A 144,179-nucleotide genomic window follows, 5' to 3' on the forward strand; every position below is an offset into this window, starting at 1 on the left:
TGAATTTTATTTGAACTGTTAGAAGCTCTGTTACAAATGGTATTATACATGTTTTTTTCACTGGGGTATTATAGCTGACAAAGCCTATTAGTCTGACATTGTTACACTTCAGAGTGATTTTATCTCTGAAATTTCTTTGTGTTTTTTTTTTCAATTCTCAGTATCTATAATTTTTTATTCGATGTGGGAATTGCTGGCAAGGCCAGCATTTATTGCCCATCACTAATTGCCCTTGAAAAGGTGGTAATGAGATGCCTTTTTGAACTGCTGCAGTGTGCATGATCAAGTTACTCCTATAGTGCTGTTAGGAAGGGAATTTCAGGATTTTGACCAAGTGACTATGAAGGAATGGCAATATATTTCCAAGTCATGATGGTACGTGACTTGGTGGGGAACCAGGAGGTGATGGTGTTCCCATGCAAATGTTGCCCTTGTCCTTCCAGGTGGTAGAGGTCGTAGGTTTGGGAGGTGCTGTCAAAGAAGTCTTGGTGAGTTGCTGCAGTGCATCTTGTAGATGGTACACACTACAGCCACGGTGCGCTGGTGGTGGAGGAAGTGAATGGCACCCCATCTACCACCATAACCAATCAAACAGGCTGCTTTGTCCTGGATGGTGTCGAGCTTCTTGAGTGTTGTGGAGATGCACTCATCCAGTCCAGTATTCCATCACAGTCCTGACTTGTGCCCTGTAGATGGTGAAAAGGCTTTTTTGAGTCAGTAGGTGAGACACTCGCCACAGAATACACAGCATCTGACCTGCTCTTGTAACCACTGTATTTATGTGGCTGGTCCAGTTAAGTTTCTGGTCAATGGTGACCCCATAGTGTTGATGGTGGGAGATTTGGCAATGGTAATGGCCTTGAATGACAAGGAGTGGTGGTTAGATGTTGGAGATAGTCATTGGCTGGCACTTGTGTGGCATGAATATTACTTGCCACTTATCAGCCCAAGCATGAATGTTGTCCAGGTTCTGCTGCATGTGGGTATGGACTATTTCATTATCTGAGGAGGTGCGAATGGAACGGAACACTGTGCAATCGTTAGAAAACACCCTCTCTCCTGACCTTATGATGAAGCAGCTGAAGATGGTTGAGCCTAGGCCACTGACCTGAGGAACTCCTGCAACAAAGTCCTGGGGCCAAGATGATTGGCCTCCAACAAACACAACCATCTTCCTTTGAGCTAGGTATGACTCCAGCCAGTGGAGAGTTTTCCCCCTGATTCCCATTGACTTCAGTTTTACTAGAGCTCCATGATGCCACACTCAGCCAAATGCTGCCTTGATGTCAAGGACAGTCACTTTCACCGCACCTCTGAATTCAGCTCTTTTGTCCATATTTGGATCAAGGCTGTGATGAGGTTTTGAGTTTAGTGGTCCGTCAGAACCCGAACTGAGCATTGATGAGCAGGTTATTGGTGAGTAAGTGCCGCTTGATAGCACTATCGATAACACCTTCCATCACTTTGCTGATGATTGAGAGTAGACTGATGGGGCGGCAATTGGCCCGATTGGATTTGTCCTGATTTTTTTCGTGGACAGGATATACCTGGGCAGTTTTGCACATTGTCAGGTAGATGCCAGTGTTGTAGCTGTACTGGAACAGTTTGGCTAGAGACATGGCTCGTTGTGGAGTACAAGTCTTCAGCACAACAGCCAGGATATTGTCAGGGCCCATAGTCTTTGCTGTATCCAATGTGCTCAGCCATTTCTTGATATCACGTGGATTCGGCATTTCTGTCTCGATGGTGGCAAACGCTTCAGCCTTGTCTTTTGCATTCATGTACTTGGCTTCGCCATCATTGACGATGGGGATATTTATGGAGCCTCCTCCTCCTCCTCCTCCCCATTAGTTGTTTAATTATCCACCGCCATTCACAACTGGGTATGGCAAGATTGCAGAGCTTTGATCTGATCCGTTGGTTGCGGGATCGCTTAGCTCTGTCCGTAGCATGCTGCTTCTGTTGGTCAGTATGCATGATGTATTGTGTTGCAGCTTCCCCAGATTGTCACAGCGCTTTTAGTATGCCTGCTGCTGCTCCTGGCTTGCTCTTCTACACTTCTTATTGGACCAGGGTTGGTCTTCTGGCTGATGGTAATGGTAGAGTGAAGGATATGCTAGGCCATGAGGTTACAGATTGTGGTGGAATACAATTCTATCCGATTCAGAAAGTATAAATGTAAGTCTTATAGCACCTTTCACGACCAACGGATGTCTCAAAATGCTTTACAGCCAATAAAATACTTTTGGGGTGTAGTCACTGTTGTAATGTGGGAAACGGTATTTAGCACAGTGGTAGTAATACACAATGCAATGGAGGGTGTCCTCAGTGTGAAGACGGGACTTTGTCTCTACAAGGACTGTGCGGTGGTCACTGCTACCAATACTGTCTTGGAAAGATGCATCTGCGACAGGTAGTTGGTGAGGATGAGGTAAAGTAGTATTTAACCTCTTATTGGTTCTCTCACCACCTGCTGCAGGCCTAGTCTGGCAGCAATGTCCTTCAAGGCTCATTCAATAGTTTTGTTACTGAACTATTTTTAGTGATGGACATTGAAATCCCCCACCCGGAATATATTCTGTGACTGCTAACTGTCGTCTTAAACCCCTTTTCCCCTGTCTCCTCCACCCTCCCCTCCAACAACGTGTGAGGAGCTCATGGACTTCTTTGTCTCTAAGATTGAGACCATTTGTTCAGCTCCCTCTACCACTTCTTTTCCTTCTCCAAGCCCTAGCTCTGAACTCACATCTTTCTCCAGTTTCTCTCCGATCTCCCCTCATGACCTCTCCACGCTCATCTTGCCAATGAGACCCACTTCCTGCTCCCTCAACCCTATTCCCACGAAACTGCTGACCACCCAACTTCCTTTTCTGGCTCCCATGTTAGCTGACATTGTTAACGGTTCTCTGACCATCAAATCTGCCGAAACTAACACTTAGCCCATCCTTCCTTGTGAACTTCCGCCCCATCTCCAATCTCTCTCTTCTTTTCTTTCCTTTCCTTTCCAAAGTCCTTGGATGTATTGTCGCCTCCAAATCCATGCCCATCTTTCCCACATCTCCATGTTTAAAACTAATATGTCCTTACTATACAGTATAAATGCACACGAGGCCCATGCTTGAGAGAAGATCACTCTGTGACCAGTAATCTTTATTCGCCAGCACTGAAGTGGAGAAGATGGGTGGAGCTTCCCCTTTTATACCTGAAAGTCCAGGTTAGGAATGTCTCCCACGAGTTCACCACGTAGTGGTCAGTGTTCTCGAGGTGTACAACTTGGGTCAGTTTATACATAGATTACAATGACAGTAGAATACATGACATCGCCCCCCCTCCCCTCCCAAGTCTTATTGGGATCACAGGTTAAGTCCCTCTGGTGATGTACGCTCACTTGTAGAGCGCCTGTGTTGGGGCTCCGGTTGTTGGGCGCTGGCCTGAGTGCCTGCTGTTTGCGGTGCCTCAGGCCTGTCTGGACTGCCCACAGTGACTGGGGCTCTCCTCCACTTGGTTCCGGTGTTTGGTCACCTGTGGTGGCATGAACTCTACATCATGTTCTTCCTCTGCTTCTTCTATGAGGCTGCTGAACCTCCTTTTTGTTTGATTCACGTGTTTGCGGCAGATTTGTCCATTGGTAAGTTTAATTACCAGAATCCTATTCCCCTCTTTGGCAATCACAGTGCCTGTGAGCCATTTGGGCCCTGCAGCGTAGTTGAGGACAAAGACAGGGTCATTGACATCAATACATCGCCCCCTCACATTCCCGTCATGGTAGTCACATTGTGACCGGTGCCTGCTCTCAACAATTTATTTCATGGTAGGGTGTATAAGGGATAACCTTGTTTTGAGCATCCTTTTCATTAGCAGCTCTGCAGGCGGAACCCCTGTGAGTGAGTGTGGTTGGGATCTATTGGCCAACAGGAGGCGTGATAAGCGGCTTTGTAGGGAACCCCCTTGGATTCTGAGCATCCCCTGTTTGATTATCTGCACTGCTCGTTCCGAGGCTGGCTTGAACGGTGCCATTCTGACATGGTTGATACCATTTCCTGCCATGAAGTCCTGGAATTCAATGTTTATAAAGCACGGGCCATTGTCGCTGACCAAGACATCCGGTAGACCATGGGTGACGAACATTGCCCGCAGAATTTCTACCGTGGCAGAGGATGTGCTTGAATTGAGAATGTTACACTCGATTCATTTGGAGTAGGTGTCTACTACAACCAAAAACATTTTTCCCATGAAAGGACCTGCGTAGTCCACATGGATGCGTGACCATGGCTTGGCGGGCCAGGACCAGGGGCTAAGGGGGGCTTCCCTGGGTGCATTGCCCAGCTGGGCACACGTGTTGCACCTGCAAATACAAAGTTCCAGTCTGTCTGCATCTATCCCTGGCCACCAAACGTGTGACCTGGCAATTGCCTTCATCATGACAATGCCCGGGTGCTCATTATGGAGTTCTCGGATGAACGCCTCTCTGCCCATCTGGGTCATGACTACTCGGTTTCCCCATAGTAGGCAATCGGCCTGAATCAAGAGTTCATCCTTGCGCCTGTGAAATGGTTTAAATTCCTCAGGGCATGCCCCATATGTGGCTACCCAGTCCTCATTCAGGACACATTTCTTGACTAAAGACAGTAGCGGGTCTCTATTTGGCCAGACTTTGATCTGACGGGCTGTCACGGGTGAGCCTTCGCTTTTGAAAGCTTCAAAAGCCATGACCATCTCAGCAGCATGCTCGGTTGCCCCCTTGGTGGTGGCTAGTGGGAGCCTGCTAAGTGCATCGGCGCAGTTTTCAGTATCTGGTCTGTGCCGAATTGTATGGCCATAGGCGGCTAACATGAGTGCCCACCTCTGTATGCGGGCCGACGCATTTGGATTTATGGCCTTGTTGTCAGCCAAAAGGGACGTTAGGGGTTTGTGATCTGTCTCCAGTTCAAATTTCCTGCCAAACAGGTACTGGTGCATTTTTTTTCTGCATATACACATGCAAGCGCTTCCTTTTCTACCATCCCATAGCCCCTTTCTGCCTGGGACAGAATTCTGGAGGCATAAGCTACCGGCTGTAACTGACCCTTGGCATTCACATGCTGCAACACACACCCGACTCCATAGGACGATGCATCACATGTTAACACAAGTTTCTTACATGGGTCATATAGCGTTAACAGATTGTTGGAGCATAACAAATTGTGTGCTCTGTCAAAAGCCCTTTCCTGGCTGTCCACCCCCCAGACCTATTCACGACCTTTGCGTAGGAGCCCCAGGAACGAACACAGCTCCATCGTGTTATGGGGTCTGGGTGCCCTCTGGATCGTTTCCGTTTTGGACGCAGTAGGTCTGATCCCGTCTGCTGCTACCCTCATCCCCAGGAATTCTACCTCGAGCTAGGAAGACGCACTTCGCCTTTTTCATTCGCAGACTTACCCAGTCCAGTCTGCCTCGCACCTCCTCCAGATTGTGGAGTTGTTCTTCAGTATCGCAACCCGTGATGAGGATGTCGTCTTGAAAAACCACCGTCCTTGGAATCGACTTGAGACTTTCCATGTTTCGTTGAAAGATCGTGGCGGCCGAGCGAATCCCGAACGGACATCTGTTGTAGTCGAACAACCCCTTGTGTGTTGTAATGGTGGTCAGCTTCTTCGACTCACTCGCCAACTCCTGGGTCATGTAAGCTGAGGTTGGGTCCAATTTTGAAAGAAGTTTGTCAGCGGATTGCGTCGCAAAGAGGTCCGCCGCTCTCTGTAGCGGGTACTGGTCTTGGAGTGACATCCGATTGATGGTGGTCTTGTAATCACCACATATCCTGACCGACCCATCCGCCTTGAGCACCGGCACAATCTGGCTCGCCCAGTCACAGAATTCGACAGGCGAGATGATACCTTCCCTCAGCAGGCGGTCCAATTCGCCTTCTATTTTTTCCCGCATCACGTACGGCACCGCTCTGGCCTTGTGGTGTACTGGCCTGTTGTCCTGTTTATGTGACTCACTACCTTGGTCCCCATGAAAGTGCCAATGCCAGGTTGAAATAGTGAGTCACATTTGTCCAGGAACTGTGAGCATGATATTCGCTCCACAGAAGAAATTGCATTGACATCGCCCCATTTCCAGTTCATGATAGCAAGCCAACTCCTCCCCAGCATTGCAGCACCATCTCCCGGGACAATCCAGAGTGGCAACCTGTTCTCCGAATCTTTGTGGGTCACGACTACCATGGTGCTGCCCAGCACCGGAATGATCTCCTTTGTATATGTCCGTAACTGTGCTTCAATCGGCAATAATTTTGGCCTTCTGGCCTTGGACGGCCACAACTTGTTGAACTGTTTGATACTCATCAGGGACTGGCTGGCCCCTGTGTCTAGCTCCATTGATACTGAGATGCCATTGAGGAGCACTTTCATCATTATCGGTGGCGTCCTGATATATGAACTGTATATTTGCTCCACATGAACTCACTGAACTTCAGCTTCCAGCGATTTCCCCCAATGTTCATTTGGCCCTCGTAAGGCTTACATCGGGCCCATCCTCCTCGTACATCAACCTGGCTGCAGGCTTCCTGCACATACATGCCAAGTGACTGCTGACGTTGCAATTTCTGCAGGTATATTGCTGATACCTGCAAGCTCTGGCTGTGTGTTTGCCTCCACACCTCCAACATGAGCCGTTGTTGGAAACACAATGTCCATTACCAGTCGATCATCTCTGTCTCTGTAACTGTCCTTAAATGCATCATTGACCAGTGTTGATGGCCCCATTACTGGCCGTATTGTCCCTTGCGATGGCATGAATTGTCGTTCAACTAGCCATTGTCTCTGTTGAATTCCCCCTTTGGGTTCGACTACATGCTTGGGCATATCCGATTGCCCCTGTCTGCCTGGAGAATTGTATGCCGTGTTAACAATGTTGACTCCCTGACCATTTGCTGCATTTAAACCAAGATTTTTGTCAAACATCATTCTGGTTTCTTCCTTCCCTGAGATAAATGTCTGGGCCATCAAAGCTGCCGTTGCCAGGGTCAAGTCTTTGGTCTCAATCAGTTTCCTGAAAACCCCAGCGTGCCCGATGCCCTCAATTTAAAAAAAAAGTCTCGCAGCACCTCTGCTCTGCATGCATCTGGGAACTTATAGGCTCGCCAGTCGCCGGAGGTCTGCCACGAAGTCTGGAACGCTTTGCCCTTCTCGCCGCCGGTGCGTGTAAAACCGGTGTCTCTCCATGTGCATTCTGCTCGCTGGTTTAAAGTGTTCCCCGATCAACTTACTGAGCTCTTCAAAAGTCTTGTCCGCTGGCTTCTCTGGCGCTAGAAGGTCCTTCATCAGGGAGTATGTCCTGGATCCACAAACCGTCAGGCGATGAGCCCTGCGATTGTCGGCCGAATCCTGTCCCAACCATTCCTTGGTGATGAAACTTTGCTGTAGTCTCAATAAAATCGTCCCAATCATCACCGACACAGTACCTCTCGTCTGTGCTGCTAGTGGCCTTGCTCGCGTGGTTTAAATCCCAGTTTCTCATCGCCAATAATATGTCCTTACTATACAGTATAGATGCACACGAGGCCCATACTTGAGAGAAGGTCACTCTGTGACCAGTCACCTTTATTCGCCAGCATTGAAATGGAGAAGATGGGTGGAGCTTCCCCTTTTATACCTGAAAGTCCAGTTTAGGAGTGTCTCCCACAAATTCACCACCTTGTGGTCAGTGTTCTCGAGGTGTACAACTTAGGTCAGTTTATACATAGATTACAATGACAGTAGAATACATGACAGAAACCCTCAAGTTTCTGTCCCTGCCACAGTACTAAAACAGCTCTCATCAAAGTCACAAATGACATCTTTTGTGACATTGACAAAGGTAACCTATACCTCCTCATCTGTCTCTACTTGTCTGGAGCCTTTGACGTGGTTGACCATTCCATCCTTCTCCATCGCCGTCCAACTGGTTGGGCCTGTGCTCACCTGGTTCCATTGTTATCTATCTAATCATAGCTAGAGAATCACTTGCAATGGCTTCTCTCCCTACTCTTGTATCATTATCTCTGACTCCATCCCTCTCCCTAGCATCAATCTGAGGGTGAATAAGACTGTTCGTAACCTTGGTGTCATATTTGACCCTCAAATGACCTTCCGACCTCATATCTGCGGCATAATTAAGACCGCCTATTTCCACCTCTGTAACATCGACCATCTCTGCTGTTATCCCAGCTCATCCGCTGCTGAAGCCCTCAACCATGCCTTTGTTACTTCTAAACTTGACTATTCCAATGCACTCCTGACTGACCTCCCACATTCTACCCTACCTAAACTTGAGGTCATCCAAAACTAGGCTGTCCGTGTCCTAACTTGCACCAAGTCACGATCACCCATCACCTCTGTATTCGCTGTCCTACATTGGCTCCTGGTTAAGCAATGCTTCTGTTCCCTTTACCTGCCCTTCACTTCATTTCCATTCAATTAAATATATGGGGGGGAAAAGCCCAAACTGTAAATCCAGCATCCAGCCTCCGTTTATTCTAAATCACAGCTGTCGTCATCCACAGTTTCACAATTCTGCATCTCATCCATTGCTTTAACTAACGATCTTTCCTTTGTTTCAAGTAGCAAAGACCACGAGCTCAGACAACTCCTGGATATAAAGCAGAATTCCCTGCTCGCATTTGCTATTCACTTCATTTCTGCTCTCCTGCTTTTCACCATCCTCTCCAATCTATCCCCAGCAAAGGTCTTAAATGCATTCTCCACATGCCTTTACCACTGAAGAATGATGGTGTGGGAATAGGAGGAGGGTGCTGGTTTGAAAATGAGACTTTTTAAATTCAAGCTGGGATGTAGCATTTCTTTGGATGAAGGATATTTCCTCTGCAATAGTGAAATAGTTGTTCGCAGCACATGGGAGACTGAGGAGAAAGACTTCAGCAGCTGTCGAGGGGTCTTGTGGTCATCGTCCTTTGTCTGTTTCCAAATAAGTTTTATATAAGGGTTGACACCATACTGAACACGGGTTCCATCACTATGCGTAAGATATCCACAGCATTTTGCAACAAGTCCTGAAGCAGTGAAACTAGTTTTATTCAAAAAGTGTAAAAATAAAGTCCTATCTTGACAATACCATGTTGTTCTTTAAGACTGATCGTGCCCAAACGCCATCTCAGGAATCGGTTTTTATGTGGGCTCCCAGTGTGCCCCTGAGCATTATTAAAGAAAATCTGAGTGGGAAAAACCCTCTGCCATTCATTTATACACTATCCACTTCAGGCACAGAAAATCCAAAGAGGCAGTTCAGGTATGGTACGGTTCAGGAGCAAAATGAGAGCAAAGGAATAGTGCCCAGTTTTCCAGAAGATGGGGCAGATTTGCATGAAAATGAGCACAATTTTTTCAGGTATTATTTGGAAGCACAGCAAAGGAAAATTGGCCTTATTTCTCATCTTCCTCTTGTTGATAATTGCACTACTGAACACAAAACTATCATCTCCCAGATTGGCACTGATTGATCTCAGGGCTGGTAATATGGTCCCAACAAAGTGATGGTGAAATTTGTTGCTTTTCAGTTGGTACATATACCTGCAGTTCTGGGATCTAACCTCATGCCATCATGCGAGGTCATGATTTTACGGCATTCCCAGTACACCTCATCTGATGTGCTGTGGATCAAGGGACGGGCTACCTGGTGCCAGGTTTTCTTAAAGGGTTGGTGCGCATTCTTAAAGCTGTCTTCCTAAGAGACTGAAATAGTTGAAGTTAGTTGATGATGCAGAAGGCTCCATTTCAGGGTAAAAAATTTGAAAATTGTGCCGCAGGAGATACTGCAAGAAGAGTGATAATTTTTGGAGCTGCGATACATACTCTCGTGAAGAACAGAACCAGAAGAGGCTTTTTCTGTTTGTTCTTGGGATGTGGGTAACGCTGGCAAGACAGCAATTACTGCCAATCCTTAGTTGCCCCGAGAAGGTGGTGCAGGGTGAACCTCCCTTATCCGGAACCCTCGGGACCTGGCCTGGATAAGGGATTTTTACGGATGAGGGGTGGTCACGTTAAATTGGTACTGAGCAAGGGGATATCGGGGCTGGCTGGTTTGGGGCTGGGAGTATGGTAGAGAGATTGTGGGAGGGGTGGAGGGCGGTGGATCGCGGGGTCAGGCCAGTGATTGCGGGAGTCGGCAGCGAGGAAGGACTTCAATTTGTTCATGTCGGAGGTCTGCGCATGTGCCACCTGGTTCTGGACGATGGGTGGTTCCGGATAAGGGAGGTTCAAACTCTAGTTGGCTTTCTTTTGAACCATTGCAATCTATGTGCTGGCAATACTCCCACAGTGGTGTTGGGTAACTGGCACCTGTCAAAATGTTCCCCAGTGACATATTACAACTCTGACTTGGAACTGAGTTGGACTGACTTTATTTAAACAGTTAGCATAGTACACCCACCAAATAATGAAAAATTTGAGATTGAACATATCTATAATATAATATAAACCAAATCTTCTTGTGCCCTATGTCAGCATGATGCCGTATGCTGATCACATCAGGGAAACTGCTGCTATGTACCACTGTACCTAAAAAGACAGACCTGATTGTTTTTGATAGCAATTTATTACAAATGTTTCCATTGCCATGGTAAAAATGAATCTGATTAACAACAACTGAGATATGCTTCCAAATGATAATGATACTAGTGAAAGTATTTAGGAAGGAATAAACCTCGAACATCTTAGCAAAACATTTTCAAAGTGTTCAATTATTTACGTAAATTAAGTATTATACTTAACTCTAAATTTGTACAATAATTTGACAGAGAATGGAGTACAATTTTTGCTCAAAAAAACTTTTGCCTAAAATGATGGTTTTAAAATTTGCCTTTGATGGAAGCAATTTACTGTTTTTACCAGAACTGCTATGAATATTTCCCCTGACTATAGTAAGGAAAATGACACAACTCACAGTTTGTTACAGTAAGTTTACCATTTATGTATCAAGACATTTACTAAAAAGTCATTTTGTTCAAATTTAGATGTTACATGAGAATATTTAAAAATCTATCATTTCTAAGATAATGGATGTTGCATTGCAAATAAGGATGCGATTTAATTCTATTTCTCATTCTATAAAGGAGCATACGCCAACCATTTGCAAACATTAGCTGTAATCATTATTACAACATTACAACTAATTTTGTAATTTACAACTAATTTATAATGCAAATTAATGGAATCTATAACAATCAACAGTAATCTACATAATCTGCAATAACATTTGCTTCAAAATATATTTTCCAAGTTTAATCATTTAAAATATATGTCTAACATATTAACAACTAAGATGCCAGAAGAGTGATTGAAATAGAAGAGGAACTCTGAGCTGTTTTATAGATTCTGTCGCCCATAATTGACTAACATTATATTAAAGTTTTGATACTTTAAGTATAAATTATAGAAAATATAACTAGTTGCCACATACATTAATTTTAGTTTGATTTAATTATCTAAAAAATATATTCTAAAATCTAAGTGATTTAAAGGTGCATGTTATTTTATCATGACTGTTAACCTGTGAACAATGCGATAGCAAGGATGGGTAAAATCAATCCTTTGAATAATAAATAATGAACGGACAATCAATAATTTCATGCACACTGCATTAACTTCATCATTGCTGCCATTTTACTTTTATTTTATTCATTTTTCAAATGTTGTTATACTAGTAATCATTCCATAAAATAGATTTACATTGTTTGTTTTTTTCTTAATCATCTTTACCTTAAATTCTTTTTGTCTCTTGTATCTTGGTTAACTCCAATGGGTGACTCCCAATTCCCCACAACTTTGAGGATGTCTATTTTTGTCTTGAGACACAAGTAAACTTTCAATAATATACTTGGGAAATGAACAGAAAACTGTCCAGTAATTACTATTAGTGACTAGAGTTATGCCTTAATAAGATCTCACTTTGATCTTCTGAAGCAATAGAAAGATCCCGATCGCTGTCTCTCAGTCACACGCCGTTCCCCCCCGCCCCCCCCCACTCCCCTCCCACTTCCCTCCCAATCACTTACTCCCCTCTTCAAGATATACCTGAGGGCCGCTACCAGAGCACAGCAGCTCAAAATTCAAATGTTCTTCACCATTGAACTGCACGGAGACGCCCTGGAGCTCGCCAGTTTGATATAAATGAGACCCACGACCCAATATTGGGTGAGCCTCGGGCTTGCCTATTCCAGTACAGGGATCACTCCAAGCACCGAGCAGGCTGGCCCAAACCAATTTCAAGGCTACCATATGAAAGGATTAAGGACATGACTGAATTATGAATGGATTGTTCATCAAATTGCCTGGATATGTCCTGCCCACGAAAAGCAGGACAAATCCAATCTAGCCAATTACTGCCCCATCAGCCTACTCACAATCAATGTTCCCTCTAATTTTTTTGGTGCGCAGTCCCTTTAAACTTGCTGCACAGCCACATGTGCAATATCTTTCCCAGCAGCTCAGCTGGTACACAGCTTGCACTGGACCTCCTGATTGGTCGTGCACATTAAGGGGAACATTGCTTTCAATCAATGAAAACTGATGGAAGGTGTTGTCGACAGTGCTATTAAGCGGCATCTGCTCACCAATGCACAGTTTGGGTTCCGTCAAAGCCATTCAGCTCAGTACCTCATTACAGCCTTGGTCCAAATATTGACAAAAAAGCTGAATTCCAGAGTTGAGGTGAAAGTGACTACCCTTGACATCAAGGCAGCATTTGACTGAGTGTGGCACCAAGGAGCCCGAGTAAAATTAAAGTCAATGGGAATCAGGAAGGAAATCTCTCCATTGGCTAGCACAAAGGAAGATGGTTGTGTTTGTTGGCGGTCAATCGTCTCAGCTCCAGGTCATCGCTGCAGGAGCTTCTCAGGGCAGTATCTTCGGTCCAACCATCGTCAGTTGCTTCTTCAATGACCTTCCCTGCATCATGTCAGAAGTGGGGATTTTTATTGATAACTGCAGTGTTCAGTGTTAATTGTGTGCAAGTGGTGCAGAGCAATTGGGTGTTTATTGTATTCAGTTGGGGACACTCTTGTGCACATATATGTTTGTGTATATGGATGTATGTGTATGTGTGTGAGTAGGCTGGGGAAGAATTGCGAGATTATCTTGGGGGTGCACAATATTAACTGTGTGTCTCTGTGAAAAAAGTCTTCTAATGACCAGGCTTTAGTATTCTACATTAGAACATAATAAATAGGAGCAGGAGTAGGCCACTTGATCCCTCAAGACCTCAAGAACATAAGAATTAGGAAAAGGAGGAGGCCATCTAGCCCCTCGAGCCTGCTCCGCCATTCAAAAAGATCATGGCTGATCTGGCCGTGGACTCAGCTCTACTTGCCTGCCCGCTCCCCATAACCCTTAATTCCCTTATTGGTTAAAAATCTATCTATCTGTGATTTGAATACATTCAATGAGCTAGCCTCAGCTGCTTCCTTGGGCAGAGAATTCCACAGATTCACAACCCTCTGGGAGAAGAAATTCCTTCTCAACTCGGTTTTAAATTGGCTCCCCCGTATTTTGAGGCTGTGTTTTAGTCTCCCCGACCAGTGGAATCAACCTCTCTGCCTCTATCTTGTCTATCCCTTTCATTATTTTAAATGTTTCTATAAGATCACCCCTCATCCTTCTGAACTCCAACGAATAAAGACCCAGTCCACTCAATCTATCATCATAAGGTAACCCCCTCATCTCCGGAATCAGCCTAGTGAATCATCTCTGTACCCGCTCCAAGGCTAGTATATCCTTCCTTAAGTAAGGTGACCAAAACTGCAGGCAGTACTCCAGGTGCGGCCTCACCAATACCCTGCACATTTGTAGCAGGACCTCCCTGCTTTTGCACTCCATCACTCTCGCAATGAAGGCCAACATTCCTTTCGCCTTCCTGATTACCTGCTGCACCAGCAAGCTAACTTTTTGGGATTCATGCACAAGGACCCCCAGATCCCTCTGCACCGCAGCATATTGTAATTTCTCCCCATTCAAATAATATTCCCTTTTACTGTTGTTTTTTCCCAAGGTGGATGACCTCACATTTTCCGACATTGTATTCCATCTGCCAAACCTTAGCCCATTCGCTTAACCTATCTAAATCTCTTTGCAGCCTCTCTCTGTCCGCTACACAACCCGCTTTCCAACTAATCTTTGTGTCATCTGCAAATTTTGTTACACTACACTCTGTCCCATCTTCCAGGTCACCTATGTATATTGTAAACAGTTGTGGTCCCAGCACAGATCCCTGTTGCACACCACTAACCATCAATTTCCAACCCGAAAATGATCCATTTATCCCGACTCTCTGCTTTCTGTTAGCCAGCTAATTCTCGATCCATGCTAATACATTTCCACTGACTCCGCGTACCTTTATCTTCTGCAGTAACCTTTTGTGTGGCACCTTATCGAATGCCTTTTGAAAATCTAAATACACCACATCCATCGGTACACCTCTATCCACCATGCTCATTATATCCTCAAAGAATTCCAGTAAATTAGTTAAACATGATTTCCCCTTCATGAATCCATGTTGCGTCTGCTTGATTGCACTATTCCTAGCTAGATGTCCTGCTATTTCTTCCTTAATGATAGCTTCAAGCATTTTCCCCACTACAGATGTTAAACTAACCGGCCTATAGTTACCTGCCTTTTGTCTGCCCCCTTTTTTAAACAGAGGCATTACATTAGCTGCTTTCCAATCCGCTGGTACCTCCCCAGAGTCCAAGGAATTTTGGTAGATTATAACGAATGCATCTGCTATAACTTCCGTCATCTCTTTTAATACCCTGGGTTGCATTTCATCAGGACCAGGGGACTGTCTACCTTGAGTTCCATTAGCCTGTCAGCACTACCCCCCTAGTGATAGTGATTGTCTCAAGGTCCACCCTTCCCACATTCCCGTGACCAGCAATTTTTGGCATGGTTTTTCTGTCTTCCACTTTGAAGACTGAAGTAAAATAATTGTTTAAGGTCTGAGCCATTTCCACATTTCCCATTATTAAATCCCCCTTTTCATCTTCTAAGAGACCAACATTTACTTTAGTCACTCTCTTCCATTTTATATATCGGTAAAAGCTTTTACTATCTGTTTTTATGTTTTGCGCAAGTTTACTTTCGTAATCTATCTTTCCTTTCTTTATTGCTTTTTTAGTCATTCTTTGCTGTCGTTTAAAATTTTCCCAATCTTCGAGTTTCCCACTAATCTTGGCCACCTTGTACACATTGGATTTAAATTTGATACTCTCCTTTATTTCCTTGGTTATCCACGGCTGGTTATCCCTTCTCTTACCGCCCTTCTTTTTCACTGGAATATATTTTTGTTGAGCACGATGAAAGAGCTCCTTAAAAGTCCTCCACTGTTCTTCAATTGTGCCACCGTTTAGTCTGTGTTTCCAGTCTACTTTAGCCAACTCTGCCCTCATCCCACTGTAGTGCCCTTTGCTTAAGCAAAGTACGCTCGTTTGAGACACTACTTCCTCACCCTCAATCTGTATTACAAATTCAACCATACTGTGATCACTCATTCCGAGAGGATCTTTTACTCGGAGATCGTTTATTTTTACTGACTCATTACACAGGACCAGATCCAAGATAGCTTGTTCCCTTGTCGGTTCTGTAACATACTGTTCTAAGAAACAACCCCATATGCATTCTATGAATTCCTCCTCCAGGCTACCCCGTGCGATTTGATTTGACCAATTGACATTTAGGTTAAAATCCCCCATGATTACTGCTGTTCCTTTTTCACATGCCTCGATTATTGTCTGCCCCTCCGTGAAGTTATTATTTGGGGGCCTGTAAACTACGCCCACCAGTGACTTTTTCCCCTTACTATCTCTAAACTCCACCCACAATGATTCAACATTTTGTTCATTCGAGCCAATATCATCTCTCTCAACTGCCCTGATATCATTCTTTATTAACAGAGCTACCCCACCTCCTTTCCCTCCTTGTCTATCCTTCCGAATTGTCAGATCCCCTGTATATTTAATTCCCAGTCTTGGCCACCCTGCAACCATGTTTCTGTAATGGCCACCAAATCATACCCATTTGTAATGATTTGTGCCGTCAACTCATTTACTTTATTTCGAATACTGCGTGCATTTAGGTAGAGTATTTTAATACTAGTTTTTAAACCATGATTTTTAGTTTTGACCCCTCCTGCAGCCCCTTTATATTCAACCATATTGTCCCTTCCTATCACCTTGTGGTTTACACTTACCCCAGTGCTACTCTGCTCTGTTGCCTCCTGCCTTTTGCATTCTTCCTTGGCGTCCTGTTCATCTGCGCTCTCACCCACTCTAACTAGCTCAGAGCCCTCTTCTGGGTTCCGAATACTCCTCACATTGAGGCACTGAGCTTTCAGGCTTGCCTTTTGATTCCACTTTTTGACCCTTTAGAATTTTGCTGTACAGTGGTCCTTTTTGTTTTTTGCCTTGGGGTTTCTCTTCCCCCCCACTTTTACTCATCTCCTTTCTGTCTTTTGCTTCTGTCTCCATTTTGTTTCCTCCTGTCTCCCTGGATTGGTTCCCATCCCCCTGCCATATTTGTTTAACTCCTCCCCAACAGCACAAGCAAACACTCCCCCTAGGAAATTGGTTCCGGTCCTGCCTAGGTGCAAACCGTCCAGTTTGTACTGTTCCCACCTCCCCCAGAACCGGTTCCAATGCCCCAGGAATTTGAATCCCTCCCTGCTGCACCTCTGCTCAAGCCAGATATTCATCTGAGCTATCCTGCGATTCCTACTCTGATTAGCACGTGGCACTGATAGCAATCCCGAGATTACTACTTTTGAGGTCCTACTTTTTAATTTAGCTCCTAGCTCCTTAAATTCGTCTCGTAGGACCTCATCCCGTTTTTTACCGATATCGTTGGTACCAATGTGCACCATGACAACTGGCTGTTCAGCCTCCCTTTTCAGAATGTCCTGCACCCGCTCCGAGACATCCTTGACCCTTGCACCAGGGAGGCAACATACCATCCTGGAGTCTCGGTTGTGGCCACAGAAACACCTGTCTATTCCCCTTACAATTGAATCCCCTATCACTATTGCTCTCCCACTCTTTTTCCTGCCCTTCTGTGCAGCAGAGTCCGCCACGGTGCCATGAACCTGGCTGCTGCTGCTCTCCCCTGATGAGACATCCTCCTTAACAGTACCCAAAGCGGTGTATCTGTTTTGCAGGGGGATGACCGCAGGGGACCCCTGCAGGACCTTCCTTGCACTGCTCTTCCTGTTGGTCTTCCATTTTCTATCTGGCTGTGTACCTTTTACCTGCGGTGAGACCAACTCGCTAAACGTGCTATTCACGTCATTCTCAGCATCGTGGATGCTTCAGAGTGAATCCACCCGCAGTCCAATTCCGCAACGCGGACAGTCGGGAACTGGAGGCGGATACACTTCCCGCACGCGTAGTCATCAGGGACACCGGCGGCTTCCTTGATTTCCCACATAGTACAGGAGGAGCATAACACGTGTCCAAGCTCTCCTGCCATGACTTAACCCCTAGATTAACTTAATTTGGCAACAACAATGCTAAATGTTACTTACTGATATATAGAAAAGAAAAAGAAAAACTACTTACCAATCACTTACCCCCTTGGCTGTAACGTCACCTTTCGATTTCTATTTACTTTTTTGCCTTCTGTCCCCACTGCAGCTGCACCGGTATGCCTCTCGACGACCCTGGACTCGCGCTGCTCCGAGCTCCCGCCTCTTCGACCGACTGCTCGAACTGCCCGACTCCCGCTGGCCTTTATAGGCCTCTCGACAACCCCGGACTCGCGCTGCTCCGAGCTCCCCCCGCCTCAAGCCAGCTCCGCCTTTCAAAAGATCATGGCTGATCTGATCTTTGCCTCATCTCCACTTCCCCGCACCCTCCCCATAACCTTTGACTTCCTTATCATTCAAAAATCTGTCTAGCTCCACCTTAAATATATTCAATGACCCAGCCTCCACTGCTCTCTGGGATTGAGAATTCCAAAGATTCACGACCCTTGGGAGAAGAAATTCCTCTTCACTTCTATTTTAAATGGGCGACCCCTTATTCTGTAACTATGCCCCCTAGTTCTAGGTTCCCCACAAGGGAAAATATCCATTCTGCATCCACCCTGCCAAGTCCCCTCAGACTCTTACACTTTTCAATAAGAGCACCTCTCATTCTTCTAAACTCCAATGAGTAGGGGCCCAATCTGCGCAAGCTTTCTTCATAAGTCAACCCTTCATCTCAGGAATCAACCTCGTGAACCGTTTCTGAACTACCTCCATTGCAAGTATATCCTTCCTTTAGTAAGGAGACTAAAACTGTAAATGGTACTCCAGGTGTGGCCTCACCAATACCCTGTACAGTTGTAGCAGGACTTCCCTACTTTTATACTCCACCTCCCTTGCAATAAAGGCCAACATTGCATTTGCCTTCCTAATTACTTGCTGCACCTGCATACTAATGTTTTGTCTTTCATGTACAAGAACCCCCAGATCCCTCTGTATCGCAGCACTTTGTAATCTCTCCATTTAAATAATAATTTGCTTTTTAATTTTATCTTTGTATCATCAGCAAATTGGCTAGATTACTCTAGGTCACTTCATCCAATTCATTAATATAGATTGTAAATAGTTGAGGCCTTAGCACTGATCCTTGTGGCACCCTAGTTACAACTGAAAATAACCCAATTATCCCGACTCTCTGTTTTCTGTTAGTTAGCCAATCCTCTATCCATGCTAATATATTACCCCCAACCTTGTGAGCTCTTATCTTGTGCAGTAATCTTTTATGTGACACCTTATCGAAAGCCTTCTGGAAATCCAAATACACCACATCTACTGGTTTCCCCTTTATCCACCCTGCTCGTCACATCCTCAAAGAATTCCAGCAAAAGATTTCCATTTCATAAAACCATGCTGACTCTGCTTGATTATGTTATGATTTTCTAAATGTCCTGCTACTGCTATCTTAATAATGGACTCCAGCATTTTCCCAGTGACAGATGTTAAGCTAACTGATCTTCAGTTTCCTGTTTTCTTTCTCCTCCATTCTTAAATGGTGGCGTTATATTTGCGGTTTTCCAATCCGCTGGGACCTCCCCAGAATCCAGGGAATTTAGGTAGATTACAACCAAAGCATCCACTATCTCTGCAGCCACTTCTTTTAAAGCCCAGGTCCAGGGGACTTGTCCACCTTTAGTCCCATTAATTTGCTTAGTATCCTACTGGAAAGCAGCGGAGCAAATTGCCTGCTTGCTTTTTGGCTCTCCGTATTAAGATGATGATGATTATGATTAGGTGAGGGAGAACCACAACTGCAACTTCTACAACCACTGGAAGAAAATAAAATCTACTTCGAAGGATGAAGACCACTACCAACTAAAGATGAACATAAAGTGGGTGTTGGTGCACTTTCCCCAAGACTATTATCTGTAGGTGGGGGATGGAAAGAAGATAAAGGCTGAAAAAGATCGTGAGGGGTCTGTGTGTGTGTGTGTGTGTGTGCTCTTTCAAAATCAACTTGGCTGCACCCACAGCCCCCCACCATTGCCTGGCCCGGGACAGCTGGAGATGCCTGGGTGAAGCTTTTTCTTTCTATTCCCATTGCCAATACTTGGTGGAGGATTGTGCCTGGGCAGTTCCAGCTGTCCTGATTGAAGAGATCTCTTCCCCCTCCCAAGAACATCCTAACAACTAGAAAGTGCACCCCTGCAACACCCACCTGCCCATCAAGCCTTGTTTTGAGTGGTGACCCCACCACTGTAGTTCTCTTCCTTCCGTCTGTCTGTCTCTCCCTCTGTCTCTGTCTGTTTCTGTCTGTCTGTCTCTCTCTCTCTGTCTGTCTGTCTCTCTCTCTGTCTGTCTCTCTCTGTCTCTCTGTCTCTCTGTCTCTCTCTCTCTGTCTATCTGTCTGTCTCTCTGTCTCTCTCTCTCTGTCTGTCTCTCACTTTTGAAAGGCAACTTCTCCCTTTGTTGATATTATTGTTTCCTTTACCTTTGTTGAACAGAGGGGAGAAGGCGCCCCCATCCTGACGCTGCAGGGGGAGGTGTTTTTCCCTTTTTTTTCTAAAACCCGCTGTTTGAACGAAAGGCCATATTAGTCTCGGGCCTAAAACCTGGGGTGAGTGTAGCCCTTTATTAATAGCAATGGCAACTCCATCTTCACCGGTGATGGGGCAAGCAAGGACATATAGAAATTTACAGCGCAGAAGGAGACCATTCCGGCCTATCGTGTCCGCGCCGTCCGACAAAGAGCCACACAGCCCTTGGTCAGCAGCCCTAAAGGTTATATATAAACTTTATGAACAATGATGGAAAGGCAAAGAGCACCCAGCCCAACCAATCCGCCTCACCACAACTGCGACACGCCTTATAGTGAAACATTCTACACTCCACCCCAACTGGAGCCATGTGATCTCCTGGGAGAGGCAAAAACCAGATAAAAACCCAGGCCAATTGAGGGAGAAAAAAATCTGGGAAAATTCCTCTCCAACCCATCCAGGCGATCGAAACTAGTCCAGGAAATCACCCTGGTCGTATTCTATATTCCCTGCAGTACTTACCATTATATCTGCTCCGTCCAACAAAAGGTCATCCAGTCTAATCTCAATTACCAGCTCCAGGTCCATAACCCTGCAGGTTGCTGCACTTTAAGTGCCCATCCAACCATCTCTTTTTAAAAAAAAAGAGGGTTTCTGCATCCACCACTCTTCCAGGCAGCGAAATCCAGATCCCCACATCCCTCTGCATAAAGAAGTCCCCCCTCAAATCCCCTCTAAACCTTCCACCAACCACCTTAAAACTATGCCCCCTCATACTAGACCTCTCCACCAATGGAAATAGACCCTTACTATCCACGATGTCCAGGCTCCTCAATATTTTGTACAGCTCAATGAGGTTTCCTCTCAACCTCCTCTGTTCCAATGAGAATAAACCCAGCCTATCCAATCTGTCCTCATAACTAAGATTCTCCATTCCAGATAGCATCCTAGTAAATCTCCTCTGCACCCTCTCTAGTGCAATCATGTCCTTCCTATAATACGGCGACTAGAACTGCTCGCAGTATTTCAGCTGTGGCCGAACCAAAGTGCTATACAATTTAAGCATAAACTCCCTGCTCTTATATTCTATGCCTTGAACAATAAAGGCAAGCATTCCGTATGCCTTCTTAACCACCTTATCCAGCTGGCCTGCGACTTTCAGGCAATCTGTGGACCAATGGTGGAGCTGTTGGAGGCGTGGCCTAATCAGTTGGAGCTGTGCTGCTGTGAGAGAAGGAGCTTGCTGCTGTTGCTCCTGCCTGGAAGACCTTTGTGAGACCTGTGAACCAGCCCAGGAAGAGGAGGAAGGGGCTTACTACAATTCCAATTCATCCAGAGGGAGAGGAGGAGAGCAGAAAACTCAACAACTTTAATACTGCTGCAGAGAGTTGGAGAGAGGGGGAAAAAGAACAACAACTATCCAGTGTGGAAGGAGGGAGAAACTTCATCAACCAAAGGTGGGTGTGTTTTGGTGCATTCCCCTAAAGTCTTTGTTGTATCGGTGGGGGGAGGAAAGAAGATCATTTCGAGGGCCGGAACATCGCGGGGGGTGTGTGTGTGTGGAAGTGTGTGTGGGGGTCTTGCTTACAGCTAGGCCCCACACACCACTGAAGCACCCCTCCCACATTGCCTAGCCTGGGAAGCTGGAGCTACCTGGCTGAAGACTGATTAATCACCCTATTTAACATCGTTGGGAGTGTGTGCCTGGGTGGTTCCAGCTGCCCCAGGTGAAGACATCTTCTCCCCCCACCCGAAGACCATCCTAAAGACTGTGTCTTGCTATTTTTTCCATCATCTGGGGAGTGCACCCCAAAGAAAACACCCACCCATTGCTGTGAGGGGAGACCTGCCCTCGGTGCTTCCCTCTTTCCCACCCCTCACTCTTCCTCTGTCACCCTCTTTGTCTCTCCCCTCTCTCTCTCAGAGCCCTTCCCTCCTAATTGAAAAAACAATTAAGACAACGGAGCAGAGGGAGCAAGGCCCCTCCCCAATTGTCAACTCGGGAAGAGATGTGCCTCATTGTGAGCTCCTCTGCTCATACACTTAAACGAGGCCAATTTAAGAACATTAAGGCCTGTGACTTTGGGGTGGGTGTAGCCCTTAAAGGGACCCCGTAATGGCGACCCCATCCACGCCGCTGGCAGGGCCAGCTAAGATGTACGCGCAGGCGGCGTCCACATCCATGGCGCCTCCTGCTGCCCTGCCACCATTCAGACTGAAAACAAAAAAACACGGGGTCAAGAGCTACACTCACCCCACAATGAGCATCGAGAAGTACGTGCGGGCGATGGCTGGGGTAGTCAACCCCTCGGCCATTGTCGCAGCCTCCAAGATGTCTGGGAAGGCTGTATTCTTCCTGGGGTCGGAGTGGGCGGTGTCCCTGGCCCTTGAAAAGGGGATCACGGTGGGCGGGACGTTCCTGCCGGTGGACCCTCTCGAGGCCACCGCGCAGGGGGTCATCCTTTCTAACGTCCCGCCCTTTGTTCCCGCTGGGCTCCTCCTCCCTCACCTACACCAACTGGGGGAGGTAAGGTCAGGGATCAACCCCATACCGCTCGGCCTCAGGGAGAACAGCCTGCGCCACGTCTTCTCCTTCCGCCGCCAGCTCTTTGTCCGGCTGGCGCGGGAGGAGATGACAGAGGGTAGTTTTAATGTGGTGCACGAGGGGACTGCCTACGGCGTCTTCTGGACGTCGGACGGCGTGCGGTGCCATGCCTGCAGGGAGGTGGGGCACGTTCGTAAGAACTGCCCCACCTCCAAGGCTGCCAAACCACCGAGGGCGGCCAAGGCTGGCGCCGCCGCCACCCCTCCCCCTAGTAGCGTCCGCGTGCAGGGAGCTGTGGGTGCGCGGGCATCGTCGGGGGCCTTTGTTTTCACGGCCTCCGGCGGGGGGGAGGGAGAGCGTCCGGCCGGAAAGAAGGCGCGGAGGAAGGTGAAACATCTCGAGGTGGGTCCCCTCGGTGCGCCAGACAGTCTGATCACCGCGCTCAGCCCAACCCTGTCACCGGCGAGCACGGGGTGCCCTGAGCCCGTGTCCGAGCCCTTGACCAATATCACAGAGGGGCTCGGCCATGGGCAAGATAAGAAAAAGGAGGGGGTGGAGCGGTAGGCCTCGGCAGACATGGAGGTCTCCCTGCCTCCGTGCGCCCCCAGGAACAAAAGGAGGCGCCGCTCCAATGAGGCGGAGGGGGAACAACATCCCTCCGCGGAGGAGTCAGTGCCCGCCACGTGTCCCGCGTCCCCCACCAGCGCCCCTAAACTGCGCCGTAGGCAAGAGGAATCTGTCCCCGGGGAGGGTGGGGCAGTTGAGGCTGCCCAGCCTCTGCCTCCCGGGGATGGCGTGGAAGATCTGCCTGCCATGGGGGGTGTGGGGCCAGCAGAGGAATGCGTAGCCGCCGGGTCGAGCGTCCCGGGGACTGAGGTGGGCGGGGCCGAAAAGTCCGAACCTGAGCCCGCCCAGCAATTAACCAACTTCCCCCAGAAGTCGCTCGACCCGGAAGAAACACAAAATGTTAACAATTTTAATGATTCTGTACACGCTGGGCCGGGGGGTGGCGGCGGGGAGGGGGAAGAACAACAACCCTCGCCCCCTACTTTGGAGCTGGGGGACTGGGTAGACCTGGAGAATTTCCAAAACCAGGTCTCTCCATGTTCCCCGGTTTCTGGGGCGGAGGAGGAACCCCTTCCGCTGTCGCTTCCCGACCCAGCACCGCTTTTAAAAGAGCCCAGTGGGGACTCCTCTGCCGACGATCCTGGGGGTGGGATCGGGGCAGAGCTGTTTGCCGTACCTCGTGCGGTCGATGGGCCGGCTGCTGGCGGCGACCTCCCGGAGGGGGACGGGGACTCGGTGGGGGACTCGGGAGAAGATCTCGAGTCCATCGCCAGTAAGGCGGTGGATCTCCTCGTGCCCGCCGCTGAGTCCCCCCTCATTCCCGTAGAGGAACTCCGGGACTTTTTGGTCCAGAGCCAGGGTCGCCGCAACCGAGCCCATCTGGCCCTGAAAAGATGGTCCGAGCCGGGGCTGCTCATCGCGTCCGTCCGCGCCGCCGCTAAAATCATAGCCGCGGGCGGGCCCTTATCAAAGGCGCAAGGCCTTGAGCTGCGCCGGCTCAAAAGGTTCCTCGCTGGGCTGCTGAAGGAGTGGAGGTCAACAAATGACTCCACTCTTTCCCGCCCCCCCCCCACAATAGGTTAGGTAGAGGTTGCACTCTGCTTTTGTCATGAAGATAACCATATCCAGCCTCAACATCAACAGCGGCAGAGTGGCACGCCGCAGATTTAACAAATTTTCGCTCCTGTGGGAGGGGAAATATGCGGTGTGCTTCCTGCAAGAAACCCACACCGTTCCGGGAGACGAAGCCACGTGGCTCCTGGAATGGCAAGGAGATGTCCGCATGAGCCACCTCACCGCCACTTCTTGGGTGGCCATCTTGCTGGTCCCGCATTTTCAGCCGGAGATCTTGGGGGTCGAGGAGCCCGTGCCAGGCCGCTTGCTGCATGTCACGGTTCGCCTGGGGGACGTGCCGCTCCATCTCGTGAACGTGTACGCCCCTCAGCCCGGCCCGCGGCAAGTGCGTTTCTTCGAAGAAGTGTCCGCTCATCTTGGCTCCGTCAGCGACTGCATTGTCCTTGGGGGGGGATTATAACTGCACCCTCGAGGCGAGGGACCGCTCTGGTGCCCCGCAGAGCATGACGGCGATGGAGAAGTTGAGGGTCCTGGTCGGGTCCTTCGACTTGGTGGACGTCTGGCGAAATCTCCATCCCGACTCCAGCGCCTTTACTTGGGTGAGGCCTGGAGTAGAATGGTCCAGAGTCGACCGCCTTTACGTGTCTCGGGCATACGTTTCCTGCGTCCCTGTGGCCTCCATGCGGCCGGTGCCGTGTTCGGACCACCACCTGGTGTGGGCGGAGCTCGCTTTGCTCCGCGCACTGACATTTTAACAACCAGCTGCTGGAGGACGTGCGGTTCCAGGACTCGTTCCATCGTTTCTGGGCCAACTGGAGAAGGAAGCAGGGGGGCTTCACCTCCTTGAGGCTATGGTGGGACGTGGGCAAGGCTCACGTCCGCGTCTTCTGTCAAGAGTTCGCGAGGGGGTCGACCAAGAGGCGGGCGGCCAGGGTCGGGCGCCTAGAAAAAGAGGTGCTCGACCTGGAGTCCCGTCTCGGTCAAGTCGTCGAGGACACGGCCCTGTGGATGGTGTACGAAGCGAAGAAGGCCGCGCTGAAGGACCTGCAGCTCGTCTGGTCCCGAGGCGCGTTCGTGAGGTCGTGGATCCGGTTCCTGCGGGATCTGGACCGCGGCTCCCCCTTCTTCGACTCGCTGGAAATAAGACAGAGTGTACATAAGCAGCTCTTGACGCTGCTGGCCGACGACGGCTCTCTCGTCTCTGATCCGGAGGGCTTCAACAACAGGGCCCGTGAATATTACGGGGCTCTGTTCTCTCCGGACCCATCCAGCGAGGAAGCGCGTGGAGTTTTGTGGGAGGATCTGACAAAGGTCGGCCCGGAGGGCGCCGAAAATCTGGAAGCTCCGCTAAGCCTGGCGGAGCTGACCGGTGCCCTCGCCCGGCTCTCGAGGGGAGAAGCCCCGGGGCTGGACGGGCTGACCGTGGAGTTCCACAGGGCGTTCTGGGATGTCCTGGGGGGCGACTACGCACGGGTCCTGGGAGAAAGTCTGGCGACCGGGGAGATGCCCCTCTCTTGGCGCAGGGCAGTCATCGTCATGCTGCCGAAGAAAGGGATCTCTGCCTCCTTAAGAACTGGCGCCCGGTCTCCCTCCTCAGCATGGACTACAAAATCTTGCCAGGGCGATGTCTGCTTGCCTTGGCACCGTGCTGGACCACATGATCCACCCCAACCACTCCCACACGGTCCCGGGCCGGACAATCCACGATAACATCCATCTGGTCCGGGACCTCATCCATCATTCCCAGGAGGCTGGTCTGTCGGTCGCCTTCCTATCCCTCGACCAAGAGAAGGCGTTCGACAGGGTGGATCACGACTATCTGTTCGGGACTCTGCGCGCTTTCGAGTTCGGGACGCATTTCATCGTCCGGATCCGACTTTTGTACGCCGCCGTGGAGTGTCTGATAAAGGTTAACGGGTCCTTGACGGCGCCCCTTCGCTTTGGGAGAGGGGTGCGCCAGGGATGCCCCATGTCCGGCCAGTTATATGCCATCTGCGTGGAGCCTTTCCTGCGCCTCCTGCGGATGAGGTTGACGGGACTGGCTCTGCAAGGGCCGGGCGTGGAGGTCGTCCTCTCGGCTTACGCCGATGACGTGCTCCTCGCGGTAGGATCCCGCTGACCTGCGGAGGATGCGTGAGTGCCAGGAGATTTACTTGGCCGCATCCTCCGCCGGGATCAACTCGAAGAAATGTTCCGGACTCCTGGTGGGTCAGTAGCGGGTGGACTCCCTGACAGAGGAGCTCAGGCCTTTTGCCTGTAGCACGACCCATCTCCTCTATCTGGGAGTCTACCTTAGCCCTGATGAGGAAGCCTGGCCGGCGAACTGGGAAGAGCTGGAGGCCAAGGTCGCCGCTCGCCTCGGGCGCTGGACAGGACTGCTCCGAGTGCTGTCCTACAGGGGTTGAGCGCTAGTCATAAACCAGCTGGTGGCCTCCATGCTGTGGTATCGGCTGGTCACTTTGACCCCTCCCCCTGCATTTGTCACCAAGATACAGAAGAAGCTGGTGGACTTCTTCTGGAACAACAGGAAGCATTGGGTCGCTGCCGCGGTCTTGAGTCTCCCGCTTGGGGAGGGCGGTCAGTCGTTGGTGTGCGTCAGCACCCAGCTCGCGACTTTCCGTCTTCAAACCCTGCAGAGATACCTTTAAGTCGAGCCCCCTCCTAGGTGGCGTGCTCTGGCGACTTATTTCTTCAGCCAGCAGCACGGCCTCAACTACGACACGCAGCTTCTGTTTGTGAGCTCGGGGGGCATCAGGACCGCCTTCCAGGAGCTGCCTGTCTTTTACAAGGAACTCATCAGGGTCTGGAACAATGTCTCCACCAAGCGCAGCTCTCCACCGGCTGGAGTGGCGGCTGTCCTGCAGGAGCCGCTGCTCGGGAATCCATACCTCCACGACCGAGGTTTTAGGTGGCAGTCGGACGAGAGGTCTGTGGCTGGTGAGGTGACCAGGGTCAGGGACCTGCTCGATGGCGGAGGAGTGGGCTGGATGGCGCCAGACGCGCTGGCATGGCGCCTAAATTCGGCCGTCGTCCGCCGCGCTGCCGATGCCATCGAGTCGCTAAAAACAGCTCTGGGCCCTGACTCCATTTGGTGCATCGAGGAGGCTCAAGCACGTGGGGAGATCCCGTCCAAACTGACCCCCGTCCGGACGGAATTCCTCATCGGCGCCAAACCCCGGAACCTCCCTCGGGAGCCGGCGCCTCACAATTTGAGCCGCCTCGAGGAAATTCCCTCCGTGCCTTTCAGTTTCGCGCGGAGGGGTTTCCTGTACGGACTGCTCCTGCACACTCTCAACTTTGCCATCCTCGCCTGCCGTCTGGACACGCCATGGCGTTCCATCTTGCCGTCCGGAGGAGGCGGTGGTCCCTGATGGAGGGCACTCTACGCGGGAGTCCTCCCACTATTTATCGGGGACTTGGCCTGGAGGGTGGTGCACGGAGCAGTGCCGTGCAATAAATTTTTAAGCCGGTTCACAGGCTCCCAGGCCGCCTGCAATTTTTGCTGTCTGGAAGAGTCCGTGTTCCATGTTTTTATTGAATGCACGAGGTTGCAGCCCCTGTTTTGTTATTTAAAGGGGCTGCTCCTGAAATTCTGGCTGCACTTCAGTCCCACACTCCTGATCTTTGGGCACCCTGTGCGGAGGGGAGCGGGTAGGTCCGAGGGCCTCCTCGTAGGACTGCTCCTGGGCATGGCCAAGGGTGCCATCAGCCGGTCCAGGCAGCGGGCGGTCGAGGGGGTCATTCAGCCCGACTGCCTGCCTCTCTTCCGCGCGTACATCCGGGCCAGGCTATCCTTAGAAATGGAGCACGCGGTGTCCACCGGTACGCTCGCGGCCTTCCGCGAGAGGTGGGCACCGGAGGGACTGGAGTGCATCATCACGCTCGGCAACCAAATTTTAATTTGATTTTATGTTTTAAAGTTTAAATTTGTTTTAATTGCCGGTGTTTTTTAGTGTCCCCCTCCCCTTTTATAGGGGGCACTTGGAGAAAAAAATATGATTTTAGTGCCCAAAAAAAAAACTCAAAAAACAAAAACACAAAAAAAACCAAAAGGGCCTTGAAAATGTTTGGTTTGTCACCCAGATCGGGGCCCACGATTTAATGTTTTAGTTTCCTCTCAAAAAGAGTTCTGTGGTCAAGCAGGCATGGCAGCTACATGCACTCCTGCTGCCCTATCATCTTTCATATTGATCACCAAAAAATATGGGCTGAAAAGCTACACTCACCCCAACATGACCATCGAGTCATGCGTCAAAGCCATGGCTGGGGTTGTCGGCCCTTCAGCCATCATTGCCACCTCGAATGTACGGGAAGGCTGTGTTCTTCCTGAGGTCTGGGCGGGCGGTGTTCCTGGCCCTTAATAAAGGGCTCATGGTGTGTGGGACCTTACTGCCACCGTCCAGTGAATAAATGTATCCAATGTCCCACCCTTTATCCCCAGTAAGCTTGTCTTCCCCCACTTACGTCAACTGGAGGTGGTGAGGTCGTGGATAGCATGGATCCCGCTCGGCTTAAGGGAGGCCAGCCTTCGTCATGCCTTCTCCTTCTGCGAGGGAGGAGGGCACGGAGGGTGGATTCATGGTTAACCACCAGGGGACTCCCTACTGCGTCTTCTGGATGGCTGATGATGTACGCTTCCATGCCTGCAAGGAGGCGGGGCATGTACATAAAAACTGCCCCAACTCCAAGGCCACCAAAATAACTAAGGCAGCCAAGGCTGGCACCGTCACTGCCCCCGGCCCCACCCCTATTTCCTCGCCCATCCCCGTGCCTGTACCTGCCCCGAGCCCGTCCCTGTGCCTGTGCCTGTACCAGTAACATCAAACGCGCAGTGGGCATCAGAGGCCAATGTCATTGCGGGGAGGGGTGAGAGCGTCTGTGTGGAGGAAAGGAGCGGAGGAAGCCTAAGCACGTCGGGCCGAACCCACCGGAGAGCACATATCGTCCCATACCCGCGGTCATGCACGATCCCGTGCCCATGAGTCATCCCGTGCCCGAGCCCATGATTGTGCTTGCTTCTGCAGAAAATTTGCATCCCATGGTCAAGCTCGGGATAGGGAGCCAAAAACAGGAGGATGTGGAGGCGGAGGCCTCTGCCAACAAGGAGGTCTCCCCCTCTCTGCACCCCTCCCTGAGGAATAGACAAAGGTGCTGCTGTTTGGAAGTGGAGGAGGACCCATGTGTCTCCGTGGAAGATGAGACGGCATCTGTTGCAGGTCCTGCGCCCCCACCCCTCCCGCCACCACCTCGCACAGTCGGCGAGAGTTCCCCATCCCTCAGGAGGGTGACAGATCTGTCTGTCTAGCCTGTGCCGCCCTGGGGTGGGTGGAAACCCTACTCATCGAGAGGGCTGTGGATCCGGCCAAATTAACACCGTTACTCTTCGCCAGGTCGGGCATCCTGGATGCTGGGGCGGGCGAGGCCGATGAGGTGAAGCTCACCCAGCTACACTCTGACATCCCCCGGGAGTTGCTCGACCTGGTCGTCGAGTTAAATAGAAACCCCGACCCGTTGGGTCAGTGGATGGCGGTGGGGAAGAAGTGGCCCCTCTTTCTCCATTTTCTTTTTGTGCTGGGTCTGTTGGGGGAACTTGGGATGGCTCTTTCCCCAGTTTCCCTATAGCTCGGTACCTGAGGCAGACAGGGGAGCTGAACTGCTATCGCCCTCTGTCCCAAGCACCCCGGAGGAACCCAGGGACGAATCCTCAGCCATCGATCCTGGGGCTGGCATTGTGGCAGCGGCGCCTTGGTCCCGGAGAGATGCAGACGGAGGGAGACCTCCTAGTTAGTTGAAGCCTCTGTCTCCATATCCGCCTTCTGTTGGTGCAACCAAGCCATTCGCTGCACCCTGTGCAGGTCAGCCGTTGGCCATGACCTCCTGGAGGAGGATGGTGACTCAATGGAGGGCACTGGAGACGATTTGGAGTCCATCACCACCACCTTCTTAGGCAGTCCCTCGTATCGAGGATGACTTGCTTCCACGCTAAAAAGGGATGAGTTCACAGGTATTTCGATGAAGGACCTAATATTCCAGGTCCCGAACTGCATATTGAAGGGTGGAAGATGCCTGTGCGTAGATCTTTTTAATGTAGTGGCCGCGGCACACCAGCCGCCACACGGTCTTGGTTCAGTGGCAAGGGTTAACCAAGATGACTGGAGACCAGCCCTAGTGCGCACACATATCGCAGTGTGAGCTTACCTGTGCTGCCTCTGGGCCCACGCCTCTTTTGGGCCCAGAACTCACGCCTCTCCATCACCAGTGAGGCAGTGGATGGCCTCGTGCCCCCTACTGAATCTCCCCTCATCCCCTTACTGGTTAGATGCCTGGGTCATCACAATAAAGTCCAGCTGGCCCTCGACAGGTGGTCAGAGAAGGTGCTGCTCCTCAGGTCTGTCCGCTCCAGTGCTAAGATACTGAGCAAGGGCATGAGCCACAACCAGCTGTGCCTCGCTGGGCTGCTGATGGAGTAGAGGGTAATGAGAGTTTGTACTATGAAGATCACCATAGCCAATCTCAACATCAACTGCAGCAGATTTATTAACTTCTCGAGCCTAAAGGAAGGGAAGTATGCCATGTGCTTCTGCAGCAAACCCCACACTGTTCCGGGAGACAAGGCTATGTAGCTCCTGGAATGGCAAGGAGGGGTCCGCGTGAGCCACCTCACCACCACTTCTTGCAGAGAGGCTATTGTAAAGTCCTGTCCCCTCAGTACAGATTCACACGAGGCATGTAGTGAAGTCAAGGTCACTCTGGACCTGCACCTTTATTTCACAGCTCTGGAATGTTGCACTTGCCTGAGACCTGTGCTTATATACCTGTCTCTTGCAAGTGCACCCCTGGTGGTAAGGTATGCTGGTGGTTACAGGTCATATCTTATTACAGTCATGTATAGCATGTTAGGATACAGTTATATATAATAATGTAAGATACATGACCGCTATCTTGCTTGTCCAACATTTTCGACTGAGATCTTGGGGGTCCAGGAGCCTGTGCCAGGTCGCTTTCTCCACATCGCTGTTTGCCTGGGTGACGTGCTGACCAGACTGGTGCACTGCAAGTGCGCTTCTTTCAAGAAATGTCTTTTAGGCTTCATCGACATCGGTGAGTGCATTATCCTCTGAGGGGATTTCAACTGCACCCTCGAGGTGAGGGACCAATCTGGTGCCCTGCACAGCACGGCACCCATGGGGGAGTTGAGGGACTTGGTCGGGTCCTTCCACTTGGTGGATGTCTGGCAAAATCTCCATTCCGACCCCATCGCCTTCACTCACGTGAAGTCTGGAGGAGGGAGGTCCAGAAATGACTGCCTTTACATTTCCCGGGCATATGTTTCCTGCCTTCCGGCAGTTTCCATGCAGCCGGTGCCATGTTCAGACCAGCACCTGGTATGGGCAGAGCTCATTGCGCTCCACGTGTGGGTGGGGTTCGTAAACTGGCATTTTAACAACCTGCTGCTGGAGGACAAGAGTTTCCGGGATTCCTTCCATCGAATCTGGACTGACTGGAGAAGGAAGCAAGGGGGCTTCCCCTCCTTGACCTCCACAAGTCAACAGGACATGTGCTAGGCTTACCTCGGTCTCTTCTGTCAAGAGTACGTGAAGGGGTGGACCAAGAGACACATGGTTGGAGAAGGAGGTGCTTGACCTGGAGTTCTGGCTCGGTCAAGTCGTGGAAGACCCGGCCCTGCGGAAGGTGTATGAAGCGAAGAAGGGCATGCTGAAGGACCTGCAGCTCATCAAGTCATGAAATGTGTACGTGAGGTAGCGGATCCAGTTCCTCCAGGACCTGGATTGCGGCTCACCCTTCTTCTATTCACAAGAAGACACAAAGGGAGCAGATGGAATCCCCGCTGAGTCACTAAAGTATGGGGGAGAGGCACTATTGGCACAAATGCATGACCTCATCTTTCTCATCTGGAAGGAGGAGAGCATGCGGGAGATCTCAGAGATGCTGTAATCGTGACCCTCTTTTTAAAAAAAAAGGGGACAAGTCCGACTGCGGCAACTACAGAGGAATCTCCCTGTTATCCGCCTCTGGGAAAATCATCGCTAGAATCGTCCTCAACCGTCTTCTCCCTGTGGCTGAGGAGCTCCTCCTGGAGTCACAGTGCAGATTTCGTCCATTACGGGGTAAAATGGACATGATCTTTATGGTGCGACAGCTGTCAGAAAAATGCAGGGAACAGCACCAACCCTTGTACATGGCCGCCTTGAACCTTACAAAGGCCTTTGACACCGTCAACCGTGAGGGTCTTTGCAGCGTCCTCCTCCATTTCAGTTGCCCCCAAAAGGATGTTGCCTGCTCCATGATGACATGCAAGCCATGATTCTGACCAACGGATCCATCACAGGCCCAATCCATGTCCGGACCGGGGTCCAGTAGGGCTGCGTCATCGCGCCAATCCTCTTCTCAATCTTCCTCGCTGCAATGCTCCACCTTGCGCTCAACAAGTTCTCCGCTGAAGTGGAACTAAACTACAGAACCAGTGGGAACCTGTTCAACCTGCGTCAACTCCAGGCCAGATCCAAGACCACCCCAACCTATGTCGTCGAACTACAGTACGCGGATGACGTTTACGTCTGCGCACATTCAGAGACTGAACTCTAAGTCATAGTCAACATCTTCACTCGGGCGTACGAAAGCATGGGCCTTACACTAAACATCTGTAAGAAAAAGGTCCACCACCAACCTAACCCCGCCACACAGCACTGCCCTGCCAGTTATCAAGATCCACAGCATGGCCCTGGACAATGTGGACCACCTTCCATATCTCGGGAGACTATTATCAGCAAGGGCAGACATCGACGACAAGGTTCAACACCGCCTCCAGTGTGCCAGCGCAGCCTCCGGCTGCCTGGGGAAGAGAGTGTTCGAAGATCAGGCCCTCATAACTGCCACCGAGCTCATGGTCTACAGGGCTGTAGTGATACCCACCCTCTTGAATGAGACGTGGACCATATTGTGTAGACATGTCAAATCGCTGGAGAAATACCACCAACGATATCTCCACAAGATCCTGCAAATCCCCTGGGAGGACAGATGCACCAACGTTAGTGTCCTCGATTAGGCCAATATCCCCATCATCGAAGCACTGACCACACTCGGCCAGCTCTATTGAGCGGGCCACATTGTTCGCATGCCTGACACAAGACTCCCAAAGCCTAGCGCTCTACTCGGAACTCCTACATATTAAGCAAGTCCCAGGTGGGCAGAGGAAACGTTACAAGGACACCCCCAAAGCCTCCTTGATAAAGTGCAACATCCCCACCGACACCTGGGAGTCCCTGGCCAAAGACCGCTCTAAGTGGAGGAAGAGTATCAGGGAGGGCGCTGAGCACCTCGAGTTTCATTGGCGAGAGCATGCAGAAAGCAAGCACAGGCAGCGGAAGGAGCGTGCTGCAAACCTGTCCCACTCACCTGTGACAGATGGTAATTCCCATTTTGGACAGTTCAGTCACCTAAAAACTCACTTTTAGAGTGGACGCAATTCTTGTTCGATTTCGAGGGACTGCCTTTGTTGATGATGATTCACGAACAAATGCAGGGAGTCCATAAGCAGCTCTTGCAGATGTTGGCAGACAATGGATACCTGGTCTCGGGCATCAGTGCCGAGGCCCATGTCCATTATAGGGCTCTGCTCTCTCCGGATCCGTCCAACAAGGATGCTTGCAGAGTTTTGTGGGAGGACCTACCGAAGGTCGACCCGGAGACCGTCTAACAGTTTGATGTTCCGCTAAGATTGGCAGAGCTGACCAGTGCCTTTGGCCAGCTCTCGAGCGGCAAGTCCCCGGGGCTGGATGGGCTGACTGTGGAGTTCTGCAGGGCCTGGGGGAAAAGTTTGGTGATTGGGGAGATGCCTCTTTTGATGCAGGGCAGTTATCATCTTCCTGCCCAGGAGAGGTGATCTCTGCCTACTTAAGAACTGGTGGCCGGCCTCCCTCCTCAGCACCGACAACAAGATCTTTGTCAGGGCCATGTATGCTCACCTTGGCACCGTTTGGCCCACATGATCTACCTTGACCAGTCCTACATGGTCGGACCATCCATGGCAACATCCATCTAGTCTGGGACCCGGTCCACCATTTCCAGAGAGCTTGTCTGTCAGTCGCTTTCCTTTCCCTCGATCAGGAGAAGGTGTTCGACAGGGTGGATCATGAGCACCACTTTGGGACTCTGTGTGCATTTGGGTTCGGGATGTCTTGTGACACCCTGATCCAACTTCTGTACACCGCCGCAAAGTGCCTGACTGAGGTTAACCGGGTCTTTGATGGCACACTTTTGCTTTGGGAGAGGGGTGCGTCAACAATGCCCCATGTCCGGCCAGTTATATGCCATCTGTGTGAAGCCTTTCCTGCGCCTCTTGTGGGAGAGGTTGACAGGACTGCAAGGGCCAGGCGTGGAGGTCATCCTCTTGGCTTATGTCAACGACGGCTCCTCATGGTCACAGATCCCGTTGACTTGTGGAGGATGCGCGAGTGCCAGCAGGTCTACTCCGCCATGTCCTCTGCCAGGGTCAAATGGGAGACATATTCTGGACTCCTGGTGGGTTAGTGGCAGGTGAACTCCCTGCCTGAGGAGTTCCGGCCTTTTGCCTGGAGTACCGCTCTTCGCCTCCTACCTGGGAGCCTACCGAAGCCCTGCTGAGGAAGCCTGGCTGGCGAACTGGCAAGAGCTGGAGTTTAAAGTCACCGCTCGCCTAAGGCGTTGGACAGGACTGCTATCCTACAGGGATCAAGTGCTAATCATAAATCAACTGGTGGCCGCTGTGATACCAGTTGGTTACATTAATCCCTCCCCCTGAGTTTGTCGCCAAGATACAAAAGAAGCTGGTTGACTTCTTCCGGAACAAAAAGAAGCATTGAGTCTCTGCTGTAGTTTTGAGTCTCCCACTTAAGGAAGCTGGTTAGGCGCTGGTGTGCTTGCGTACCCAGGCTGCGACTTTCCGTCTTCAGACCCTACAGCGATACCTGTATGTTGAGAATCCTCCTAGATGGTGTGCGCTGGCGATGTATTTCTCCTGCCAGCTGCACAGCCTCAATTACAACACATAAGTCTTGTTTATAAAACTAGGGTGTAGCTGTGCCTCCTTGCAGGAGCCGCCTGTCTTTTACCAGAAACTGATCAGGATCTGGTTTACGGTCATCTCCAGCCAGAGTTATTCCCCATCAGGAGCAGCGGCTATCTTCCGGGAGTCACTATTCAGGAATCCGCGCCTCCATGATCGCAGTTTCAGGTGGCTTATGAAGGGGAGGTCCCTGGCTGGCAAGGTGAGCAGTCAGGGCATACTGGACGGTGGAGGAGCGAGCTGGATGTTGCCAGAGGAGCTGGCACAGCGCATGTTCCAGCACGGCATCCAGTTTGCAGCCAAAGCCGTCAAGATGCTAAAAGCAGCAACACTCAGCCCTGACTCCACTACGTTTGTCGAGGAGGCTCAACTGTGTGAAGCGATCTAATCTGAGCTGACCCTCAATCGGACCGAATTTTGCATCGGCACAAGGTCTTGAAACCTACCTCGGGAGCAGGCGCTTCACAGCTTGAGCCATCCCTTGGAGATCCCTTCTGTGCCTTTCCGTTCTGCACAGAAGGGTTTCCTGTATGGGCTGCTCTTGCACACACTACACTTGGTCGTCTTCATCTGGCATCCAGGCATGCCATCAAGAGGAGGAGGGAGGGTCCCCAGTGGAGGGCTCTCTACGCGGGAGTCCTCCCCTTTCCTATTGGGGACTTGATGTGGTGGGTATTGCATGGAGCAGTCCTGTGCAACAATTTTTAAAGTCCTTTGACAGACTCCCAGGCTGCCTGCAATTTCTGTGGTCTGGAGGTGTCCATGTTCTATGTATACACAGTATAAGAGGCTGCAGCCCCTCTTCCAATTTATGAAGGGGCTATTTCTCAGTTTTTGGTTGCACTTCAGTCCCACGCTCCTGATCTTTGGGCAACCTGTTATATGTGTAAACTTGTATATACTCTGTACAGCCACCAGAGGGCTCATCCCCTGGAGTCCCAAGGGATTCCATAATCTCTTGAGAGCACAGGTATTTAAGAAGGCCTCACAGGTTGGAGAGGCACTCTAGAGACCTGCAATAAAAGACTAAGGTCACACTTTACTTTGAGCTCATAGTGTTCAGTCTGACTCTTTCTCCATACATAACCCAACCGGTGCAGGAAGGAGCGGGCAGGTCGGAAGACCTGTATGATCTGGTCAATGAAGTATTCTACTTGATTGGAAAAAATATTTGATAATGAAATGAAACAATCAATATTTTTTCAAGTGAACTGAGCCAAGCCTTAAATATTACACACGAGTCAAATATTCACCCTTGTGCATTCCCTAAGTGTGTGTCTTTCAATGTCGTGACCAATTCTAGTCTTCCTAAATAGTGCTCCCCCAGTGGCTGCAGCATGGCTGGTGGAAGGTTGCTGACTTTCAGTGGGGTGACTGCAGCTGGACTTGCAGGGCGACCTCAAACCACTCTAGGGCTAGAAGGTCCGACTGTGGACTGCAACACCTTGGCATGGACGGCTGCAGTCTGCGCAGGCTGGCTGACAGACAACAGCAAGGGCACTGGCAGAGTGGTAGTGGTGAGAGAATGAATGCTGAGAGAGGACAGCAGGTTCATGCTCCATGGAGCCACTGCCACTTCCACAGGGCACACCTCACCAGTCCTAGAAATCTGCAAGACCCTTTCAGCACTGGTAAACACAACCATGATGGCAGCAGTCTGAGCTTGTATGGCAGGAAGCAGAACCTGCATTAGAGCAGTCTGAGATGGTGTGACAGAAGTTTTAGCTTCCATTGCAACACTCAGGCCTTAGGTGGATGTTGCTTGTGCTGCAATGCAAGCTGAGACATCGGCCATCAGACACTGCATGATGGTTGGGGTCACAAGTGCTCTAATGGAATTGCCCATCACTTCCATGCTAGAACTCATGGGCCTAAAGCTCTGTGCAAAGCCTTGTACAAGGCTGGTGCCAGACTCCACCATGTTCCTTGGCATTGCGCTCAGGCTTTCTGTCAGGCCTGCCAATGCACCAAGCATTTCAGTGTGCATACCCATCTGCCTTCTTCTGTAGGCTTCCCCATCTAAGTCCTGTGCAGCAGACTTTGTGTGCAACCTCACCTGCTTGGAGCTGGCACCTGCACTACCCTATCCCCATGCTCTGGCTGCAGGCCACCCATGCCCAGTGACTTACCACATGCAGATCCCACCTCTAAGCTATCCTCTAAAGTACGTGGAGTGTCACTATCGGAACTGGTAGGTAGCGAATGTGAAATTGAGTGAGTACTGTGTCTTCATCAGTGTCTTGTCACTCTTCAATTTCCTGCTCCTCCACAAGTGTCTGGCCAGGTGGCAGTTCCTGGCTATCTGAAAGGAGAAAGGCACAAATGTAAGGTTGTGGTGAGGGGAGGAGGAAAGCAAGAGGTCCTTGCACTATGTGCTGCTTGTAAATCAGAAGAGATTGTGAGATGAGGAGAAAGTGGGATGTGAGGAGGAGGATTACTTATGACTGTCATCTTGTATTGCTTCAGCCCCGCCATGGGCTCAGCAGCAGCCTCCCAATAATGGCCAGCACTGTCTCCTCCATCAGGGTTTATGCAGGTGTGTTTGTCCCCTCCCCCAGTTAGGTCCTGCTGCCTCTAGTTATGAGCCACCATGTCCTACAAGGGAAAGGAAAGTGTGTCAGTGAGTGTGATGCAATGTTTTTGGATGATGTGCCTTTCATGGTTGAATAGCTGAAAGTGTGTGCAAGCTGTGAGATGTGGGTGTGAGGTTTTCAGAGGTCGTAAGTGTTTGAGAGTGAGGTGAAGCTGTGGATGTGAGGTATGAGTCGTGTTTGGTAGAGATTATTGGAAGGTGAGTGATGAGGGTGTGGTACATTGAGCAGTATGTGAGGCAGTGGTGCAGATGGTGGGATATGGCATTTGAAGTTGAATTCACTGATCTTGACTACTAGTGTGAGGTCATTAAACTTCTTCCTGCACTGCATTCAGGTCCTCGAGGCTGCAGTGCAAGCATTGAACACGATGGCTATTTGCTCCCATTGCCTTTTCTGAATTTGTCTGGAGGGCCTCTGAGCCCCCTTTAGAAATAAGAACTCTCTACTCCTGTCCAGCACCTGCACCAAGGCCTCCAGTGCTGCAGGCAATAACTGGAGCTCTCTCCCCTGTTGTGCCATCAGTAGTACTTTTTCCTGCTCAGATTCTATTCCCCAGCCAATTAATTACCAGCTGCAGCCAGAATGCACCTCCCCTTTAAAAGGTGCAGGCCGGCTTTACGAATTGCAGGCTAACTTTAATTGGTGCTAATTAACTTAGGTCCCCTGCTGAGTGTGCAGCCACTCGGCAGCACGTTCAACACTAGGCTCGCAAGGACATGTACATCACCAGCGCTAAGACAGGAGCCGACGACTGCTGGACGGACCACCGCCTAATCCGTTCCATCATCAACATCAATATAGCCCCAAAGCGACGACGGCAGCAAAAGCAATGCCGCAAAAAAATCAACGCCAGGGCACACAAAGACCCAGCTAAGAGAGCCCTATACAGCCAGCGCCTCACTGCTAACCTGGCGACACTTGATGACCGAGGCACAGAGTGCCCACAGCGCTTGGTCTGTCCTTCAGGCCTCCATAACCAGTGTCTGCAAAGAGATGCTTGGTCATTCAACCAGAAAACACTAGGTCTGGTTTGATGAGAATGACCAGGAGATCCAAGAGCTAATAAATCGCTAGCGCAGGGTATTTCTGAACCTAAAATAACAACCCAACTTGGGAGCAGCAAAGCAGTTTTACAGACAGCTTAAGGCCAAAATCCAACAAAAAAACTGTGACCTAAAGAATAGATGGTGGGTGGAGAAATCACAGGAGATTCAGCAGCTGTCTGACAGCCATGATGCGTGAGGTTTCTTCACCGGAATCAAGTCCACCTATGGCCCAAGGCCCCACTCCGCTGCTGGCCAAGAACGGGGAGACACTCATCAAGGACAACGAGGCAGTCGGGACCCGCTGGAAGGAACACTTCAAAGATCTCCTTAATCGAGACTTTCCTTTGAAACGAGTGTCCTCCACCTCCATCCCACAGCATGCTACCCGCCACCATTTCAGCAAAACTCCAGCTCTGCACGAGGTCGAAAAGGCCATCCATCAGCTCAAGAACAAGAAGACATTGGGAGCGGATAGAATCCCTGCTGTGGCACTAAAATATGGTGGGGATGCACTATTGGCATGAATGCATGACCTCATCTCTCTCATCTGGAAGTGTCATGTATGTAACCAGCATACTACTGTAACCCTTATACAATTGTAACCCTCATGTAATCACTACATACTGTACATACTTACTAGAAATGCACACCTTGACCACAGTGGGTGTACTTGTGGGAGATAATCCTTACCTGGAGATTCAGGTAAATAAGGGGAGGTCCCTCGCAGGGCCAGCACTCCTTGGTCCAGGTAATAAAGGTGAAGGTCAGTGACTGTCTGCAGTACGTGCCTCGTGTGATTATGTTTAAGAGTTAAGGACTCAACAGGAAGGAGGAGAGCATGTCGGAGGATCTCAGAGATCCGGACATCGTGACCATTTTTTAAAAAGGGAACAAGTCCAGCTGCGGCAATTATAGGGGAATCTCCCTTATATCAGCCTCTAGGAAAATCATCACTAGAATCCTCCTCAACTGTCTTCTCCCTATGGCTGAGGAACTCCTCCCAAAGTCACAGTGCGGATTCCATCCACTACGGGGTGCAACGGACATGATCTTTATGGCGTGACAACTTCAAGAGAAATGCAGGGAACAGCACCAACCCTTGAACATGGTCTTCTTTGACCTTACAAAGGCCCTTGACACTTAACCGCGAGGGACTATGAAATGTCGTCCTCCGTTTCGGCTGCCCCAAAAGTTTGTTACTATCCTCCGCCTGCTCCACGATGACATACAGGCCGTGATCCTTACCAATGGATCCACCACAGAACCAATCCACATCCGGACTGGGATCAAGCAGGGCTGTGTCATCGCGCCAACCCTTTTCTCGATCTTCCGCGCTGCAATGCTCCACCTCACGCTCAACAAGTTCCCCGCTGGAGTGGAACTAAACTATAGAACCAGGGGGAACCTGTTCAATCTTCGTCGCCTCCAGGCTACAGCCAAGACCATCCCACTGTCGTCGAACTACAGTACGCTGACAACGCCTGGGTCTGCGCACATTCAGAGGCTGAACTCCAAGTCATTGCCAACATCTTCACCGAGGCTTACGAAAGCCGGGCCTGACACTAAACATCCGTAAGACAAAGGTCCTCCACCAACCTGACCCCGTCACACAGCACTGCCCCCTAATCATCAAGATCCGTGGCGCGGCCCTGGACAATATGGAGCACTTTCCATACCTCAGGAGCCTATTATCAGCAAGGGTAGATATCGACAACGAGATTCAACACCGCCTCCAGTATGCCACCTGAGGAAGACAGTGCTCAAAGATCAGGCCCTCAAATCTGGCACCAAACTTTTATGGTCTACAGTGCTTTAATGATACCCACCCTCCTGTATGGCTCAGATGTGGACCATATACAGCAGCTCCACTTGGCAGGCCACATTGTTCGCATGCCGGACACGAGACTCCCAAAGCAAGTGCTCTACTCCGAATGAGCCAAAGGTGGGCAGAGCAAACGTTTCAAGGACACCCTCAAAGCTTCCTTGATAAAGCGCAACATCCCCACCGACACGTGGGAGTCCCTGGCCAAAGATCGCCCTAAGTGGAAGTAGTGCATCTGGGAGGGCGCTGAGCACCTCGAGTTTCATCGCCGAGAGCATGCAGAAAACATATTGCAGGCAGCGGAAAGAGCGTGCGGCAACCAGGCTCCACACCCACCCTTTCCTCCAACAACTGTCTGTCCCACCTGTGGCAGAGACTGTAATTCCCATATTGGAATGTTCAGACTGTTCAAACTCACTTTCAAAGTGGAACAATGTGGAAATGGAGAAAGATTGCAAACTGCCGCAGCACAGTGGGACCTGGGGGTACTTGTGCATGAAACACCAAAAGGATAGTATGCAGGTACAGCAAGTGATCAGGAAGGCCAATGGTATCTTGGCCTTTATTGCAAAGGGGATGGAGTATAAAAGCAGGGACGTCTTACAACAGCTATATAATGTATTGGTGAGGCCACACCTGGAATACTGCGTACAGTTTTGGTATCCATATTTTGGAAAGGATATACTTGCTTTGGAGGCAAGTCAGAGAAGGTTCACTAGGTTGATTCCGAGGATGAGTGGATTGACTTATGAGGAAAGGTTGAATAGGTTGGGCCTCTACTCATTGGAATTCAGAAGAATGCGAGGTGATCTTATTGAGACGTATAAGACTATGAGGGGGCTTGACAAGGTGGATGCAGAGAGGATGTTTCCACTTATGGGCGAGACTCGAACTAGAGGGCACGATCTTAGAATAAGGGGCCGCCCATTTAAAACAGAGATGAGGAGAAATTTCTTCTGAGGGTTGTGAATCTGTGGAATTTGCTGCCTCAGAGAGCTGTGGAAGCTGGAACATTGAATAAATTTAAGACAGAAATAGACGGTTTCTTAATCGATAAGAGGATATGGGGAGCGGGCAAGGAAGTGGAGCTGAGTCCATGATCAGATCAGCTATGATATTGAATGGCGGAGCAGGCTCAAAGGGCCGTATAGCCTATTCCTGTTCCTATTTCTTATGTTATGTTCCTCGATTTCGAGGGACCGCCTATGTTGACGACACTGGGCTGAACACCACAATCATGTTAATCAGCAGGCAACACGAATTTTGTGAGCAACGCTGATTTGACGCAAGATCCTCCATTTTTGATGTCACTCCATTTAACGCGCTCTCCCAATCACGACAAGCTGACCTTGCATTCAGCAGCAGGAAGGACCCCCCAGCAGTGCTATTTAAAAGGATCATCAACAACAAGCAGCTGACTTGCTTTTTGATTTCTATTGGCTCTATCTAAGTTTGTGCAATTATTTGGAGCTTTCTACAGTTACTTAAAGCTGCTGAGGTCACAGGGACTGTTGCTGCAATTGGAGAACACCTTGATTCCTATTTAAAGTCTTCTGCTCACGCTACTTGCTCCCAGTCATGGGGCTGTACTTGCAGTCAACCTCGTGCTTGAGTATGTGAGAAAGATACAGCGGAGGCAGTGAAGAAGAGGACAAGATGCTCAGAATGGGAGGAGGAGGAAGGGGAGGGGCAGGAGGCCTCCCAGCAGGAGACCTTGCCTTCCTAAGGTCTTCAGGGACTACTTTTCTTAACTGTATTAGGAGGCTTTGCTTCACCAAGGAGGTGGTCACAGAACTCTGCCAACTTCTGCAATCCGACAAACAGCCTCCGAGCAGGGCGATGATTGCTGTCCCAGTGGCCCTCAAGGTCACCGTGGCCCTCAATTTTTTGGCACCAGATCTTTCCAGTCTGGAGCTGGAGACATAGCTAACGTCTCCCAGTTCTCCATCCGGGAGATCACACTGGCTCTCTACTCCAGGAGAAGGGACTTCTATGAACCGAGAGAAACAGGTTGAGAGCGGATGTAATTTTGCCAGGATAGCAGGCTTCCCCATGGTGCAGGGCGCCATCGACTGCACACGTTGTTTTGCGTGAACCGCATGCCAATCCTGAGATGTTCCGTAAACACAAAAGCTACTATTTATTTAACGTGCAGTTGTTGTGCATCCATGCCCAGCACATCATAATGGTAAGTGCTGACTGTCCTGGCAACAATCGTGATGCTTTCATCATGCTAGCAATCTTCCAGTCACCACATCAAGCCCGAGGGTGGCTGCTTGGAGACAAGGGCTATCCACTCTGAACCTGGCTGCTGACTTCCCTCAACAACCCCTTTACTTGTGGCCAGCAATCATATAATGATAGCCATGTTGCCATGAGAAACATCATTGAGTAGACTCCAGCAACGGTTCCAGTTCCTCGACTGCTCAGGAGGAGCCCTCCAGTACACGCTGGAGAAGCGTCCTATGTCGTGGAGTCTGCTGCATGCTCCATAACTTGGCTATCATGAACATGCAGCCCTTGCCACCACTGGTTCCAGGACCATCTCAGAAGGAGGAGAAAGACGAGGAGGAGGAGGAAGAAGGGAGGCAGCAAGCAGCACATCCCTGTTCCAGACAGGCTGTCCGTGAACACCTCATTAGCCTCCAGTTCCAGTGAATGAAATCGCAGATCCCCGTTTCTTATCACTTCCCCATCTTACCATGCCACTGTCATGGAACATCACAGCTGAAATGTGAGTCACCACAAAACACACACAATTAATAAATTCATCAAATTCAAATCAAAAGAACAAATTCAACTAATCACCCTTGTTCCCTTAGCACCAGTTAGCCTAACATCTGTGGTTGTGAAAATGTTGGAATCCATTATTTAAGAAGCAGTAGCAGGATATTTGGAAAAGCAAAATTCGGTCAGGCAGAGTCAGCATGGATTTATGAAGGGGAAGTCATGTTTGACAAATTTGCTGGAGTTCTTTTGAGGATGTAAAGAACAAGGTGGATAAAGGGGAACCAGTGGATGTGGTGTATTTGGACTTCCAGAAGGCATTTGACAAGGTGCCACATAAAAGGTTACTGCACAAGATAAATGTTCACGGGGTTGGGGGTAACTTATTAGCATGGATAGAGGACTAGCTAACTAACAGAGAACAGAGAGTCGGGATAAATGGTTCATTCTCTGGTTGGCAACCAGTAACTGGTGGGGTGCCACAGGGATCAGTGTTGGGACCCCAACTATTTACAATCTATTTTAACAACTTGGAAGACAGGACTGAGTATAACGTAGCCAAGTTTGCTGACGATACAAAGATAGGAGGAAAAGCAATGTGTGAGGAGGACACACAAAATCTGCAAAAGGACATAGACAGGCTAAGTGAGTGGGCAAAAATTTGGCAGATGGAGTATAATGTTGGAAAGTGTGAAGTTATGCACTTTGGCAGAAAAAAATCAAAGAGCAAATTATTATTTAAATGGAGAAAGATTGCAAAGTGTCGCAGTACAGTGGGACCTGGGGGGTAATTGTGCACAAAACACAAAAGGATAGTGTTATGTATGAATATAGAGTCTGACCAGATACTGTGAGCTCAAAATAAAGTGTGACCTTAGTCTTTTATTGCAGGTCTCCAGAGTGCCTCTCCAGCCTGTGAGGCCTCCTTAAGTACCTGTGCTCCCAAGGGATTATGGGATCCCTTGTGACTCCAGGGGGTGGGCCCTCTGCTGGCTATACAAGGTATTTACAGCTTTATATATATATAATAGATGGCATGCAGGTACAGCAAGTGATCAGGAAGGCCAATGGTATCTTGGCCTTTATTGCAAAGGGGATGGAGTATAAAAGCAGGGAAGTCTTGCTACAGCTATACAAGGTATTAGTGAGGCCACATCTGGAATACTGCGTGCAGTTTTGGTTTCCATAATTTATGAAAGGATATACTTTGGAGGCTGTTCAGAGAAGTTTGACCAGGTTGATTCCGGGGATGAGGGGGATGATTTATGAGGAAAGGGTGAGTAAGTTGAGCCTCTACTCATTGGAATTCAGAAGAATGAGAGGTGATCTTATCGAGACTTATAAGATTATGAGGGGGCTTGACAAGGTGGATGCAGAGAGGATATTTCCACTGATGGGGGAGACTGGAACTAGAGGGCATGATCTTCGAATAAGGGACTGCCCATTTAAAACAAAGATGAGGAGGATTTTCTTCTGAGGGTTGTAAGTCTGTGGAATTTGCTGCCTCAGAGAGCTGTGGAAGCTGGGACATTAAAATAAGTTAAGACAGAAATAGACAGTTTCTTAAACAATAAGGAGATAAGAGGTTATGGGGAGCGGGAAGTGGAGCTGAGTCCATGATCGGATTAGCCATGATCTGATTGAATGACGGAGCAGGCTCAAGGAGCCGTATGGCCTACTCCTGTTCCTATTTCTTATGTTCATCTGTCTTTTATGTTCCTTTTCATCCTCCAGTGCTCCTACGAAGCGTTCCCCTGTAGCTGCAGCATGGCTAGTGGAAGGCTGCTGTCTTTCAGAGGCGAAGACTATGGATGACCTTGCAGGATGAGCTCAAGTAGCTCTGGAACTAGAAGGCCCAGCTGTAGACTGCACCACCTCGGCATGGGCGGCAGCCGTCTGGGCTGGCTGGATGACGGAGCAATGGCACTAGAGGATTGGCAGTGGTAGTAGTAGGCATGCTGTCATTCTGAGAGAAGACAGCAGATTCTTGCTTCAAGGAACCACTGCCACTCCTTGGAGCACAGATTGCTGGACTGCTGTGGCACCTTTGAGCACTGGTAAACGCAGCCACAATGGAAGCAATCTGAGCTTGTGTGCTAGTAAGTTGCGCCTTCAAGAGAGCAGTCTGCACTTCCACTGCAGCACTGAAACATTGGGTTGCTTCCACCTGCGCTGCAATGGAAGTTGCAAAATTGCCCATTACACACAGCATCATATTTGTGTCTACTCATGGGGCCCAACATTGCCCAACCCCTTTTATCGACGCACTGACTTGAAGAGCGCCATATTTGCGCGGCGGAAAGGGCACCAGAAAAAAGGGGCCCCATCCTGGCCACTCTTCGGAGTCCCCTGAGTCATGGCGTGGTGGGCAGTCTATAGTGGGGGGGGGGGGGGCGGAGCAACAGGCCAGCGCAGAAAGCACTGCCGGCACCTGTGCACATGCTCAGTGAGAGCTGCGTGCATGTTCCTGTCCTCCCAGCGCGTCCTGTGGGCTGTGAGCAGGACCCGATGCTCGCAGCCCCTATCCTAGGCCAAAGGGACGCCCGATCTCGCCGCACCCTATCCCCGGCCGAGTGGCCTCCCGCACCGACTGGCCGGCCCGCTGAGTTCTCGGGCAGGTAGGACTTCGCTTTTATTTTTTATTTAGTGGCTGTGCTTGAGACTTTTGATTGGTGGGGGAAAGTTTTTGGGGGTGGGGGGAGGAGGAGAGTTTTTTTTGGGGGGGGCAGAGAGATGAGACTTGCAGATTGTATTTTAATTGTTTTTTAATTGTATTTTAATGGTTTGAGCTTTTCCTTATTGTTTGGCACTTGGTTGTTGAGGTCCTCTCCAGTTCCCTTCCCTCCCCTATCCCTGCCCTAATGTCTACCTATTGTGCGCTGCTTTTTCTTCACTGCCAGCAAGTTTTTTCAGAACTGACCACATAAGCTGAGCTAAGTCGATTTGGAGTAAGTTTTAGCTGGCCGAAGTGGCATTAATGTCCAAAACTGTCGTAAGTGTCTGGGAACGCCCCCTTTTGGGAAAAAAAAAGTGACTTAAAAAAAAATCGTACCTAACTGACTTCATCTGAAACGAATTTTGGGGGGAAAATAGCATTTTTTAAGTTACGCCAGAAAAAACAACTTACTCCAAAAAAATTGATGCAAGTCCTGGCCAAAATTGGGCCCATGGAGTTGCCCATCATTTCCATCCTGGAATTCATTGGTTTTGCACAGAGATTGAAGCCCATGTTGGAGCCTGACTCTTGCATGCTCCTTGATACTGACAAGATCTCTCTGGCAGGCTTGTCATTGCACCAAGCATTTCTGTGTGCATGCCTATCACCCTTCTTCTGAAGGCATCCCATCAAGGTCTTCATCTGAGTGCTGTGCAGCAGAACCCGTACACAAACTCGTCCTCTGGGGAGTTGGCACCAAAGATACCCTTTCCCCTGGCCTGGCTGCAGCCCACTCATGCCTGATGACTCACCACGTGCAGATCCAGCCTCTATACTACCCTCTAAGGCCCCAAGTTTCCACATGATTTGTTCCTGATTTTTAGGAGCAACTGGTATAGAACGGAGTATCTTAGAAATCGGAATTCTCGACATTTAGTTTGCTCCAGTTCTAGTTAGTTAGAACAGTTTCACTTTGGAACAGAATTTTTTTTTCAAAAGGGGCGTGTCCGGCCACTTACGCCTGATTTCAAAGTTTCGTGAGTGAAAACTTACTCCAAACTAACTTAGAATGGAATAAGTGAAGATTTTTGTACGCTCGAAAAAACCTTGTCTACACTTTAGAAAATCAGGCGTAGGTTACTTATTGGGCGTAGGGAATGAGGTGGGGGGGAAAGGGAAGTCATTAAATTCTACAATGAATCCTTAGTTATACTTATAAAAATAAATCCAACCTGAATAAAAATTTATAAGCAAAGAAAAGATTAAATAAACCATGTTCCTACCTGTGTGAAAGTGCTTCAGGCAGGCCTTTCATGTTGGAGACAGGCAGGGGTGTGGCGTCAGTGTCTTGACGGCAGCGGCAGCAAGCTTCGAGCTGAGCTGCAGTGCTTGAGGCAGGCCTTCATTCTCTTCGTGGCTGGCCGCGAAGAAGCAGCACCGGACGGACTCGAGGCCATTCAGCCATGAGATATCAGCGGCGTCAGTGGCTGGCCGGCAGCCGAAGAATCAACACCTGACACACGCAGCTCTTTATGGTGCTTGAGGCCATTCGGCCACGCTTTAGGGGCGGCGTCAGTGGCTCGACGGCAGCCGAAGAATCAGCAGCAGCCTTCGAGCTGTGAGGAGGACTGAGGCCATTTGGACAGGGAGAGGCAGCCACATCGACAGTTTTATATTTAAATTTGCAGAATGGGTGCTGCATTGTCAACACCACGTATTATTGCAAAGTTGAATTGGCACTCTTATTTCTCCAAACACACAGTCCTTAATTTGCATGCACCAATGCAGCACCGGTTCTGCAAGTTTAGCAGTGAAAAGCTGAACTCACTGATTTCAGCAGGTGATTTATTCAGCAGTGCTGCTAAAAGCACTCCCTCACACACAGAAATATCACAAAAAATTAAATTACAAGCCTTTGCAGGGGTCCAAGAAACAAATCTTCACTTTTTCTGCAGTATTTTTAAAAATGGCTGAGTGCCAATGTTTGTGTGAGACTGGGTGTGCGCGCACGCTCCAATGCACACGCGCAGGATTGCCAGCACCATGAAGGCTAATTTAAATTGTACCCGCCCCCTGCTACTTAGAAAATCGGCGCGAGTGGTAGGCTCCGTCCCCTGCTGCGAAGAGCGCGCCGCGCCAAGCAGACATCGAGCTCAAGAATATCGGACTTTTTTTTAGGCGCAGTTTTCGGCGCGAAAAACAGGCGCCCAGCTCGGAGGTGCGCCGTTTTCACCGCGGGACGAAACTTGGGGCCTAAGTGTGTAGAGTGCCATTTTCTGAGCTGGTGTCTGAGAGTATCAGATGCAGTGTCGATGTGACTTCTCCTTCAGGGACAGGATGGGCTGTTGGCAGTTTAAGCGTATCTAAAAGAAGAAATGTACAAGTGTTGGGTTGTGGTGAGGGGAGGAAGGGGAAAACAAAATATTTGAGGAAGGATATACTTGCATTGGAGGCTGTTCAGAAAAGGTTCACTAGGTTGATTCCGGAGATGAGAGGGTTGACTTATGAAGATAGGTTGAGTAGGTTGGGCCTATACACATTGGAGTTCAGAAAAATTAAGTGATCTTATTGAAACTTATAAGCTAATGAGGGGGCTCGACAAGGTGGGTGCAGAGAGGATATTTCCACTCATAGGGGAAATTAAAACTAGGGGACATAATCTTCGAATAAGGGGCCGCCCTCTTTTAAAACGGAGATGAGGAGAAATTTCTTCTAAGGGTTGTAAATCTATGGCATTCTCTGCCCCAGAGAGCTGTGGAGGCTGGGTCATTGAATATATTTAAGAAGGCGATAGACAGATTTTTGAGCAATAAGGGAGTAAAGGGTTATGTGGAGTGGGTAGGGAACTGGAGCTGAGTCCATCATCAGATCAGCCATGATCTTATTGAATGGCAGTGCAGGCTCGAGCGGCCAAATGGCCTATTCCTGCTCCTATTTCTTCTGTTCTTAGTGTATGCATGAATTTAAGAACCTGTCAGCAGCTTGTAAGTGAGAAGATATCGTGGGAAGAGGGGGATGTGAGACGAAGGATTAGGTATGAGAATACCATCAGCAGCAATGCCTTCCACTTTCCCACTCGGCATGGACTGCCCCTCCAATTATTGCCAGCACTGTTTCCTCCAGGTCCAGCAGGTTCTCAATTCTTGGTTGCTCTCCCCCCATCTGCTGGTGCTCCCGGTGGTTGTGAGCCATCTTGACCTCCAAGAGAAAGGGAATTGTCTCAGTGAGTGTGGTGCAATGTGTTTGAGTAATGCGCCTGCCAGGGTTGAATAACCTGGCAGTGTGTGCAAGGCGTAAGATGTGGGTGAGAGTGTCGTGGCAGTGGTAAGTGTGTGAGGGTGAAGTGAAGCTATGATTGAGTTATGAGTTGTGATAGTTAATGTTCCCTCTAACATTTTTGGGGACCGCGCAGCCCCTTCAACGGGCTCCAGGCATATTCGAATCCAGCGCATGCATGGTTTTTCCATTTAAAAGCCTGTGAGTTGCACGTTTCCTCAAGACCGTTGCACGGCTGCGCAGCTTATTGGGGAACATTAGTGATAGCTGAAGATAGTTACGGGAACGGTAGCATAGTGATTTATGTTACTGGGCAAGTAATCCAGAGTCCCAGACTAATGATGTGGATGAGTTCAAATCCCACCACGGCAGCTGTGGAATTTAAATTCAATTAAAAATAAATCTGGAACAATAAGCTAGTATCAGTAATGATGACCATGAAACGATTAGATTATCGTAAAAATCCATCTGGTTTAATATTGCCCCTTTCGGGAAGGAAACCCAGTCTGGCCTATATGTGACTTCAGACCCACAGCAATGTGGTTGACTCTTAACTGCCTTCTGAAATGGCCTAGCAAGCCATTCATTTGTATTCAAGAAGGTGGCTCACCACCACCTTCTTGAGGGCAAGTAGGGATGGGCAATAAACAACAACAACTTGTATTTATATAGCACCTTTAACGTAGTGAAACATCCCAAGGTACTTCATAGCAGTATTATGAGACAAAAAAAAATGCTGGCCTTGCCAGCAACATCCTCATCCCATGAATTAATTTAAAAAAAGAATTTTAGTAGGTGAGTGATCAGGGTGTGGTGCATTGAGCAATGTGTGAGCCTTGTGGTGCAAATGGTGGGATATGACATTTGATGACATATTCACTCACCTTGAACACTCATGTGAGGTCATTAAACTTTTAGCAGCACTAGATCCAAGTCCTGGGGACACCACTCGTTGCAGTGATGGCTTGAGCAATCTCTACCAGATGCTTCTTGTGTTCATCCTTGAAGGCCTCCTGCAGATAAAAAACATCACAGCGTCTTTGTAGCCCCAGGACCAAGGCCTCCAGTGTCGCATGAGAAAATCTTTGAGACCTTTCCCTCGGCTGTTGGGCCATGGCTTCATTTAGACTGACAATGTGGTGCTTCTGCAACAAAGCACCTCCCCTTTAAATAGTGCAGAGAGCCTCAGCCAAAATTTATTGGCCAATAGCCTGCACCGGATATTGGCCCCCTGTTGAGCGCTAAGCTAATCAGCAACATGTTTAGAGCTGAGATCAGCGCTGCAATCATGTAAATGAGCAGGTAACTCAAATTCTGCTTGCTGCCTACACCACTTTGAATGGGCGCGGGGACATAGTGCTGGGCAATACCCCGCCCATTTTCAGACCTTATCCATTTTTTAGGCCACAAAATCTATATATGAGGAAAATATGCAAATGTATTACCCTGTGGAAATGTTCCATGGATTATCTAAATATTTGAAGAAGAAAGTTGTCATGGGAACAGAATGCTGTCTGATTCTAGGGACTACTCTTTTAATCAAGAGGATTATCTGAGACTGGGAAACAGTGTGCTTGATTAGATAAAGCCGATATAATGATTTATAATCACCTATTCTACATCATTTGTGGTTTTTATTTGTTTCAATTGCTACAATCACTGTTTTAAATTTTGATACTGTCAACATTTGTGGCACCTTTTGACATAACTAGAAGTTACTTGGAAAAACATTTATCTGCCGCTACTGCAAATTCACTTTAAAAATGATTCTTGTTCCATATTCAGCCATCGAAGGATTTGTAAGAGGTCGAAAAAGAGTTCAACATCATCAACAAAACACGCTAGAAAAAGCTCATGTCAAATGCCAAGCTGTCATAGGGTCACAGCAACTGTGAAAGTGCTCATAGCATCAGCAAAGTTGAAGAGTGTAGAAGACTTGTGAAAGAAACCTGTGGGTGACTAGGGTTGTGGAGAGTTCTGCCACCATAAGGCTGTGTGTGCGTTTATGAGTTGTACTGAAGATATAACACTTTTCAAGTGTGGCCACTCTTTTATGGGCAAGCCCAGCAGCTAATTTCTACACCAAGGCCCCACAGCCAGCAATGAGATAAATAACCAGATAATCTGTTCAGTGGTGGAGGGATAAATGTTTGCTCTTTTATCAAATAGTGCTATGGGATCTTTTATGTCTAGCTGAACACACATGGACCTGAGTTTAATGCCTCACTCAAAAGAAAGCATCTCTGACACTGGAGCACACCCTCAATACTACACTGAAATCTCAATCTGGATAATGTGCTAAAGTCCTGGTAAGGAGCTTGAACCCACATCATGCTCATTCAGATGTGAGAATATTATCACTCTGTCAAACTCACACAGAATAAGACCTGAATTCAGGTCATTTACTATTGAATCCTAGAAGTGTTTTTTCTTCTATGTGATGTTCAACAATTCTAACTGATCTCTAGCTTATCATGATATATTTGAAAAACATGATGATATTACCTATCACAGTTTATTTTCTGTAAAACACAATCTGATCTCCAATATCATTTTTGCCAGTGGCATAAAATCTTTGTGGTACCATGCTGGTATGCCTCCCTTTCTCTGCAGAAATAAATCCTGCACAAAGACTGCTGCATCACACACTGCAGCAGAATCCACACACATCCAACACAGACACCAGCAGAGAGCTACACGCTAATCGCAATCTAGACACCTCTGCTTGAAAATGTGGATCTGTGGAAGTATTACAACAGTCACTGTACTTCACAAGGACTTCATTGGTTGTGGAGAGCTTTGAGATTGTCCTGAGGTAAAAGGCACTATACAATGCAAATCTTTCTTTGAGCACAGTTTGAGCTCAATTATGATGCCCCTCTTATGGTTGAATAGCTTGACAACATTTAATATAGTTCCACCTTGTGGACTACTGTGGTAATGCAGTCATTGCTGTAAATGCAATAAAGGCATCAGGTGACAGGTCACCTGAAAAGTTCCTGTATTAAGAGCCATCTTATAAAGTCTATGTGTTTGTGATGTCATAAAGAATATACCACATTTGGTGATGAAGGTTAGGATAATCGGATTCCCTAGCTGAAGGTTTTGTTGGTGAAAGATTCCAGCCAAACAAGAGAGAGACTGGAGAGGAACTTTCTGTTGCAGAACAGCTAAAAATCCAAGGTAAATTACAAGCACACTTGGCTAAATTGAAGAGACCAGATGGCTGCACCTATGGGAATAATAGGGTTCTTGGGTGGATTTCAACGCGACCGAGAGACTTTCGGAGCATATGTGGAGGGTCTCGAAATGTTTTTCACTGCAAATAGTATCATTGAAGTCCGCGAGGATGAAAACCATAGTCGGGTAGTGGTAGAAAGAAAACGGGCTATATTCCTGACTGAAGCAGGCCCCTAGGTGTATGAAACCCTGAAAAATGTGCTTCTTCCTGACAAGCCAAAGGACACATCATTTACGGAGATTCTAAACAAGTTAGAGCAGCCTGAGCCCTGGAAACTGCTGAAAGTTGTCATTTTGGAACACGAGATCAATTAATTGATGAACGTATCAGTGAGTACATTGTAGCATTAAAGAAACTATCTATTGACTTATTTCAGAAACTTTCAGGACCGAACATTGCATAACCGCTTTGTTTGTGGGATGAAAAATGAAGCAATAAGAAGAAAGTTGTTGACAACTCCTAACTTGACTTTTGAGTTAGCATGTCAGACAGCTATGGCAATGGATATGGCCGACCAATATTCCTGAGAATTTCGTACCATTTCCAGTCGTCAGACAACCGAGGTTAAATGCCTGCAACTTAAAAGTAAAAGGCAATTGGGCTCCAAGGCTTTAGCAACTGCCAATGGTAGCAGAACATTGAAGTCATGCTATTGGTGCCTGGGACAACACATTGCTCAAAGTTGCCCATATATGAAGGCAGAATGTTTCTTCTGCAAGAAAACTGGGCATTGTGCGAAGGCATGCCGACTGAAGAGTAAACCAACTTTCAAGGCTATCAGTAGAAATCCCCAAACACTACATCCTGTTGCTTTTCTTCCATGCTATGAAGAGCTACATGTCATCAAGAGCACGAGGGTAACTAAAATTGATTCAAAAAGAATCATCATCCAAGTAGATGTTGCACGAACCACGATACCCATGGAAATCGACACTGGTATATCCGAGAGTTTAGTACCAGAATCGCTATATCGCGACAAATTGCATGATTTCCCATTGGAGAAATCCAAGGTAGAGCTGTGAGGCTACTCAGGAGAGCAAATTCCTGTGGTAGGTCGTATCACCATACCGGTGAAATACAAGGATCAATTTCAGAGCTTGCCTCTCTTAGTAGTGGCAGGAGACAAACCTACCTTACTGGGAAGAAATTTGTTGGGATCACTGAAGCTGGATTGGAGTGAGATTTTTCGTGTTGAAATGAAATTTGCATTGAAGGATGATGTCATCAAGAAGTATCTGAAGGTGTTCTGTGAAACAGGCAGTCTGATCCAAGGCTTCAAGGCAAGAGTCAGCGTACAGAAGGATTCTAGACCAGTTTACTGCAAGCCATGTCCCGTATCATCTGCACTCAAGGAGAGAGTTGAGCAAGAACTCAAACAACTAGAGACTGAGAACATTATCTCCGAAGATAGATCGATGTAATTAGGCTACACCCATTGTTGTTGTACCTTAGCCAGATGGTAAAGCAAGATTGTGTGGTGATTATAAAGTAACCGTAAACCAGGTTCGAGAGGGTAATCTCCCCAATACAGTGCCAAATATAGAAGACTTGTTCACAATGCTGACAGATGGTCAGATCTTCTCAAAGTTAGATCTTACTAATGCCTACCTTCAACTTGAACTCGATGAGGAGTGTTGTCTATGAATAAAGCGTCAGACTGGATAATGTGAGCTCAAAGTAAAGTGTGACCTTAGTCTTTTATTGCAGGGCTCCAGAGTGCCTCTCCAGCCTATGAGGCCTCCCTAAGTACCTGTGCTCCCAAGGGATTGTGGGATCCCTTGGGACTCCATTGGATGAGCCCTCTGGTGGCTATACAAGGTATATACAAGTTTACATATATAACAAGGAGTCTAAGTCATGTTGACTATAAATTCTAATCTAGGTCTATATCAATTTATTAGGCTACCATTTGGTGTGTCTTCTGTCCCGGTCATATTTCAAGGGTTAATGAACTAGATTTTGCAAGGCATTGAAGGGGTAGTATGTTGTTTAAATGACATACTAATTTCAGCACTTAACAGGCAAATCCATAATAACATATTGAATGACATGCTCAAACAGTTAAAGAAGCACAGAGTACGAGTGACTGCTCACAAGTGTAAGTTATTTCAAAACTTAGTGGAGTACTTAGGGCACAGAGTAGACAAAGATGGTTTACGTCCAACCAAGGGGAAGCTGGATGCAATCAGAAACGCACCCACTCCCAAGAATGCCATTGAACTTCGATCATTTTTGGGTCTTTTGAACTATTATGGAAAGTTCCTACTAAATTTGGCTACAGTGTTACATCCACTGAATGAACTTTTGAAAAAACAGGTCCATTTAAAGTGGTGAGAAGAATGCATAAGTAACGTAGCCAATAACACCCAACCCCCGCCCACACCCCACTTTTTCCACCATTGATATAAATCACATGGTCAACATGTCCAGCAACACAAAATACAAAGGCAAAGCAGGAGCGTGATCCCCAGCCCCCATACTTTGCAACAAATTGCATACACCCAGATGGAGATATAACACAGCCATCACCTGCGCACATGCACCTCACTTTCCTTTCCCCCCCCTCTTTCTTCTCCCCACCTGTATACCTTCCCCTCCTCCCTCTATGGCGCCTGGCCGAGGAGCTCCTCAGGCAGTGCGTCATTGGGCGGGATGAAGGCAGATGCGTTGGTTGGACGGGTACGGGAGCAGGGGGTGTTGAGAGGGCAACATTCTGTGATGCAGAAGGACGACCTTGATCCTTGCTCGCATCTGTCGTTTGCAGTGGTGGTGCGGAACCAAGGGGTGGAGTGCTGCACTCTGGGACCACTGGGAGGGCTGTGGCAGCAGTGTTCATGGTTATCGCATCCAGGGACTTTGCCATGCACAGAATATACTCAGTCATGGTGGCCGGGTGTCGGGATATGCCCCCCAGAGGTTCGATGAGCTGGTCACCAATTTCTACAGTCATCCTGGACAATTGAACCATCGCTCCGCTGTCATGTCGAGCTCGTGAAACAAACCTGCTGCGTCCATGAGGCCTCCGCGGGGTCGGCATCGTCCTGGAAACAAATGGGGTGCGCTGTGGAGAGGTGCTTGGGGCTGGCACCTCCAGTGGAGGCAGGAATGACCGGAGGACCAATAGATGGCCTTGGGTGTAATGGCTTCTGGAGCGTGGCGATGCAGGTTCTTTGAAGTCTGCGCTCTCATCCATCGAGAATAGACCCAGCGGATTGACAGGCGACAATCGGAGCTCCTCAGCACCAGATGTAGTTGGATCGTCCGCCAACTCCTGCCCCGCGCCTCGCCTCCATCTTCTGGCCTCTGTGGCCTTCCCTGGGGCCACGCTGCTGGCTGAGCTGTAAGACACAAATGAGGTTGTTAGAGGAGAAGGGGGTGCTAGGATGACAAGGTGAGTCCAGCGCTACACACAGCATATGCACGACAAAAGCACCACAGTTCTAAAAATCATCGCAGACATAACATTTCATGACCATCAACACATTGTGGATTGCAATAATTTTCATTAGGCCAGCATTATTTCTGACACTTTTTTAGAAATCATCTATCATATATGATTGTTCAGATATGAGTTGGTGTGGCATCTATTGACTTTACATCACGCAATGGTGTGAGCTTTACTCACGTTGCATCACTTCAGGGTCTGCAGATGCATCCGTGGGTGTCCTTGGGGTGCTTCCCCATGAGTGCTAGCACTCGTTCCTCCATGTCAGTGATGTCGCTAGGGACTGGTGGCCCCCCACCCGTTTGCCTCTGCATGTACCTCATCGTTGATAGCTTCTTCTTCTGTAAAAGGTGACAGGACAATATGGCATGAGATCATTGTGTGATATCATTGCTAGGTACTGTCACAGACACTGATACAACACATAATTGACAGATGTGATCTTGATTATTATGATTATCATTCTTTATCTAAAGACGTACACCGTGACCGCAGGCTTTGAGTCAAACATTCCTGGTAAAAGTGAAAGACCTCATACCTGCTGATAGTCACTCATGAATGTTACAAATCACATTATATAAATACATAAGTACGCGTAAATCAATGCAATACTTACTCTTGTGGATCCCACAAGGTCGTTCCATCGTTTGCGGTATTGGTTGCCCTCACGCACCTTGTTGGTCGCCGACGAGACCACCTCTGCTATCTCGGTCCATATCTTCTGGTAGGCCTTTGGGGTGGGCAAATCACCCCAGCGTAACTCGACCTCCTGCACGAGGAAGGCATTTGCCTCATCCAAAAACTTTCTGGCTCTTTTGCGGCCTCCAATGTGCTCCTGTCCCATCTCACTGCTTTCTCCAGCGTCAGTTTCCACAGTGTGCTGTGATGCCTCCTCCTCGCTCTCCATTATAGCGCAAATTCAGTCAAATATGTGTCTGGTAACAGCTACTTTTTGTCTGCCTACTTGCTGTGAAGCTCTAATGTCTACCTCCTTCCTCCCAAAGCAGCTACACCACATCCAGCCACGCCGACACTCCTTCTGAGCTCCCTCTTTCGCTCTCTCTCCTCTTCCACACATGTCATGGTTATCCTTGACCTCCTGAATCACGGGAATCGAGCGTTGCCATGCCATTGCTGAGGACGACCACACTTTACGACAGAAAGTGAAAAAAATTGTACGCTACCGCCCATTTTATATCACTCACGGTAATGCTCATTTTCAAAAATGTAAACTAGGTATTTTGAGAGTGGGTGAGAAGCCGGCGATCTGAAAACCCTTTTTAACTACCCATGCCAGCAATAATGCCCATTTTTGGGTGATAAGCTCAAAAGTGGAGGTTCTAGCCCATAGAGTCGTTGTTGTTGTCATCATCATAGGCAGTCCCCCGGAATCGAGGAAGACTTGCTTCCACTCTTAACATGAGTTCTTAAGTGGCTGTACAGTTCAATACGAGAACCACAGTCTCTGTCACAGGTGGGGCAGATAGTCGTTGAGGGAAGGGGTGGGTGGGACTGGTTTGCCACACGCTCTTTCCACTGCCTTTGCTTGATTTCTGCATGCTCTCGGCAACAAGACTCGAGGTGCTTAGCGCCCTCCCGGATGCGCTTCCTCCACTTAGGGTGGTCTTTGGCCAGGGTCTCCCAGGTGTCAGTGGGGATTTATCAGGGAGGCTTTGAGGGTGTTCTTGTAATGTTTCCGCTGCCCACCTTTGGCTCGTTTGCCGTGAAGGGGTTACGAGTAGAGCATTTGCTTTGGGAGTGTCGTGTCTAACATGCGAACTATGTGGCCTGCCCAGCGGAGCTAATCAAGTGTGATCACTGCTTCGATGCTGGGGATGTTGGCCTGGTCGAGGACGCTAATGTTGGTGCATCTGTCCTCCCAGGGGATTTGTAGGATTTTGCAGAGACATCGTTGGTATTTCTCCAGCGATTTGGTGTCTACCGTACATGGTCCATGTTTCTCAACCATACAGGAGGGCGGGTATTACTACAGCCCTGTAGACCATGAGCTTGGTGGCAGTTTTGAGGGCCTGATCTTCTATGATATAGAGTACACCGTTAGTGTACAAAACGTCAATCGGTAAGCATGTAACCACCATCAGTACCATTACAGCCTTGGAAATAACCTCCCAGGGTGTGCCAAAGGTTACATATTGATTTTGCTGAGGTAGAAGGACAGCAATTGTTCATTGTTATTGATAGCCATTCGAAGTGGGTAGAGATGTTTTCAATGCAGAAAATAACATCAAGTAAAACATTAGACAATTTGCTAAGATTATTTTCTTCATATGGCCTACCAGTAGAAATTGTGTATGATAATGGGCCACAAATTTGTTCAGAAGAATTTCACAGTTCATGAGCAAAAATGGTGTGAAACATACCAAGGTTCTACTTTACCACCCTGTTTCAATGGTGCAGCAGAACGCACATTATAAATTGTAAAACGTGCCCTCATGAAGCAAATGTTGGATCCAAATCCAAAGAAATGGCAGTTGTCTTTGGACCACAAATTGGCTAATTTTCTAATTACTTATCATAATACTCATACAACTATTGGTAGAACAGTAGCAAAGTTCTTTCTCAAATGACAGCCACAAACTAGGTTCATGTTGGTAAAGCCAAACTTGGCACAATCAGTGGAACAGAAACAATGAAGACAGAAAGAATCATGATGGTGATAAAGTAAGAGAGAGAAGTGTGAAATTAAATCAGACGGTTAGAGTGAAGAACCATCATCATAAAAGATTAAAGTAGTTATCAGGAAGAGTAGTAAAGATATGTGGTCCTCGCACATATTTGGTCAAGATGTTTGATCATGGACAGGTTAGGTTTGTTCACATTGATCATATTTTACCTACAGATGTAGAAGGAGTTGAAAGTTGGAATGGTTTGATTATTTCTGACACATCAGATAGTCTTATTACAATACAGTACCAGTAGCATATCCTACATCAAATGTACTAGAAACAAGTCCAAGAGAAAGACAGAATTTAAGTCTGAGTTAGGCAGACAAACAATCTGAAGTTGTAAAGAGTTCAAATGTAAATCAAGGGCATCCCTTGGAGGAAATCTTTCCTCAGGATCAGCCTAGAATAAGTCTAAGTTCAACACCATGTTTGCAAAGTTCTGTTTGAGAGCAAAGGAGCCTGTTCAAAACAGAAAACCAGTGGTCAAGTTTGATTTGTAAATTTGGCAAAATAAACCCATATTATTTGTTATGTATAACCATGCAATTTATGTATAATGATTGCTTGTTATAATTACTTCTTCATTAAGGAGGGAGAAGTGTAACATAGTTTCACCTAGTGGACTACTGCTCCATCTAGTGGAGTACTGTGGTAATGCAGCCATTGCGTAAATGCAATAAAGGCATCAGGTGAAAAGTTCCTGTTGAAGAGCCATCTTGTAAAGTCTGTGTGTTGTGATGTCATAAGAATATACCACACAACACACAATGTCTGAGCTCATACCAAATGTTTATTTGGGTGAGGGAGCCCAATGCTTGTAAACCAGTACCCAAGCATGAGTCTCCACTTTCATAGGGAAGACATGCAAATTGGAGAAAATCTATAGCCAGAGAAAGGAAGGGGTTTTGTTTAAATATATCTCACAAATCTCCCAATTCACTGCTTCCTTAAGTCTATATACACAATAAAAAAACAGCAAATCTAAAATGTAAAAAGTTGCATTATAGCATTATATAGTGCATGTGATGGAAAAAGGAAGAACATTAATATTGAGGGGTATAATCAGATAACTGTTCAAACCCAAGGGCATTTATTACCAGGTTCAATTAGTATGTTTTTTATATGATTTAGCAGAAAGCTGCTTTTCAGTAATCAAGCTAGTATTATTCTTGGTTCTATTTCCATTAATCAGCCTATAGGTATGAGTGTACCTGTGGGTTAATGATGTGCTTTGGTTTAGGTATTGTGAATCTGATCAGGCAATCTCAGTGTGCCTTCATAATGAGCTTCCTACTCAATAAAACTGACCGCAAGTTATCTCCGTGCCAAACTGATTACTCAGAACCAGCCTTAAATACAAATTAAGTGAAATCATCTCAAAACTTCTGGTTCCAGAAGCAATTTAGAGGATCATGAAATAAATGAAACAAAGTATTAGAATTTTTATTGTATCATGCGTCCAAATGTGTCATTATTGTGGAGCTCCCTTAAGATTATCCAATATTAAAAAAATGATTAAATTCTATACTTAGAATGATCCACAGACAGCAACTCATTTTACTGTCTATAAAATCACGTTTTAGGTCAATGTTCTGATGAAAGGTCATCGACCTGAAATATTGGGCTCAATTTTACCCAAAGCTTTTTTTTGCCGTACTTGAAGAGTTACGCCCGTTTTTTGGTACACCAAAAAAAAGTTCGATCCCAGTTTGATTTCTTCATTTTGGCGCAGCCTAACCTGTCCTTTAGTTTTGGGGGTGGAGCCTTGATCTGCTCCAAAAAGATCAGGTTGCCACGGTAACTAGGGACAGAATGCAAGCTGAGGCTGCAAAGTGAAACATGCAGCCAGCTCGCAACACATTAAAATGCATTGCAGCAATTTACCTCCAATTATTAAAGCTCCCTCCACTCCCGATGCCGATCCCCTCCCCTATTCCAGGCAGAAGGGCCTCTCGGTCTGCTCCCCCCATCCCTAGCCCTGACCAAGTGACCTGACGGACTGTTCCACCCACTCCCCAAACCAAGTGACCTCCCGGTCTGCTCCCCCGTTTGCCCCTAGCCCCGAGTGTCTTGCCGCTCTGCTCCACCGCCCCTAGCCCTGGCCAAAGGGCCTCCCGGTCTTGCTCCTCCGCCCCTATCCCTGGCCGAAGGGCTTGCCTGTCACGCTCCCCCGCCCCTAGTCCTGGCCGAGTGGCTTCCCGATATGCTCCCCCACCCCTAGCCCTGGCCAAACAGCCTCCCGGTCCATTCCCCCACACCTATCCCAGGCCGAATGGCCTCCTCCCTGCCGGTCCCCACACCTAACTATACCCAAAAGGCTTCGGCCCCCCCCCCCACACTCTCCCCCTCTCTCCGCCCCCTCTCTTATCTCTCCTGCTGCTGCTGTCCGGGCACCTGCTGCACTTACCTGCACTGATTTCCTTACCTGCACCGATTTCATTAACTCTGCAGAACATACGCTGGCCTAAGAAGAACTGGAGTAACTCTCAGCTGGCCAAACTTCCTTAAATGGCCAGAATTGGCACGGGTGGCAGGTTACGCTCCCTTTGCCTGAAAAAAAAACTTAACAACAAAATCGTAACTAACTGAGTTATGCTGGTGCAAATTGATCAGGGAAACTGTAGTTTTTTAAAACTTAGGCCAAAAAAAGCAGGCTGCTCCAAAAAAGACGGCACAAATCACTGGGAAAAATTGATCCCATTGATGCTGCCAGACCTGCTGAGTATTTCCAGCATTTTCTGTTTTCATTCGGGATTCTCAATGTATTTTAAATGAAATCTCACAACCCATTCAGTATTTTTAATTTATAGCTGATTATATGAAAATTATAAAATAAATTTGCTTGTTATTTGAAACTTAAAATGAAATCTGATATTATACTTTTTTTTAGAAGACCCAAGCGAGATCTTTTCAAGTTGTAGCTAAGTCCAGTAGCAATCATCAGACAGGGTTTGCTGTTTATTTTCTTGGCATATTAGATTTCAGGCAAGAATAGACACTCCCAAAGGTAGAGCGAGTTTGTACTCACTCATAAAAGTGATCGAGGAGACATGAATTGAACTTTATAAAGAAAGAAGGTAAGGATCAATTAACAACTTGCATTTATATGGGACCTTAACATAAAATATGTCCCAAGGTACTCTACCAAGGGGGAAGAAAAAATAAAATAGATAAAGGAACAGACACTGAGGCATGGAAAGAGATATAGGACAGCTGTCTGAACACTTGAAAAGATGTGTTTTGATGTTGTTAATGGTGGAGAGGTGGATGGACTTGAGGAGGGTCTAAACAGCTGAAGACTCCATCACCAGTGGTGCGGCAAAGGTAAGGTGGGATACACAAAAGAACAGAAGAACCGATTGGTGCAGGTGCGGGATGTAGTGGGGATAGAAGGCTGAAGGAGTCTCCTGAGATAGGTGGGGCAAGGCCATGTAGGAATTTGAAAATAAGGGCAAGGATTTCAAATTGAAAGGAGGTGATTTCCTAATAAGATTCTCCTGACTATCCACCATAGCTTTGGCATAAGACTCACAGAAACCTAAAAAAAAAAGGGTAAAAGGGGATACCTGTGGCTAGTCTGCCAAAGTTATGGTGGATGAATGGGAGAACCCCCACAGAAATTCACCTCCAATGTGTTGGAGATAGGGGCCAATGTGAATCAATGAGGATAGGGGTGATTGGTGAATGGAACTTTGTGCGAATCAGTTTTGGACAAGTTGGAGTTCATGAAGGGAAGAGGCTGGAAGGCTAGCAAGGAGAAGTCAAGCTAGAAATTCATCTTGGCATGTTTTCAGGCTTAGAATTAGTGCTGTGTGGGTGAAACCAGGAAGTAAAATTGATCAGGGTACATTCTTATCATGAAATAGGCGGGCTGCCAGCACTAGTTTATTGCTCGCCTAGTTGAGGGCATGAATAGTGGGCATTCCTGATGTAATTTAAAGGCAGTCAGCACCAGTGGTGCACTTCAGCTGCAGATAACTGAAAGGCAACTTCTCAACATAGCAGACCAAGGAGAAGCTTCAAGGGACCGCCGCTTCTCCGATGCAGCATTAGCGATGTGGTGGAGGCGGTCGTCAGGAGGAGGGATGTCCTCTTCCCACCAGGTGGCAGGAAGGTAACCTGACAAGCTACTCGGCAGCAGTTCGCAGAGATGGTAGAGCAGGTCAGCAAAATAAGCTTTACCTCACGAACCTGGCTGTAATGTCTATCTCACAATCTTGAAATGCAATTAATTTTCTACCTCATCAAGTCTAGAGGTGACTCAAACATAGATAATGGTTTCAACAGTAGTGGGGCTGAGGAGGTGTGCATCTGAGAAATATTTAAAACCTACCTCTTTGACGATACTTTTGGTCATCTGTCCTAGTATTGCCTTATGTGGCTCGGTGTCAAATTTTGTTTGATAACATTCCGGTGAAGGGCCTTGGGATGTTTTAGTACTTTAAAGGCCCTATACCCTACCCTCTTCTCAATCTTCCTCACTGCCATGCTCCACCTCACAGTTGATGGCTCCACTCCAGTGGGGAGCTTAAACTACAGAACCAGTGGGAAGCTGTTCAACCTTCGCCGTCTCCAGACCAGGTCCAAAGACCACCACAACATCTGTCGTCGAGCTACAGTACGCGGACGACGCCTGCATCTGTGCAAACAGAGGCTGAACTCCAGGACAAAGTCGATGTATTTACCAAGGCGTATGAAAGCATGGGCCTCATGCTAAACATTAGTAAGACAAAGGTCCTCCACCAGCCTGTCCTCGCCGCACAGCATTGCCCCCCAGTCATCAAGATCCAAGGTGCGGCCCTGGAGAACGTGGACCACTTCCCTTATCTCGGGAGCCACTTATCAACAAGAGCAGGCATTGGCGATGAGATCCAACATCGCCTCCAGTGCGCCTTCGGCTGCCTGAGGGAAAGAGCGTTTGAAGACCAGGCCCTCAAAACTGTCAGCAAGCTCATGGTCTACAGGGCCGTAGTAATATCCACCCTCTTGTATGGCTCAGAGACTCAGAACTCCTTCACGGCAAACGAGCCAAAGGTGGGCAGAGGAAACGTTACAAGGACACCCTCAAAGCCTCCCTGATAAAGTGCAACATCCCCACTGACACCTGGGAGTCCTTGGCCATAGACTGCACTAAGTGGAGGAAGTGCATTCGGGAGGGCGCTGAGCTCCTCGAGTCTCATCGCCGAGAGCATGCAGAAATCAAGCGCAGGCAGCAGAAAGAGCATGCGGCAAACCAGGCTCCCTGCCCACCCTTTCCCTCAACGACTATCTGTCCCACCTGTGACAGAGACTGTGGCTCTCATATTGGACTGTACAGCCACCTAAGAACTCCTGCTAAGAGTGGAAGCAAGCCTTCCTCGATCCCGAGGGACTGCCTATGATGATGATATAGGCAAGTTGTTGTTGTTTTGGAAATGGAAGTATATGGCATTGGTGATGTATAGGATGTGGGATTTAAATGAACAGGACACTGAGGTTTCTATAATTTTATTTGAGCCTTGGTGAATGACTGAATCCATGCCTCTCCCCAATGAGTAGAATTTATGATGAAGCCAAAATTGATGGATTTAAACTTCCTGTGGTTCAGCTGGAGGAAATTTTAACACAACGCAACTTGATTATCAAGCAGGCAGGCTGGCAGCACAGGAGCTTTTGTGGGTCAAAGGAAGTGGTGCAGAGGGAGAGCTGAGTGCTCCCCAACACAAGATGGAAGCTCTCTACAGAGCATAAATCAAAAGTGTCTCTATTGTTGTTCAGATCCAATGTGGAATATTGGGAGTAGTTCTGGTCATCTAATCGTAACAAGCATATTATCACCAATGAGGGATTTGTTACAAACAAAATGTATTTGGGGAAGGCTAACAAGGAAAGGGAATACACATTAAATGGTTGGACATTGAAAAGTGTAGAGGAACAAAGGGACCTGGGAGTGCATGTCCACAGAACTCTTTTGGGAGGAAACTAAAACATTAAATCGTGGCCCCCCGATCTGGGGGACGCACCAAACATTTACAAGGCCCTTTTTGGGTTTTTTTTTGTGGGGTTTTTTGTGTTTTTTTTTGTTTGTTTCTTTTGGGCACTAAAATAATTTTTTTTTTCCTCCAAGTGCCCCCGATAAAAGGGGAGGGGGACACTAAAAACACCGGCAATTAAAACAAATAAACTTTAAAACATAAAATAAAATAAAAATTTGGTTGCCGGGGGTGACGATGCACTCCAGTTCCTCCGGCGCCCACCTCTCGCGGAAGGCCGCGAGCGTACCGGTGGACACCGCGTGCTCCATCTCCAAGGACACTCTGGCGCGGATGTACGCGCGGAAGAGAGGCAGGCAGTCAGGCTGAAGGACCCCCTCGACCGCCCGCTGCCTGGACCGGCTGATGGCACCCTTGGCCGTGTCCAGGAGCAGTCCTACGAGGAGGCCCTCGGACCTACCCGCTCCCCTCCGCACAGGGTGCCCAAAGATCAGGAGTGTGGGACTGTAGTGCAGCCACAATTTCAGGAGCAGCCCCTTTAAATAATAAAACAGGGACTGCAACCTCGTGCATTCAATTAAAACATGGAACATGGACTCTTCCAGACCGCAGAAATTGCAGGCGGCCTGGGAGCCCGTGAACCGGCTTAAAAATTTGTTGCACGGCACTGCTCCGTGCACCAACCTCCAGGCCAAGTCCCCGATAAATACTGGGAGGACTCCCACGTAGAGTGCCCTCCATCGGGGACCCCTCCAGACGGCAAGATGGTACGCCATGGCATGTCCGGACGGCAGGCGAGGATGGTAAAGTTGAAAGTGTGCAGGAGCAGCCCGTACAGGAAACCCCTCCGCGCGGAACTGAAAGGCACGGAGGGGATTTCCCCGAGGCGGCTCAAGTTGTGAGGCGCCGGCTCCCGAGGGAGGTTCCGGGGTTTGGCACCGATGAGGAATTCCGTCCGGACGGGGGGTAGTTCGGACAGGATTTCTCCACGTGCTTGAGCCTCCTCGACGCACCTAACGGAGTCGGGGCCCAGAGCTGTTTTTAGCGACTCGATGGATTCGGCCGCGTGGCGGATGTTGGCAGAATTTAGGCGCCGCGCCAGCGTGTCTGGCGCCATCCAGGCCGCTCCTCCGCCATTGAGTAGGTCCCTGACCCCAGTCACCTCACCAGCCACAGTCCTCTCGTCGGACCGCCACCTAAAACCTCGGTCGTGGAGGTACGGATTCCCGAGCAGCGGCTCCTACAGGACAGCCGCCACTCCAACCGGTGGAGAGCTGCGCTTGGTGGAGACTTTGTTCCAGACCCTGGTAAGTTCCTTGTAAAAGACAGGCAGCTCCTGGAAGGCGGTCCTGACGCCCCCCCCAAGCTCACAAACAGGAGCTGCGTGTCGTAGTTGAGGCCGTGCTGCTGGCGGAAGAAATACGTCACCAGAGCACGCCACCTGGGAGGGGGCTCCACGTAAAGGTATCTCTGCAGTGTCTGAAGACGGAAAGTCGCGATCTGGGTGCTGACGCACACCAACGACTGACCGCCCTCCCTAAGCGGGAGACTCAAGACCGCGGCAGAGACCCAGTGCTTCCTGTTGTTCCAGAAGAAGTCCACCAGCTTCTTCTGTATCTTGGTGACAAACGCAGGGGGAGGGGTCAAAGTGACCAGCCGGTACCACAACATGGCGGCCACCAGCTGGTTTATGACTAGTGCTCGACCCCTGTAGGACAGCACTTGGAGCAGTCCTGTCCAGCACCCAAGGCGAGCGGCGACCTTGGCCTCCAGCTCTTGCCAGTTCGCCGGCCAGGCTACCTCGTCGGGGCTAAGGTAGACTCCCAGATAGAGGAGATGGGTCGTGCTCCAGGCAAAAGGCCTGAGCTTCTCCGGCAGTGAGTCCACCCGCCAGTGACCCACCAGGAGTCCGGAACATTTCTCCCAGTTGATCCTGGCGGAGGATGCGGCCGAGTAAATCTCCTGGCACTCACGCATCCTCCGCAGGTCTGCGGGATCCACTGCCGCGAGGAGCACGTCATTGGCGTAAGCCGAGAGGACGACCTCCATGCCCAGCCCTTGCAGAGCCAGTCCCGTCAACCTCGTCCGCAGGAGGCGCAGGAAAGGCTCCACGCAGACGGCATATAACTGCCGGACATGGGGCATCCCTGGTGCACCCCTCTCCCAAAGCGAAGGGGCGCCGTCAAGGACCCATTAACCTTTATCAGACACTCCGCGGCAGCATACAAAAGCCGGATCCGGGCGACGAAATGCGTCCCGAACCCGAAAGCGCGCAGAGTTCTGAGCAGATAGTCGTGATCCACCCTGTCGAACGCCTTCTCTTGGTCGAGAGATAGGAAGGCGACCGACAGACCAGCCTCCTGCGAATGATGGATGAGGTCCCGGACCAGATGGATGTTATCATGGATTGTCCGGCCCGGGACCGTGTAGGCCTGGTCAGGGTGGATCATGTGGTCCAGCACGGCGCCAAGGCGAGCAGACATCGCCCTGGTGAAGATTTTGTAGTCCGTGCTGAGGAGGGAGACCGGGCGCCAGTTCTTTAGGAGGCGGAGATCGCCCTTCTTAGGCAGCAGGACGATGACTGCCCTGCGCCAAGAGAGGGGCATCTCCCCGGTCGCCAGTCTTTCCCCCAGGACCCGCACGTAGTTTCCCCCCAGGACGTCCCAGAACGCCCTGTGGAATTCCACGGTCAGCCCGTCCAGCCCCGGGGCTTTTCCCTTCGAGAGCCGGTCAAGGGCGCCGGTCAGCTCCGCCAGGCTTAGCGGAGCTTCCAGATTTTCGGCACCCTCCGGCCGACCTTCGGCAGGGCCGACCTTCGGCAGGTCCTCCCACAAAACTCTACGCGCTTCCTCGCTGGACGGATCCGGAGAGAACAGAGCCCCGTAATATTCACGGGCCCTTTATTGACGCCCTCCGGATCAGAGACGAGAGAGCCGTCATCGGCCAGCAGCATCAAGAGCTGCTTACGGACACTCTGTCTTTTTTCCAGCGAGTAGAAGTAGGGGGAGCCGCGGTCCAGATCCCGCAGGAACCGGATCCGCGACCTCACGAACGCGCCTCGGGACCCGACGAGCTGCAGGTCCTTCAGAGCGGCCTTCTTCACTTCGTACACCATCCGCAGGGCCGGGTCCTCGATGACTTGACCGAGACGGGACTCCAGGTCAAGCACCTCTTTTTCTAGGCGCCCGAACCTGGCCGCCCGCCTCTTGGTCGGCCCCCTCGCGTACTCTTGACAGAAGACGCGGACGTGAGCCTTGCCCACGGCTCACCATAGTCTCAAGGGGGGGAAGCCCCCCTGCTTCCTTCTCCAGTCGGCCCAGAAACGACGCAACGAGTCCTGGAACCGCACGTCCTCCAGCAGCTGGTTGTTAAAATGCCAGTACGCGGACCCCGTCCTCGCGCGGAGCGAAGCGAGCTCCGCCCACACCAGGTGGTGGTCCGAACACGGCACCGGCCGCATGGAGGCCGCCGGGACACAGGAAACGTACGCCCGAGACACGTAAAGGCGGTCGTCTCTGGATCATCCTACTCCAGGCCTCACCCAAGTAAAGGCGCTGGAGTCGGGATGGAGATTTCGCTAGACGTCCACCAAGTCGAGAGACCCGACTAGGTCCCTCAACTTCTCCATCGCCGTCATGCTCTGTGGGGCACCGGAGCAGTCCCTCGCCTCGAGGGTGCAGTTAAAATCCCCCCCGAGGACAATGCAGTCGCTGACGTCGACGGAGCGAAGAAGAGCAGACACTTCTTCGAAGAAGCGCTTTTGCTGTGGGCCGGGCTGAGGGGCGTACACGTTCACGAGATGGAGCGGCACGTCCCCCAGGCGAACCGTGACATGCAACAAGCGGCCTGGCACGGGCTCCTCGACCCCCAAGATCTCCGGATGAAAATGCGGGGCCAACAAGATGGCCACCCCAAAAGAAGTAGTAGTGAGGTGGCTCATGCGGACCTCTCCTCTACATTCTAGGAGCCACGTGGCTTCGTCTCCCGGAACGGTGTGGGTTTCTTGCAGGAAGCACACCGCATATTTCCCCTCCCGCAGGAGCGAAAAATTGTTAAATCTACGGCGTGCCTCTCTGCCGCCGTTGATGTTGAGGCTGGCTATGGTTATCTTCATGACAAAAGCATAGTGCAACCTCTACCTAACCTATTGAGGGGGGGGGGGAGTGGAGTCGTTTGTTGACCTCCAATCCTTCAGCAGCCCAGCGAGGAACCTTTTCAGCCGGCGCAGCTCAATGCCTTGCGCCTTTGATAAGGGCCCGCCCGCGGCCATGGTTTTAGTGGCGGCGTGGTCGGACGCGACGAGCAGCCCCGGCTCGGACTATCTTTCCAGGGCAAGATGGGCTCGGATGCGGCGACCCTGGCTCTGGACCAAAAATTCCCGGAGTTCCTTTGCAGGAATGAGGGGTGACTCAGCGGCAGCCGCGAGCAGATCCACCGCCTCACTGGCGATGGACTCGAGATCTTCTCCCTCGTCCCCCACCGAGTCCCCGTCCCCTTCCGGGAGGTCGCCGCCAGCAACCGGCCCGTCAACCGCACGAGGTACGGCAAACGGCCTGGCCGCTCCATCCGTCCCTGGCTCCGCCCCGATCCCACCCTCAGGATCGTCGGCAGAGGAGTCCCCACTGGGCTCTTTTAAAAGCGGTGCTGGGTCAGGAAGTGACAGCGGAAGGGGTTCCTCCTCTGCCCCAGGAACCGGGGAACACGGAGAGACCCGGCCAAAGAAATTCTCCAGGTCCTCCAAGTATCCCAGCTCCAAAGTAGGGGGCGAGGGTTGTTGTTCTTCCCCCTCCCCGCCGCCACCCCCCGGCCCAGCGTGTACAGAATCATTAAAATTGTTAACATATTTTGTTTCTTCCAGGCCGAGCAACTCCCGGGGGAAGTTGGTTAATAGCTGGGCGGGCTCAGGTTCGACCTTTACGACCCCGCCTGCCTCAGTCCCCGGGACGCTCGATCCGGCGGCTACGCATTTCTCCGCTGGCCCCACGCCCCCCACGACAGGCAGATCTTCCACGCCATCCCCGGGAGGCAGAGGCTGGGCAGCCTCGACTGTCTCATCCTCCCCGGGGACAGACTCCTCTCGCCTACGGCGCAGTCTGGGGGCGCTGGTGGGGGATGCGGGACACGCGGCGGGCACCGACTCCTCCGCGGAGGGATGTAGTTCCCCCTCCGCCTCATTGGAGCGGCACCTCCTTTTGTTCCTGGGGGGGCGCGGAGGCGGGGAGACCTCTATGTCTGCCGAGGCCTCCAGCTCCAATCCCCCCTTTTTCTTATCTTGCCCGCGCCCCTCTGTGATATTGGTCAAGGGCTCGGGCACGGGCTCAGGGCACCCCGCGCTCGCCGGTGACAGGGCTGGGCTTAGCGCGGTGATCAAATTGTCTGGCGCACTGAGGGGACCCGCCTCGAGATGTTTCGCCTTCCTCCGCGCCTTCTTTCCGATCGGACGCTCTCCAACCCCACCCCGCCGGAGGCCGTGAAAACAAAGGCCTCCGACGATGCCCGCGCACCCACAGCTCCCGGCATGCGGACGCTACTAGGGGGAGGGGTGGAGGCGGCGCCAGCCTTGGCCGCCCTCGATGGTTTGGCGGCCTTGGAGGCGGGGCAGTTCTTACGAATGTGCCCCACCTCCCTACAGGCATAGCACCGCACGCCGTCCGACGTCCAGAAGACGCGGTAGGCAGTCCCCTCGTGCACCACATTGAAATTACCCTCTGTCGTCTCCTCCCGTGCCAGCCGGACAAAGAGCTGGCGGCGGAAGGAGAAGACATGGCGCAGGCTGTTCTCCCTGAGGCCGAGCGGTATGGGGTTGATCCCTGACCTTACCTCCCCCAGTTGGTGTAGGTGAGGGAGGAGGAGCTCAGCGGGAACAAAGGGTGGGATGTTTGAAAGGATGACCCTCTGCGCGGCGGCCTCGAGAGGGACCACCGGCAGCAACGTCCCGCCCACCGTGAGCCCCTTTTCAAGGGCCAGGGACACCACCCGCTCCGACCCCAGGAAGAACACCGCCTTCCCAGACATCTTGGAGGCTGCGACAATGGACGAGGGGCCGACTACCCCAGCCATCGCCCGCACGCACTCCTCAATGCTCATTGTGGGGTGAGTGTTGCTCTTGACCCCGTGTTTCTTTGTTATTAGTCTGAAAGGTGGCAGGGTAGCAGGAGGCGCAGGAGGTGCCGTAGATGTGGACGCCGCCTGCGCATATGTTTTCGCTGGCCCTGCCACCGGCGTGGATGGAGTCGCCATCACGGGGTCCCTTTAAGGGCCACACCCACCCCAAAGTCACAGGCCTTAATGGTCTTAAATGGCCTCATTGGTGTTTGAACAGAGGGAGCTCTAAAAGAGGCACACCTCTCCCCTAGTTGACAACTGGGGAGTGGCGTTGCTCCCTCTGCTCAGTTGTCTTAATTGTTTTTTCAATTAGGAGGAAAGGGGCTCTCAGAGAGAGAGGGGAGAGACAGAGAGCGAGAAAGGGAGAGGGGGTGGGAAAGAGGGAAGCTGTGAGGGCAGGTCTCCCCTCACAGCGATGGGTGGGTGTTTTTCTTGGGGTGCACTCCCCAGATGATGGAAAAACAAACACAGTCTTTGTAGATGGTCTTCGGGTGGGGGAGAAGATGTCTTCACCTGGGACAGCTGGAGCCACCCAGGCACACACTCCCAACGATGTTAAATAGGTCATTAATAGTTCTTCAGCCAGGTAGCTCCAGCTATCCCAGGCTAGGCAATGGGGGAGGGGTGCTTCAGTGGTGTGTGGGGCCTAGCTGTAAGCAAGACCCCCACACACACTTCCACACACACACACCCCCCATGATGTTCCGACCCTCTAGCAAGTCTTCTTTCCTCCCCCCAACGATATAACAAAGTCTTTAGGGGAATGCACCAAAACACACCCACCTTTGGTTGATGAAGTTTCTCCCTCCTTCCACACTGGATAGTTGTTCTTTTTTCCCCCTCTCTCCAACTCTCTGTAGATGCATTAAAGTTGTTGAATTTTCAGCTCTCCCCCTCTCCCTCTGGATGAATTTGAATTGTAGAAAGCCCCTTCTTCCTCTTCATGGGCTGTTTCACAGGGCTCACTCCAGGCTTTCCAGGCAGGAGCAACAGCAGCAAGCTCCTTCTCTCACAGCATCAGAGCTCCAAGTGAATAGGCCACGCCTCCAAAGCTCCACCATTGGTCCACAGGACTCTTTTGGGAAGAAATTAAAACATTAAATCGTGGCCCCCCGATCTGGGGGACGCACAAAACATTTACAAGGCCCTTTTTGGGGTTTTTTTTTGTGGTCTTTTTTGGGCACTAAAATCATATTTTTTCCTCCAAGTGCCCCCTATAAAAGGGGAGGGGGACACTAAAAACACCGGCAATTAAAACAAATAAACTTTAAAACATAAAATCAAATAAAAATTTGTTTGCCGGGGATGACGATGCACTCCAGTCCCGCCGGCGCCCACCTCTCACGGAAGGCCGCGAGTGTACCGGTGGACACCGCGTGCTCCATCTCCAAGGACACCCTGGCACGGATGTACGCGCGGAAGAGAGGCAAGCAGTCAGGCAGAACTACCTCCTCGACCGCCCGCTGCCTGGACCGGCTGATGGCACCCTTGGCCGTGCCCAGGAGCAGTCCTATGAGGAGGCCCTCGGACCTACCCGCTCCCCTCCGCACAGGGTGCCCAAAGATCAGGAGTGTGGGACTGAAGTGCAACCAGAATTTCAGGAGCAGCCCCTTTAAATAACAAAACAGGGGCTGCAAACTCGTGCATTCGGTAAAAACATGGAACACGGGCTCTTCCAGATCACAGAAATTGCAGGCGGCCTGGGAGCCCGTGAACCGGCTTAAAAATTTATTGCACGGCACTGCTCCGTGCACCACCCTCCAGGCCAAGTCCCCTATAAATAGTGGGAGGACTCCCGCGTAGAGTGCCCTCCATCAGGGACCGTCGCCTCCTTCGGACAGCAAGATGGTACGCCATGGCGTGTCCGGACGGCAGGCGAGGGTGGCAAAGTTGAGAGTGTGCAGGAGCAGCCCGTACAGGAAACCCTTCCGCGCGGAACTGAAAGGCACGGAGGGGATTTCCCCGAGGCGGCTCAAGTTGTGAGGCGCCGGCTCCCGAGGGAGGTTCCGGGGTTTGGCGCCGAAGAGGAATTCCGTTCGGACGGGATCTCCCCACGTGCTTGAGCCTCCTCGATGCACCTAACGGAGTCAGGGCCCAGAGCTGTTTTTAGCGACTCGATGGCATCGGCCGCGCGGCGGACATTGGCCGATTTTAGGCACCGCGCCAGTGTGTCTGGCACAATCCAGCCCGCTCCTCCGCCATCGAGCAGGTCCCTGACCCTGGTCACCTCACCAGCCACAGCTCTCTTGTCCGACCGCCACCTAAAACCTCGGTCGTGGAGGTACGGATTCCCGAGCAGTGGCTCCTGCAGGACAGCCGCCACTCCAGCCGGTGGAGAGCTGCGCTTGGTGGAGACTTTGTTCCAGACCCTGGTGAGTTCCTTGTAAAAGACAGGCAGCTCCTGGAAGGCGGTCCTGATGCCGCCCCAAGCTCACAAACAGGAGCTGCGTGTCGTAGTTGAGGCTGTGCTGCAGGCGGAAGAAATACGTCGCCAGAGCACGCCACCTGGGAGGGGGCTCGACGTAAAGGTATCACTGCAGGGTCTGAAGACGGAAAGTCACGAGCTGGGTGCTGACGCACACCAACGACTGACCGCCCTCCCCAAGCAGGAGACTCAAGACCGCGGCAGAGACCCAGTGCTTCCTGTTGTTCCAGAAGAAGTCCACCAGCTTCTTCTGTATCTTGGTGACAAACGCAGGGGGAGGGGTCAAAGTGACCAGCCGGTACCACAACATGGTGGCCACCAGCTGGTTTATGACTAGCGCTCGACCCCTGTAGGACAGCACTCGGAGCAGTCCTGTCCAGCACCCTAGGCGAGCGGCGACCTTGGCCTCCAGCTCTTGCCAGTTCGCCGGCCAGGCTTCCTCTTCGGGGCTAAGATAGACTCCCAGATAGAGGAGATGGGTCGTGCTCCAGGCAAAAGGCCTGAGCTCCTCCGGCAGGGAGTCCACCCGCCAGTGACCCACCAGGAGTCCGGAACATTTCTCCCAGTTGATCCTGGCGGAGGATGCGGCCGGGTAAATCTCCTGGCACTCACGCATCCTCCGCAGGTCAGCGGGATCCTCTACCGCGAGGAGCACGTCATCGGCGTAAGCCGAGAGGACGACCTCCACGCCCGGCCCTTGCAGAGCCAGTCCCATCAACCTCGTTCGCAGGAGGCGCAGGAAAGGCTCCACGCAGATGGCATATAACTGGCCGGACATGGGGCATCCCTGGCGCACCCCTCTCCCAAAGCGAAGGGGCGCCGTCAAGGACCCGTTAACCTTAATCAGACACTCCGTGGCGGCGTACAAAAGTCGGATCCGGGCGACGAAATGCGTCCCGAACCTGAAAGCGCGCAGAGTTCCGAACAGATAGTCGTGATCCACCCTGTCGAACGCCTTCTCTTGGTCGAGAGATAGGAAGGCGACTGACAGACCAGCCTCCTAGGAATGATGGATGAGGTCCCGGACCAGATGGATGTTAGCGTGGAATGTCCGGCCCGGGACCGTGTAGGACTGGTCGGGGTGGATCATTTGGTCCAGCACGGCGCCAATGCGAGCAGACATCGCCCTGGCGAAGATTTTGTAGTCCGTGCTGAGGAGGGAGACCAGGCGCCAGTTCTTAAGGAGGCAGAGATCGCCCTTCTTAGGCAGCAGGACGATGACTGCTCTGCGCCAAGAGAGCGGCATCTCCCCGGTCGCCAGACCTTCCCCCAGGACCCACGCGTAGTCGCCCCCCAGGACGTCCCAGAACACCCTGTGGAACTCCACGGTCAGCCCGTCTAGCCCCGAGGCTTTTCCCCTCGAGAGCCGGTCGAGGGCGCCGGTAAGCTCCGCCAGGCTTAGCGGAGCTTCCAGATTTTTGGCGCCCTCCGGGCTGACCTTCGGCAAGTCCTCCCACAAAACTCCATGCGCTTCCTCGCTGGACGGCTCCGGAGAGAACAGAGCCCCGTAATATTCACGGGCCCTGTTGTTGACGCCCTCCGGATCCGAGATGAGAGAGCCGTCGTCGGCCAACAGCATCAAGAGCTGCTTACGGACACTGTCTTTTTTCCAGCGAGTAGAAGAATGGGGAGCCCCGGTCCAGATCCCGCAGGAACCAGATCCGCGACCTCACGAACGCGCCTCGGGACCCAACGAGCTGCAGGTCCTTCAGCGCGGCCTTCTTCGCTTCGCACACCATTCGCAGGGCCAGGTCCTCGACGACTTGACCGAGACGGGACTCCAGGTCGAGCACCTCTTTTTCTAGGTGCCCGACCCTGGCCGCCCGCCTCTTGGTCGACCCCCTCGCGTACTCTTGACAGAAGACGCCCGACCCACGTCCCACCATAGCCTCAAGGAGGGGAAGCCCCCCTGCTACCTTCTCCAGTCGGCCCAGAAACGACGCAACGAGTCCTGGAACCGCACGTCCTCCAGCAGCTGGTTGTTAAAGTGCCAGTACGCGGACCCCGTCCTCGCGCGGAGCGAAGCGAGCTCCGCCCACACCAGGTGGTGGTCCGAACACAACACCGGCCGCATGAAGGCCGCCGGGACGCAGGAAACGTACGCCCAAGACACGTAAAGGTGGTCGACTCTGGACCATCCTACTCCAGGCCTCACCCAAGAAAAGGCGCTGGAGTCGGGATGGAGATTTCGCCAGACGTCCACCAAGTCCAAGTACCCGACCAGGTCCCTCAACTTCTCCATCGCCGTCATGCTCTGCGGGGCACCGGAGCGGTCCCTCGCCTCGAGGGTGCAGTTAAAATCTCCCCCGAGGACAATGCAGTCGCCGACGTCGACGGAGCCAAGAAGAGCGGACACTTCTTCGAAGAAGCGCGTTTGCTGCAAGCCGGGCTGAGGGGCGTACACGTTCACGAGATGGAGCGGCACGTCTCCCAGGCGAACCGTCTCCCAGGTGAACCGTGACGTGCAGCAAGCGGCCTGGCACGGGCTCCTCGACCCCCAAGATCTCCGGCTAAAAATGCGGGGCCAACAAGATGGCCACCCCACAAGAAGTGGTAGTGAGGTGGCTCATGCCATTCCAGGAGCCACGTGGCTTCGTCTCCCGGAACGGTGTGGGTTTCTTGCAGGAAGCACACCGCATATTTCCCCTCCCGCAGGAGCGAAAAATTGTTAAATCTACGGCGTGCCTCTCTGCCGCCGTTGATGTTGAGGCTGGCTATGGTTATCTTCATGACAAAAGCAGAGTGCAACCTCAACCTAACCTATTGTGGGGGGGGGGGGAGTGGAGTCTTTTGTTGACCTCCACTCCTTCAGCAGCCCAGCGAGGAACCTATTGAGCCGGCGCAGCTCAAGGCCTTGCGCCCTTGATAAGGGCCCGCCCGCGGCCATGGATTTAGCAGCGGCGCGGACGGACACGACGAGCAGCCCCGGCTCGGACCATCTTTCCCGGGCCAGATGGGCTCGGTTGCGGCGACCCTGGCTCTGGACCAAAAAGTCCCGGAGTTCCTCTACGGGAATGAGGGGGGACTCAGCGGCGGGCACGAGGAGATCCACCGCCTCACTGGCGATGGACTCGAGATCTTCTCCCTCGTCCCCCACCGAGTCCCCGTCCCCGTCCCCCTCCGGGAGGTCGCCACCAGCAGCCGGCCCGTCGACCGCACGAGGTACGGCAAATGGCCCGGCCGCTCCATCCGACCCTGGCTCTGCCCCGATCCCACCCCCAGGATCGTCGGCAGAGGAGTCCCCACTGGGCTCTTTTAAAAGCGTTGCTGGGTCAGGAAGCGACAGCGGAAGGGGTTCCTCCTCCGCCCCAGGAGCCGGGGAACACGGAGAGACCTGGTCAAAGAAATTCTCCAGGTCCTCCAAGTACCCCAGCTCCAAAGTAGGGGGCGAGGGTTGTTGTTCTTCCCCCTCCCCGCCGCCACCCCCCGGCCCAGCGTGTACAGAATCATTAAAATTGTTAAAATTTTTTCTTTCTTCCAGGCCGAGCGACTCCCGGGGGAAGTTGGCTAATTGCTGGGTGGGCTCAGGTATGGCCTTTTCGGCCCCGCTCGCCTCAGTCCCCGGGACGCTCGACCCGGCGGCTATGCGTTCCTCCGCTGGCCCCACGCCCATCCACGACAGGCAGATCTTCCACGCCATCCCCGGGAGGCAGAGGCTGGGCAGCCTCGACTGTCTCACCCTCGCCGGGAACAGACTCCTCTCGCCGACGGCGCAGTTTGGGGGCGCTGGTGGGGGACGCGGGACACGCGGCGGGCACCGACTCCTCCACGGATGGATGTTGTTCCCCCTCCGCCTCATTGGAGCGGCGCCTCCTTTTGTTCCTGGGGGGGCGCGGAGGCAGGGAGATCTCCATGTCTGCCGAGGCCTCCCGCTCCACTCCCCCCTTTTTCTTATCTTGCCCGCGCCCGAGCCCCTCTGCGGTAATGGTCAAGGGCTCGGGCACGGGCTCAGGGCACCCCGCTGTCGCCGGTGACAGGGTTGGGCTGAGCGTGGTGATCAAACTGTCTGGTGCACTGAGGGGACCCGCCTCGAGATGTTTCGCCTTCCTCCGCGCCTTCTTTCCGATCGGACGCTCACCCTCCCCCCCGCCGGAGGCCGTGAAAACAAAGGCCCCTGACGATGCCCGCGCACCCACGGCTCCCGGCACGCGGACGCAACTAGGGGGAGGCATTGCGGCGGCGCCAGCCTTAGCCGCCTTCGGTGGTTTGGCGGCCTTGGAGGCGGGGCAGTTCTTGCGAACGTGCCCCACCTCCCTGCAGGCATGGCACCGCACGCCGTCCGACGTCCAGAAGACGCGGTTGGCAATCCCTTCGTGCACCACATTAAATGATCCCTCCGTCATCTCCTCCCGCGCCAGCCGGACAAAGAGCTGGCAACGGAAGGAGAACACATGGCGCAGGCTGTTCTCCCTGAGGCCGAGCGGTATGGGGTTGATCCCCGACCTTACCTCTCCCAGTTGGTGTAGGTGTGGGACGAGGAGCTCTGCGGGATCAAAGGGCGGGACGTTAGAAAGGATGACCCTCTGCGCGGCGGCCTCGAAAGGGTCCATCGGCAGGAACGTCCCGCCCACCGTGAGCCCCTTTTCAAGGGCCAGGGACACCGCCTACTCCGACCCCAGGAAGAACAGCGCCTTCCCAGACATCTTGGAGGCTGCGACATTGGCCGAGGGGCCGACTACCCCAGCCATCGCCCGCACGCACTCCTCAATGCTCATTGTGGGGCGAATGTAGCTCTTGACCCCGTGTTTCTTTGTTATTAGTCTGAAAGGTGGCAGGGTAGCAGGAGGCGCAGGAGGTGCCGTAGATGTGGACGCCGCCTGCGCATATGTCGTCGCTGGCCCTGCCACCGACGTGGATGGGGTCGCCATCACGGGGTCCCTTTAAGGGCCACACCCACCCCAAAGTCACAGGCCTTAATGGTCTTAAATGGCCTCGTTGGTGTTTGAACAGAGGGAGCTCTAAAAGAGGGAGCTCTAAAAGTTGACAATTGGGGAGGGGCCTTGCTCCCTCTGCTCAGTTGTCTTAATTGGTTTTTCAATTAGGAGGAAAGGGGCTCTCAGAGAGAGAGGGGAGAGACAGAGAGAAAGAGAAAGGGAGAGGGGGTGGGAAAGAGGGAAGCTGTGAGGGCAGATCTCCCCTCACAGCGATGGGTGGGTGTTTTTCTTGGGGTGCACTCCCCAGATGATGGAAAAATTATCACAGTCTTTGTAGATGGTCTTCGGGTGGGGGAAGAAGATGTCTTCACCTGGGACAGCTGGAACCACCCAGGCACACACTCCCAACGATGTTAAATAGGTCATGAAAAGTTCTTCAGCCAGGTAGCTCCAGCTATCCCAGGCTCGGCAATGGGGGAGGGGTGCTTTAGTGGTGTGTGGGGCCTAGCTGTAAGCAAGACTTCCACACACACTTTCACACACACACACCCTCCGCGATGTTCCAGCCCTCTAGCAAGTCTTCTTTCCTCCCCCCACCGATATAACAAAGTCTTTAGGGGAATGCACCAAAACACACCCACCTTTGGTTGATGAAGTTTCTCCCTCCTTCCACACTGGATAGTTGTTCTTTTTCCCCCTCTCTCCAACTCTCTGAAGATGTAATAAAGTTGTTGAATTTTCCGCTCTCCTCCTCTCCCTCTGGATGAATTGGAATTGTAGAAAGCACCTTCCTCCGCTTCCTGGGCTGGTCTCAGGGTTCTCTCTAGGCTTTCCAGGCAGGAGCAACAACAGCAAGCTCCTTCTCTCACTGCTCCAGGCTGCAAGTGAATAGGCCACGCCTCCAAAGCTCCACCATTGGGCCACAGAACTCTTTTGGGAGGAAACTAAAACATTAAATCGTCTCCCCCCGATCTGGGGGGCACTCCAAACATTTACAAGGCTCTTTTTTTTTGTTTTTTTTTGTATTTTTATTTTGTGTTTTTTTTTAAATTTTTGTGCACTATAATCATATTTTTTCTCCAAGTGCTCCCTATAAAAGGGGAGGGGGACACTAAAAACACCGGCAATTAAAACAAGTTAAACTTTAAAACATAAAATCTAATTAAAATTTGGTTGCCGGGCGTGACGATGCACTCCAGTCCCTCCGGTGCCCACCTCTCGCGGAAGGCCGTGAGCGTACCGGTGGACACCGCGTGCTCCATCTCCAAGGACACCCTGGCACGGATGTACGCGCAGAAGAGAGGCAGGCAGTCAGGTTGAACGACCCCCTTGACCGCCCGCTGCCTGGACCGGCTGATGGCACCCTTGGCCGTGCCCAGGAGAAGTCCTACGAGGAGGCCCTCGGACCTACCCGCTCCCCTCCGCACAGGGTGCCCAAAGATCAGGAGTGTGGGACTGAAGTGCAGCCACAATTTCAGGAGCAGCCCCTTTAAATAACAAAACAGGGGCTGCAACCTCGTGCATTCAATAAAAACATGGAACACGGACTCTTCCAGACCGCAGAAATTGCAGGCGGCCTGGGAGCCCGTGAACCAGCTTAAAAATTTATTGCAAAGCACTGCTCCGTGCACCACCCTCCAGGCCAAGTCCCCGATAAATACTGGGAGAACTCCCGCATAGAGTGTCCTCCATCGGGGACCCCCGCCTCCTCCGGACGGCAAGATGGTACGCCATGGCGTGTCCGGATGGCAGGAGAGGATGGCAAAATTGAGGGTTTGCAGGAGCAGCCCGTACAGGAAACCCCTCCGCGCGGAACTGAAAGGCATGGAGGGGATTTCCCCGAGGCGGCTCAAGTTGTGAGGCGCCAGCTCCCGAGGGAGGTTCCGGGGTTTGGCGCCGATGAGGAATTCCGTCCGGACGGGGGTCAGTTCGGACGGGATCTCCCCACGTGCTTGAGCCTCCTCAATGCACCTAACGGAGTCAGGGCCCAGAGCTGTTTTTAGCGACTCGATGGCATCGGCCGCACGGCGGACGTTGGCGGAATTTAGGTGCCGCGCCAGCGTGTCTGGCACCATCCAGCCCGTTCCTCCGCCATCGAGCAGGTCCCTGATCCTTGTCACCTCACCAGCCACAGCCATCTCGTCCGACTGCCACCTAAAACCTCGGGGGTATGGATTCCCGAGCAGTGGCTCGTGCAGGACAGCCGCCACTCCAGCCGGTGGAGAGCTGCACTTGGTGGAGACTTTGTTCCAGACCCTGGTGAGTTCCTTTTAAAAGACAGGCAGCTCCTGGAAGGCGGTCTTGACGCCCCCCAAGCTCACAAACAGGAGCTGCGTGTCGTAGTTGAGGCCGTGCTGCTGGCGGAAGAAATACGTCGCCAGAGCACACCACCTAGGAGGGGGCTCGACGTAAAGGTATCTCTGCAGGGTCTGAAGATGGAAAGTCGCGAGCTGGGCGCTGACGCACACCAACGACTGACCGCCTTCCCCAAGCGGGAGACTCAAGACCGCGGCAGAGACCCAGTGCTTCCTGTTGTTCCAGAAGAAGTCCACCAGCTTCTTCTGTATCTTGGTGACAAACGCAGGGGGAGGGGTCAAAGTGACCAGCCGGTACCACAACATAGCGGCCACCAGCTGGTTTATGACTAGCGCTCGACCCCTTTAGGACAGCACTCGGAGCAGTCCTGTCCAGCGCCCTAGGCGAGCGGTGACCTTGGCCTCCAGCTCTTGCCAGTTCGCCGGCCAGACTTCCTTGTCAGGGCTAAGGTAGACTCCCAGATAGAGGAGATAGGTCGTGCTCCAGGCAAAAGGCCTGAGCTCCTCCGGCAGGGAGTCCACCCGCCACTGACCCACCAGGAGTCCGGAACATTTCTCCCAGTTGATCCTGGCGGCGGATGCGGCCGAGTAAATCTCCTGGCACTCACGCATCCTCCGCAGGTCAGCGGGATCCTCTACCGTGAGGAGCACGTCATTGGCGTAAGCCGAGAGAACGACCTCCACGCCCGGCCCTTGCAGAGCCAGTCCCGTCAACCTCGTCCGCAGAAGGCGCAGGAAAGGCTCCATGCAGATTGCATATAACTGACCGGACATGGGGCATCCCTGGCGCACCCCTCTCCCAAAGCGAAAGGGCACCGTCAAGGATCCGTTAACCTTTATTAGACACTCCGCGGCGGCGTACAAAAGTTGGATCTGGGCGACGAAATGCGTCCCGAACCCGAAATGCGTCCCGAACCCGAAAGCGCGCAGAGTTCCGAACAGGTGATCCACCCTGTCGAACGCCTTCTCTTGGTCGAGAGATAGGAAGGCGACCGACAGACCAGCCTCCTGGGAATGATGGATGAGGTCCCGGACCAGATGGATGTTATCGTGGATTGTCCGGCCTGGGACCGTGTAGGACTGGTCGGGGTGGATCATGTGGTCCAGTACGGCGCCAAGGCGAGCAGACATCGCCCTGGCGAAGATTTTGTAGTCCGTGCTGAGGAGGGAGACCGGGCTCTAGTTCTTAAGGAGGCGGAGATCGCCCTTCATAGGCAGCAGGACGATGACTGCCCTGCGCCAAGAGAGGGGCATCTCCCCGGTCGCCAGACCTTCCCCCAAGACCCATGCGTAGTCGCCCCCCCAGGACGTCCCAGAACGCCCTGTGGAACTCCACGGCCAGCCCGTCCAGCCCCGGGGCTTTTCCCCTTGAGAGCCAGGCGCGTGCGCCGGTCAACTCCGCCAGGCTTAGCGGAGCTTCCAGATTTTCGGCGACCTCCGGGCTGACCATCGGCAGGTCCTCCCACAAAGCTCTACGCGCTTCCTCGCTGGACGGCTCCTGAGAGAACAGAGCCCCGTAATATTCACGGGCCCTGTTGTTGACACCCTCCGGATCCGAGACGAGAGAGCCGTCGTCGGCCAGCAGCGTCAAGAGCTGTCTTTTTTCCAGCGAGTAGAAGAAGGGGGAGCCGCGGTCCAGATCCCGCAGGAACCGGATCTGCGACCTCACGAACGCGCCTCGGGACCCGACGAGCTGCAGGTCCTTCAGCGCGGCCTTCTTCGCTTCGTACACCATTCGCAGGGCCGGGTCCTCGACGACTTGACCTAAACGGGACTCCAGTTCGAGCACCTCTTTTTCTAGGCGCCCGACCCTGGCCGCCCGCCTCTTGGTCGACCCCCTCGCGTAATCTTGACAGAAGACGCGGACGTGAGCCTTGCCCACGTCCCACCATAGCCTCAAAGAGGGGAAGCCCCCCTGCTTCCTTCTCCAGTCGGCCCAGAATCGACGGAACGAGTCCTGGAACCGCACGTCCTCCAGCAGCTGGTTGTTAAAATGCCAATACCCGGACCCCGTCCTCGCGCGGAGCGAAGCGAGCTCCGCCCACACCAGGTGGTGGTCCGAACACGGCACCAGTCGCATGGAGGCCGCCGGGACGCAGGAAACGTACGCCCGAGACACGGAAAGGCGGTCGACTCTGGACCATTCTACTCCAGGCCTCACCCAAGTAAAGGCGCTGGAGTCGGGATGGAGATTTCGCCAGACGTCCACCAAGTCGAAGGACCCGACCAGGTCCCTCAACTTCACCATCGCCGTCATGCTCTGTGGGGCACCGGAGCAGTCCCTCGCCTCGAGGGTGCAGTTAAAATCCCCCCCGAGGACAATGCAGTCGCCGTCGTCGACGGAGCCAAGAAGAGCGGACACTTCTTCGAAGAATCGCGTTTGCTGCGGGCCGGGCTGAGGGGCGTACACATTCACGAGATGGAGCAGCACGTCCCCCAGGCGAACTGTGACGTGCAGCAAGCGGCCTGGCAAGGGCTCCTCGACCCCCAAGATCTCCGGCTGAAAATGCGGGGCCAACAAGATGGCCACCCCTCAAGAAGTGGTAGTGAGGTGGCTCATGCGGACCTCTCCTCTACATTCCAGGAGCCACGTGGCTTCGTCTCCCGGAACGGTGTGGGTTTCTTGCAGGAAGCACACTGCATATTTCCCCTCCCGCAGGAGCGAAAAATTGTTAAATCTACGGTGTGCCTCTCTGCCGCCATTGATGTTGAGGCTGGCTATGTTTATCTTCATGACAAAAGCATAGTGCAACCTCTACCTAACCTATTGTGGGAGGTGGAGTGGAGTCGTTTGTTGACCTCCACTCCTTCAGCAGCCCAGCGAGGAACTTTTTGAGCCGGCGCAGCTCAAGGCCTTGCGCCTTTGATAAGGGCCCGCCCGCGGCCATGGTTTTAGCGCCGACGCGGACGGAAGCGATGAGCAGCCCCGGCTCGGACCATCTTTCCCGGGCCAGATGGGTTCGGTCGCGGCGACCCTGGCTCTGGACCAAAAAGTCCCGGAGTTCCTCTACGGGAATGAGGGGGGACTCAGCGGCGGGCACGAGGAGATCCACCGCCTCACTGGCGATGGACTCGAGATCTTCTCCCGCGTCCTCCACCGAGTCCCCGTCCCACTGCGGGAGGTCGCCGCTAGCAGCCGGCCCGTCGACCGCACGAGTTACGACAAATGGCCCGGCCGCTCCATCCGGCCCTGGCTCTGCCCCGATCCCATCCCCAGGATCGTCGACAGAGGAGTCCCCACTGGGCTCTTTTAAAATTGGTGCTGGGTCAGGAAGTGACAGCGGAAGGGGTTCCTCCTCCGCCCCAGGAACGGGGAACACGGAGAGATCTGGCCAAAGTAATTCTCCAGGTCCTCCAAGTACCCGAGCTCCAAAGTAGGGGGCGAGGTTTGGTGTTCTTCTCCCTCCCCGCCGCCACCCCCCGGCCCAGCGTGTACAGATTCATTAAAATTGTTTATACTGTGTATTTCTGCTGAGTCGAGCAAGTCCCGGGGGAAGTTGGATATTGGCTGGGCGGGCTCAGGTTCGGCCTTTTCGGCCCCGCCTGCCTCAGTCCCCGGGACGCTCGACCCGGCGGCATCGTATTCCTCCACTGGCCCCACGCCCCCCATGACAGGCAGATCCTCCACGCCATCCCCGGGAGGCAGAGGCTGGGCAGCCTTGACTGTCTCACCCTCCCCGGCGCAGTTTGGGGGCGCTGGTGGGGGACGCGGGACACGCGGCGGGCACCGACTCCTCCGCGGAGGGATGTTGTTCCTCCTCCGCCTCATTGGAGCGGCGCCTCCTTTTGTTCCTGGGGGTGCGCGGAGGCAGGGAGACCTCCATGTCTGCTGAGGCCTCCCGCTCCATCCCCCACTTTTTCTTATCTTGCCCGCGCCCGAGCCCCACTGCGGTATTGGACAAGGGCTCGGGCACGGGCTCAGGGCACCCCGCGCTCGCCGGTGATGGGGTTGGGCTGAGCGCGGTGGTCAAGCTGTCTGGCGCACTGAGGGGACCCGCTTCGAGATGTTTCGCCTTCCTCCGCGCCTTCCTTCCGATCGGACGCTCTCCCTCCCCCCCGCCGGAGGCCGCGAAAACAAAGGCCCCCGACGATGCCCGCGCACCTATGGCTCCCGGCACGCGGACGCAACTATGGGGAGGGGTGGCGGCGTCGCCAGCCTTGGCCGCCCTCGATGGTTTGGCGGCCTTGGAGGCGGGGCAGTTCTTGCGAACGTGCCCCAACTCCCTACAGGCATGGCACCGCACGCCGTCCGACGTCCAGAAGACGCGGTAGGCAGTCCCCTCGTGCACCACATTAAATGATCCCTCTGTTGTCTCCTCCCGTGCCAGCCGGACAAAGAGCTGGCGGCGGAAGGAGAACACATGGCGCAGGCTGCTCTCCCTGAGGCCGAGCGGTATGGGGTTGATCCCTGACCTTACCTCCCCCAGTTGGTGTAGGTGAGGGAGGAGGAGCTCAGTGGGAACAAAGGGCGGGACGTTAGAAAGGATGACCCTCTGCGCGGTGGCCTCGCGAGGGTCCACCGGCAGGAACGTCCCGCCCACCGTGAGCCCCTTTTCGAGGGCCAGGGACACCGTCCGCTCCGACCCCAGGAAGAATACAGCCTTCCCAGACATCTTGGAGGCCGCGACAATGGCCGAGGGGCCGACTACCCTGGCCATCGCCCACTCGCACTCCTCAATGCTCATTGTGGGGTGAGTGTAGCTCTTGACCCCGTGTTTCTTAGTAATTAGTCTGAATGGTGGCAGGGCAGCAGGAGGCGCAGGAGGCGCCGTGGATGTGGACGCCGCCTGCGCATAAGTCTTAGCTGGCCCTGCCACCGGCCTGGATGGAGTCGCCATCACGGGGTCCCTTTAAGGGCTACACCCACCCAGAGTCACAGGCCTTAATGGTCTTAAATTGGCCTCGTTTGAATGTATGAGCAGAGGAGCTCTCAATGAGGCACACCTCTCCCCTAGTTGACAATTGGGGAGGGGCCTTGCTCCCTCTGCTCAGTTGTCTTAATTGTTTTTCCAATTAAGGAGGAAAGGAGCTCTCAGAGAGAGAGGGGAGAGACAGAGAGAGTGACACAGGTTGGTGCTCTTTTCCCCCTCTCTCCAACTCTTTGTAGAAGTAAATAAAGTTGTTGAATTTTTCAGCTCTCCTCCTCTCCCTCTGGATGGATTGTAATGAAGTAAGCCCCCTCCTCCTCTTCCTGGGCTGGTCTCAGGGTTCACTCTAGGCCTTCCAGGCAGGAGCAAAGCAGGGAGTTCCTTCTCTCGCAGCAGCACAGCTCCAAGTGAATAGGCCATGCCTCCAAAGCTCCACCATTGGTCCACAGACTCCCTGAAGGTAACAGGCCAGGTGGATAAGGTGATTAAGAAGGCATATAGAATGCTTACCTTTATTAGCCGAGGCATAGAATATAAGAGCAGGTGCTTGAACTGTATAGAAACATAGAAACATAGAAAATAGGTCATTCGGCCCTTCGGGCCTGCACCACCATTCAATAAGATCATGGCTGATCATTTCCTCAGTACCCCTTTCCTGCTTTCTGTCCATACCCCTTGATCCCCTTAGCCGTAAGGGCCATATCTAACTCTCTCTTGAATATATCCAATGAACTGGCATCAACAACTCTCTGTGGCAGGGAATTCCACAGGTTACCAACTCTCTGAGTGAAGAAGTTTCTCCTCATCTCAGACCTAAATGATCTACCCCTTATCCTAAAACTGTGTCCCCTGGTTCTGGACTTCCCCAACATCGGGAACATTCTACCCACATCTAACCTGTCCCGTGCCGTCAGAATCGTGTATGTTTCTATGAGATCGCCTCTCATCCTTCTAAACTCCAATGTATAAAGGCCCAGTTGATCCAGTCTCTCCTCATATCAGTCCAGCCATCCAGTGAATCAGTCTGGTGAACCTTTGCTGCACTCTCTCAATAGCAAGAACATCCTTCCTCGGATTAGGAGACCAAAACTGAACACAATATTCCAGGTGAGGCCTCACCAAGGCCCTGTACAACTGCAGTAAGACCTCCCTGCTCCTATACTCAAATCCCCTAACTATGAAGACCAACATACCATTTGACTTCTTTACCGCCAGCTATACCTGTATGCCAACTTTCAATGGACTGATAAACCATGACACCCAGGTCTTGTTGTACCTCCCCTTTTCCTAATCTGCCGCCATTTAGATAATATTTTGTCTTCGCGTTTTTGCCCCCAAAGTGGATAACCTCACATTTATCCACATTATACTGCATCTGTCATGCATTTGCCCACTCACCTAACCTGTCTAAGTCACCCTGTACTGGTTAGTCACACTGGTTAGGCCACAGCTGGAGTACTGCGTGCAGTTCTGGACACTGCATTACAGGAAGGACGTGATTGCACTGGAGAGGGTACAGAGGAGATTTACGAGGCTGTTGTCAGGAGTGGAGAATCATAGCTATGAGGACAGATTGGATAGGCTGGGTTTGTTTTCCTTGGAAAAGAGGAGGCTGAGGGGAGACCTTATTGAGTTGTATAAAATTATATGGGGCCTAGATATAGTGAATAGAAATGGCCTATTTCCCTTAGCAGAGGGGTCAACAACCAGGGGACATAAATTTAAAGTAATTAGTAGAAGGTTTGAGGGGAAATTTCTTCACACAGAGGGTTGTCGGGGTTTGGAACTCACTGCCTGAAAGGGCGGTAGAGACAGAAACTCTCACCACATTTAAAAAGTACTTGGATGTGCACTTGAAGTGCTATAACCTGCAGAGTTACGGACCAAGGGCTGGAAAGTGGAATTAGGCTGGATAGCCTCTTGTTGGCCGGCGTGGACACGATGGACCGAAATGATCTCCTTCCGTGCTGTAAACGTTCATGATTCTATGATTCTATGAAATGGGCCTGCTGGGCACAACTGACACTCCTTTTATGTTCCTAATTGTTGCATACACTTTTTAGGAGCTATTTTCAGAATCTGTAGGCTTGTAATGTTTATCCATGGGTTCCCACTTGAGCTCAGTGAACTTTTTGCAATTATTATTGATTCACTTTGCGATAAAATCATATATGTAGAAGAAAAACATGATGATTCGATCTAAATCTGACAGAGAAAAAGCTTTCCTTTGTAATTCTTCATTGTATATTTTTATATTATAGTTAATTCTGTAATGTAGCAGTATCAATGCATGTTCCATTGCTGAGTCTGTCATAAAGAACCAAAATACTTCATGCATATGAATAGTTCTAAATGTATGACTAGTTTGCCAAGAAAATTTATGCTTAGATCAGGACTTTTATAGGCAGCATTAAAAAAAATGACCAATTGATAACACATACCTCAGCTCATTTAATCACTTAAGTTTAGAACCGACTCTAAATTAAAATGGGGGTCCAGCACTCAGAACTGGCCGGCTGCCCATACTGGTTATGAAGAGGCTGCCGCAATGTGGAGTGGGGTGAGTGGACACAATAATGTGGCGGGTCGAGGCTGGGCCAGCAGGGCTCATAGTATTTGTCTAGAGCTAGAAGCTCTGGCTCCACAAAAGCAAACAAATTTTTGAAAAATTATTTCCATTTCTGAATGAAATGTCACTGCTGGTGGGCTGAACATTCACATTCCATTCCCATGTGTCCTGTAAAATTGTAATTGGGGTCCTAACTACGTTCTTAGGACCCCGATTTGCATGGGAAAGAAGCCGAACGCTTGTTTCAGGCAGGTGCTTCCCAGCGATAGGCCCTATCAAAATGTCACGGCCTCTTTGTCGGTGTTAATGCCAGGCGACAGAAGTCACAATTGATCCCATGATCTGTTACAATAGGTTGTTATTGTGCAAAATATGGCTGATGTGCTGGACTGACAATATTCATTGTGCTGTGAAATGAAAGCATGGAAGTTACAGAATGTTTTATGCTTGGAATGGAATTAAACATTTAAATGTTATAAGTAGATATAATTGAAGTCCATGGGATTAAAGGGGCACTGGCAGTGTGGATATAAAATTGGCTAAGGGATAGAAGAGGTGAGATGTAGTGGTGAATGCTTGTTTTTCAGATCAGAGGAAAGTACACAGATGTGTTCTACAGGAGTCGGGGGTGGGAGCACTGCTCTTTTTGATATGTATTAAAAACCTAGGGCTGTTGGGGGAGATGGCTCACCAGGGGAAGGCAGCAGCAGCCAAGTTCATGGCTACGTGAGTGGCTCTGCTGCACAGGAGGGCAGGAAAAAGAGCGGCAGAGCTATATAGTGGTGTGGGATTCTATTGTAAGGGGGATAGATAGGCGTTTCTGCGGCCTCAACTGAGACTCCAGGATGGTATGTTGCCTCCCTGGTGCAAGGGTCAAAGATGTCTCGGAGCAGCTGCAGAGCATTCTGGAGGGGGAGGGTGAACATCCAGTTGTCGTGGTACATATAGGTACCAACGATATAGGTAAAAAGCGGGATGAGGTCCTACAAGCTGAATTTAGTGAGCTTGGAGTTAAAGTAAAAAGTAGGACCTCAAAAGGTAGTAATCTCAGGATTGCTACCAGTGCCACATGCGAGTCAGAGTAGGAATTGCAGGATAGCTAAGATGAACACGTGGCTTGAGGAGTGGTGCAAGAGGGAGGGATTCAAATTCCTGGGACATTGGAACTGGTTCTGGGGGAGGTGGGACCAGTACAAACAAGACGGTCTGCACCTGGGCAGGACCGGAACCAATGTCCTAGAGGGAGTGTTTGCTAGTGCTGTTGGGAAGGGGTTAAAGTAATATGGCAGGGGGATGGGAACCTATACAGAGAGACAGAGGGAAATAAAATGGGGGGCAGAAGCAAAAGATAGAAAGGAGAATAGTAAAAGTGGAGGGCAGAGAAACACAAGGCAAAAATCAAAAAGGACCACATTACAGCAAAATTCTAAAGGGACAAAGAGTGTTAATAGATAAGCCTGAAGGCTCTGTGCCTCAGTGTGAGGAGTATTCGTAAAAAGGTGGATGAATTAACTGTGCAGATAGCTACGAACGATTATGATATAATTGGGATTGCGGAGTCATGGCTCCAGGGTGACCAAGGCTGGGAACTCAACATCCAGGGGTATTCAACATTCAGGAAGGTTAGACAGAAAGGAAAAGGAGGTGGGGTAACGTTGCTGGATAAAGAGGAAATTAATGCAATAGTAAGAAAGGACATTAGCTTGGATAATGTGGAATCTGTATGGGTAGAGTTGCGGAATACCAAAGGGCAGAAAACGCTAGTGGGAGTTGTGTACAGACCACAGTAGTGAGGTTGGGGATGGCATCCAACAGGAAATTAGGGATGCGTGCAATAAAGGTACAGCAGTTATCATGGGCGACTTTAATCTACATATAGATTGGGCTAACCAAACTGGTAGCAATGCAGTGGAGAAGGATTTCCTGAAGTGTATTAGGGATGGCTTTCTAGACCAATATGTTGAGGAACCAAATAAAGAGCTGGCCATCCTAGACTGGGTGTTGTGTAATGAGGGAGGACTAATTAGCAATCTTGTTGTGCGAGGCCCCCTGGGGAAGAGTGACCATAATATGGTAGAATTCTTTATTAAGATGGAGAGTGACAGTGTTAATACAGAGACTAGGGTCCTGAACTTAAGGAAAGGTAACTTCGATGGTATGAGACTAGGATACACTGGAAAATGATACTTACAGGGTTGACAGTGGATAGGCAATGGCAGAGATTTATAGATTACATGGATGAACTTCAACAATTGTACATCCCTGTTTGGAGTAAAAATAAAATGGGGAAGGTAGCTCAACCGTGGCTAACAAGGGAAATTAAGGATCGTGTTAAATGCAAGGAAGAGGCATATAAATTGGCCAGAAAAAATAGCAAGCCTGAGGACTGGGAGAAATTTAGAATTCAGCAGAGGAGGGCAAAGGATTTAATTAGGAGGGGGAAAATAGAGTATGAGAGGAAGCTTGCAGGGAACCTAAAAACTGACTGCAAAAGCTTCTGTAGATATTTGAAGAGAAAAAGATTAGTGAAGACCAATGTAGGTCCTTTGCAGTCAGAATCAGGTGAATTTATAATGGGGAACAAAGAAATAGCAGACCAATTGAACAAATACTTTGGATCTGTCTTCACTAAGGAAGACACAAATAACCTTCTGGAAATACTAGGAGTTCGAGAGTCTTGCAAAAACGAGGAACTGAAGGAAATCCTTATAGTCAGGAAATTGTGTTCGGGAAATTGATGGGATTGAAGGCCGATAATCCCCAGGGTCTGATCGGCTGCATCCCAGAGTACTTAAGGAAGTGGCCCTAGAAATAGTGGATGCATTGGTGATCATTGTCCAACATTCTATAGACTCTGGATCAGTTCCTATGGATTGGAGGGTAGCTAATGTAACCCCACTTTTTAAAAAAGGAGGGAGAGAGAAAACAGGGAATTATAGACCGGTTAGCCTGACATCGGTAGTGGGGAAAATGTTGGAATCAATTATTAAAGATGAAATAGCAGCGCATTTGGAAAGCAGTGACAGGATCGGTCCTATTTATGAAGGGGAAATCATGCTTGACAAATCTCCTAGAATGTTTTGAGGATGTAACTAGTAGAGTGGACAAGGGAGAACCAGTGGATGTGGTGTATTTGTACTTTCAAAAGGCTTTTGACAAGGTCCCACACAAGAGATTAGTGTGCAAAATTAAAGCACATGATATTGGGGGTAATGTATTGATGTGGATAGAGACCTGGTTGGCAGACGGGAAGCAGAGAGTCGGAATAAATGGGTCCTTTTCTGGGACCCCAGCTATTTACAATATACATCAATGATTTAGATGAAGGAATTGAATGTAATATCTCCAAGTTTGCAGATGACACTAAGCTGGGTGGCGGTGTGAGCTCTGAGGAGGCTGCTAAGAGGCTGCAGGGTGACTTGGACAGGTTAGGTGAGTGGGCAAATGCACGGCAGATGCAGTATAATGTGGATAAATGTGAGGTTATCCACTTTGGTGGCAAAAACAGGAAGACAGAATATTATCTGAATGGTGACAGATTAGGAAAAGGGGAGGTGCAACGAGATCTGGGTACATCAGTCATTGAAAGTTGGCATACAGGTACAGCAGGTGGTGAAGAAGGCAAATGGCATGTTGGCCGTCATAGCGAGAGGATTTGAGTGTAGGAGCAGGGAGGTCTTGTACAGAGCCTTGGTGAGGCCACACCTGGAATATTGTGTTCAGTTTTGGTCTCCTAATCTGAGGAAGGACGTTCTTGCTATTGAGGGAGTGCAGCGAAGCTTCACGCGATTGATTCTGGGGATGGCAGGACTGACATATGAGGCGAGACTGGGCTTGTATCCACTGGAGTTTAGAAGAATGTGAGGGGATCTCATAGAAACATATATAAAGTTCTGATGGGATTGGACAGGTTAGAGGCAGGAAGACTGTTCACGTTGCTGAGGAGTTCCAGAACCAGGGGTCAGAGTCTAAGAATAAGAGGTAAGCCATTTAGGACCGAGATGAGGAGAAACTTCTTCACTCAGAGAGTGGTTAACCTGTGGAATTCTCTACCGCAGGAAGTTGTTGAGGCCAGTTCATTAGATCTATTCAAAGGGCCAAAGGGATCAAGGGGTATGGAGAGAAAGCAGGAAAGGGGTACTGAGGTTGAATGATCAGCCATGGTCTTATTGAATGGCGGTGCAAGCTCGAAGGGCTGAATGGCCTACTCCTGCACCTAATTTCTATGTTTCTATGTTTCAAGGGCTAGAAATTCATTATAGCCCAGGATTTGATGATATAATTAGAAAAGGTAGAAAATTAGAGCCATACGCTAATGCTTTAGATTGCACGCAAAATTCGAACTCACTACTCAAATAAATGATTGGAGTCCTAATTCAAGGGGGAGATATTTGGCTGCTAAGTGGCTCCCTTTAATGCCTGAGGGGTGCTAATGGGTTAACGACTGTCATGGCAAATGCAGTGATGCCCGCAAACTTCAGTGCCTGTCTTACGCCCCGAAATTGGTGGCCTTACAGCCCACTGCCGCCGGATGCCACTGACTGTGCCGAGTTTTTCTGCCGGTCTCCACTCTGTGCCAGTTTCCACTCGGACTGTAGCCGGCAAGAGGGGAGTACCACCGGGAATCGCCCGCTGACGGCCTCTGGCGGCCAAGTAGCGCAAGTGTCCTCCAACCACTGAGCTGGCAGTTTGGTGCAGGCAGAAGTCGGCTGGGTCAGCGCCAGCAGGGGGAAGGACCGTTGCGTGGAGGCAGGTCTAACCCCGACTGTAAGTTTGAAGACCTGCTGAAAAGGTTAGAGAATTAATTTTTTTTTAAACAGCGTCTTACCTGTATGGGCTCCCCTGAAGGTCCTCTGGTATCTTTTTCTGGTGATGATTTTTATTTTCAGGTCTTCCACCCTCCCTGGGCTCGACTCCAGCATCGGCGCAACTTAGGCGGCAATGCATTTGTTGCCGAGATTGAGAGCTCCTGCCCGCTGCCAGATTGACGGCATAAGCCGTTATTTGGCCGCTGGGCGATACTGCCATCTCTTTTAGAGGAATCTTCCTGGCAAAGTACTGGCTGGTCTCTCGGCCATCGGCAGTCCTTTGGGTGGTACTTAGGCGGGCCTTGGCTTTCACCAATTTCAGCCCCCTACTGCCTGAGGTATAAAGTGCGCAGTGCCCTGTTACTGACGCAGATTGCTTCCCGCCCCCTGGTGTATCGCCGAGTGTGAACAATGGCAGGAAGAGGAGGCATTGTCAACTCGGCTGGCCACTTACCGAGTGCTAATTGAAGGGAATGGTTTTCAGGTAGGCCAACCTTGATTATTTGCACCAGTCTGCTGCTAGCTCAAAGTTTTCGATGTTTCATTGCTGCAAGATTTCCAAGCCCTCCACTTTGTGTGTGTTTGGGGCTGTAATGGCAGTAGTTAGCGCTATGGAATTTCCAGTCTGATAGGGGTGATAACTTTTGAAAAGGAGAAAATGTAGCACCAGATGCCTAATCATTCTTTCCTGCTGGGAAATCCATCTTCAGCACTCCAAGAGGAAAGTGGAGCACTAAATTAAATGCTAACCATTTCTCTTTGGGCGCTAAAGTCCGAGAACAGGGTGGTAGCAGCAGAGCACTGAACAATTTAGAGTGCATTGCTCATGGCATCAGAGGCTGCTTCCCTCGCTTAAAGGGAATGGTCAAAAATGATGCACAACCTACTTGCTGACAGTTCTGCATTGCAAGGCAACTTGCGCGACTGCTATTAGAGCCCCAAACACTCTCACAAAGTGGAGGGCTTGGACATATTGCAGCAATGAAACATCGAAAAATTTGTGCAGGCACCAAACTTTTTACCAGAAGCTTACCTGAAAACCATTCCCTTTAATTAGTGCTCCCCAAATGGCCAGCCAAGTTGACAACGCTTCCTCATTGTTGACGCCCAGCGATACAGCAGGGGCATAAGGCAATTGCACATCTGGGGTAGTAGCAGGCTGCTGCGCACTTTATGATGTCACAATCTGCGAGATGCGAGAGTCCCAGGCAGTAAGAGTTAGCGGCAACGGCAAACTGGCACTGAAGTATGCGGACGTCACGGCATTCGCCGAGCCCGGTTGCTAAACCCTTAGCGCTCCGTTAGCAGCCGCCCCGCCCCCAGGGCTAACAGGAGGCGCTAAGCAGCTGAATTTCTCCCCCCAAGTCTTTAAGCCCAAGCTCATTGGTGTTACACTCAAAGGGTGGACCAATATCAAGTGCAGTCTAATCATAAGTCATGATTGCACAGACTTTTTTCAGTTCTTAAAGGCGAGGTTCATTGTTGCTGCAGAACCTCATTCTCAGCATTGCTGGTTGTGCAGCTACCTCAGCAAGAAACAGCAGGTCAAGGAGAAGGAGCCAGAGGACTGAAGCAGATGTACTCATGGCAGATCCACACCCCAGGGAGAGAGCCCTCAGATTCTGTGATCAAGCATTGGAGGAGTTGGTGTTCACTGTGGAGAAATGGAGGGCGGTGCTCTACCAGCAAGTGGCAGGAGGCCCTCATGGCAAGTCCTCCACACCATGTGGAGAGAGGGAGCGCAGCACATCTCGGGCAACACTGTGGTCCCCAGGACCCACACACAGTGGAGGAAGAAATTTAATGACCTCACTCAGGGGGGTCAGGGTGAGTAAATGCTTCAACAAATGCTACATACTGCATCTGAACCACAGTCTTCACACAATGCCCAAAGTATCACGCTCCCAGCACTCATCCACCAACAATCTCTACCCACCAACACTCACACGCATATCTCACACATTTGAACACATTGACAGCTATTTAACTATGGCAGGCACATCACCCAAGCACATTGCTCCACGCTCACACACTTTCCATTCTTTTGCAGGCCAAGGTGGTGCACAACAGGAGAACATAAGAACATAAGAAATAGGAGCAGGAGTAGGCGATTTGGCCACTCGAGCCTGCTCCGTCAGTTAATAAGATCATGGCTGATCTGATCTTCGGCTCAGCTCCACTTCCCTGCCCACTTCCCATAACCCTTTATTCCCTTATCGCTCAAAAATCTGTCTATCACCACCTTAAATATATTCAATGACCCAGCCTCCACAGCTCTCTGGGGCTGAGAATTGCAGAGATTTACAACTCTCTGAGAGAAGAAATTCCTCCTCATCTTAGTTCTAAACTGGCGACTTCTTATTGTTAAACAATGCCCCCTAGTTCTAGATTACGGCACGAGTGGAAACATCCTCTCTGCATCTACCTTCTCGAGCCCCCTCAGTACCTTTATATGTTTCAATACGATCACCTCTCATTCTTCTAAACTCCAATGAGTATAGGCCCAACCTGCTCAACCTTTCTTCATAAGTCAAACCCTACATCTCTGGAATCAACCTAGTGAAACTTGTTTGAACTGCTTCCAATGCAAGTATATCCTTCCTTAAATAAGGAGACCAAAACTGTATGCAGTACTCCAGGTGTGGCCTCACCAATACCTGTACAGTTGTAGCAGAACTTCCCTGCTTTTATACTCCATCCCCCTTGCAATAAAGGCCAACATTTCATTTGCCTTCCTGATTACTTGCTGTACCTGCATACTAACTTTTTGCGTTTCATGCACAAGGACTCCCAGGTCCCTCTGTACTGCAGCATTTTGTAGTTTCTCTTCATTTAAATAATCATTTTATTTTTTATTTTTCCTGCCAAAATGGATAACCTCACACTTTCCCACATTATACTCCATCTGCCAAATGTTTGCCCTCTCACTTAGCCTGTCTATATCCCTTTGCAGATTTTTTGTTTCCTCCTCACAACTCGCTTTCCCACCCATCTTTGTTTCATCAGCAAACTTGGCTACATTACACTCGGTCCCTTCATCCAGGTCATTAATATAAATTGTAAATAGTTGAGGCTTTAGCAACGATCCCTGTGGCACCCCACTAGTTACCGTTTGCCAACCTGAAAACAACGCATTTATCCCGACTCTCTCTCTTTTTTATGTTAGTTAGGCAATCCTCTACCCATGCTAATATATTACCCCCAACTATGTGAGCTCTTCTCTTGTGCAGTTACCTCTTATGTGGCACCTTATCGAATGCCTTCTGAAAATCAAAATACACCACATCCACTGGTTCCCCCTTACCCACCCTGCTCATTACATCCTCAAAGAACTCCACCAAATTTGTCAAATATGTTTTCCCTCTCAAAACCATGTTGTCTCTGCTTGACTGTATTATGCTTTTCCAAATGTCCTGCTACTGCTTCCTTAATAATGGATTCCAGAATTTTTCAAACGATAGATGTTAGACTAACTGGTCTATAGTTTCCTGCATTCTGTCTGCCTCCTTTTTTAAATAGGGGCGTTACATTTGGGGTTTTCCAATCTGCTGGGACCTCTCCAGAATCCAGTGAATTTTGGTAGATTACAATCAATGCATCCAATATCTCTGCAGCCACTTCTTTTAAGACCCAGGTCCAGGCCCCGGCAATAACTATTAGTAGTGGCGCTGCCGGAGGGGGCGGGATTTGGTGTGCGGCGCTGGATTCGCTTCGCCCTGGTGATAATGCTCTAGCGCTAAGGTAACAAATTTTTACCCCTGGACTTGTGTATACAGGGCAGATCATACAAAACTCGGAAATTTGGTAAATAATGAGGAGGATAGTAACAGACTTCAGGAGGACATGGACAGACTGGGGAAATAGGAAACAAATGGCAGAAGTGTGAAGTGATACATTTTGGTAGGAAGAATGAAGAGAGGCAATAGAAACTAAAGGCTACAATTTTAAAGGGGCTGCAGGAACAGAGAGACGTGGGGGTGTATGTACACACATCTTTGAAGGTGGCAAGACAAATGCAGAAGAGATTTACAAGAATGGTACCAGGAGTGAGGGACATCAGTTATGTGGAGAGACTGGAGAATGTGGGTTGTTCTTTTTAGAGCAGAGAAGGTTAAGAGGAGATTTGATAGAAGTGTTCAAAATCCTGAACAGTTTTGATAGAGTAGACAAACTATTCTGAGTGGCAGAAGTAACCAAATGTCACAGATTTAAGGTGATTGGCAAAAGAACCAGAGGCAGCATGAGGAAACATTTCTTTTACACAGTGAGCTTACATTTCTGGAATGTATTGCCTGAAAAGATGGTGGTATCAGATTCAATAGTAACTTTCAAAAGGGAATTGGATAAATATTTGAAGGGGAAAAATTTGCAAGGCTGTGGGGAAAGAGCAGGGGAGTGGAACTAATTGGATAGCTTTTCCAAAGAGTTGGCACAAGCACAATGGGCTGAATGGCATGATTCTATGATTTTAGATCAAGATTTCTGTACAATACCAGCAGATCTCCAGTGGCATTGTTCCTAGTAAATCCTCTGTGCACCTGATATTTGTGTTATTTGAATTTGACCTCTGAATTTCCCGTCGCGATCTGTCACCCCTGAACTGCGTCAGATACCCTATTGACTCAGGCATCTTTTAGCCTTCTAGGCCTCCTGCCTGAAAGCAACAGGAACCTAACAAATTTATGCAAATTAGAATCCTCTGTCTGGTTAAGGACTCTTCTGCCAATTGAGCTTTGAAACCTCTCTATTCATTCATTCTAAAACGCACTCACAACTGTTTGCAACGTTCTGTAGCTTCACTCCTCCTTTTGAAATGGGTGAGAAACCACCTATCTCCTCCAAACCAAATTCCTACTATCATCAAATTTTTCACTCCGCTTGTGATTCACTCCGATTGTGATTCACCCAGCTCTGTCTCTAAGCTCTGTGTTCTAGTTTGGGCAGCTCCATAGGTCTAGGGCATGTGGCAGAACAATTCAGGAAGCTCATTATAATATTTAAATAACGATCCTATGTTTGGAGTAAGATCCTTTTGTGAAATGAGTTTGGCATATTGCCTGACTCGCCATGTGTAACCATGCCTGGCAACTCATGCTATTAACAAGCAACAAGTAGCCTCCAGGAGCGCTATATAAAGTGTTCATCCACACGATACAGGTTAGTTGCTCGTTTGTTTTCTTAGGCTATTGGTTAACATCTGGGCCTTTGTGCTAGTGCTAGATGGCTTTTGTCTGCTTTCAACACAGTTTATTCTAGTCATGGGTGGTCTGGTAAGTCTGACTTTGGGGTGGAAGGAGGAGGGTGAGTAGCGAAGAAGACAGGACAGAGCAGGTGCAGCTGGGGGAAGAGGGAGGAAGAGGGCACTGTGTAGGAGCCCATATTGCATAGCAGGTCTTCAGGGAGCATTTGTCATTCCTCACCTTCACAAAGGAACAATATGTCAATATCATCATCATCATAGGCAGTCACTCAAAATGAGAATAACTTGCTTTCATGCCAAAAAACAATGAGTTCACAGGTGTTTCAAAGAAGGACCTAATATTCCAGGTCCTGAATGACATACTGAAGGGTGGAAGATGCCTGTGTGTGGATTTTTTTAACGTGTGGTGACCATTGCACACCAGCCACCACACGGGCTTGACAGAGCTCGGTCTTGGTCCAGTGGCAAGGATTACCCAAGACGACTGGAGACCTGCTCTGTATAGCATCTTTTTCATTGGAAAGTCATTCCACTCCTTCAATATGCAGCTTGTTTGTGACAACAGGCAGTGCATCATGCAGGTCTGTGCCCAGTTTCCTGATGGCTGTCATGATTCATTCCTGCGCCAGTCCACTGTGCTACCTTTCATCCAATTAAGCTATCAGGTCACTACTTGGTGACAAGGGATATTCTCTCCAGACATGGCTTATGACTTCAATCAAGAACCTGGACACAGACACAGAACATGCCTACAATGAGAGCCAATCCACCATCAGCACTATTATTGAGCAGACCAACTGTATGCTCAAGCAATACTTCCACTGCCTGGACCCTTCGGAGGGAACTGTGCAGTATACCCCGATCCTGTTTCCAGATATGTGGCCATATGCTGCATGCGGCATAACTTTGCAATACTGAGGGACCAGTCCATACCACCACTTGGCCAGCAGGAAATGGAGAAGGAGGAAGAGGTGGAGGAGGAGGAGGAAGAGCAGTACAAAGAGGAGGAAGAGCAGGAGCAGCATTGACAACAATGTGTTAGTTGCCCGAGCTCTTAGAGACCAACTGGTAGAAGAGTGCTTCACCTGAACCATTCCTCCCATCCTTAATATACCAGTAGACTGGAATCGCCATCCTTTCTCCAATTCAATTGCCTTCATGCAGTCTAGTTTCATGGCTCTTGACCTTATTGACTAAAATATTAACCAATGTGTAAGGTTGCAAAATTCATGGAAAACCCCCCCTGTGTGTGGACTCATTGGAAAGGAAATTTAATTTGGAACTATCAACCAGAAAGTTTGAGATCCTAAGCAGCACATGGAAGACACTATGAGTTTTAATCGAATTTGGGATTTTACAAGGCAGATTGGGTCCATGTGGGAAGGACTAAGAATTAAAGGAGAACTATCCTTCAAAGAAACCAGTTTTGACTATTGAAACTGTCTGAGGTATTGAAGCTAAAACAAATTGTCTGGGGAAATTGTGTAAACTTGAAAACCCTTCTCCCAGGAGACATTAACATAGCAACAATCAACCCAGAGATAGCCAGCTATCACCCTGAGCTGAAAACCCATTCCAGCACAAGTATAATGACAATGGCACATCCAGCCAGCATGGAAAACCAAAACCTAGGCAGACATTACAAATACCAAAGCTAATTTTTTCCATGAAGAAACAGATTTAAAAGATCGACATAACCGAGACAGGTTAACATTTAATGAGCCTGCCAAAATATGACAGAGATATCAAGCCCGCCAAAAATTAAACAAAGAATCGGGGCTGATTTGGTGCAAATATTAGAACAGATCCAAAAGTATAACTGGGGCCCTGTTTTAACGAAGGTATGCTTAGCATTACAATGCTTTTGCTTGAGAGGACAGTATTCGCATCAGAGAGCATCAAGAAGGGAGAAGAGAGAGACCACCACAGCAGTTGTAACAAGCCTCTCCAGCCTCAACGACACTACCAGGGCCACATTGCCCTGCTACCAAAAGGGAAGGAAGAACATCACCATCGCGGCAACAACCGACCACAGCCAACGTGGTACCATCGAAAACACCGCGATCGAACAACTCCGAAACAAAATTCCTCAAAGAAGAAACTGAAGAATTGAAAGTTTCCACTCTACAATCTAGTCCTGACTATCAACAGGTGAAAACATTACCTAAAGAGACTTTGAAACCTATTTCTAACGAAAGAAAGTGGGTACTTACCCCATAAGTCCAAAACGCACCCTACTACATCAGCGGATACCACCCAACTGAAGATTGCATATTAAGAAGTCTTCTACTACGATCGGGGTACGGCAAGCAGAACCTACAGAATCCAGCGAACCCCGAAATAGCGAACCACCGCCAACTACCAGTAAATGATTGGTGAGCATAGTTCCTGTTTGCCCTGGAGTTTAACCAAGTCAGAGTTAGGCATTGGAAGGTGGGAGGTGTATTATTTCTGTAACCCCTTTGAATGTGTGACATAGTGTCCCGTATTCAAGTGATTATAAGTTTGGCATTGTATTTTCTTGTCCTTAATAAAATTGAAGTTCTTTGCACCAAACCAGTTGTCTCTTGCACTTGGTCACATCCCCCAAATAAATCCAAAGTCTAGAAGCCAGGGAGTGGGAGCGATTCGAACCGCTCAGAAGGTCAGAGGTGAACCTGACCCCACACATCACCCCCTACAGAATGGCAACCACGGCAGGACTTTGGTATAAGGGGTGTGATGCAGAGAGTGCTGTTTGGAAGAAAGAACCAAGCTGGAAGAAAGGATTTTCTCCTATGTGTATAAGAAAGTGAATGTCACTAAAGAATGGGTGCTTGGTCTGTTGCGCGCTGAGCATCCGGGAGATGCTGCGGCCCAGTGGACAGCAAGCAAGGACCATAAAGAATCAGTAGAGAAGGCAATTTGGTTGGTCTGTCTACAGTGACCGGTCCAACTCTTAGTCAAAACCATCGAGTTACTGCAGGCAGAACTATGGGAATGTGCAGAGACATCACATGAAAGGGCTATGGCAGGAGAAAGGTTATGGGGAGAACTCCGCAAGCTGAAGCAGCTAATGGAGAGGTTCAAGAACAACCAGGACTATTTTGAGTGTCAGGTTACCAAGGTGAGGAATAATGAAAAGATACTGCGGGAGGAAAACACTCGCCTTATCCTTCAAGTAAAAGAGCTGGAGGAGAAGTTAAGAGACGAAGGGGCTGCGTATAAAGTAGCCAGCACTAATGGGTTTGACTCAGGAGACCACGGTCCCTGCCAGCAAAAAATCAAGAGTTTAACCTTTGCTTTGTCCAAGGCGAAAGGCATGGTATGCCTAATAAACCCGGGTATGGCCCAGGTAAACCTGGAAGAGAAGGAGGAAACTGTTCAACCACTACCTGTGACACCGGTGACGACACTGGTTCAGCAGCAGGAGGGGCGAACGAGTTACGGGGTGGACAGGGTTAACAGACCACCACCTGTGGCGCTGAGGTTCAGCTCGGTTTGGCAGCAGGGAGGGGTAGGCGAGCCAGAGCAGGAAGAGCCAGAGCTAGGGCCGATATGCCCGGTCCGGCAACAGAAGTTCGGCCCGCCCACCGGTGCTGGGGGTCAGGGGCCCCTGGAAAGTCAATTTGTAGTTTCCCACACTACCCAACAGCTTAGGGCTATGATAAGTCACCTGGGAAAGCTCACTCCAAAGGGAGACCCTTCCGTCTACTTTATGTAAGTGGAACAGGCAGGGGATATTAACGGGTACCATGATGCCGAGATAGCAAAAATGCTCCTCCTCTCACTGGACGGCAAGCTGTATCAGTCCCTCTCTGCCGAGAGCAAAAGGGGACAGAGGACATGTGCCACCATCCAGGAAGACATTCTAGAAGCCATGGACTGTAATGACGGGAGTCCCTTCTCCAGAGTGGAGAAGACAGTGCAGCTCACAGGGGATACCCCACAGGTTTTCGCAGACAGACTGTGGCCTGTGTACCAGAGCGCCTGTGGTGGGGACCTCAACCGGGGTCACTTAAAACTGGACGAGAGAGCCCACTGACTCCGAAGCCTGGTGGCAAACAGTTCGCCATGAATTATAGCAAAGGCTGAGGCCTGGTTTGACCCGAGAGATCCCCAGGCCACCGAGCAGGGGGTGGTCAGGCAACTGACCCTAGCCTACAAGAATGGCAGGGGGACGGAAGAGCACCCACCCAAGGGAAAGGTCCATGAAATCAGACCTAGTCAGGATAAGAGGGAATGGCGCCAGGAGGGGGGCAACGCCTCCGATACAAAACGTATCTGTATTGGGTGCAGAAAGAGTGGGCACTGGAGAAAGGATTGTAGGAATCCATGGAAGAATAACGCAGGGAAGAATTCTCCAATCCCTGACCAAAGGACAGACCGAGAAGCCAGTCGCTCCCCACATGTTTGACACATTCATGACTGTGCTCCGAACAATGCTAGATGGCCCTGGGAGGGTAGCCGCCGCCACCGGTACCGAAATCCCATCTGCCCCATCTCAACCAAAACAGTGACTAGGACAGGCACAGCCTGTTCACCTGTGTTCCCTCGAGTATGATGTGTGGGGGAGACCGACCGTTCAGATGGAAGTGGAAAGGGTGAAATGGACTTATCTGCTGGATACCGGTGCATCAAGCACCCTCGTCTATGCAGCTAACACCGCCGCCTCACCTCTGTCCAGCGGGGTCCCCTACAGCTTAGTGGGTTTCGCAGGCACCGAGCAAGCTGGCTTATTCTCCATTCCGCTCTCTATTCATTTAGGAACACTCCACACCAAGTGGACTTGTGTCCTGATGAAGTGGGAACAGGAAGGGAGAGGGATCCTGGGGGCTGACTTCATTCTAGGCTACGGGATCCAAATGGATTTAAGAAACCACTATCTTTGGGGGGCAGTAGGTACGGGACAGGAGAGTGAGGTAGTGGTTATCCCAGAAAAACGGGGAAAAGGGACAGTGTGCACCATAAATCCAAAGGAAGGTTACGACCTTGAATCACTGGTCAGTAACACGCCAATGGAGTACCAAGAGTATGTGATGGCAAACCTTTCAGCTTTTGCCACTCACAAACATGACTGTGGAAGGATAAATGGGGTCGAGGATAGCATAGATGGGGACCCGATGACCCGACCACAGAAACAGTATAACTTTCCCAGGGAGGCGGAGGCAGACATGGAAACAGCCTTAGGTTCTTTGGTTAAACAGGGGGTACTGAGACCAATAGCTACCCATGTGAACTCTCCATTGTGGCCGGTTAAGAAACCGGACAACTCCTGGAGAGCCACGGTGGACTATCGAGTAATCAACCGTAACATCCCCGCCTGTGCACCCACGGTTGCCGCCATCGCCGACCTCATTGGAAGTATCCCAGCCTCTGCGACCACCTTCATGGTGCTCGATATTTCCAACGGCTTTTGGTCCATCCCTTTACGAAAAGAAGATCAGTACAAGTTTGCTTTTATCTTTAAAGGACAGCAATACACTTGGAACTGTCTTCCTCACGGCTTCCGCAACAGCCCTAGGATTTTCCACCAATGTGTGGCCAACTGTTTAAAGAGCTTCAGCAGACCCCAGCAGTTGGTACAGTATGTGGTCGACCTGCTCCTATTCACCGATGAGGGGGAGAGCATGGCCCACCGCTGGCTGAGCTGCTGGAGCTGCTGAAAGAAGAAGGGCTTAAAATGAATTCCAAGTGATATGTCCTTACTATACAATATAAATGCACACGAGGCCCATGCTTGAGAGAAGGTCACTCTGTGATCAGATACCTATATTACCAAGGCCTCAAGAGGCAGATGGTGGGTGGAGCTTCCCGTTTTATACCGGAAAGTCCAGGTGAGGAGTGTCTCCCACAAGTTCACCCCCTGCGGTCAGTGTTCTCAAGGTGGACAACTTAGGTCAGCTTACACATGGGTTACAATGACAGTTGAATACAGAACATCACCTCCCCCCCAAAGTCTTATTGGGATCACAGGTTAAGTCTCTCTGGTAGTTTACGCTCACTTGTAGAGCGCCTGAGTTGGGGCTCCGGTTGTTGGGCGCTGGCCTGAGTCTCTGCTGTTTGCGGTGCCTCAGGCCTGTCCGGACTGCCCACAGTGACTGGGCTCTCCTCCACTTGGTTCCGGTGTTCAGTCACCTGTGGTGGAGTAAACTCTACATCGTGTTCTTCCTCTGCTTCTTCTATGCAGTTGCTGAACATCCTTTTAATTTGATCCACGTGTTTGCGGCAGATTTGTCCATTGGTAAGTTTAACTACCAAAACCCTATTCACCTCTTTGGCAATCACAGTGCCTGCAAACAATTTGGGCTCTGCAACGTAATTAAGGACAAAAACAGGGTCATTGACATCAATACATCGCGCCCCCGCATTCCTGTCATGGTAGTCATATTGTGACTGACGCCTTCTCTCAACAATTTCTTTCATAGTAGGTGTATAAGGGATAACCTGGTTTTGAGCATCCTTTTCATTAGCAGCTCTGCGGGTGGAACCTCTGTGAGCAAGTGTGGTCGGGATCTATTGGCCAACAGGAGGCGTGATAAGCAACTTTGTAGGGAACCCCCTTGGATTCTGAACATCCCCTGTTTGATTATCTGCACTGCTCGTTCCGCGTGGCCAGTTGAGGCCGGCTTGAACAGTGCCGTTCTAACATGGTTGATTCCATTGCCTGCCATGAAGTCCTGGAATTCAGTGCTTGTGAAGCACGGGCCATTGTCGCTGACCAAGACATCCGGTAAACCATGGGCAGCGAACATTGCCCGTAGACTTTCTACCGTGGCAGAGGATATGCTTAAATTTAAAATGGCACACTCAATCCATTTGGAGTAGGCGTCTACTACAAACAAAATCATTTTTTCCATGAAAGGACCTGCGTAGTCCACATGGATGCATGACCATGGCTTGGCGGGCCAGGACCAGGGGCTAATGGGGGCTTTCCTGGGTGCGTTGCCCAGCTGAACACACATGTTGCATCTGCGAACACAAAGTTCCAGGTCTGCATCTATCCCTGGCTACCAAACGTGTGACCTGGCAATTGTCTTCATCATGACAATGCCCTGGTGTTCATTGTGAAGTTCTCTGATAATGCCCATCTGGGGCATGACTATTCGGTTTCCCCACAGTAGGCAATCGGCCTGAATCGAGACTTCATCCTTGCGCCTGTGAAATGGTTTAAACTCCTCAGGGCATGCCCCATACGTGGCTGCCCAGTCCACATTCAGGACATATTTCTTAACTAAAGACAGTAGCGGGTCTTTATTTGTCCAGACTTTAATCTGACGGACTGTCACAGGTGAGCCTTTGCTTTCGAAAGCTTCAACAGCCATGACCATCTCAGCATCATGCTCAGCTGCCCCCTCAGTGGTGGCTGGTGGAAGCCTGCTGAGTGCATCGGCACAATTTTCAGTGCCCGGTCTGTGCCGAATTGTGTAGTCATAGGCGGCTAATGTAAGTGCCCACCTCTGAATGCGGGCCGATGCATTCGCATTTATGGCCTTGTTGTCGGCCAAAAGGGACGTGAGGGGTTTGTGATCTGTCTCCAGCTCAAATTTTCTGCCAAACAAGTACTGGTTATTTTTTTTACTGCATATACACATGCTAGCGCTTCCTTTTCTACCATCCCGTAGCCCCTTTCTACCTGGGACAGACTTCTGGAGGCATAAGCTACCAGCTATAACTGACTATTGGCATTCACATGCTGCAATACAAACCCGTCCCCATAGGACGACGCATCGCACGTTAAAGCTAGTTTCTTGCACGGGTCATATAACGTTAACAGTTTGTAGGAGCATAACAAATGGCGTGCTCTATCAAAAGCCCTTTCCTGGCTGTCCCCCGAGACCCTATCATGACCTTTCCATAGGAGCATGTGGAGCGGCTCTAACAGCGTGCTCAATTTGGGAAGAAAGTTACCAAAATAGTTCAGGAGCCCCAGGAATGAACGCAGCTCCATCATGTTACAGGGTCTGGGTGCTCTCTGGATCTCTTCCGTTTTGGATGCAGTAGGTCTGATCCCATCTGCTGCTACCCTCCTCCCCAGGAATTCTACCTCTGGAGCTAAGAAGACACACTTCGTCTTTTTCAGTCGCAGCCCTACCGGTCCAGTCTGCGTAGCACCTCCTCCAGGTTGTGGAGGTGTTCTTCAGCATCGTGACCCGTGATGAGGATGTCGTCTTGAAAAACCACCGTCCTTGGAATCGACTTGAGGAGGCTTTCCATATTTCGCTGAAAGATCGCGGCGGCCGAATGAATCCTGAATGGACATCTGTTATACTCAACCAACCACTTGTGTGTCGTGATGGTGGTCAGCTTCTTCGACTCACTCGCCAGCTCCTGGGTCATGTAAGCTGAGGTCAGGTCCAATTTTGCAAAAGGTTTTCCACCGGATTGCGTCGCAAAAAGGTCCTCCGCTCTCGGTAGCGGGTACTGATCTTGGAGTGACACCCGATTGATGGTGACCTTGTAATCACCACATATCCTGACCGACCCATCCGCCTTGAGCACCGGCATGATCGGGCTCGCCCAGTCACTGAATTTGATTGGCGAGATGATGCCTTCCCGCAGCAGGCGGTCCAATTTGCATTCTATCTTTTCCCGCATCACGTACGGCACCGCTCTGGCCTTGTGGTGTACTGGCCTGGCATCCGGGTTTATCTGAATCACTACCTTGGTCCCCATGAAAGTGCCGATGCCGGGTTGAAATAATGAGTCAAATTTGTCCAGGACCTGTGAGCATGATACTCGCTCCACAGAAGAAATTGCATTGACATCGCCCCATTTACAGTTCATGACAGCAAGCCATCTCCTCCCCAGCAGTGCAGGAATGCCCCCCAGGACAATCCAGAGTTGCAACCTGTTCTCCGAATCTTTGTGAGTCACGACTACCGTGGCGCTGCCGAGCACTGGAATGATCTCCTTTGTATATGTCCGCAGCAGTGCGTCAATCGGCAATAATTTTGCCCTTGGACACCCACAACTGTTTAATTCTCATCAGGGACTGGCTGGCCCCCGTGTCCAGCTCCATTAATACTGGGATGCCATTGAGGAGCACTTTCATGTAGATATGCTTCACATGAACTCGCTGAATTTCAGCTTCCAGCGATTTCCCCCAGTATTCATTTGCCCTCGTAGGGCTTGCATCGGGCCCGTCCTCCTCGTACATCAACCTGGCTGGCCCCCGTGTCCAGCTCCATTAATACTGGGATGCCATTGAGGAGCACTTTCATGTAGATATGCTTCACATGAACTCGCTGACTTTCAGCTTCCAGCGATTTCCCCCAGTATTCATTTGCCCTCGTAGGGCTTGCATCGGGCCCGTCCTCCTCGTACATCAACCTGGCTGCAGGCTTCCTGCGCCAAGTGACCGCTGACATTGCAGTTTCTGCAGGTATATTGCTGATACTTGCAAGCTCTGGCTGGGTGTTTGCCTCCACACCTCCAGCATGAGCTGGAGGCCCCATTGTTGGAAACAAAAGGTCCATTACCAGTCGATCATCTCTGACTGTCTCTGTAACTGTCCTTAAGCGCACAATTAACTGGTGTTGATGGTTCCATTACTGGCCGCATTGTTCATTTCGATGGTACGAATCGCCGTTCAGCAAGCCATTGTCTCTGTTTAATTTCCCCTTTGGGTTCGACTGTATGCTGGGGCATGTCTGATTGCCCTTGTCTGCCTAGAGAGCTGTGTGCCGCATCAACAATGCTGACTCCCTCGTCGTTTGCCGCATTTGAGCCAAGATTTTTGCCATAAATCATTCTGGTCTCTTCCTCCCCTGAGATAAATATCTGGGCTATCAGAGCCTCCGCTTCCAAGGTCAAGTCTTTGGTCTCAACAGTTTCCTGAAAACCCCAGCATGCCCGATGCCCTCAATAAAAAAGTCTCACAGCATCTCCGCTCTGCATGCATCTTGGAACTTACATAGGCTCGCCAGTCGCCGGAGATCTGCCACGAAGTCTGGAACGCTTTGCCCTTGTCGCCGCCGGTGCATGTAAAACCGGTGTCTCGCCATGTGCATGCTGCTCGCCGGTTTAAGGTGTTCCCCATCAAATTATTGAGCTCTTCGACCGTCTTGTCCGCCGGCTTCTCTGGCCCTAGAAGGTCCTTCATCAGGGAGTACGTTCTGGATCCAGAAACCGTCAAGAGATGAGCCCTGCGTTTGTCGGCCGAATCCTGTCCCAACCATTCCGTAGTGACAAAACTTTGCTGTAGTCTCTCAATAAAGTCATCCTAATCATCACCAACACAGTACCTCTTTTCTGTGCTGCTAGTGGCCATACTCGCGTGGTTTAAAGCCCAGTTTCTCGCCGCCAATGATATGTCCTTACTATACAGTATAAATACACACGAGGTCCATACTTGAGAGAAGGTCACTCTGTGACCAGTTACCTTTATTACCAAGGCCTCAAGAGGCAGACGGTGGGTGGAGCTTCCCATTTTATACCAGAAAGTCCAGGTGAGGAGTGTCTCCCATAAGTTCGCCCCCTGTGGTCAGTGTTCTCAAGGTGTGCAACTTCGGTCAGCTTATACATGGGTTACAATGACAGTTGAATACATGACACGAACAAGGCACAGATCGGCCAGAAGGAAGTAAAATTCCTGGGACTAGCTGTGCGCACTGGGAAAAGGGCCATTTACAAAGCTAGAAGGGAAGCAATGCAGAAGTTACCAGCCCCCAACACAGTAACAGGAGTAAGATCTTTTCCACAGATAACCGGGTACTACAGAGATTTCATTGAGGATTATGCAGCCAAGTAGACCCTCTGCCCCGATTCCTACACAAGGGAGTGGAGTGGGATTGGGACGAAGGTTGCGAGGCAGCATTTATCCAACTCAAGAACGACCAGTAGACCACACCAGCTCTCGGGGCTATTGATGGGGACAAAGAGTTCTTCCGAGAGGTAGTACCCAGTGGAGACAGTCTGAACACAGTACTGTTCCAGGAGCGGCACGGCCGGCTGAGGCCAGTGGTCTACTCCTCCAGGATACTCACGGACGTGGAAAAGGGATACTCCAACTGTGAGAGGCACTTCCTAGCCACTCACTGGGCTGTGAAAATATCACTGATAGAAACATTGAAACATAGAAAATAGGTGCAGGAGTAGGCCATTTGGCCCTCCGAACCTGCACCACTATTCAATAAGATTATGGCTGATCTTTCACCTCAGTACCCCTTTCCTGCTTTTTCTCCATACCCCTTGATCCCTTTAACCATAATGGCCACATCTAATTCCCTCTTGAATATATCCAACGAACTGGCATCAACAATTCTCTGCGGTAGGGAATTCCACAGGTTAACAACTCTTTGAGTGAAGAAGTTTCTCCTCATCTCAGTCCTAAATGGCTTACCCCATATCCTTAGGCTGTGTCCCCTGGTTCTGGACTTCCCTAACATCAGGAACATTCTTCCTGAATCTAACCTGTCCAGTCCCGTCAGAATCTTATATATTTCTATGAGATCCCCTCTCATCCTTCTAAACTCCAATGTATAAAGGCCCAGTTGATCCAGTCTCTCCTCATATGTCAGTCCAGCCATCCCAGGAGTCAGTCTGGTGAACCTTCGCTGCACTCCTTCAATAACAAAATGTCCTTCCTCAGATTAGGAACACAATATTCCAGGTGAGGCCTCACTAAGGCCCTGTACAACTGCAGTAAAACCTCCCTGCTCCTATCCTCAAAACCCCTAGCTATGAAGGCCAACATGCCATTTGCCTTCTTCACCACCTGCTGTACCTGCATGCTAACTTTCAATGACTGATGTACCATGACACCCAGGTCTCGTTGCACCTCCCCTTTTCCTAATCTGCCGCCATTCAGATAATATTCTGCCTTTGTGTTTTTGCCCCCAAAGTGGATAACCTCACATTTATCCACATTATACTGCATGCCATGCATTTTCCCCACTCAACTAGCCTGTCCAAATCACTCTTAGCATCCTCCTTGCAGCTCACAATGCTACCCAGTTTAGTGTCATCTGCAAACTTGGAGCTATTACACTCAATTCCTTCATTTAAAACATATGTATTGTAAATAGCTGGGGTCCCAGCACTGAGCCCTGCGGCACCCCATGAGTCACTGCCTGCCATTCTGAAAAGGACACTTTAGCCCGACTCTCTGTTTCCTGTCTGCCAACCAGTTCTCTATCCACGTCAGTACATTACCGCCAATGCCAGGTGCTTTAGTTTCTCACACTAATCTCTTGTGTGGGAACTTGTCAAGAGTTTTGAAAGTCCAAATATACCACATCCACTGGTTCTCCCTTGTCCACTCTACTACATCCTCAAAATTCCAGAAGATTTGTCAAGCATGATTCCCTTTCATAAATCCCATGTTGACTTGGACCGATCCTGTCACTGCTTTCCAAATGCGCTGTTATTTCATCTTTAATAATTGATTCCAACATTTTCCCCACTACTGATGTCAGGCTAACCCGTCTATAATTACCCGTTTTCTCTCTCCCTCCTTTTTGAAAAAGTGGTGTTACATTAGCTACCCTCCAGTTCATAGGAACTGATCCAGAGTCGCTAGATCACTAATGCATCCATTATTTCTTGGGCCACTTCCTTAAGTACTCTGGGATGCAGACTATCAGGCCCCGGGTATTTATCGGCCTTCAATCCCATCAATTTCCCTAACACAATTTCCCGCCTAAAAAGGATATCCTTCAGTTCCTCCTTCTCACTAGACCCTCGGTCCCCTAGTACTTCCGGAAGGTTATTTGTGTCTTCCTTCGTGAAGACAGAACCAAAGTATTTATTCAACTGGTCTGCCATTATTTGTTCCCCATTATAAATTCACCTGAATCTGACTGCAAGGGACCTGCAAGGGATCTTCACAGGCGGGGGGGGGGGGGGTCCCCTATCACACTCCTTACCCACCATACGCCCACCCAAATGCTGCTGGACGGGAGAATCAAGGACGTGACGCTAAGCAGTGCCCGTAATGCTCACTGGACCCTGCTCCTCTCTCAGATGGACCTAAGGATAAAGGGTCTCTGCGAGCCAAGGCTCGCAGCCAACATGATCTATCCAGTAACAGCCCACCAGTGTTCCATAGAAGGGGTATGGGAAATTGACTTAAGCTTTCGGGCTGTGTTTCACCCGACAGGCTGAGAGATCTATGTGGATGGTTCAAGCACAGCATCTGCGGGCAAACGACTCACAGGCTGCGGAGTGTATGACCCAGAGGCAGGCATTGCCCTGGCGATTAAACTCCCCAGTACTATGAGCACCCAGCATGCTGAACTGTCAGCGGTGGTGTACGTGGTCACACACCCCGAAGAATTCCCTACCCCATACACGATTTGCTCGGGCAGTATGTTCACATGCAATTCGTGTATGGAGTACCTGGCTATCTGGTCCCATCGTGGATATACATCTGCAGACGGGAGACCCCTGGCAATTAAGCCTTTACTGGAAAAGATCATGACGGCCGTGGGAGAGGAAGGGAAGGTCTATATACATAAAGTGAAGGCACATTTCACCACTGAACCCCGTAGCGAGGGAAACTAGCGGGCTGACATGTTGGCCAGGCAAGGTGCCTGCACGGGCAAGCTCTGGGAGCCGTACAACCCAAACCCCATTGCAGCAGTCAGAGGCAAGATTGGGACGGCAGGGAGGGCAGGGGTAGAATTTCCCCCAGACCTGAAAACGGTTCAGACCCAAGACCCCATCTTCAAAACTGTCCTGAACACGCTAGCTAAAGTGGAAAAGGTAGACGGCCCGTATGGCACCGCAGCTATTGCCATTAAAGAAGGCATGCTGTTTAGCGGGCAGCAATGGGTGGTACCGCAACAACATCAGAGAGAATTCCTCCAGCTGGCCCATGAGGGTCCAGAAGCAGGACACCCCGGACCTGAGACCACTTGGCAACGGGTGGAACAGGCAGGGTGATGGCTGGGACTCAGGGAAGATGTCCGCGTGTTCTGCGCCAGCTGTATGGCGTGCGCTGTCAACAACCCTGACCCCCAGAAAAGGAAGGTGTCTATGGGACACATCAGGAGGGTAGAGGGACCCTGGCAGTCGATCCAGGTCGACTACATCGGGCCCCTACCCACCGCCCAGGAAGGCTACAAGTACTGCCTAGTGTTGGTGGATGTATTCACCAAATGGGTGGAAGCCTTCCCATGCCGAACAGCCACTACTCTGGGAACAGCTGGGATCCTGGTCAGAGAAGTGTTCTCCCAATGGGGACTACCACAATACATGGAGTCCGACCAAGAGAGTCACTTCAACGGGCAGGTGATGCAGGAGACCCTTAAGGTACTCGGCCCACAACCCGCAGTCATCCGGGCTTGTGGAGTGTTTAGACTGCACTATAACTGAAAGGTTACGTTAGGAGACGGGGGACTAACCTAAGAAGTGGGTAGATGCCCATCACTGGTCCTCATGGGGATCTGGGCCAGCCAGTCAAAGAGCACGGGGTACTCCCCATACGAGCTCATGACCAGCAGAGCCATGCGGACCCCCACCCATGAACTAGTCCTGGTACTCATGGAAGGTCGGCTCAGGGAAACGAACCGGGACAGCTTTGTCAGGAATCTGTTTGAACATCTTAAACAGATTCACTGGCAGGCTGCTAACAACATGGGAAAACAGCATCGGAGCAACCAACTGCTGCTAGAACACCGCAAACACCACGTGTGGGAGATAGGGGACCAGGTCATGGTACGGAACTAGGCTCGAGCAGGGGTTTTTGAGGCACTGTACATGGGACCGTACCATATTTTCGACAAGGCAAGCCCCATGGACTATGCTGTAAAGATGCCCCGCTGTACAAAGTGGTTCCACATAAACCAGTGCAAACTTTTCAACCCTGGGATAGCAGTTAAACGTAAGGGACAGCCAGAAAAGGTGCACCGTACCAAAGGCAGGGACCCTCAGCCGGCAGCCCCCGACTGTGGAGATCCCACAGGGGATGTGGCAGACCCACAGACTGCACCTAGAGTGGCGGTGGACTGTATTACTGGAGGAGCTATTCCCCCCAATCATTTGAGACTTGGACGCACCCCCAGTAGTCAGAACCCTGAGAAAGACTCTCCGCACACCATGGCCAAAGACACCATGGTCACCAGCGCCCCAATTTAAGTGGTTCAGCCCTGGAAGAGGGACCAGCCGCAAAGGGGTACCTAGGATCAGGGACCAACCTGCGAGCAGGAACCCCCAGCTGTTAGTTTTGGGTGACGAGGGATCCCCTGAAGAGATAGTGGTGGACCAACCACCAATTGGGAAGCCCCAACCTGCAGCCCTCGACTATGTCGAATCCTCGGGTAATGAAATGAACCACCCCCAAAGGAATGGTGTGCTGCAGCACCGGAGGGGACGTTCCCCTTATAGTGTGAGACTCAGACCCACCTCCGGTCAGGACACTCTGTGTCCTGCAGTACAGGCCGACCTACTACCAGCCCCACTGGAAACCCAGAGGCCAGAGAAGAAAGGAGAAGAACAGGAGTTAACCTGGCTACCCGGAGACGGGTGACAGGTGTACATAATTAGGATGATAAGAATCAAGCGTAGCGTAGGACTATGAGTGTAAGATTTTTTTTTAGGGTCACCATGACCAAAAGAAACCATGCGTATGGAAGTAGTGAAACGAGCAAAATAGGATAAAAGCATTTGTATACATATGTAATGGAAGAGCTCTGGAAGTCAGCCGATGCCAAATTAGTGACATCGGCCTAGTAGTATTTGAAGGAAGCATCGGTAACAGTTCTTGGGGAAAGGAAAAGACCCCACCTTGTAGGCAGTGAAAGAGGCACTACAAGAACAATAAGAGTAAGATGAGACAAAAGTTAAAAACAGACATCAGTTCCTACGGGAACTGGAAAAGACAGCCAGTCGATTAAAGATTTAATTGTGTTCACCGAGAAGAAATGAGCCCAAATTGGAACTCGATCACCTTTTGTCAAGCCAGAGAGCTTTTCCCAGGGCTGGACAATCTGGTTTATGTACCCCTACAGGAAGGAGAACAACATGAGAAGGGTCCTGTTCCTGCTCACCTTGATAAGGATGAACAGCGGCGGCCGAGGAGACGTGGAAGAATATTTATGGGTGCTCAGGAGAGAGAGCACCGTTCGTGACTACAGGGGGTGGCACACCGGGTGTGGAAGAGCTCGCCATTTATGCCCACGAAAGGAGGTGGCCAGGGTAGCTGGGGTCTAATTCCATTCGCTGCTTCAGCCAGGAAGGGTTCACCTATGGGGAGGCTTCCATTCCATGCCCCAGGATGCGGGTCGTTGCTGCGTGGGTCAGTGTTACGGAAGGAAAATGTGTGTGTTTGACTTGTAAAGGGCAGATTCCCCTGGGCAGATGGTGCTGGCTCAGGAAGCTGAGCAAGGATATGGGGACCAGGAATCTGACTGGGAAAGACTGGGTAATGACACGCAGCATCCCATCACGGGGACACCGGGAGGAGTGAAGGTGCGTTGGAACAAGTGGTGGGGGTCTGAACAGGGAATTTACGTCTGCATGTGATGGTCAGAGGAGATCTGTCCCGCAGGCATATCAATCGCCTTCGCCAGGCAATGGCAAGATGAAGGGGAAGGGATGGGGTGGGATTCCAGCCTACACGGGTGCACGGTCCCACACTCCCCACTCCCAATTAACGCCACCGAACTTAGAGCACAAATTAAGAGACCCCTGCCCACGACCCCGCCAGTGCGAACAATAATAGAAAGGTGTTCTATCACCACCAAGGGACCAGAGAACGGATTAGTATTGGTACCGACTGAAAAATGTTATACCATGGGGTTCACTATGCAGTAGCTTCAGTTATTTTAAATCTTACTGAGGTGCACTTACCTGCATGGTGCCCGAAGGAAACAGAACAGCTATACCAGGCCCTACTCAGAAATGTTCAAGAAATTTTACGAGTTAGACTTTGGCAATGTAGACAAAGCAGATCTATACATCCTATACGCTAGGGACACCATGGGCACAGGTAGACCTAGAAGGGGAACCTTCAATAACATTTTTACTGCATATAATACAGGATCCTCTGTGATAAATAGCCTAGATGATATAGAACTACAAACACAGATAAATGGTCTAAAGAACCAACTGAGAAAGATCCTGAAAGATGAAAACACAGCAGTAGGCTCAGAGCTACACGAGGACCAGGCTATGGTGGTCCATTTAAAGGAGATTGTGGCTGAGCTGGAAAAACATGCACAGTCAGTGAATGCACTCATATGGGAGGATACAAATGCTTTCGACCAGGCTGCACAGAACGAGGTGTGCGTGCTGTATGGGGCATGGTTGTTGGCCGAGGGCCGCAACAACACAGAGGATTTAAAACAAGGTTTAGTCCCCTCCTGGATCAGCAACAAGCACCTCGCAGCCCTCCACCCGTACAATAATTCACTAAACCCGTGCCAGCTCCGTCTAGCTTCTGAAGCCTACCCTGTCCCAGTAGATTGCGGGCGTTCTAATCACACCATCATGGTGATAGTACTAATGATGCCAGTCATGGATGGGACAGCCCGACCCACACCGGTATACAGGGTGGAGAACATTGGAGTCATTCAAGCAGGTGCACACATTGGTTTCACAGTAGTCCCACCATATGTCATAAAGTGGGAGCACACTGTGACAGGTACTGACCTCTCGGGGTGCCGGAGCCGGGGTGCACACACAATACTGTGCCCCCAGCACTTGAACTCCTATTCTAAACCACAATGCTGGTTTAAAGCTGCTGGTGCACAGCCTATCAACTGTACCATGGAGGTAATGGCACAAGATCATGTTCCCCCACAGGTAGCATACATAGGGGGTGGGACATATTGTGTCACCACCAGTGCGCCCCACTACCAGCATGGACAACACTTCTGGTGTCTGGTCAGTGACAGCAGTTTTTGCTTTAAACCCGAGGCAGAAGTTCAAGTGGCCCAGGAACGGATTGTCCCTGTTCCCGAACCCTCCACTGTTCACCTCACTGTGAGAGAAAACATCACAAACCTGCAGGGTTATGTTGTACATTTTGGCTATGAAATTCCCCCTCTACCCGAACATCTTACTGCTCTCCTCGAAGCCGTAGTAATCTCACAAAAACATTTCTATACTCTAGAACAGAAAACAATTGAGATAGGCAGAAAGATTCTCGAAATCACAATTCCACCTTGGTGGGGCATTTTCAGGAATATAGAAGTTCCTGCCGGGATCAGGATAGCTTCCCACATTTTGGCTGTCTGTCAACTCGCGATTATTCGTTACTTATGGTGTCTCACTTGTCAAGTAAAATGCAGAGGCCGTCAGGTCAGGCACCAGAGAGTGCTGTACGCTCCCTGGCCAAACTTGGGGATCGCATAGGGAGGGGTAACACCATATTACCATGTTTGATTTGTTTTAATTTCCACCTGCTGCAAAAATGCAGAGATCGAGTGTTGTAAGAATGTTACTTAAAAATGTACCTTTATTTTCTGTAAAATGGGTAATGGAGGGGCGTTGGACCCCTCTCTGCTGTAACATGATTGAAATGACTGTATCCACCTGTAAACTGCATTACATTTGAAAGGGGGATGCACGTTTAATTTTTAGCTCGGTAAATACAGAGAAGGTTGACTCTCAGGAGATCAGGAATTTTGCTCACCTAGCATGACACTCTAGCATGCAGAGTGTCACAGGGGGGACTGTAGAGTTGCAAAATTTATGGGAACCCCCCCAGTGTTTGGACTCATTAGGAAGGAAATTTAATTTGGAACTATCTACCAGAAAGTTTGAGATCCTAAAGTGCACATGGAAGAAACTACGAGTTTTAATCGAATTTGGGATTTTACAAGGCAGATTGGGTCCGTGTGGGAAGGGCTAAGAACTAAAGGAGAACTGTTCTTCAAAAGAAACCAGTTTTGAGTATTGAAACCATCTGGAGTATTGAAGCTGAAACAAATTGTCGAGGGAAATTGTGTAAACTCGAAAACCCTTCTCCCAGGAGACATTAACATAGCAACAATCAACCCAGTCATAGCCAGCCATCACCCTGAGCAAGAAACCAATCCAGCATATACATAATGACAATGGCACATCCAGCCCACATGGAAAACCCAGGCCTAGGCAGACATTGCAAATACCAAAGCTAATTTTTTCCCATCAAGGAACAAATTTAAAAGATCGACACATCCGAGACAGGTTAACATTGATGAGCCCGCCAAAATAAGACAAAGAGATATCAAGCCTGCCAAAAATTAAACAAAGAATCAGGGCTGATTTGACGCGAAGATTAGAACAGCTCAAAAAATATAACTGGGGCTCGTTTTTAACGAAGGTATGCTTTTGCTTCAGAAGTCATTGCTATACATGCCATGCTATGCTTAGCAGAAGGTATGCACACAGCAGCATAGCATCATAGAGCATCAAGAAGGGAGAGAGACCACCGCAGCAGTTGTAACAAGCCTCTCCAGCCTCAACGACAGTATTGGGGCCACATTGCCCTGCTATCGAAAAGGTAGGAAGAACATCACCATCATGGCAGCAACCGACCACAGCCAACGTGGTACCATCGAAAACACCGCGATCGAACAGCTCCGAAACAAAACTCCTCAAAGAAGAAACCGAAAATTCGAAAGTTTCCACTCTACAATCTAGTCCTGACTACCAACAGGTGAAACATTATCTAAAGACACTTTTGAAACCTATTGCTAGCGAAAGAAAGTGAATCTCACCCCATGTCCAATATGCACCCTACCGCATCACAGGACACCACCCAACTGAAGACTACACAGTGAGAAGTCCTCTACGATGTTCGGGATATGGCAAGCAAAATCTACAGAGTCCAGCGAACCCCGAAATGGCGAACCACCGCCAGCTGACAATAGAGGATTGGTGAGCATCGGCCCTGTTTTCCCTAGAGTTTTACCTTGTCAGAGTTAGGCATTGGGAGGTGGGAGGTGTATTATTCTCTGTAACCCCTTTGAATGTGTGATATAGTGTTCTTTATTCAAGTGATTATAAATTTGACATTGTATTTTCTTATCCTTAATAAAATTGAAGTTCCTTGCACCAAACGAGTTGTCTCTTAAATTTTGTCACATCCCCAAATAAATCCAAAGTCTAGAACCCAGGAAGTGGGAGTGATTCGAACCACTCAGAAGGTCAGAGGTGAACCTGCCCCCACATACCACTCCCTACAAATGCTAGATCCAGAATGTAAAGCTTTACGCCAACAATTCAATTCATATTTGTATTACAGTTAATTTGTGAATTAAGAATCACCCTTGTGCAACTCCTTAGTGCATGTCTTCCATGCTCGTCTACCTATCCTAGTGCACCAAAAAGTACATCTCCAGTGGCTACAGCTTGTGAGGTTGCATTGAGGACGCTTAAGATGACTGTGGTGGGCGATCTTGAGCAGCTCTGAGCCTTGAGGACCTTACTGCAGACTACAGCAGCTCTGCATGGGCCAGAACAGTTTGACCCAATTGGTTGTGTGGTACTAACAAGGGAACTTGTGGAATGGTTGGCGCAGTGCAGGCATGCTGATATCCTGAGAGATGACATCAGGTGTAGAGTTTCTGCTTTGGGCGCAATTGGCGATCTGGACACAAATTGCGCACAATTAAAAGTATTTTTTTGCTCATGTTTCCATTCAAATTTATTTGCATATAGGTGAACATAAAATCTGCCATTTTAAAACTTTTTTTTTCATTTTGCTTTAAAAAATATTCCTTGATATATTTAAGAGTGGTAACTTGTTGCAGTTTAATTAAAACAGCTGAAATGGGTTTCTCACAAAAAATAAGCATTTTAATCACAGTGGCAATCCACCATCCCTGAGTAACTTCATTTTAAATGACTGAAAATGAAGTTTATAAAATATACAGAACCATGTTCTAGTTATATTGGGGTACAGTAGTCATATTCTTAGTAAATTAAATAAAGATTACATTCAAAAGCTTTTAAAAGTTGCCTATTAGTGTTCTTGCGCTCAAAAGATCCAGCTTAATTTTTGGAGCCACCTCGAAAGCCTGCAAACAAATTAGCAGAAACTCCCAATGATGATTAATTGGGAACATAGAAACATAGAAGTTTGGTGCAGGAGTAGGCCATTCGGCCCTTCAAGTCTGCACCACCATTCAATAAGATCATGGCTGATCATTCCCTCAGTACCACTTTCCTGCTTTCTCTCCATACCCCTTGATCCCCTGAGCCGTAACGGCCATATCTAACTCCCTCTTGAATATTCCAGGTGAGGCCACACTAAGGCCCTGTAAAACTGCAGTAAGACCTCCCTGCTCCTATACTCAAATCCCCTAGCTATGAAGTCCAACATACCATTTGCCTTCTTCACTGCCTGCTGTACCTGTATGCCAACTTTCAATGACTGATGAACCATGACACCCAGGTCTTGTTACACCTCCCACTTTCCTAATCTGCTGCCATTTAGATAATATTCTGTCTTCGCGTTTTTGCCCCCAAAGTGGACAACCTCACATTATATTGCATCTGCCATGCATTTGCCCACTCACTTAACCTGTCCAAGTCATCCTGCAGCCTCTTAGCATTCCCCTCACAGCTCACACCGCCACCCAGTTTATTGTCATCTGCAAACTTGGAGATATTATACTCAATTCCTTCATCTAAATCATTGATGTATATTGTAAAGAGCTGGAGTCCCAGCACTGAGCCCTGCGGCACTCCACTAGTCGCTGCCTGCATTTCTGAAAAGGACCTGTTTATCCCGACTCTCTGCTTCCTGTCTGCCAATCAGTTCTCTATCCACGTCAGTATATTACCCCCAATAACATGTGCTTTGATTTTGCACACCAATCTCTTGTGTGGGACCTTGTCAAAAGTCTTTTGAAAGTTCAAATACACCACATCCACTGGTTCTCCCTTGTCCACTCTACCCGTTACATCTTCAAAAAATTCCAGAGGATTTGTCAAGCATGATTTCCCCTTCATAAATCCATGCTGACTTGGACTGATCCTGTCACTGCTTTCCAAATGCACTGCTATTTCATCCTTAATGATTGATTCCAACATTTTACCCACTACTGACATCAGGCTAACCGGTCTATAATTACCTGCTTCCTCTCTCCCTCCCTTTTTAAAAAGTGGTGTTACATTAGCTACCCTCCAGTCCATAAGAACTGATCCAGAGTTGATAGATTGTTGGAAAATGATCACCAATGCATTCACTATTTCTAAGGCCACTTCCTTAAGTACTCTGGGATGCAGACTATCAGGCCCCGGGTATTTATCGGCCTTCAATCCCATCAATTTCCCTAGCACAATTTCCTGCCTAATAAGGATATCCTTCAGTTCCTCCTTCTCCCTTAGTACTTTAGGAAGGTTATTTGTGTCTTCCTTCGTGAAGACAGAATCAAAGTATTTGTTCAATTGGTCTGCCATTTCTTTGTTCCCCATTATAAATTCAGCTGAATCCAACTGCAAGGGACCTATGTTTGCCTTCACTAATCTTTTTCTCTTCACATATCTATAGAAGCTTTTGCAGTCAGTTTTTATGTTTCCGGCAAGCTTCTTCTCATACTCTATTTTCCCCCTCTTAGTTAAACCCTTTGTCCTCCTCTGCTGAATTCTAAATTTCTCCCAGTCCTCAGATTTGCTGCTTTTTCTGGCCAATTGATATGCCTCCTCTTTGGATTTAACACTATCCTTAATTTCCCTTGTTAGCCACGATTGAGCCACCTTCCCCGTTTTATTTTTACTCCAGACAGGGGTGTACAATTGCTGAAGTTCATCCATGTGATCTTTAAATGTTTGCCATTGCCTATCCACCATCAATCCTTTAAGTATCATTTCCCACTCTATTCTAGCCAATTCCTGCCTCAAACCATCTGTCATGTATTCAACTGTCATTGTAACCAATGTATAAGCTGACCTAAGTTGTACACCTTGAGCACACTGACCAGTTTTGTAGGAGACACTCCTAACCTGGACTTTCCGGTATAAAAGGGGAGGCTCCACCAACTGTCTGTCTTTTGAGGTTTTGGTAATAAAGGTAACTGGTCATAGAGTGACTTTCTCTCAAGTATGCCCCTTGTGTGTATTTATACTGTATAGTAAGGACATATAATTGGCGGCGAGAAACTGGGATTTAAATCACGCGAACATGGCCACTAGCAGCACAGAAGAGAGGTACTGTGTTGGTGATGATTAGAATGACTTTATTGAGAGACAACAGCAAAGTTTTGTTATTAAGGAATGGTTGGGACAGGATTCGGCCGACAAACGCAGGGCTCATCCCCTGACGGTTTGTGGATCCAGAACCTACTCCCTGATGAAGGATCTTCTAGCACCAGAGAAGGCGGTGGACAAGACTTCCGAAGAGCTCAGTAAGTTGATCAGAGAACACCTTTAACTGGCGAGCAGCATGCACATGGCAAGACACCGGTTTTACACGCACCAGCGACGACAAGGGCAAAGCGTTCCAGACTTCGTGGCAGATCTCCGGCGACTGGCAAGCCCATGTAAGTTCCCAGATGCATGCAGAGCGGAGATGCTGCGAGACTTTTTTATTGAGGGTATCAGGCATGCTGGGGTTTTCAGGAAACTGATTGAGACCAAAGACTTGACCTTGGAAGCGGCGGCTCTGATAGCCCAGACAATTATCTCAGTGGAGGAAGAGGCCAGAATGATTTATGGCAAAAATCTTGGCTCAAATGCGACAAACGTCCTGGGAGTCAACATTGTTAATGCGGCACACAGTTCTCTGGGCAGACAAGGGCAATCGGACATGCCACAGCATGTAGTCGAACCCAAAGGGGGAATTCAACAGAGAAAATGGCTAGCTGAACGGCGATTCATGCCATTGCAATGGACAATGCGGCCAGAAATGGGGCCATCAACACCTGTTAATGGTGCGCTTAAGGGCAGTTATAGAGACAGTCAGAGACGATCGACTGGTAATGAACCTTTTGTTTCCAACAATGGGGCCTTCAGCTCATGCTGGAGGTGTGGAGGCAAACACCCAGCCAGAGCTTGCAGGTATCAGCAATATACCTGCAGAAACTGCAACGTCAGCGGTCACTTGGCACGTATGTGCAGGAAACCTGCAGCCAGGTTGATGTAAGAGGAGGACGGGCCCATGTAGGCCCTACGAGGCCAAATGAATACTGGGGGAAATTACTGGAAGCTGAAGTTCAGCGAGTTCATGTGGAGCACATATACAGTTCATATATCAGGATGCCACCAATAATAAGTGCTCCTCAATGGCATCCCAGTATTAATGGAGCTGGACATGGGGGCCAGCCAGTCCCTGATGAGTATCAAACAGTTCGAAAGGTAGTGGGTGTCCAAGGCCAGGAGGCCAAAATTATTGCCGATTGATGCACTGCTACGGACATATACAAAGGAGATCAATCCGGTGCGAGGCAGCACCACAGTAGTCGTGATCCACAAAGATTCGGAGAACAGGTTGCAACTCTGGATTGTCCTGGGGGACGGACCTGCACTGCTGGGGAGGAGATGGCTTGCTGTCATGAACTGTAAATGGGGCGATGTCAATGCAATTTCTTCTGTGGAGCGAGTATCATGCTCACAGGTCCTGGACAAATTTGACTCATTATTTCAACCCGGCATCGGCACTTTCATGGGGACCAAGGTAGTGATTCAGATAAACCCGGATGCCAGGCCAGTACACCACAAGGCCAGAGCGGTGCCGTACGTGATGCGGGAAAAGATAGAATGCAAATTGGACCGCCTGCTGAGGGCATCATCTCGCCAATCAAATTCAGTGACTGGGCGAGCCCGATCATGCCGGTGCTCAAGGCGGATGGGTCGGTCAGGATATGTGGTGATTACAAGGTCACCATCAATCGGGTGTCACTCCAAGATCAGTACCCGCTGCCGAGAGCGGAGGACCTTTTTGCGACGCAATCCGGTGGAAAACCTTTTGCAAAATTGGACCTGACCTCAGCTTACATGACCCAGGAGCTGGCGAGTGAGTCGAAGAAGCTGACCACCATCACGACACACAAGGGGTTGGTTGAGTATAAGAGATGTCCATTCGGGATTCATTCGGCCGCTGAGATCTTTCAGCGAAATATGGAAAGCCTCCTCAAGTCGATTCCAAGGACGGTGGTTTTTCAAGACGACATCCTCATCACGGGTCATGATACTGAAGAACAGCTCCACAACCTGCAGGAGGTGCTACGCAGACTGGACCGGGTACGGCTGTGACTGAAAAAGGCGAATTGCATCTTCTTAGCTCCTGAGGTAGAAATCCTGGGGAGGAGGGTAGCAGCAGATGGGATCAGTCCAAAACAGAAGCGATGCAGAGAGCACCAGACCCCGTAAGACGATGGAGCTGCGTTCGTTTCTGGGGCTCCTGAACTATTTTGGCAATATTCTTCTCAAATTGAGCTCGCTGTTAGAGCTACTACACGTGCTCCTACACAAAGGTCGCGATTGAGTGTGGGGTACAGCCAGGAAAGGGCTTTTGATAGAGCACGCAATTTGTTATTCTTCAACAAACTTTTAACGTTATATGACCCGTGTCCTATGGGGTCAGATGTGTGTTGCAGCATGTGAATGCCAATGGTCAGTTACAGCCGGTTGCTTATGCCTACAGAAGTCTGTCCCAGGCAGAAAGGGGCTATGGGATGGTAGAAAAGGAAGCGCTAGCATGTGTATATGCAGTAAAAAAAATGCACCAATACCTGTTTGGCAGGAAATTTGAGCTGGAGACAGATCACAAACCCCGAATGTCCCTTTTGGCTGACAACAAGGCCATAAATGCAAGTGCGTCAGCCCGCATACAGAGGTGGGCTCTTACATTCGCCGCCTATGAAAACACAATTCGGCACAGACTGGGCACTGAAAACTGTGCCGATGCACTCAGCAGGCTCCCACTCGCCACCACTGAGGGGGCAGCTGAGCATGATGCTGAGATGGTCATGGCTGTTGAAGCTTTCGAAAGCGAAGGTTCACCTGTGACAGCCTGTCATATTAAAATCTGGACAAATAAAGACCCGCTACTGTCTTTAGTTAAGTAATGTGTCCTGAATGTGGACTGGGCAGCCACGTACAGGGCATGCCCTGAGGAGTTTAAACCATTTCAAAGGCGCAAGGATGAAATCTCGATTCAGGCCGATTGCCTACTGTGGGGAAACTGAGTAGTCATGCCCCAGAAGGGCAGAAAGATGTTTATCAGAGAAAAATTCACAATGAGCACCCGGGCATTGTCATGATGAAGGCAATTGCCAGGTCACACGTTTGGTGACCAGGGATAGATGCAAACTTGGAACTTTGTGTTCACAGGTGCAACACGTGTGCTCAGCTGGGCAACGCACCCAGGGAAGCCTCCCTAAGCCCCTAGTCCTGGCCCGCCAAGCCATGGTCACGCATCCATGTGGACTACGCAGGTCCTTTCATGCGAAAAATGTTTTTGGTTGTAGTAGGCGCCTACTCCAGATGGATTGAGTGTGCCATTTTATATTCAAGCACATCCTCTGCCACGGTAGAAATTCTACTGGCAATGTTCGCCGCCCATGGGCTACCGGACGCCTTGGTCAGTGACAATGGCCCGTGCTTCACAAGCACTGAATTCCAGGACTTCATGGCAGGCAATGGAATCAACCATGTCAGAATGGCACCGTTCAAGCCGGCCTCAAATGGCCAGGCGGAACGAACAGTGCAGATAATCAAATGGGATGCTCAGAATCCAAGCGGGTTCCCTACAAAGCCGCTTATCACGCCTCCTGTTGGCCTATAGATCCTGAGCACGCTCGCTTACAGGGGTTCCACCCACAGAGCTGCTAATAAAAAGGATGCTCAAAACCAGATTATCCCTTATACACACTACTATGAAAGCAATTGTTGAGAGCAGGCGGCAATCACAATGTGACTACCATGACAGGAATGCGAGGGCGCGATGTATTGATGTCAATGACCTTGTTTTTGTCCTTAATTATGCTGCAGGGCCCAAATGGCTTGCAGGCACTGTGATTGCCAAAGAGGGGATTAGGGTTTTGGTAGTTAAACTTGCCAATGTACAAATCTGCCGCAAACACGTGGATCTAATTAAAAGGAGGTTCAGCAACCCCATAGAAGAAGCAGAAGAAGAACATGACGTAGAGTTTACTCCACCACAGGTGACCGAACACCGGAACCAAGTAGAGGAGAGCCCAGTCACTGTGGGCAGTCTGGACAGGCCTGAGGCACCGCAAACAGCTGACACTCAGGCCAGCGGCCAACAACTGGAGCCCCAACTCAGGCGCTCTACAAGAGAGCGTAAACCACCAGAGAGACTTAACCTGTGATCCCAATGGGGGGGAGGTGATGTCATGTATTCAACTGTCATTGTAACCCATGTATAAACTGTCCTAAGTTGTACATCTTGAGAACACTGACCACAGGGGGCGAACTTGTGGGAGACACTCCTAACCTGGACTTTCCGGTATAAAAGGGGAAGCTCCACCCACCGTCTGTCTCTTGAGGTCTTGGTAATAAAGGTAACTGGTCACAGAGTGACCTTCTCTCAATTATAGGCCTCGTGTGCATTTATACTGTATAGTAAGGACATATTACCATCGAAGTTACCTTTCCTTCAGTTCAGGACCCTAGTTTCTGGGCGGGCTTGCATCTAGTGCGATACTTTTTAAACTTGTGCAAAGATCGCAGAAACTCGATTTGTGCTGAACGTAATTTGTGCTTGAAATTCCACGATCTTTTGTTTGGGTTACGCCGATTTCAGGTGAATTACGCCGAAGAAAACCAGTGGAACTGAGTGGAAATTCCACCAGGTGCCTGTGCCGTAGAGCTACAGTCATTCTCCTGGAGTCGGTCCTCAGTACTCTGCGTGAGAACAAGGTGCAGGAGTGATGTGATACTCTGAAAGCCCCTGTGAGCTGCCATGGAAGCTGTCAGAGTTCTCAGCAGAAGCTCCATCTTGCTGAGCACCATTGTCGTGGGCATGGAACTGACCACCTGCTCCATGTTGGACCGAATGGACTCCAGGCTCTGTGTGATAACCAACATGAGATTTAGCTCGACTCAATTCCTGATGTCTGTCACAATGTGCAAGCTCGATGGCAGGCTGCCCAGTGCATCTAGGATTTCCTAGTATATGCCCATCAGCCTTCTTCAGTAGCTTGGGTCCTCAAAGTCAGCATCTGAGTCCTCTGCAGCAGAGCTAGTATGTGATCTCACACTCCGATGAGCTGCAACCTGCGGTATTCAATTCCCCCTTGTGCCTGGTGATTCCCTATGTGATGACCCCTCCTCTAACCTACCCAAATCACGCTTGGTGCAGTCTCTGAGCTGTTGATTGCTAGGGTCAGATCAGGTGATGCTGAATCTTAAGGAAAACTGCCCTACTCTTCCTGAAGTGGTAAAGGAGCCTTGCCTTTTTCAGCACTGAAGCGAAAGAGAAGGGCCAGGCTTATCCTTTAGTGTGAATGGAGGGCAGAGAGGGATGAGTGACTTCTGAAAGCAGCTGTGCTTTGTCATTCATTATGTGTCAAGTGAGTTAGAAGTGAGAAGGGGAAAAGAGGGTGCGATGTGAAAAACCCTGCATGACGTCTCCCTGCATGACGTCTCTCTACATTGCTGCCACTCCCCATGGCCATAGCTTGCCCCATGTCCTTGAATCCCCAGAGAATTGACGTAAACAGCCACGTTTGCCTAATTACACCATTTCTCTGGGGGTCTGGGGTTCTGCTGATTACTTGCTGATGTTATGGCAGGCAATTGAAAGAACCCCAGTGGAATTTCCAAACCAACATTCAGCCCGGTACAATAGTGCAATACAATCCTTGTACTGTTACAGAGCCTGTGCCACGATCGTAGCAGTACGGAGTGTTCTATGTGAATGTCTCCAGTAATATCATATATTCCCTATCTCAGAACATTATGTTTCATTTGACAACTAGAGTAAGTTCCCATGTCAAAAGAATATACCAGTGGCTGCTGTACCACACAAACCTTTCAATTGTCACTAACAATAGAAAAATGTCAACAGTAGTTCCATAGACAACCTTTTTTTAACTACCTCCGCATGTCAGCTACTGTGTATTAATATATAATGACAGAGACAGTCTGAAGAAAACAGACAGAATGTGTAAGACCAACAATTTTAATTAGACATACCTAAAAATGGAAGTATAACAAATAAAAACAAGCATCTACATGGAAATGAATTGTGGCAATACAATCTCAGTCTTGTGGTTTATGATGCTACCTGAGCCTTTGATTGGATTGCTTCCTTTTATTTCCTGTCTGATATTATCAATCTAATCTTGTAATCTTGCATTTGCACTATTTTTAACACTCTCTGGTATTGACTTTGTTAAAATAATGTACATGGAAAGTTAACACAAATGCATGAAGTGCTGTACTAAAAATAATCACAAAGAAATGTCATCTCCACCGTGATTTAGTACAACCTTCAAACAGTTATGAATGGTGTTATGAATTCATGTCTGCCGCAGATCCTTCTCGGATTCACTGGCTTCTGTGAGTGAGGGGACTGAGAGACACCAGTTTGTGTACGGATATCTCCCTGAGGGAAAGTGGACTGAGAGACACCAGTTGGTGTACGGTTATCTCCCTGAAGGAAAGGGGACTGAGAGACACCAGTTGGTGTACGGATACCTCCCTGAGGGAAACGGGACTGAGAGACACCAGTTGGTGTACAGATATCTCCCTGAGGGAAAGTGGACTGAGAGACACCAGTTGGTGTACGGATATCTCCCTGAGGGAAACGGGACTGAGAGACACCAGTTGGTGTACGGATACCTCCCTGAGGGAAACGGGACTGAGAGACACCAGTTGATGTACGGATATCTCCCTGAGGGAAAGGGGACTGAGAGACACCAGTTGGTGCACAGATATCGCCCTGAGGGAAAGTGGACTGAGAGACACCAGTTGGTCTACGGCTACCTCCCTGAGGGAAGGAAGACTGAGAGACACCAGTTGGTGTACGGATATCTCCCTGAGGGAAGGGGGACTGAGAGACACCAGTTGGTGTACGGATATCTCCCTGAGGGAAAAGGGACTGAGAGACACCAGTTGGTGTACAGATATCTCCCTGAGGGAAAGGGGACTGAGAGACACCAGTTGGTGTACGGATATCTCCCTGAGGGAAACGGGACTGAGAGACACCAGTTGGTGTACGGATACCTCCCTGAGGGAAACGGGACTGAGAGACACCAGTTGATGTACGGATATCTCCCTGAGGGAAAGGGGACTGAGAGACACCAGTTGGTGCACAGATATCGCCCTGAGGGAAAGTGGACTGAGAGACACCAGTTGGTCTACGGCTACCTCCCTGAGGGAAGGAAGACTGAGAGACACCAGTTGGTGTACGGATATCTCCCTGAGGGAAGGGGGACTGAGAGACACCAGTTGGTGTACGGATATCTCCCTGAGGGAAAAGGGACTGAGAGACACCAGTTGGTGTACAGATATCTCCCTGAGGGAAAGGGGACTGAGAGACACCAGTTGGTGTACAGATATCTCACAGAGACAGTGGACTGAGAGATTTCTGTTGGTGTACAGATATCTCCTAGAGGGAGGGGACTAAGAGACACCAGTTGGTGTACGGATATTTCCCTGAGGGAGGGAACTGAGTATGACGTCTTATTAACTTATTTTCATGGAAATTGAATCACTTGTATTTATTTGTGTGATAGCATAACCCAGGGATCTTACAAATCCATCCCTTTGCGATCTGGACCACACCTTTGTGTCTTTCACATTTTTATTTCTTCAATATCTCTGAAGGCAGTCTGACCTGGTGTTGTGTTTTTAGTATTTTCTGTTTCTCCCGACTGTTCACAGTCCAAAGCAATTAATAAATTCCCCCAGGAGTGACGTGAGATGTTTATGGATTACGGAGACAATTGCTTACCATTTACAGTCTCGTTAGCATATAAACTACTTACCAACCCAGGCCTTTTGGCCGAAACCTTTACCTTGGAATCGGGTCGGGTGCATGCGGGCCGCATAGCGGGTCGCCATCCCGAAGATTTCAACAACGCGTTCTGCAATGCGTGTTTAACTCAATGGCACCATTTGAAAGAGTCATGCGAGTTTGCCGGCACAATTAAATGGAAAGGATCTGATGACTCACCGATGACTCGTTTTCAGGGCGGATATTTAAAGCAGTCTTGCACACATCTCATTTGAAGGTTGCTGTCGAAGTGTTGACGGTGATTTCAACAGCTCAAAATTGTTGTATTACTTTGAAAATTCTGTGGGTCATGGAGGCACAAAGGCAGAGGGTAGACCCAATATTCCCAGATGCCTCCCTGGAAGTGCTGGTCCAGGGAGTAAGAGCATGCAGGGAGGTTCTTTTCCCTGTGGATGGCTGAAAAAGACCAGCAAAAGACAGAGAGAGGGCATGGCCAAAGATTGCAGAGGAGGTCAGCAGCAGGGATGTGGTGAGGATGACGTGGATCCGGTGCCATTAAAAATTGAATGATCTCATGAGGTCAGGAAAGGTGAGGGCAATGTCACACTTACCTACATCCTGATATGTCTCACCCCAACTCCTTCACTCTGCCGTCCCAAGCCTACTCCTGCACATCACTCCTCACACCAACCTACCTTGCAGATGCACCCATCCCTCTCTGTCTATGCACCTACTCACATCCCCATCTGACCATTCATTACTGACCCTCACCCTCATCCGAATGCAATCATAGGAATAAACACCACAGAAGGAGGTCATTTGGCAATATCACCCCACTCCTCATAGTAACCCTCTACAGATGTAGCACATCCATTCCTTTCACTCATTCCATCACTCTCACTCAAAGTACTCTTCATTCCCACCTTGCAAGAGAAGAGAGCCCACAACAACAGAGGGAGGCAGAGGTGGCCCTCCAGTCTTCACAAATTTTTATCATAACATTTCTAATTCATCTCGTTATTTACCCACAGGTCCATCAAGTACCCTTACCATCCACGCGCCCCCCGCCGCCCCCCCACCACCCCCCATCCCGGTCCCCTCTCTCCCCCACCAACACCTCCTGCCCCCACCACTGTCCAGCCGGATGAGGAAGGCGACTTCTCAGAGGAAGCTCCAGTCTCTGCGGGTGCACGGTCAGCAGACCCAAGTACACCCAGCACCAGTGGAGCTATGCACACTTCGGTGGATCCTGTGCGAGACAGAGTAGTGTTGTCACCTGATGTCTCACACAACGCACCTCAGCAAAAGCAGATGGTGGAGACAGCGACAGTAGTGGAGAGTCCTCGCCGGAGGTTGCAAGGTGCTCCAAGCTCTGCTCGGCTGCATGCAGATGCTGAACCTTGGGGCCATCGCGAAAGAGGGTGATCTTGGAGGAGCAGCATCAATTGCGCGAGGCTCTGGCAGCTTTTCCAGCTGCGATGTGCGCAACTGTACAGAGAATAGAAGAGTCCATCTATAACGTGAGCACTAGCATCTCGCAGACGATGGCAACGATGGCCACCTGCATTGAACAGATAATGTGCCAGTCCAACGGGAACATGCTTGCTGTGAACAACAGATTGCAGACGCTCAATGACCTCATCTTGAGGAGGGATATTAACATAGACTTGGGCCTTCATCGCCCCACTGATGTGCAGCAAGGCGCTCTACATCTCCTTGTTAGCAGGAATGTGCGGGTGACCCATGATGGTGAGAGGGGACATGGAAGTGGGGGCTCTTCTCAAACTGCTCCCATTTCTCCCCTGTTGCCTTCCCCTCAGTCAGAGTGCCACATGGGGTGCTGCAAGGATCAGTGCTGGGACCCCAACTATTTACAATCTATATTAACGACTTGGAAGAAGGGACTGAGTGTAACGTAGCCAAGTTTGCTGACGATACAAAGATGAGAGGAAAAGCAATGTGTGAGAAGGATATAAATAATCTGCAAAAGGACATAGACAGGCGAAGTGAGTGGGCAAAAATTTGACAGATGGAGTATAATGTTGGAAAGTGTGAGGTCATGTACTTTGGCAGAAAACAATCAAAGAGAAAGTTATTATTTAAATGGAGAAAGATTGCAAAGTGCTGCAGTACAGCAGGACCTGGGGGTACTTGTGCATGAAACACAAATGGTTAGTATGCAGGTACAGCAAGTGATCAGGAAGGCCAATGGAATCTTGGCCTTTATTGCAATGAGAATGGAGTATAAAAGCAGGGAAGTCTTGCTACAGCTATACAGGGTATTGGTGAGGCCACACCTGGAATACTGCATGCAGTTTTGGTTTCCATATTTACGAAAGGATATATTTGCTTTGGAGGCATTTCAGAGAAGTTTCACTAGGTTGATTCCAGAGATGAGGGGTTTGACTTATGAGGAAAGGTTAAGTAGGTTGGGCCTCTACTCATTGGAATTCAGAAGAATGAAAGGTGATCTTATCGAAACGTATAAGATTATGAGGGGGCTTGACAAGGTGGATGCAGAGAGGATGTTTCCACCGATAGGGGAGACTAGAACTAGAGGGCATAATCTTAGAATAAGGGGCCGCTCATTTAAAACCGAGATGAGGAGAAATTTCTTCTCTCAGAGGATTGTGGATGTGTGGAATTCGCTGCCCCAGAGAGCTGTGGAAGCTGGGACATTGAATAAATTTAAGACAGAAATAGACAGTTTCTTAAACAATAAGGGGATAAGGGGTTATGGAGAGCGGGCAGGGAAGTGGACCTGAGTCCATGATCGGATCAGCCATGATCGTATTGAATGGCAGAGCAGGCTCGAGGGGCCGTGTGGCCTACTCCTGTTCCTATTTCTTATGTTCTTATGTAAGCTGCCTCGGATCCGATGGCTGAGTCTGCCCCTGTACTGTTGCAGGAGGAGCAGTTTTTGGCGGGACCCTTATAGGCCCCAAAACCCAGAGGATGTCCGCCAAAAATGCCTGAGCATTTGCAGCACGGACTTGAGCAGCCTACCTCTACCTCTGCTAGCATGAGTAAATGAAAAAAGACACAATCTTCGATGCACAAGGGCATGCACATGAGTGTATAAAAAATGTTAGTGTTAAGTTTCATTTATAATTATGATGCACATAAATTGATTTCTTTGCACAACTTTCTTGTCTTGTCCATTTTTGCCTGCTTTGTCACTTGGAGTGAAGGCTCAGACATTACTTAACCTCGAGCAATGGGGTTTTGGAGACAGGAATGACTTGGTCATTGTAGAACTCCTTTATGGTGCTGTTGGTGGTAGGGCGGGAGAATGTTAGTGCAGCATTGGGCAGCCATATGGGTGCACTGATGTCAGTTAAAATCTGGCCATTATGAGGCCATGCCAGGTCTCCTGGGCAACAGCTGGTGGCATCTCCACCAGGTTCCTCCGCCTCCTCCTCAAGTTGCAACTGTCCCTCCTCTTCCTCTGAACAGGATGCGGCACTGTGCCTCGCTCCTCCTGCACCTCCAATCCTCACTGCGCTATATTGTGCATCGCACAGCATACAACAATGACTCTGGAGATCTTATCTTGGCTGGTACGTACTGAAGGGCTCTTCCAGATCTTTCAAGGCATCAGAAGCGTACCTTCATCATGCCGATTGCTAGCTCTATGACACTTCTGGTGGACATAGGGCTGTCATTGTAATGCTCCTCGGCCTCATTACTTGGCCTCCTCAAGGATGTCACCAGTCACTGCTTCCGTTGATAGCCCTTGTCTCCAAGCATTCAGCTAGTAATTCTGTTTGGAGGTGCGAAGAGCTGAGGGAGGGTGGACTGGCGCAGCACGAAAGAGTCAGGACAGCTGCCAAGGAATCTGGCGCACACATGCATGATGATCTTTTTATGGTTACAGATGAGCTGCACATTGAGGAAGTGGAAGCCCTTGTCGTCCACAAACAATCCTGGCCAATGATAGGGTGCCTTGATGGCCACATGTGTGCAGTCGATGACACCCTGCAACAGTGGGAAGCCAGATAGAGCTGCAAAGCTGAGCGCCTGCTCAATAACGCTGGCTTCATCAGTGACAATGTTCACATAAGTGGCTGACTTGTGAAACATGGCATCAGTCACCTGTGTGATACATTTGTGGGTGGCAGACTGCGAGATCCTGTAAATGTCTGCTTCATTTCCCTGGAAGGAGCCTTAGGTAAAGAAGTAGAGGGTGGTGGTGACTTTGACAGCCACTGGTAAGGTGAGTCCCAGGTCCTCTGGACAGCAGGTCTTGTTCCACCAAGCTACAAATGTCTGCAATGACCTGGTGCAATAGCCTGAGCCTCCTGAAGCACTGTTGCTCGGTTATGTTGAGGTCATCCTTTGCCTGTATACTCTGTGTTATGGGTATCGCCTCCCTGTGTACCCCTGTGCTGACCCCCTCTCCTCTGTGGAGCATCTGGTCATTGAGGAGAAGACTGCTGTGTGGCTGGTGTTGTTGCTGCTGCTGTGTGGCTGGTGTTGTTGCTGCTTGGGCTCATCTTGATCCGACGCTGGGATCCAAAGTGAGGCAGCATAAGTGGCACCCATGCTGATCTAATAGATGGCAGGTAAAGTGGAGATCAGAGGCACAAACCTTCAATGTACTGATCGTGACTAGCAATGTGTTGAGAGTGGCTTCTAAGGATTAGTGGATTAGCTGAAATGAGTTTGCAGAAATTACTTTATAACAGCTTTTTCTCTGCATTAAATAAAGTCAGCAAGAGCCTTTCCATTAGCCTAGGAAGCAGGTGTAATGTGGGAGCATTTATGTGCTTTTCCAGCCCTCACTTAATGGACTTGCACAATGGCCACTGAACTTCTGCCTCCCCTTCAAAGGTGAGGTTACCAAGGTGATCAAACGGCAGTGTTTAGTGGGCAGAGTCAGTTAAAATTTCCCCACATGAAAAACTTCTCTTTCACTTGGAGAGAAAGATCAAGGGGCCGAAATTCGGGAGTGCCCTGTTTTGGGGCGGTAACCGAAGCGAGGCTGGACTTCTTGCACCCGGCACAGAAGTCCCGTCCTGACAACAAAATTGAGGTTAGTGCCTGAGAGTAAGTGGAGCACAATGGTGAGTGTTTTATTTCCTCTCGGGGGTGGGACTGAGATGCTAACCGTGGGAATTTAGTAGTGCTACACGGAGCGGCGCATAACGCTGGCTCACAGACCAAGATAAGCCCCAGCAGCAACAACACCAACCACAACAGCAGCTTCTCCTCAATGACCTGATGCCCTACAGGAGAGAGGGGATCAGCACAGGGGTACACAAGGAGTCGATACCCCTAACACAGGGTATACGGGCAGAGGATGAGCTTCCTCAACATAACTGAGCAACAGTGCTTCAGGAGGCTCAGGGCTCTCCCCTTCTATTAAAGGGGAGGGCACGCTACAAACTCTGCAATGGGGTGAGGGGCCACCACTTCTCCACTGGGGAGCAGGGTGCTGTGGCAGCAGACCGGCACAGAAGCAGAGTGCCGGGCTGCAACATGGCGGCACAGAGCCCGTGAAATCAACAATGCAAGGCTGTAAGTTGACTATGGAAAAAAAATGGCGCCATGCACCTCCCCTTTAATTTTCGTCCCACAAGCGGAGTGCGGCCCGGTTCGTGACTCCGAGGCTGGCGCGATCATCTGCCGTAGCAGCATCATGGGGCGCTAGTGAATTTTCGGACAAGACGATGACATCATCATCGGGGTGCTACCTGCGAGAGCGGGATGCTGACGGCAGGAGCGGGCGCTGCCGGTTTGAGCCACCGCTAACTCCCGAAGAATTTTGCCCCAGGCGAGAAATTGTTTGGGCCCCATTAGCTCCCGTCCCCCGGCAAACAATGCGAAATTCTCCCCCTCCCAAAGGTGTGCAACGTTTTGCCACAGTAATGCCAAGCTTTGGCACAATTTGTGTCAATTATTTCCAAACAAATGGAGAAAGGTTTTATTGACAGCAACATACATTGCCTTACCTATGCTTGTTACCTGAAATTGTGAATGTTACAATGTAATTTTATAACAAAAGTAGTTCATTTTCTATATATTTTTAACTCTAGCTCACAGTTTTAAATCGTGTACAGTTCCTTACACGCTGGCGTTGTACTTCTCCTGTCCCAGTGTTTCTCTTGACGTTACTCCCAGCTCTGGATCAGCACTGATCAATTTTCCTCCTTATTGAACAGCCTGAAGCATGGCCTCAGCTTTCGGGCAGCTTTTAGATACTTCATTGCTCTCTGCAGCTTCATTAACCAGAGCTAGTAGTGCTGCTGGACTTTGTACTGTACAAATAAATAATAGTCATTTTGCAGCCAGCTGGATGAGCTATGGATATTAAATCGGAAAGCATGTCGTGTGCAGTAGCTGCTGAATTTCAAGCCTGCCTAGCCTTCAAATACGCATTCCCTGGAAATGACTGCCACACTGTTGGACCTTACTCTACAACAGCTTGACTGGAACTGCTTCACTGGACATCAGTGACAATGCTCAGTACTCCCTCACAAATATTAAAACAAAATGCTTCAAATCAAAAAAACATGAACAACATTGTTAATCAAAATCAAACAAATCTTCCATTAATGTAACACTGCTTTGTAGTCTGTGGAATAAAGATCTACAGAAACTATTTAAAATATGAATTAGTTATGTCATTCAATTCCCTTGGTTAATAATTTTCATATTCTGAAAAAACTAAACTAAATATTTTTTTAAATAAATATTATATATGTAAAATGTATGAATGTGTGTATATTTATATCTATCTATATATATATACACACAGAGAGACACGTAAACTATTAAAATGGTGAGTAGTCACAATATTAAAATAATATTGTGCCTGTAGATGGTGCTGGGAGTTTAACATTATGTGAGTCATTACATACAGTGGGACTTAGCCCCGCTGTTCTAACCCAGCAGAATGATGCATCCAATGACTGTTTGTTTAATTGCTCCTCTCCCTCTCCCATTTTCTCTGCACTATAAATGAGTCTCAGCTCTCAAAACTGCACTTTCCAGTACCATGACATCAGTTTCCCTGCAGCTCACTTACCTTCAACCATTACAATCTAGATCCCCATTCAGATATACCCAAAGTACCATTCGTGTGAGTTGATCGCTTGCTGCAGCTGACATTCTACTTACAGGCAGCCCAACAGAAAACAGACATCCTTCACCGTCGAATGCTTCCCATAGATGCAAATACCACTGACCTTTTAAGAATCCACTGCCGTGTTCACGACTCTGCATCATCCTGAACATCTACTGCAGACCCTACAATAGAACTTCTTTAAAATAATTCTTATTGAACTGGCTCTGTTGCTAAAACATCAACTCTGACAGCCTTAATTGTTGTACTGATCTTTTGCTGACCGCTCATCCCCTCCTCCTCCTCCACACTGTCTGGGTGAATACTGAGAATCCTGCTCTAGTTCTGAACTCCTCTACTTTTGCACACTCATACTCGTGGTCCCACTCTACTGTTTCCCAATGGCTCGGTTTCACATCTCTGATCTGTTTCTTGGTTGTCAATTCATTCTAGGCCCTTCTCCTCACTTGAGCTCTGTCCCCACTATCTGGTGCTCCAGTACTCGATACCTCAGGCTCAATCAGCTTCTGGCCCAAGGACCAGCGGTCACTTCTGTTACATTTTCTGCTGATCAGTCGTCAACTTGTTGAGTGCTTTCCATCAGAGAATCTGCTTGCTTCTCCACGCAGCACTTCTTTAATCTCATTCTTCTAAAATGTTGGCCCTGCTCCATTTCTCAGTTGCTCCTAAAGCCTCCTGTGAACTGCCCAGCTTCAGCAATAAGATTATGAGGTTTAGGTCAGTATATCAGTATATGGAAGAATTCCTCAGTTTCTTAATTACAATGAAATTGTAAAAGACGTTTTTTACCTAGATTTACAAGTTTGCTACAAATAACAAAGAGGGAAAATATTCACAAATTATTGTAAAATGCATGTTGTAACATTGTAACATGCAGATTATTTTTCTGTAACTTTTGATCATTTACATTTGGTCCACATTGTGATATAAACCTCTAATACCACATGCCCTTCATTAATTAGTAGCAATTTGTGAATTGAACATGTTGTGTATAGAAGAACTCCACGAGGCTGAATACTGCGAGCTAAACTTAGTGTGAACTTAGTCTTTATTACAACTCCAAAGTGCCTAAACAATATGGCAGCCAACATTTTATACTGGCCCTGCACGTGTGTACAGGTGGCCATTAGGACTCCAACAGTTGCTCCCTCTGGTGGCAAGTATTACATAGTTACATATATGACATCACTCCCCCGAAAGTCTTTGGTACAAGTTATTTACAAGTTGAGGTGAGCCGGAGCCCTTCGGTCCCTGATTGATCGTCTAAGTTCAAACCCTGGCGTGTGTGAGTTGGCCAGACCATTGCTGCACTGCACCGCAGCTGGTCTGACCGGACTGTCAGGAATGGTGAGTTCATCCTTGTGATTGACAGTGAGGTCGATTGCTGGTTGGGTGTGTGTTGGTGGATCGTCGATGGTGATGTCCTCTTCAAGTCGTTCCTGGTGATCAGTAAATCGCAATTTGGTCTGATCTAAATGCTTTCTGCATGTTTGGCCATTTAACAGTTTGATTATAAACACCCAATTCCCTTCCTTCGCCAAAACAGTGCCAGCAACCCACTTGGGACCATGACCATAATTCAGGACAAACACAGGGTCGATAACATCAATGTCACGTGAAACAGCCGCGCGATTGTAGTACATGTTCTGCCGGTGTCGCCGGGTTTCCACGTGATCATTAAGATCCGGGTGAACTAGGGAGAGCCTGGTTTTGAGGGCTCTCTTCATTAACAATTCTGCTGGGGGAAACCCGTTGAGCGAGTGGGGTTGCATCTGGTAACTGAGCAGAATGCGAGACAAGCGGGTCTGCAGGGAGCCATCCGTCATGCATTTCATGCTCTGCTTGATTGTTTGGACTGCACGCTCCGCTTGACCATTAGACGCGGGCTTAAACGGAGCAGACCTGACATGCTTGATGATATTGTGGGTCATAAACTCGTTGAATTCCGAGCTGGTGAAACATGGTCCATTGTCGCTGACAAGTGCGTCGGGCAAGCCATGGGCAGCGAATATGGCCTGGAGGCTTTCAATGGTGGATGTGGACATGCTGGATGACATGATTACGCATTCAATCCATTTGGAGTAAGCGTCCACAACGACTAAAAACATTTTTCCTAGAAAGTGGCAAGCAAAATCTACCTGGATCCTGGCCCACGATTTGGAGGGCCATGATCACAGACTCAGTGGAGCCTCCCTTGGTGCATTGCTCAGTTGTGAGCAAGTGTTGTACTGATGCACGCATGACTCCAAGTCCGAGTCAATGCCGGGCCACCAAACATAGAAACATGGAAACATAGAAAATAGGTGCAGGAGTAGGCCATTCGGCCCTTCTAGCCTGTACCGCCATTCAATGAATTCATGGCTGAACATGCAACTTCAGTACCCCATTCCTGCTTTCTCGCCATACTCCTTGATCCCCCTAGTAGTAAGGACTTCATCTAACTCCTTTTTGAATATATTTAGTGAATTGGCCTCAACAACTTTCTGTGGTAGAGAATTCCACAGGTTCACCACTCTCTGGGTGAAGAAGTTCCTCCTCATCTCGGTCCTAAATGGCTTACCCCTTATCCTTAGACTGTGTCCCCTGGTTCTGGACTTCCCCAACATTGGGAACATTCTTCCTGCATCTAACCTGTCTAACCCCGTCAGAATTTTAAACGTTTCTATGAGGTCCCCTCTCATTCTTCTGAACTCCAGTGAATACAAGCCCAGTTGATCCAGTCTTTCTTGATAGGTCAGTCCCGCCATCTCGGGAATCAGTCTGGTGAACCTTCGCTGCACTCCCTCAATAGCAAGAATGTCCTTCCTCAGGTTAGGAGACCAAAACTGTACACAATACTCCAGGTGTGGCCTCACCAAGGCCCTGTACAACTGTAGCAACACCTCCCTGCCCCTGTACTCAAATCCCCTCGCTATGAAGGCCAACATGCCATTTGCTTTCTTAACCGCCTGCTGTACCTGCATGCCAACCTTCAATGACTGATGTACCATGACACCCAGGTCTCTTTGCACCTCCCCTTTTCCTAATCTGTCACCATTCAGATAATAGTCTGTCTCTCTGTTTTTACCACCAAAGTGGATAACCTCACATTTATCCACATTATACTTCATCTGCCATGCATTTGGCCACTCACCTCACCTATCCAAGTCACTCTGCAGCCTCATAGCATCCTCCTCGCAGCTCACACTGCCACCCAACTTAGTGTCATCCACAAATTTGGAGATACTACATTTAATCCCCTCATCTAAATCATTAATGTACAGTGTAAACAGCTGGGGCCCCAGCACAGAACCTTGCGGTACCCCACTAGTCACTGCCTGCCATTCTGAAAAGTCCCCATTTACTCCTACTCTTTGCTTCCTGTCTGACAACCAGTTCTCAATCCATGTCAGCACACTACCCCTAATCCCATGTGTTTTAACTTTGCACATTAATCTCTTGTGTGGGACCTTGTCGAAAGCCTTCTGAAAGTCTAAATATACCACATCAACTGGTTCTCCCTTGTCCACTCTACTGGAAACATCCTCAAAAAATTCCAGAAGATTTGTCAAGCATGATTTCCCTTTCACAAATCCATGCTGACTTGGACCTATCATGTCACCTCTTTCCAAATGCACTACTATGACATCCTTATGTCAGGCTGACTGGTCTATAATTCCCTGTTATCCCTCTCCCCCTTTTTTAAAAAGTGGGGTTACATTGGCTACCCTCCACTCCATAGGAACTGATCCAGAGTCAATGGAATGTTGGAAAATGACTGTCAATGCATCCACTATTTCCAAGGCCACCTCCTTAAGTACTCTGGGGATTTATCGGTCTTCAATCCCATCAATTTCCCCAACACAATTACCCGACTAATAAGGATTTCCCTCAGTTCCTCCTCCTTACTAGACCCTCTGACCCCTTTTATATCTGGAAGGTTGTTTGTGTCCTCCTTAGTGAATACCGAACCAAAGTACTTGTTCAATTGGTCCGCCATTTCTTTGTTCCCCGTTATGGCTTCCCCTGATTCTGACTGCAGGGGACCTACGTTTGTCTTTACTAACCTTTTTCTCTTTACATATCTATCGAAACTTTTGCAATCCGCCTTAATGTTCCCTACAAACTTCTTCTCGTACTCCATTTTCCCTGCCCTAATCAAACCCTTTGTCCTCCTCTGCTGAGTTCTAAATATCTCCCAATCCCCGGGTTCGCTGCTATTTCTGGCCCATTTGTATGCCACTTCCTTGGCTTCAATACTAACCCTGAATTCCCCTGATAGCCACGGTTGAGCCATCTTCCCTTTTTTATTTTTACGCAAGACAGGAATGTACAATTGTTGTAGTTCATCCATACGGTCTCTAAATGTCTGCCATTGCCCATCCATAGTCAACCCCTTAAGTATCATTCGCCAATCTATCCTAGCCAATTCACGTCTCATACCTTCAAAGTTAGCCTTCTTTAAGTTCTGGACCATGGTCTCTGAATTAACTGTTTCATTCTCCATCCTAATGCAGAATTCCAACCTGGCAATTGCCTTCATTATGACAATGCCTGTGTGGGTACTGTGTACTTCGCGTATAAACGTTTCCCTGCCTTTTTTTGGCAAAACCACGCGATTACCCCATAAGAGACATCCGACTGGATGGACATTTCATCTTTGCATCAGTGAAATGGCTTAATTTCATCTTGCATTTCCCCAAGAATGGCCGACCAGTTCCCATTTAAAACACAACTCTTTACTAATGATAGCGCGGGATCCTGGTTGGTCCAGGTCCTGATCTGGTAAGCTGTGACGGGTGACCCCTCGCTCTCAAAAGCATCCATGATCAGTAGAAAGTCTGTGGGCTGTGCCATTTCAACCCCAGTGGTGGGTAATGGTAGCCGACTGAGAGCATCGGCACAGTTTTCAGTGCCTGGTCTGTGGCGGATAACATAGTCATAAGCAGACAATGTTTGTGCCCATCTTTAGATGCGGGATGAAGCATTGGTATTTATACCTTTGCTCTCTGAAAACAGCAAAATGAGCAGCTTGTGGTCAGTTCCAAGCTCAATCTGAAGTCCAAATAGGTATTGGTGCATTTTCTTAACCCCACTTACACATGCTAACACCTCTTTCTCGACCATACTATAGGCTCTCTCAGCCTTAGACAGACTTCTAGATGCGTATGCAACCGGTTGGAGGTTGCCCAATACATTGGCTTGCTGTAACACACAACTGACCCCATGCGATGAGGCGTCACAAACTAACACTAAATGTTTACATGGGTCATAGTGTACAAGTAACTTATTTGAACATAGCAGGTTCCTGGCCTTCTCAAAGGCTGTGTCTTGAGATTTTCCCCAAACCCAGTCATCACCCTTACGTAGCAACATGTGCAAAGGCTCTAACAATGTGCTCAACCCGGGTAGAAAGTTACCGAAATAGTTGAGGAGTCCCAGGAACGAATGCAGCTCCATCTCATTCTGTGGTCTGGGTGCAGTCTTGATGGCCTCTGTGAGTCCGTGGGCCTGATGCCGTTTGCTGCAATCTTTCTCTCCAAAAATTCGACTTCTGGCGCCAGGAAAACACACTTGGAGCGTTTCAGCCTGAGTCCCACTCTGTCTAGGTGACTTGGAACCTCTTCCAGGTTGTGTAGATGTTCGATGGTGTCACGGCCAGTGATCAGGATGTCGTCTTGAAACACATCGCTGCGTGGAACAGATTTCAGCAAACTCTCCATGTTTCTCTGGAAAATGGCTGCAGCTGAGCGAATCTCGAAAGGGTACCTGTGGTAAATAAACAGCCTTTTGTGTGTGTTGATGCACGTCAGTTTTTTCGAAGATTCAGCCAGCTCCTGCGTCATGTAGGCGGAGGTTAGGTCCAACTTGTGATCGACATCCCTCCCGCTAACGTTGCGAACAGGTCATCTGTCTTGGGCAGTGGGTACTGGTTCTGTAGTGAGACTTGGTTAATCGTTACCTTGTAGTCTCCGCAGATTCTGACCGTGCCTTCGCTTTTCAACACCGGAACAATTGGACTGGCCCACTCATTGAACTCGACTGGCGATATGATTCCTTCGCGTTAGAGTCTGTCTAGTTTGATCTCGACTTTCTCCCTCATCATGTACGGAACCGACCGAGCCTTGTGATGGACGGACCGTGCATCGGGGCCTAGATGGATCTGTACCTTGGTGCCTGTGAAGTTGCCGATGTCTGGTTTGCATAACGAGGGAAATGTGCTCAGCACTTGAGCACATGAAGTGTCATCCATTGAAGATAGTGCTTTGATGTCATTCCAATTCAATCTAATCTTTTCAAGCCAGCTTCTACCGAACAGTGTTGGGCCATTGCCGAGAACAATCCACAATGATAGATCATGCACATCTCCATCATACGATAACATCATTGCTGCACTTCCAATGACTGGTATGAGCTCTTTGGTGTAGGTAAGCAGCTTTCCATTAATCGGGCTCAGTTTGGGCCTTTGTGTTTTATTGCCCCAGTTTCTCGAATGCCTTCTGGCTCATTATTGACCGTGTCCAACGCCATGGGTACTGGAACTCCATTTAATTTGACTTTCAACATTATAGGAGGGCTTTTGGTGGTGAAGGTATGTACCCCATACACTTCTTCCTCGGGTTGAGTTGCCTGTGTAGCGTAATCCGCACTGGATCGATCATCCTCTGCCATGTGGTATGTCGCAGCACGTTTGCACATTCGCTGGAGATACCCCATCGTTGCGCAGTCTTTGCACACGTAGTGCTTGAATCGACATTGATGGGCCCAATGATTACCCCCGCAGCGCCAACACGGTGCTAATGGATTCATATTCACCCCCAATGGCGAACTCTGAGTCATCACAGGTCTTGCAGCCGCAGACATATAGGCCCTGCCATATGCAGTTCGGCCTGCTAGCGACATCATTTTATGCACAGTACTTGCCGATGAGCTTCGATGTTGGGAAGATATCTGTTTGGTGTTATTGTCCGTGGCCATGCATGCCTGAGTGATTGCGATGGTCCTGCTCAGGTCTAGGGTTTCGGCAGCCAACAACTTTCAAAGAATGACTTCGTGGCTGATGTCCAGCATTAAAAAGTCCCACAGCATTTGCCCTAATGCAGCTCCAAAGGTCCCACGAGGTGTCTCAGGTCAGCGACATAATCCGCCACGTCCTGGCCCCCGGAGCGATGGTGCGTGTAAAAACAATATCTGGCCATGAGGATACTCTCCTTCGGCTTGACGTGGTCCTGAGCCAGCGTGCACAACTCTGTATATTCCTTCTCCGTTGGTTTTGTTGGTGCGAGCAGATTCTTGATGCGGCCGTATATTTTAGGCCCACAGACAGTGAGGAGAACCGCCCTGCGCTTGTCCGTGTTAGTGTCTCCTTCCAACTCGTTGGCCATGACGTACTGGTCGAGATGCTCAACGAAGACTTTCCAATCATCACCCTCTATGAATCTCTCTAATATTCCAATGGCAACCATGGTTGCATGAAGGTTCGTATTCTGTTATTCGTTGCTAATTGTTGTGTGTGTAAGAACTCCATGAGGCTGAGTACTGTGAGCTAAACTTAGTGTGACCTTAGTCTTCTTTATTACAACTCCAGAGTGCCTAAACAACATGGCAGCCAACCTTTTATACTGGCCCTGCACGTGTGTGTAGGTGACCATTAGGACTCCAACAGTCGCGTCCTCTGGTGGCAAGTATTACATAGTTACATCCATAACAGAACATATATATATAAATGTCTGATGAATGAATCCCAGAAAAGATCGTGCATGGTCAACTAGGAAGCAATTTGGTGGTGGTCAGCAAAAGTAATGTAAAGACTGTTTAAAAGCTACTTTGAAACAGGGCCAAATAGACATCCAATAGTGGGAATAATTTGTTCAAGATAAGAAAGCATGGTAAAAAACCATCATGAAGTCACCTCCTACTATGAGGCCTATCACATTGAGAATGCTGAATGTAAACACCAGCTGAGGGAGTCTCACTTGAAAAATAAAGATTCCTAACCTGGTGAATCCGGGACCCACTGTTCAATCTCTGGACACTCATTCTGAGCAAAAATAGGTCTCATCAGTCCCCAAAGTACTCACTGCAAAAAATGAAATGATATTAAGGCTGTCTTCTTTGATATGGAAGGACAAACAACGACAATGATATATAAATATCATTGTCATTACATTGAGTATCTTATGGTTTTCATTTGGTCCTAAACCAATGGGATTGATTTTGATTTTGTGCGACAGTATAAAACAGATAATAATAAAAATTGGGAGAAATGTAAAATGGCTGCTGATTCACAGTTACTCATTTTACACCATCGCACAAAGTCAAAATTACCCCCACTCTGTCTGCATCACAGCCATTGTTCTATGTGTAACATTTTTTTAGTGCTATGGTCTGTGAAAATTAACATGATATGGAAAACAATTTTGTAATTCTAGA

This window comes from Pristiophorus japonicus, chromosome 5, assembly GCF_044704955.1.
Source record: "Pristiophorus japonicus isolate sPriJap1 chromosome 5, sPriJap1.hap1, whole genome shotgun sequence".
Taxonomy (NCBI): Eukaryota; Metazoa; Chordata; class Chondrichthyes; family Pristiophoridae; genus Pristiophorus; species Pristiophorus japonicus.